The 129,881-nt window shown below is 41.4% G+C and overlaps 1 protein-coding gene and 1 pseudogene across 2 annotated transcripts; one reads left to right on the forward strand and one right to left on the reverse strand.

Moving 5' to 3' along the window:
• Positions 1-3,467: 3,467 nt before the first annotated feature.
• Positions 3,468-118,404, reverse strand: adcy3a (adenylate cyclase 3a). Of its 2 annotated transcripts, XM_070966164.1 has the most exons (21): positions 118,196-118,404; positions 116,065-117,309; positions 110,772-110,921; positions 99,291-99,421; positions 80,218-80,329; positions 78,443-78,570; positions 78,014-78,172; positions 76,976-77,141; positions 76,695-76,814; positions 76,070-76,212; positions 73,168-73,329; positions 72,793-72,880; positions 46,232-46,348; positions 45,659-45,927; positions 45,362-45,443; positions 31,150-31,308; positions 30,618-30,764; positions 30,265-30,378; positions 29,844-29,970; positions 24,624-24,748; positions 3,468-4,031 (listed from the first exon to the last, which is right to left on the reverse strand). In XM_070966164.1, the coding sequence occupies exons 2-21, from the start codon at positions 116,737-116,739 to the stop codon at positions 3,852-3,854; spliced, it is 3,354 nt and encodes a 1,117-aa protein (XP_070822265.1). In that variant the 5' UTR covers positions 116,740-117,309; positions 118,196-118,404; the 3' UTR covers positions 3,468-3,851. The 2 variants fall into 2 exon arrangements, with proteins under 2 accessions (XP_070822265.1, XP_070822266.1); XM_070966165.1 differs by lacking the exons at positions 30,265-30,378; positions 30,618-30,764 and having other exon boundaries at positions 3,801-4,031.
• Positions 60,519-61,689, forward strand: LOC139333501 (piggyBac transposable element-derived protein 4-like; annotated as a pseudogene).
• Positions 118,405-129,881: the final 11,477 nt, after the last annotated feature.

Below are 129,881 nucleotides of genomic sequence, written 5' to 3' on the forward strand. Positions count from 1 at the left end.
ATCTCTACCCTTTTTTTTAATCTCACAGACCATACTCCCTAACTATACATTACACATAGTTAAAAACATATGCAGAACCCTGTGTACAGATCCATGTCAATTTTTGGAAAATACAGCCTTTTACATGACCAAGCAAGTACTAAATAAAACTTCAGGCCAGAATTCATTGGCAAACTGATCAACATTTCTACCTGGTACCAAAACGAAATCAATATCTGGATAGCTTTTGTGAGTGGGGGAAAGCACAGGTTAAGGCAAATGTAAAACAAAACAGGATTCACATCTGGAGGTTGTCAGGCTCACATTGTGATCAGATCTTAGCCAGGTGAAAATAACATCTATGTAGTTTGATCACATTCTTAAGAAAAAAAAAAAAAGCTACAGGTAGTTTTGTTACTTCAAAATTGGTGACAGTTGTTCATGAAGAAAGATGGAAAGCACTGCTTAACAGCATCTTGGGTGCACAGCACTCTCAAAAACAGACTATAAATTTGCTACAGAAAGTTGGCTGGCTCACCTACCTAAAATGAGTGTTGAGATTCGACCACAATGTAGGCAGTGATGAGATAATGGGAGCACACATGAATTCCAGGTGTAAATGCAAATACCTTCATAATCAGATATCACGATCCAGATACAAATTGCATGTAAATACCAGGTGTACGTGGGATCAATGCAAATCTTGTGCAAACAACAAGGCTGCAATAAGTTCAACTTTATCCTGGACTTTATCAACCTTATCTTTTTGTTGCAGTCGTAATTTCACATCATGTAATGTAACATTTACTTAAAATTCTTTTGTTACAGCTTTCTTTTTCCACAACCACCACGGATTGAAAGGAAATTTTCAGTTTATTTCTCTGTACACACTGTGTGACACTGTACACACAGTACACTGTACAAGTAAATCGCTAAGATAATTTGTCACGGTAACATCACTAAAATAGGTCAAGAAATATGGGCAGTCAGACAATCAGATAGGGTGGATACAAACCAACACTTCAGTCAGATTATTTAAACCATTATATCTGGAGACCAGCCGGAGACTAACCTGTTTGAGATACAAAAATAAAAACCAAGTTGTAATAAATTGGAATTATCCTTTCACAGCAACGTGAAAGGACTTGTAGAATTTTCCCTGCCTGTAGAGGACCATGTAATTCTTCAACTAAATGAAAACATTGCGATTACAGCAGTGATAGGCACTTCCATCAATCCACAGTGTCAAAAATATTTCTACCACAGAGACCTTTGGACACTGTCACCAGTCCCTTTCCTAAAAATGCATCTGATATCCTTCATGTTCAACACAGCTCCGAGGGAAACAAACATCCAAAAGCAGGCAGTGTAGTGTTCTGCAGGAGCTTGAGGAGCAAAGAGGAGAACACAGTAACTCCCAGACCAGAATCAAAGAGAAAGAATGCTTCAACTGTGGAAAAACACATTATGACTAATGCACACACTCTTATATACACCCATGAGCAACAGCAGGTAGCAGATCGGTCTGCATTGTCTATCCTTGGTCCACTTTGATATCCCCTTCCTCATCAATCAGGTTTCTGCTTTTCCATACATGGAAGTATTTTGTAACTGACAGCAACTTAGTCTGGGCATCCAAATGCCACAGTGTTACTGTGCTGAGGAAATGGCATCAAAATTGCTATGTTTGCAGGATAGTTAGTGCGTGTGTGTGTGTGTGTGTGTGTGTGTGTGTGTGTGTGTGTGTGTGTGTGTGTGTGTGTGTGTGTGTGTGTGTGTGTGTGTGTGTGTGTGTCAGCCTGTCAGTCAGTGTGTTAACAATGTTCTGTTTTTATCTGAGAGACATTTCTGGAAAGAGATAAAGCCCATCATTGTGTTGAAATGACATCAGTTTGAAATGTTGAATTTAAAACACAATCTTCATTTAAGTCAGTGAAAAAACTCTATCTGTTTTGTAAATGAAAATGAATGTGGTTGAAACTGGGAGAAACTCGATTGTTATTGTGGCCAGCTTGTGACCCGAGCTTTGGGCCGGCTATGAATGATAATAGCTTTGCCCAATGGGTGAGCAAGGGAGTTACAGTGCTCTGTCTGTTGGTTGACAATCAGGAATTCAAAGATTTTAAAACTATGTCGGAGAGATATGGTCTAGGCCGACACGATTTCTATAGGTATTTACAACTCCGGCAATATTTTCACAAGAATGTTAAAGGATCCTTGCCAAATAATGTATCAGGTATTACCCAGATGTTTACCAGAGCTTATAACTCAAAAGAGAATTATTGGTGAACTATACAGGCACATAGTCGAACTATGAGGCCATATGACAAATTACGTAAAGAGAAAATGGGAATTGTTATCGCCTCAGAGAAATGGACTAATATTATCAACACACAAATTACTACTACAGCCTCACAACAATGGAGGGACTTTTCTTGGAAAAATTGTGTCAGATTTTTTATAACACCAAAACGAAAGTCCAAACAGACTGGACTCCCACCCAAGTGCTGGAGAGAATGTAGCCACTCCATAGCAGACCACGTACACATATTCTGGGGCTGCCCCGCCCTCGGACCTTTTTGGGATGGGGTTCACAAAGTAACCAGAGAAGTCCTGGGCTATGACACTGAATTCTCCTGTTTGTCTTTTTATCTGGGGAACATAGACCTGGAGACATCTAGGGCGGACAGATATCTTTTGAAAGTCTTCATGGCAGCAAGTAAAAAGGCCATAACACAACGTTGGCTTCAAAAAGACCTGCCCACCCTTAAAGAATGGCTAAACATAATTGACACTATCCAAAGTATGGAACAGCTAACTTTTAGTCTGAGACTTAAAAAGGACAAGGGAGAAGCACTTTGGAGAAAGTGGGACAGCTATATTCAAAAGAGAAACAACCTATCTTGATGCATACTTGAAATGCTTTGTCAATTGACTGTGACACCATTGATACCAATGCCCTCACTAGTTTGTATGTGCCCCCCTGTTCCAGTGTTCTTATATGTTTGAGTGTTTGTTTTCTTGTTATACTTGTAAAGTGTGAATTGTGTATGCATAAGCAACAATCTGGAAAAAAATAAAGTAACAAAAAAAAGAAACTGAATATGATATGGGGTGGTTTGATAGCTGAATAGTCATAGAGGATACCACATACCCACAATATCCTTGGTTTGAGTCCAGCTGGGGAGCTTTGTTGCATGTCATACCCCCTCTGTTTGTTAGTTAGCAGGATCATGTCATGGGCCAAGACACATGATTCATTATGGTGCAAATCAAGGGTTTCTATTGCAAGAAAGCGCTTTAAAGAAAGAAAAAAAAAAAAATCAAGTATTTATGAGCAGATGTGCATAAACAAGAAGAAAAAAATGTGGCCTCACTCAACCACATGGCATGATGACTCTTGACCCTGACTTTGCTGCTGCCAGCCTATCCTGTCTAGACTTGCCTTTATATAGTCTCATTATTTTCATTTGTACTGTTTTAATCTTCTAAGAGTCTGTATCTGTGTCTGATGCTCCTCTCTTTTGTTTCACACACATTTTTCAGATCATTCAAATTATCATTATTCATGTTTGGGGTTCCGTGGTTCAACTTGAACATGACAGTTAAACTTTAACACAGTCTTCAGTGCTATATATCTTTTCATGAACAATGAACATGTGCGTGTGCTCAGTAATGAGTGGTGTGTTAGGTATGTATGAAGTGTGCTGCATAGCTTCCAGATAATTTTTCAGCCAAAAGCTCTCTCCTCTGCCCTCTGCATTCATTACACATCACACACCAGATGTGACTACTGTGTAGTGCAGTATAGTGTAGTGTAGTGTAGTGTGTGTGTGTGCATGTGTGTTTGTGTGTGTCTGTGAGTGTGGTCCTTAGCTGTCCACCACCTGGTGAGGCAATGTGACAGACGAGCCATTAATAAATGAGCCTTGTTTGTCTCTACCCTTCAGAAAATATGTGAGCAGCTCCCCTTTCCCCTTCACAAAGATGGGCCCCCTCCTTACAAAGCGGAAGCCGTATTCCTTCAGGATGTTGTAGCAGTCCTCCACCACCTGGGGGTTACACACACACACACACACACACACACACACACACACACACACACACACAACCACAGTACATCACAAGGCTTTCAGAATGTTGCTCACAACAAAATTGAATGTGCAAAATGGTATTTGTGCTTGCAGAAAACAAAAAGACAGAAAAATAAAACAGCACTGAGGAGATGAAGAACACTGGATTTCTGATGACTACTTTTGGATACCTCTAGAAAAGGCTTTGAATTCATATAAATTAAAGCTGCAGTAGGTAACTTGTATAAAAGTAATTTTTGTCATATTTGCTAAAACTGTCCCTATGCCCAGACAGCAGTACATGAAACATGTAATCTGTGAAAAAAACAGCTCCATTGGTCCCACCTACTGCTCTTACTGCGATTTGCAAGAATCCACCTCGCCCGACCACAGCCAGAGGAGCATCTGAGGTAGTGTCTGACATCTGTCAATCACTACTCACACACGCTGCGAACCGCCCCCTCACTCCGCTCATGCTGCTGGCTGCCGCTCAAACAAACAGCTCTGTGAGCGGCGTCAGGAGGCTAGTGAAAGCTATGGCAGAGCAACAGCCACCCGCAAAGGAGAAATTGCCCATACCGCTGCTGCCAACAACAGCATATACGGCTGACAACAAATAACCAGAAAGCTAATATGGTGATTGTTACAGTAACATTTCGCAGTGTGTACGGAATGTTAGCAACTGTGATGTAGCGGCTGGGCAGAGATAGTTTATTTCCGATGCTAAGGCTAATGTTACTGGTTGTCATGGCAGCCGTGCAGATGCCGCAGGGAGGAGGGGCTTGGAGGCAGGGCATGAGTGTAGTGGAGAGGGAGGGGGAGTGACTTGGAACTCCTGTTGGTTCAAATTTTCAGGCTGTCTGCTCTCTTCCCTATCTTACCTACTTCAGCTTTAAACATGGCAACTGGCCTTAGTTGCTGTATTTGTACTCTGTTTATAAAAAAAACAACAGAAAGTAATTTTGTGGTTAAATCTCTGAATGAAGCAGTGGTGGGTCCCACAGGCTGAAGATTTTTCATGTTACAAAGGAACTAACCATTGTAAAACAACTGTAAAAGCTTTTTGTCACTAAGAGGAAGAAAAGCTACAACAAGCTGAGTGACACAAATTCCTAAAATAATATCTAATAGAGCCGTAAATGCATTAGCAAACAGTTACCTATTTACACATCTAGCAGACACAGACCAACATTAGCATTCTTTTGGGTCATGTTTGTGTCCATCTGAGGAATGTAAATCCAATACTCACCCCCTTTTAGCTCTGTTTTTGGTCTCCTGAGGGAATTATTTGGCTTAAGCTGCCAAATGCTCCACTATGTGTACCAGCTAGCCTCTAACAGTGTCTGTCTGGTGTTTGCTGATAAGCAGCTAGTATACAGGGGATTTTTAATAATAAAAATACTAATACTAATAATGAACTTTATTTGTAGAGCACCTGTGGAGATCTGCAGTCTCCTCCTTTCCCCTTTGTGCTCCTGTGTTTTGCCTCTCCTTTTGTCTCCTGTCTGCCTCTCCCGTGTGTCTTGTCTGAGTCTGTCATTGCAGGGTGTGGCCGACATGTGGGGTCAGCCTCTCCTCTTCCTGAGCACAGCAGTGGTCAGTCAAGCAATCAAGACTCACCTGCCTGCACATTTTATGTGGTTTCAGCCAGTATTCGTCAAATCATCTGCTTTCCTTTGTGGTAACGACCTAGACCAAGAAAATCGCTACATACTTTTTTGTCTCTTTTGCTTCGTCTACCTACCTTCCTGACCTTCCCTTTTCTGTGTCCGTGCTCAGGTGCCAAATCCTAACCTTGTCCTCATCTGCGCCCTGCCAGTGTGCTCTCACTGAAGAAATTTGATCTGTCACTTCCTGGACTCAGTCACTCTGGATTCTCTGCCTAGTCTAGATTCACTCATTACACAATCTTTCAATATCCATTAAACTGTTGACCACTCATCAGTCTCCTGTCTTCTGTTTGAGCATGGTATTTTGGGTGCTATATACTCTGAAACCTAAAGGCACAACTCTACCAACACGGACCCAGCCAGCTCAAACAGAGAGATTGTGAATATACAACAAGCCCTGCCCCACCAAGGATGGTTGTTGGGGCAAACTGTACAACATTTGGAGTCATTTCATGCCCAGCAACAAGCCATATGGAACCATATGAACTCACAATGCAATCCCTCTTCTTCCAATCAAGCCCCCTCTCCAACGATCACACAGCTCCCCACACAGCCTACGTTTACACTTAAGGGAAACGCATATCGTCGTTGTCCGATAAAAAACACGTATCTCCACTTTTAACGATTTTGACTTTCCATTGGCTAAGGAATATTCACATTCTCCCCCAGCAACAGGTAGCATTGGGGATCCAAGTGACCAATGGAAAGACGTTTTATTACATCATATATTTAACACGTATCTCCATTGGGTGTCAGAAGTGTCCATCAATGCGCGTATCTCCCGTATGCGCGTATGTCAATCTATTGTATGACAACTGTGTTCAAGTTTTCGACTAGTTAACAGACATTCACGATTGTCATTTGCACGTAGTATTTCACATATTTTCGTTCTGTACAACTCAATCTTGAGGGCTAACCGCTAGCTAACCTTAGCCTGTATATCAGATGATTTGTCATGTCCGTAAACCCTGCTGAAAAATCTAGTAGAATACCATTTAAAAAACCATTAGGAACCATTAGGTTACTAATGGTCTAATGGGAATTGGAACCCCATTAGGAACCATTAGAAGAAACCATTAGGAACCTACTGGTCCCATTAGGATGTAAAACCATTAGGAACCTAATGGTACCATTAGGATGTTAAACCATTAGGAACCATTAGGATTCTAATGGTCTAATGGGAATTGGAACCCCATTAGAAGAAACCATTAGGAACCTACTGGTCCCATTTGGATGTAAAACCATTAGGAACTTAATGGTACCATTAGGATATAAAACCATCAGAGACCTAATGGGACCATTAGGATGTAAACCCATTAGAAACCTAATGGTACTGTTAGGATATAAAACCATCAGAGACCTAATGGGACCATTAGGATGTAAAACCATTAGAAACCTAATGGTACTGTTAGGATATAAAACCACCAGAGACCTAATGGGACCATTAGGATGTAAAACCATTGGAAACCTAATGGTACTGTTAGGATATAAAACCATCAGAGACCTAATGGTCCCATTAGGATGTAAAACCATTAGGAACCTAATGGTACTGTTAGGATATAAAACCACCAGAGACCTAATGGGACCATTAGGATGTAAAACCATTGGAAACCTAATGGTACTGTTAGGATATAAAACCATCAGAGACCTAATGGTCCCATTAGGATGTAAAACCATTAGGAACCTACTGGTCTCATTAGAATGTAATACCATTAGAAAGCTACTGGTTCCATTATGAGATAAAACCATTAGAACACAGGTCCGATTAGGATCTCAAAAAAAATTAGAAAAACAAATTGAGAAACCTACTTAGAAGCAATAAGAAACCTACTGCTGCAACAGAAATTAGGACTAAAATATCCTGTTAAAGGTTACTGTTAAATATCCTCAACTGAAAACATACTTAGGAGATACAGAATAGATCCATCTAAAGATTTTCACTGTTTCAATTAAAGTGGGGTTGGAAACTTAATAACAAATAAAATGTACACCACTGTTTATTCTACAACTCCTTTATTTGATGTATTCAGATGTAAATTGACAATATCAACCACTTATTCAAGGAACTGGAACTTAAAAACTAAAAATTGTATTTCTCCATGTGTCTATCTTGTCTGTTAGCAGTACTATCACTTGAGGTCATGATTTCACCTTTGAAACAGGTGAAGAGCTGCCCTTGGGGGCTCTGCATACCATAGTTCTGATAATTTTTGTGGACAAGCATTACAGTCTTAATTCAGAACCCCCACTATACAGTGTGTTATTGAGTCAAATCAAAACATACTACAAAAAAAGGTCAATGAATCTGTACCAGAAGTGACAATGCAACGTAGCAGTTAAAGAAGAATCCTCCTCCAAATTGCCAGTAATCAGCTGGATCTTTGGTGCATCTGGGGGTGGGGGAGGGAAAAAGGACACAGTATGATTCACTGAAAAGTCCTAGTAGGATTTCAATTTGCATTTAATTTGCAGATCTACCATGGCAGAAGTGTAGCAAAAGACAGCCAATTGAGAGGCCTATGTGAGTTGTACCTGATGACTTGTCTGTATTTCCAGCTCTTCCAGCTAAATACTTTTTTGGACTTTTTTTTTTCAGCCTTTCAGCCTTACAGATTTGCCTCCACATACAGATCTCAGTCACAATGTAAAGGACAGTGGATTATATTGACTATACTAATAATTGATTAATATCTTGTCTTATATACTGCAGTTGATACTTACTAATGGTGGACTTGTCTCTCTGCTGGGTGCCTGTTTTCCCCTGTAAGCCTTGTTCAAGTGCTTGATCTAAAGAAACACAAGCAAGTTTCTCATCATTAGCAGTTATCAGTGTTGGAAATGGGAATGTAAAAAATGTTCAGCAATAAACATAATCACCTAATCATTCACACACACATACACACTGATGCACAGCATTGGGCGACTAGGGGTAGGGCTACACAATTGATAAAAATCTTATCAAAGTCGCAATATAGCCAAGTGCAAAATTCAAACTGCAGAAGCTGCAATTTTTTGATTGATGACATTACAGTCAAATGTGTGACAAAAATGATGCAGAGATGCTCCGGCCTACAAATCTTGTTTCCAGATGTTAGAAAATATGTCAGTTGGGTACAGATGCCAACAAATGTCATATCATTATGATGTAAAAATAATCATTCCCACTAATCAATCTCCGGGCACTTTGGCTTCCTCCCACAGACCAAAAACATGCTCATTAGGTTAACTGGTTACTCTTGGATTGCCTTTAGGTGTGACTGTGAGAGTGAATGTTTGTCTGTATATGTTGCTGTATACGTTGCCCTGCGATCAACCTGCAACCCCGAAAGGGATAGGCAGTACAGAAAATGGATGGATGGATGAATATTTAATCACAATCACATGTTATCTGCCATCTAACCCACACACACCAAAGTTCAGATCAAACCGAAAATATTTCACACCACTGAGTAACTGAATCATATCATGTGTCAATATGTGTTTGGGTGTGAGTGAGAATACAAAAGGGTGCTACCTGCAGGTTGAATGAAGGCCTGAAGTGGAGTTGCTGAAACCAACAACCCAAAAATACATCACAGCAACTCCCAAGGCAGTTCTGGATCTCAGCAGATGCTGCATTTTCCCTTTTGCAAAGACAGAGAGGACAGAGACAGGACAGATCATGTTTATCAAATTTCTTTGTTCTACTAAATTCTCAACTAGTTAAAGATAGGGTATGTGATCATACAGGTGCTGGTCATAAAATTAGAATATCATGGAAAAGTTGATTTTTTTTCAGTAATTCCATTCAAAAAGTGAAACTTGTATAATGTATACATTCATTTCACACAGACTGACATATTTCAAGTATTTACTTCTTTTAATATTGATGATTATACCTGACAACTAATGAAAACCCCCAATTGAGTATCTCAGAAAATTAGAATATTGTGGAAAAGGTCAATATTGAAGATATCTGGTGCCACACTCTAATAAGCTAATTAACTCCAAACACCTGCAAAGGCCTTTAAATGGTCTCTCAGTCTAGTTCTGTAAGCTACACAATCATGGGGAAGACTGCTGACCTGACAGTTGTCCAAAAGACGATCATTGACATTCCCAAAAGGTCATTGCTAAAGAGGCTGGATGTTCACAGAGCTCTGTGTCCAAGCACATTAGTAGAAAGGCAAAGGGAAGGAAAAGATGTGGTAGAAAAAAAGTGTACAAGCAATAGGGATAACAGCACCCTGGAGAGGATAGTGAGACAAAACCCATTCAAAACTGCGGGGGAGATTCACAAAGAGTGGACAGCAGCTGGAGTCAGTGCTTCAAGAACCACCACTCACAGACGTATGCAAGACATGGGTTTCAGCTGTTGCATTCCTTGTGTCAAGCCACTCTTGAACAAGAGACAGCGTCAGAAGCGTCTCACCTGGGCTAAAGACAAAAAGGACTGGACTGCTGCTGAGTGGTCCAAAGTCATGTTCTCGGATGAAAGTAAATTTTGTATGTCCTTTGGTAATCAAGGTCCCAGAGTCTGGAGGAAGAGAGGAGAGGCACAGAATCCATGTTGCCTGAGGTCGTAGTGTCAAGTTTCCACAGTCAGTGATGGTTTGGGGTGCCATGTCATCTGCTGGTGTTGGTCCACTGTGTTTCCTTAGGTCCAAGGTCAATGCAGCTGTCTATCAGGAAGTTTTGGAGCACTTCATGCTTCCTGCTGCTGACCAACTTTATGGAGATGCAGATTTCATTTTTCAACAGGACTTGGCACCTGCTCACAGTGCCAAAGCTACCAATACCTGGTTTAAGGACCATGGTATCCCTGTTCTTGATTGGCTAGCAAACTCCCCTGACCTTAACCCCATAGAAAATCTATGGGGTATTGTGAAGAGGAAGATGCAAGATGCCAGACTCAACAATGCAGAAGAGCTGAAGGCCACCATCAAAGCAACCTGGGCTCTCATAACACCTGATCGACTCCATGCCACGCCGCATTGCTGCAGTAATTCAGGCAAAAGGAGCCCCAACTAAGTATTGAGTGCTGTACATGCTCATACTTTTCATGTTTATACTTTTCAGTTGGACAACATTTTTAGAAATCCTTTTTTTGTATCAGTCTTAAGTGATATTCTAGTTTTCTGAGATACTGAAATTCGGATTTTCATTAGTTGCTAGTTTAAAATCATCAAAATTAAAGAACTAAACATTTGAAATATATCAGTCTGTGTGAAATGAATGAATATAATATACAAGTTTCACTTTTTGAATGGAATTAGTGAAATAAATAAACTTTTCCATGATATTCTAATTTTATGACCAGCACCTGTATGATCACATACCCTATCTTTAACTAGTTGAGAATTTAGTAGAACAAAGAAATTTGATAAACATGATCTGTCCTGTCTCTGTCCTCTCTGTCTTTGCAAAAGGGAAAATGCAGCATCTGCTGAGATCCAGAACTGCCTTCTAATTTTATGACCAGCACCTGTATTCAATAGCATCTATTTTTTATATTCATTAAAATGGTATTTACATGTCGACAGCAGAAAATATCATCTGAGCTCTGAAAAAGGAATGAAACAAATGCAATCTGTAGCTCCTGTAAAGCCCTGATTGAATAACATTCAATCCAATTCAATATACCTTTATTAGTCCCGCAAGGGGAAATTCCAATTTACAGCAGCACCAGTAAAAGATAGATTAGATAAAAAACAGCAAGTATATACAAAAGAGTGTAATAAAAATAAACATTATTTTAAATTATAAATTGTATTTGCATACTGTTGTACAGGATGGATTGCACAGATTATTGCACAAATGATTTCCCAGATTATTGCACAGGTAATTTACAGATGATTTTCAGGTAAATTATCAGATTACTTTGAGCAGTTATTATTGTGCGGCCTGACAGCTGGAGGAAGGAATGACCTGCGATACCGCTCCTTCACACACTTTGGATGTAGCATCCTATAACTGATGGAGCTCCTCAGTGCAGTGAGTGTGTGTTGGAGGGGGTGGGAGTCATTGTCTGTCATGGAGGACAGTTTATCTGTCATCTTGCCTGTCATCCTCCTCTTCCCCAACTCCTCCACCTGACAGGCAAGCTGTCCTCCATGAAAGACAATGATCATCATCTGCAAGTGTTGTTGCCTCTGTAGAATTATTTCACAACTAAAGACAACTAAATGAAAAAGGGATATTTATCGAATGAAATGAATCTGCTCTGATGCAAATGTATCTTTCTTCATCTGTCCATCATTGAATCTTCCATCGTTTCTCAAACAAACAGAAGCACATGGCTCATTATAATGCAGAATGACGTCACCTGTCGACCCTCACGTTGGACATTTAATGATCGATCATCACACGCAGCGCTGATATTCAGATGTTAGTGAGGGCTTAATCCCAGCTGGATTACTCATAAAACGTCGGGTGTTATCTCAGTTTGAAGGTCCGTTTAACCAGACCGTTCAAATATAAAACTTTTGAGCAAACAGGAGACAAGGCTAGTTTGTGTTGGACCAAGTGTGGACACAAGCTAACGGTTTACAGCACTGCAAAGTAACGTTACGTCAGCTGTAACGCTAAATTATGTTACGTGTGCTTTGCTGCTCATATCAATAATGCATAAATATCAATAGCAACGTTACATTATACCTGTGCAGTAAATGAGGTTAACTCAGCAACGACCAATGTTAGTAACATAACGTTAATGATATGACAAAGACTGGCTGCCTGTAAACACGTCAACCTCCGTCTAAACCACATTCCAGATATTAACGCCATGATTCATGACAACAAGCTAGTTAACGTTGTTACCTGTAACATTAGCTAATTTACTTAACAGTTAGCTAGCCTAACAGTTTGAAAACATCACCATTCTGAGTTAGAGAATGAACACAAACATTGCGTTAGGTTATTAATTTACAGAAAATAACAGGGAAATGCTTTCTTACCTGATATCTCCAGGATAACAGTTATAACCGTGAAGTTCACTGTGTGTACACTGTGTCCGTACTCCAGCCTTTTGTTCTCCGTTTAAATTCCACAACTCAGATTCGCTCAAAATAAAAAAAAAGCCAAGCAGATGTAAAATAATCCAGGTAATAATCCAGATAATGCACTACTAGTGGTCCACAGTCAGGACATGTGCTTGCCGAGGTGCGCATGTCACTGGCTTGTTAACAAAGTCGTCCATTGAAGAGGAACGTATTTTTTTAAGCACTGTAACGTAGCGATAGAAAACATTAGCGTTACCACATTTCTTATTCAAACACGATATCACCGTTATAACGTTACAGCGAACACATATGTGTGGTAAGGCTAATGAAATCGTCGTCGTTAGTGTTAACGTTTACAGCTATCAGTATAAGTCAGTGTTTACGTAGCCAGTTAGCTTAACGAGACGACTGTCCCTCTTCGTCGCCAGAAGTTGAACCAGCCACAACGACGTGCTTCCTTTTCAGATGCTCGTGCATCGCCGTCGTACTGCCATGGGAGGCAAGTTCTGCCTTGCAGATTTTGCATTGCACATGCTTATCTTTTCTTTTGTGAATGCTCCCAAACTTTAGAACTCCGTTACCGGGTAGACATGATACTGGTCTGGCATAACTTCCGGTGACATGACGACTGACGCCTATTACCATTACTGCGCATGTGCATCAAGGACAGACAGGGAGACAAGGCAGCGGAGGGTACAGCGGCAGTTTGCGAGAAAAACAAAGCTTCAAAAAAATAAACGACGCGCCGACTACTAAATTAGTCGTCAACGATTTTGATAGTCGACACAGTCGTGACTAATCGACTAATCGTGGCGGCCTTATTAGTGGACCAACTGACTAGCGCTGATGATTGTGCGCCGAACCATTCAAACCTACGTGTTTTCAAAAAGAAGACGTACACAGTTGTCATTGGCCAGTTTCTTTGATGACAGCCACATTAACCAATCACATTCACATAGATAGATAGATAGATAGATAGATAGATAGATAGATAGATAGATAGATAGATAGATAGATAGATAGATAGATAGATAGATAGATAGATAGATAGATAGATAGATAGATAGATAGAATTACAGAGAAAAACATTAAAATGTTAATATGGACATAAACTGTTATATAACGAACTACATATTTAATTACAGATAATTACTGTCATTTTACATAAAACTATGTATTTTTTCTGAAAAAAAAAGAGAAATAAATGTATTTGTTATTATTGTCAAAATACTTAAAATACTTTTTTTTTTTTTTTTTTTTACAGTATAGCCTACACAAAGACCTACTGGAAATCACAGAGGCGATTGCCAAAGAAGGCTATAACATCTGTGTTCCTCCATCACATTAGGAACCATTAGAGACCACTACACCCTGTAGTGACCTCTAGACCACTGTATAGTGACCATTAGACTGGTATAGAAACGCCTGTAGGAAACATTTAGACTTCTGTAGGAACCATTAGACTCCTATAGGAACCATTAAGACTCCTGTAGGAACCATTAGACTCCTGTAACATTAAGACTCCTGTAGGAACCATTAGTAGGGACCAGTTAAAGTCCTGTAGATTTGTGTAGGGGATAATAGAATTCCATTAGAGAAACAAACCGAACCATTAGGAAAACACAAGTAGCCATTAGAAACCATTAGAAACCATTACAAAGCCACCAGGAACCATTAAAAACCAATAGAATATGCCTAATGGTTTCTCTGACTTTTTTCAGCAGGGAACACAGACTGTATACCGTCAGTACTTGGCAGACTTATTACAGCATCTAACGCTAGGCTAATGTTGTCCTTGCATGATGCATGCATGCCAAATGTATCTGTTCAGGAGGAAACACTGCACCGTTTCTTGTAACAAAGCATCTTAATAGTCCACCGATACACGCAGGCCGAAAGGTAAGTTTCTGCAGTAATTTGTGTGGTGCAGTGTTACGCAGGAACAGAGAAATAATGACAGGGGTTTAGATGATATCTTTGGGTAAATAACTTTAGGTTTTAAGCAAGGGATAGACGATAAACTCTGTGATTTCCTTGACCCGAGTCAGACTGATGCATGTGCGTTAATACAGTATTAGATGACTCTTCGCCTATATGGACTAATCTGATTTCAACACGAAATACCAAAAAAATCTTAGATTAGGGTAATGTGCTATGTGGAAATGTAGGACAGCCTGCTATCAATAGTTTACGGATTTAGTGGGACATGAACGGGAGACTCAAGGCTCGTAAATGACCGGACATCATTGGAACGCATTATTTAAAAAACACGTATGTCCAACGTCACTCACAACAATGCACGTAAATCCAATTAAAATACTAAACGGGTTGCTAATCACTGTGTAACTATAGGTTTTCATTTCGAGTCCTAAGTGTGTCTAATTACTGTGTTTTGGGTTTAATTTGTAAGTTAATTGACGAGTAAAACACTTTTTTCATGCTCCTGAAAAAAACGAGTTTTGGAGATACGTGCTTTTTATCGGACAGCGATGATATGTTTTCATGCGGTTTTTAAGAAGAAGAAATCCTATATTAGTCACATTACATTCACAACATGCAGAGATAGGGGGAGAAACTGCACACGCCATGCATTTGTGAAATTCTTTCTCCACTTTTAATCCATTCTGGTCATCCTTCCTCCGTGGCAGACCAGGAGTGGTGGGCTGCCAGCCAACCGGCGCCCGAGGACCAGTTCCTTCATTGTCACCATTGGTCAGGTGGTGATCTTCTTGCATGTTTTCAGTGGGGGTATATTTATGGAGGATAACCCAGGTGAGCACAGGGAGAACATGCAAACTCCACACAGAAAGGACCCCTTCCTCGAGCAGCAGGCACTGAAGGCATGGTGGAGGACATGCCACCAGCGCCCACAGCGGGATTCGAACCGGGACCTTCTACTGTAGCTGTGAGGCGACAGTGTAAACAGTGTGTGGCCTCTCGTTTAAAGGCAAATGGAGGGTTTTTTTGGTGGAAAACGATCATTTTTAAAAACTCCAGTGGAAAGTGGAGATTTCTGAAAACGCCGGTTATTTGTCAGCGTGTAAACTGGGTTAAACGGCATTTTAGGTTTCGAAATGTCACAACATGTGACTGAAAATACTTAACGTCATGTGAGCGACCTATGTTTACACTCATGCCCATAGGTTTGGCATAGTTATGATGGCGCTAGATTGGTATTTATCGGGGTTCATGTAAACGACAGCATTTTTGAACGATGTTGTGTGCATGATGTTATTTTTGAAAATGGAGGGGCCAAAATATCCATTTTCCAAAAAAACCCTGCTACATGTAAACGTAGGCACAGTCCTCAGTCCAGGCAGCCTCAGCTTCGGCCCTGCCTGTTGTCAGACAGTCCCACACTATGGACCTGGGGCCATTTTCTGGAAGTTTGGTAAATGTTGTGGTTTCCTTCTCCAATGCAACATGATGTTAGTCAGTCAGAGACCACTAAACTTTCCCTCTGACATCTCTAAGATCTCATATGTAACAGGGCTGAGGGTCAGTATGCTAGAGAACAGCTGGAGAATTTAACGTTTGAGGGCGCTCATCACTGAAGTCTGGAATATGTTTTACCTCCCCACTATGTGGGGAATGTGGTTGGAACACTGCTGAATCTCAAACAGGGGATTGCAGTGTTCTTGAAGGAAATGGTGAACCAGGGCTTTAGCAGTGTTGCTACTAATTGAGTCGACTTTTGTCTAAAAGTGGGAAAATTAAGTTGTCATCTTGTTGAATTGTTGAAAGACTTGAATCTTAGATTTTTGAAATATAGATAACACCAAAACGTGTAACCTTGGATGCAATCCAGGGAGCTAGGTTTTGTAGCAGAACTGCCCTCTAACTGACTCTCCTTTGCAGTTCCAGCTGCAAGGAGTTAATTATCATTTTGGCTATTTACAGAAAGGCGCTAATGTGGGGGGTGATATCGGACCTGAAGCTTTCCTTCCCCCCATTCCTTCAGGAGGACTGCGATCAACTACAAAGGATTGCCTCATGGAGATGCTAATTTTTTAATTTTTTTTTTTTTTACAGCTCCACACCAGACTTCTGAATGGACAGTTTGCAGGCCTGAGAGTGACCCCATCAATCAGATAGCACTGACAAGTTGTAAATCAGACATTCCTGTAGCATAATTTTTAATAACCTGTACAAATGTATATAGACATAGTTGCTGTTTTCTACCCTGTATTTTTGTGAACTTTTATATTTTTATTATTTATTTATTTTTAGATTTATTTTTATTTTTTTTTTACCCCTTATGCCTGCTTTTTGTAACCTGCTTGCTGTAAGAACTAAATATCCCCAATGTGGGATCAATAAAGTCCTAAAGTCCACAGACCATTTTCTGTGTCTGTGTGCTTTCTTTTCTATCATATGAGGATAATGCAATCTATATGTTTGATTCAACTTTGGATGTTCCTACAGCATTAAACTCACTAAACTCCCTAAACTGGATATTTGATATTAGGCAATTATAATTAGTAGTGCTCAGTTCGGCATATATGATCTGCCTTTCTTTGTTTCTTTGTTCTATTAGTTGGTTATGCTAGTAGTTATCATATATGTTAGTATGAGTATCGAAGAATGTTGTCATTAGTCATCAAAAGGTGTCTGATGCATGTTGTGAACAATGTTGAAATGCCATTGAAAAATTGATCATTTCAAATATATGTGATTGACCATAGTGAGAAGCCAGAGTCCATCGCACGTAATCATTAGTTAATGTTTTCGCTCTATAAGATGAAATCACAATGTTCACCTGTAAATCATGAAGGTCTGTTCATCACAAGACATGCCTCAGAACGCTGAAATAACACACCCTGCAGCATACGTCAAGCGCTCACTTCTTCTTTGTTTGACTTCCACTTCACTGGACGTCTTCTTTGTCTCTCTGTCGTCTCAGTTCAGTGTTCGAGACCAGTCTTTACTTGTTCTTTACTCACGTCACTTTTTCAGCATTTTAATTTTGTTTAGTTTTTGCTCGTCTATTGTCTTTTGCCCGCCTTTTGGCGTGTTAATTTAATCTTTGTCTACTGACTGAACTTTTTTTCAGAGTTAAAGCCTAACTCTTTTTTTCGTTAACCATTAAAGCCAAATCACGTAAGAAGATTTTTACAGATACTTTTGATTGTCCTTCGGAAGTGTTTTCAACTTTATTTTTAACGAAGTTTTGCCATTCGGCCGTCTTTGGACCGAAGTCTTCATCTGTCTGAGTCAAATAGCAGCCGAAAGAGCCGCTCCTCATCTGTTGCCAACACCGGAGGCCGTCCAGCTCCTGAAGCATCTCTGTCCAGTATCGGCTCTCAACCGCTGTTCGACTGGTTCGCCCTGTTAGAGCGCAGTGCAGATGGGAGCTGCGAAGGACAGCCTGTGGCCCCTCCTTTTCAGTTTGGGACCAACCACCATAGGAGCGCCGCTGGCAGAAAAGTAGGCATTTTAGGCTGTAACAATCTCAATTCTCATTAGACTCGCATTGGCATTCATTCAAGAAATTAACATTGTGCTTGTGTCCCCATTTTTCCTCAAAACTACTACTGTCCAACTCGTTCAGCTATTATTTTGCCATAGTTTCTTCATTCAGGTATTTGTGTTCCATCATATAATCCATATTATTTGTTGTATTATCCATTATTCATATACATTCTCATTATTGTGTCAAATTAATAATACTTTTCATTTAAGTCTTTATCAGACGGTGTCCTTTTGAGCTGGAAATAGATGATCCCTGATTCGAGAGTTTGTGCTTCAGATGATGAGATTGACCTCCAATTAATTCCTTTATTATTATTAAATCAGCATTCAAAGAAAAGAATAGATAAAATCCTTCTGAGCTGAGGAAGGTGGTGTCCCTTTTTATATTAACAAGTGCAAACATTAGACCCACGGGTTTAGTGACTTAATTTCTCTACAGTTTCTTTAGTAAGGGTTTTACTACAGCTGTAGGCATCTAGGAATATGACTCTCTTTAATTTTTGATCTCATGAATGGACTGTATTTGTATAGTGCTTTTCCAGTCTGATGACCACCATATTTCAACTGTAGGGATTTTGTGGAGAGGTGACAAAATTAAGATTACCAAGAACAGGTACCAGATGGTCTGTGATGTGTCTGACTATGCCACTGGCTGTTTAAAATCACTGGTGTGTTCAAGGAAGCGGCATGGGGTCTGTCTCATTTCTGAACCACCTGACTGATGATGTCTGTTGTTACCGTTATTTAATAGTTCATTGATTTAACTGCACTTCAACATGGCAGGTTTAACTAACTCCTTGATGGATGGTTGTGGAGGAGGTGCGGAGGGGGGATGTTGGGTCCCTGCAGAATGTGATGAAGACGGAAAGCGGGACGTTGGATCCCTGACTGGGACAGAGACATTTTCTTAATGCCTGGGGTGATGGGAAACAGATGAGGCTGGAGAAATACAGGCTGTCTGCTCGTGTGCGTTGTCCTTGGCACTTATCTTTGCATACTTGTTTTGGTACAGCATGCCAAGAAGATGGCACTGATTGGTGCTGAGCAGTTTGCAGCCAGTGATGTTTGTTTGTATACCATCAGGTTTAAAGTTGTCTTTGCAGTTCGAAAAGATATTGAAATTGTCAATAAAATTTATCCCATAGTTGGGGCATGCCACTGTCAGCCATGATTTCAGGGCAAAGAGTCTGATGAAATATTCGATTCCTTTCCCCAAGGTTGGAATGGGGCCTGATATGAATACATGCTATGACTTACAGTCACTCGGGTTCTCCAGTAGCAGGCAAAAATATCTTTCAGGACCTCAGAGCCAGTTTTCCTTTGTAGAATGTGCGACGGTCCAACATAAATTATGAGCTTCCTGTTGTGTAGATGTGTAGAGAGTATTACTAGTAACAGCCTTGTTAGCTGTCGGACAGTAGTGTCACCAATTGTTAGATTTTCAGTCTTTGCCATTCTTGCACCCCTGGTTATAGAGTCTCCAATAAGGATGGCGTCTGTCTCATCAGGTTACCAATACTACTTCTCGCCCTCAGTTTATCAAATGGCCCTGGGCCTCAAAGTGGTTTTAGGACTATTTCTTGTAATTTTGGTCAGCCTTAATGGTAGTAGTGTGATTAGTTTCCCTGGCCTCAACATGGTTACTGTAGTATTTGCTGTTCGTTGTTAAGAGTCAGTGGGTCATACCTTTTACAATGAAAGTTTGGGTGGTAGAATGAGCATTGATGCCACCTGGTTTGATTTCTTAGAGGCAAAGTCCTGGCTGGAGTTGGAGTATAATGCCGGTGCTGTGCCAGTAAGAAATGTCATTAGGGAAGGCAGGTTTGGGAACCTCAACAGATGATCCAGTGGTGCTAGGGCACATTCTGGGCAGCCTGTCAGCCAAGTCCATGACAGGATGCCCTATTGTCTGTACTGTACTTTGTCGTTCTCACACATTTGATGCAGTGTTTCAATCTTATTTTCAAGCTGTGCAATTCTCTCAGTCAGTTGCTCACAGTTGCCATCATGTCTCTGTCCTGATCCCAGGTTTCCAGTCACAGAGGCAGCAAAGAATCTTGTGCTGTTTGGAGGTCATGCTCGCACCGTAATGAAGAAGTAATAAGGGAAAAAAATATTCTGGTAACCTTCTATTTCTTTCAGAAATTTAAGTCCCAGTGATTTATAAATAACCAGGATCCACTTTCTGTAACTTTTTGCAGAAAAAACAAAGATATCAGTAAAAAAATGTAAAGCAAAGCAGAGAGCGAGACCTTTCACTGAAAACAGCTGCCTGTACTTCTTATGCTTTACTGTCTGTGCTGATGGAGGGGCAGTAGTTTCTTTATTCTTTAAACAACACAGGAGCCAGTATCATCCTTTGTGGCAACAGTGTCCTTCAGTGCAGTATATGTAAGAGACCAGGGGGGTATTCCAGAAAGCGGGTTATGTGAAAACTCAGAGTAAGTTAACCCTGAGATGAGGGAAACTCTGAGTTTTCCCTTCCATAAAGAGAGATAACTGAAACTCTGAGTCAGTCACCATGGTAACAGACTCTGTGATCATAACCTGCTCGCTGGCAGGTTTACTTTAAGAAACCCTGAGTTTCTACCTGTCTCCTCCCACATGAAGAAAGCTGGTAGACATGGATTGCCCGTTCATTCCCAATCCGATTGATATCGAAGCCCAACTGATTCGAAACGCTTTACGTCGCGAGCAAATCTTCTGACCGAGATTAGGTGTCCTGTCATTTCCAGAGGAATATCTGTTCAAACGCTACCACTTTTCATCAAACAGTAGAATTTATCTCGATGACATTCTCCGGCCATACATCACCAACCTCACACACCGCGTGTGCTCACATCACAACAAAATTTATGCATAGTGCTACATTTTTCTTTTTGCAAATGGTAGTTTTTTGTACAATATTGAGGATGCAGAGCACTTCGGAAAGGCAACAGTGTGTAGAGCTGTGAGGAAAGTAACCTCGCACTGAAACACCTGTTACCAATGATGGTAGTGACTGGTGACTGACGTAGAAATCATATATTCTTTTATTTTAAATTCTGATATACATTCTGCTGCGACCTCAGAATGGGTTCAGTAGCTTAATTAGCTGTCATTTTGCAGGGCTTCCAAATGTGATAGGATGCATAGATGAGACACAAATTTCTGTTACTGCGCCTGCAGAAAATGAAGGGGACTATGTGAATAGAAAATCCTTTCAGAGCATTAATGTCCAGGTTTATGACCTACCATCTTAAAAATGATGTACATGAAAATGCATACATTACAATACACTGTAACCCACGTCATTCTCTGCACTGTGAAGATCATATGTGATGCAGCTTACATCATTACGAATGTAGAAGCCAAGTGGCCTGGCTCTGTACATGACTCCCAAATCAACTGGGAGTGTAGTCTGATCAACAGATTTGCACGCAGTAAGGAAGCTAAAACTTTGTACAAATGTTCTTTGTCTCCCTTTTAAATGCGCTCAAATGTGTCCTCTATAATTACAGGAGTGTTTGATGGCTACCTACTGGGGGGTCGAGGCTATTCATGTCAGCCCACTATGTTGACCCCTTACCCTGACCCTGAGCCAGGGCCCCAACAACGTTTTAATGTGGCCCACTGCAGGACTGGAGCCCAGGTAGAGATGGCCATAGGCATACTCAAATCCTGGTTCCAGTGCCTGCGTAAGCTCAGGGTCACCCCAGAGAGGGCATGTGACATCATTGTGGCATGTGTTGTTCTCCATAATATTGCAACTGTTAGAGGAGAGCAACACCCTGCTGTACAAATGAATGACCCTGAGGATAACCATCCCATCCACCCTGCAGACATGCAGGATGGAAGGGCTGTAAAGGACCTAAACAGCAGAAACTACTTTTGATTAAAACAGTCAAATAATGACAAATTCACACATGGTTTGATCTTCTTTATTCCCTCTAAGTACAAAAGCAGCAGTTAGGATTTGTAATATAGTTCCATCCATTAACATATTTCACCTGTGAAGTGCATCCACCTCAACTGGCATCCCAGTAATAGAATTTCAAGGTCTGTTTTTCTAATCTGGCGATCCAGATAGACCATTTCCTTTTCACTTTTCTCTATACTCTTCATGAAGTGGACTCTATACAACTCCTTCCCTGGTAACTGGGAAACTTATGGATGACATTTAAATCCTACAGTTCTACATACAGATTTAACATGGTATTGACCAAAAATCTGACTGTGTCAAGCTGCCCTAAGGAAGTTGATGGACCCTCCTCCTGGTGATGGCCAGTTGTTCTGTTGAAGGACAAGAATGTGCTGGTTGTTTGTCCATTATCTAGGCTCATCACTTCAGTGTACATGTCAAACTCCAAATTCCACTCCAGAATGTAAAGGAATGTGAATGGGCAGAGCACTGCCAGTAGTTATACATAATATTAAGACACACTTCAGTAGGCCTCTCTGGATTGCTCCCTGTGGCAGCAGACAGTGTTTCATCATCATCATCATCCTCCTGTGATGAAGGAAAATATACTGTTTCAGAATACTTTGGTGGTGGATGTGGCCCTCCACCTGTTTTTCGGGCCTCTGCCATCTCTCTGTTGGCTGAGCAGAACTCAAATGTTAATCTTTTTTAAATTAGCATTTTATTGAGTGTTCGTGGACACATCGTCACATTTTAAATGACCTCAATACCTATAAAATAAAAATGTGTAAACATTGTATCAAGTGTTAATCTACTAAGTGGGATATTAAGTGAGATGACATGTTAAAACAACATGTTGTTAGGGGTTTAAATTACTACTTGAAGTCGCCACTGAATTAATATTCACTTTGTTTAATAGCCTAAGTCAATTAAAAAATAAAATTAAAATCAAAGTGAGGTACAATCATAGCCTAGCAAAATATGCCTTACCTTTTTGAATGATGTTTTTATATTTCATTTTTCGCTGCTTCTTTCTCTGCTGTTGAATTGCACCTAAATGAAAATCAGATTTTATTCCTACTTACATTCATAACTGTATGCTACGATCTTTAGTACAGTTAAGTGTTAAGTCAATGGAATAGTACATTCAAACTTACGCATTGTCTCGGGTAGCAGTTTTCTCCCATGCCGTTTCTCTCTCCTTCGCTGCTGCAGCGGTGATATATTTACGCCGAAATATGTGCTCATACTCCACATAGGCCTGCAATAAGACCTCCAACTCCATCGGGGTAAAATAACTTGATCTTTCTTTCTTTTTTTTGGTTTTTTTTCAGGTGTCATGGTGACTCGAGGTATCGGGGCTCTATTGATTGGCTTTTTATAGCTGCTGTGCACGCGCGCAACTCAAGGTTAACATACTCAGAGTTGATTGAACTAACTCAGATCAGCTGTTCTGGAACCGGATACTCAGAGTTTCCCATCTCAGAGTAAGTCAACTCAGAGTTCAGGGATAAACTCAGAGTTTGTTGAACCTCCTACCTGGAATACCCCCCTGCTGTGTCTTTGCCCATTGTCTTATTTGTGTGTTTTTTTTAAAACAAAGTCTTTTCACACTGTCTTATAATTTATGAAAATGTCATTTTGCAAACTTGGAACAGTGGTGAATCTTCCTCCGAAGAGCCGGCCTACCAAAATTCCTCAAAAAGCACATTGACAACTCATCCAGGACATTACAGAAAAACCTACATGAAAATCTAAGGAACTGTATGCCTTGCTTTCCTCAGCTAATGTCAGTGTTTATGATTCCACCATAAGAAAGACTGGACAAAAAACTGTATTCATGGGGGAGCTGCAAGGAAAAAAACAAATTCCTCCACATCCTTCAGATGCGAAAGACTGATATCCAGTTATCAGAGGCGTTTGGTTGTATTAACTGCTGCTGATGGTGGCACAACATCATTAAGATTAGGGGGGCAATTACCTTTTCACAACCTTTTTCCTTCAATTAATGAAATGTTACGTTCATCATTTAAAAACTGTATTTTGTGTTTACTCAGGTTGTCTTTGTCTCACATTCAATTTTGTTTGACAATCTTAACCAATTGGGTGAAAAATAGAAGAAATCAGGGAGGGTGCAAATGCTTTTCATGGTATGTCAATTAAATACAAAATTTGATATTTGACAATTGCAGTTCATACTGACACATACGTTTCTTGAGTTTCCGCATGATCTTGTTTCACAAAGATTTTAGACAAAAAAAAATTCAAACCTTACACATTTTCAAACAGTTGTGGCATGAGAAAACTATCTGGGAAACTATAGTGAGGTCAACAACATCTGGTCATTAAATGGAACTATACACAGATAGCAAGACTGTCTCTCCAAAAAAACTATCTAGCTTGGTTAAATTTACAGAGGATAAACTTGGACGAAAACATTTTGTTGGAGCAAAGGTTTAAACCCACTCTCAAAAAATTCATTTTGAGTATTTTGCAAATAAATAGTGTTGAATAACCAAGACATCTGCAGTAAAGCCCTGTGTTGTACCTGGATGTTTCCCATAACCCCTGTGGACTCCATGCGACTGGCCACGTTCACAGTATTTCCCCAGATGTCGTAGTGGGGTTTTCGGGCACCAATCACTCCAGCTAACACTCCACCCTTATTCAGACCTGGAGGAGAGTGTTGACACATGTGACATGTAAGATTAAGACTTTTAAGACTATACTTGTGAGAGCCTGGCTTATCATTTACCCAACCTGGGTCTTAATTGTAATGTAGCTCCAAACCTTCTTCCCTCTATTCCTTTTATATTTTATATATAGTTTTGTGCATCTTTAAGTTCCAATAACATATTCAGCAGTTTTACAGCTGAATATTACAGCTGTATCTGCGGAGGTAGTTAGACCAGCAGCAACAGCATTACTATAAAATCCAGTAGGACAAGCAACTTGAGCAGACAGACAACCAGACTTCCTTCTGTTCTTTAAAAGAACCATATCACTGATTTTACAGGTTTTAGCATATTTGCTCTCTATATATAACAAATATGCATTCAGCAAATGATGAAAATCATAAGAAAATCAATTAGCAGACTCTTGAAACTTGGTAATGCTGTTTAAGTGCAAATTGTTTTGAAGGGTCTGCACTGCATTACCCCCACAGTAATAATGCAACTCTAAAATAAAAAAAATCTGATGTTCAATGTGGTGGATTATGAAACTGTAGAAAATGTCAGGAGTCAGCTAACTGATTTTCATGTTATACAGGAATGATTAAAACCAATGGATATCTTGAATGGCTGGAAAAATAAAAATAAATAAATGAATAGTACAAATCAATAACTATACAGCATTTGAAAATGTTTAGCAGACACGTAAGTAAACTTGGTTTGTAGCTAAAACAAGAAACATGCAGAAGTGAAACAGGAAGTAACAATGGTCAATGGTCAACAGTCAAAGTTGAATAAGGAGCTCTGAAAATGAATAAACATTTACATTCACAGTATGGGTAATAACTTCAACATCAAACAGCCAACAAAACCTCTCTGTTGGCTTGTGAGTTTGCCTTGTATACTCTTTCTGTTCACTCTACATGAGTCATCATTTCCAAGATTTTAGCACTTGAGTTGGCAAATTAAATGTGTTATCACAGTGATGCACAAAACTACGGAAATGAGACCCAATGTGTAACAAAAAAAAACAAAAAACAAAAAACGGGATTCCTTAAAGCCGCACTATGTAAACAGCTCACAGTGATGACCCAACACTGAAATTGGTCACTTGTGTGGAGGAATACCCTAGTCTAACCATACTGACACCAGAAGATGGATCCATGGGGCTCTATTTTCGACGCGCCGGCGGTGGAGTAGTATTTTCGGGTCGCAGGCAGGCACACGGCGCATTTGATATTTTGGTATTTTGGTAAACCGAGGCGTACAGAGGTGCGCTAGGATGGGCGTTGTGGTGCAGTAGGGGGGAGGTGTCGGCATAATGAGCCAGCGCATTGGAATTTTCGACCATTTCGGTCTGCGCTGGTGGCGTAAAAGTGCGCTGAAAGCTCGCCACCTCAGACCTGGTCAACTCTGTGCACCAGCGGCGCAAGCGGATTTTCGTGAACCGGCGGAGTCGTGCGCTCACGTCACCAACACCACACAGTCAGGTTTCCACAGTGTCTGGCATTTCACTGCGATCAATTATTAGCAACAGCCGCAGTTCAATGCAACTATCTGAGTCAGCACATACAGTCAGACCTAAATTTATATATTTTGATCAGTATCTCATCTGACCACATCGAAAGCGCGTTCGGCACGCGTAATGGTCACTCACCCTGACTGAATGTACACAGGTGAAACAGGGATGTCTGGTGATCTGTGACTCAAATTGTCTGGTGACAATCGTGCATGCCACTTTCCCTGGGTCGGCACATGACTCGTTCATCGTGGCGAATTCTAGCATCCCTACAGTCTTTCAGGGGGACACCCCTCTGGATGGGTGGCTGCTAGGTAATAACGGCTATCCACTGAAAACGTGGTTAATGACGCCATATATCACACCGTCAACAAGATGGCAGCATGGTTTTAACGGTGTTTTGAGCAGTGCTCGGTCAGTCATCGAACGCACACTGCGATCAATAATTAGCAACAACCACGATTCAATGCAACTATCTGAGTCAGCACATACAGTCAGACCTATATTTTGATCAGCATCTCATCTGACGAAATTGCAAGCGCATTCGGCACGCGTAATGGTCACTCACCCTGACCGAATGTACACAGGTGAAACAGGGAGGCGCTGTGCCAGCCAGAAACAGCCGTGGCATCCTACAGAGCATATCTCAGAGCACTCGAGAGACAGAGAGAGACAGACACATGAAAAAAACGGAAGTGATGATCGTTGTCCACTATTACCCATGTCATTTCATTCCAAATACAAATGTTGTCATTATAATGCTTAAGGTTATTTACAAAGATGGAGTACATCATTGCTTTGAGGAGGATGAGGAGGCCCAGGATTTACCATCTAAGGACCTCATATTTCGACATCAGAATCAGAATCAGAAATCCTTTATTTATCCCCAAGGGGAAATTGTTTTTGTTGCAGTGCTCCTTATAAGAATAAAATTAGAATAAAATTAGAAAAGAAAGAAAAGAGAGAGAACTATATATATAAAAAGCAAATATAAAAACAAAATATTTATATTGAGAATATATATATATAAACAAAATATACCACAAAATATAGAACAGAATATAAAACTATATATATATACTGAGAAAAAATAAACAGTATATACAAACGGGTGTGCAAAGTAATACAAACGGATGTCAGGGGATACGAGTGACATCAGTCTCCTGGAAACTTGCCATGCACCTGGCCAGCAGCAAGGTGAGGCGAGGAGCTGCTGTGATTGGTGAAAATTTGACTCGGCTGTGCCATACCCACTCCACGCCTTCTCGCCTCCCTCTTTCCGAGTTGCACCGCTGGGTGTGACTAAGGCTACGTTCCCACCAAACGCGATGAAACAAGATCGCGCCGCAAGATTATATACAAAGTCAATGCAAAGATGCGATGTGAAGCGTCATTTTGCCGGGCGACGCGATGGCCACGATTGCGCGGCGCGATGGACGCGTTGGCCGAGAAAATCGCTCTCATCGCATCGCCCCATCGTGCCATCGCTTCATCGCTCGAGTTGAAATTATAGAACTTTTGCGGCGGATTCGCGTGAAGACGTGCCGCGACAGCCTATCAGTGTTGAGATCGTCATCGACGTGCTGACGTACGGATGTGGTCGACGAGAGAATGAAATGGCGGAAGAAATGTTGTTGTTGGGCGGGCTAGTGGCGCGACGCGATGACGCGTCAAGGGGTTTTTGTACCAGCGTCACAACTGGAGCGTCTGGCGCGACGCGATTTCATTTGAGGCGCGATTTGAGGCGTTTGGTAGCCTTAGGCTACGTTCCCACCAAACGCGATGAAACAAGATCACGCCGCAAGATTACATACAAAGTCAATGCAAAGACGCAATTTGAAGCGTCATTTTGCCGGGTGACGCGATGGCCGCGATTGCGCGGCGCGATGGACGTGTTGGCCGCGCCATCGCTTCATCGCTCGAGTTGAAATTATTAAACTTTTGCGGCAGATTCGCGTGAAGACGCGCCGCGACAGCCTATCAGCGTTGAGATCGTCATCGACGTGCTGACGTACGGACGTAGTCGACGAGAGAATGAAATGTTGTTGTTGGGCGGGCTTGTCGCGCGCCGCGATGACGCCGCAAGGGGTTTTTGTACCAGTGTCAAAACTGGAGCGTCTGGCGCGACGCGATTTCATTTGAGGCGCGATTTGAAGCGTTTGGTGGGAACGTAGCCTGAGATGAGAAAGAGGAGGAGATGCGCCGGTGGCGCAGCGCACGAAAATACCAAAGTCTGCAACGCCACGCCCAATTGGCGCAGCGGACCTGACTTTGCGCCGCGCCTGTGCCGTGCCGGTGGCGGAGTCGAAAATAGAGCCCATGGTGTCTAAGTGAGTCAGACAGGGGAACTGATAAATTCTCACACATGTGCCTCACGTGCAAAGAGAAGTAGGCCTTCATTTGAGACAGGCTTATAGTAAAGATAGGCCTTTATTCCTAATTTCACCTGTATATTCAATTATAATTCAGTTTGACTGGATCACCTCAAATAAATGGAAACAGAATAGTTTAAAGTAGCTAAAGAACAATGTTTTATTCTGAGAAAACATGTTCATCAGCATCCTGGAGGGTGGGCTTCTGAATCATCAAATTCATGACAGAGTGTATTCCCAAGATTCTGAGTGCCAAGAACTTTCCCTCCCCAGTAGTGACTGACCATGCTCATGATTGCTAGTGCTGAAACCCAAAAAGGAAGCTCAGCCAAGAACCATTATCATCTGGTTACACTATTATGGACAGAAAAAGAGAACTATAGGCCTCACTAAGGGACAGACAGCAGCTGGGTGACTGGACAGTCTTTGAGCATTCAAAAAGGAGTACAATATCTTTCCTATATGTTTTCTGTCTTATCTACAAAACCTGTCACTGGAGATTCTTAGTTCTGCATTAGAAGACAATTTGGTGGTGCCTTTGATGGCAGGGCAGGTGAGAAAAGCTCTTGAAAGAATGCATATGTTCTCCACCTGTGCCCGGCATGGCCTCATTCATTTTATTCATTTCACTCATTCAAGTATTGCATCGCCTTCTTTTCTCTAAAATGCTCTAAAATGTTCCCAGATTTAGACTCTATCTTTGACAGAAGCAGACTCTCTCTGGCAATGTCTTAATTTTCAAACATTTGATATTAAAAAGGTAATTCAGCCAGATCCTGTGATAGTCATTTAATAATAATAATAATAATAATAATAATAATAATAATAATAATAATAATAATAATAATCCCTCTGGAAGTAAACTCAAACTAACAAAATGCATTACTTTAGCACGGACACTGATCCTTCTCCACTGGATGAATCCTCACCCACCAAGCTGGATTAAGTAGCTGAGGGAAGTGCGCACATGTCAAACTTCAAACTGTCAAATTCACAATATGTGGCTCTTCTAATAACAATGACAGAATTTCAAAACCACGTATAGATTACATAAGAGCTAATCTGTAATCCCACAATTTCCTGAATGTAACTCCAATGGAGTAAGTCACATTTATTTGACTGACAATATGATCCCTGACCTGAGTCCAGCACAAGCACAACAGTACAGACACACACTCAGAAATGGGTGAAAGGTCAGCACATACCAATGCGAAGCATGAAGTTGTTGAATGACTGGTAGTTGATGTTCATGAGTGTGACCTTCATGGCCAGAGCAAAGTCTGCCAGGTCTGCCAAGTGCTGCCAGCGCTCTCTGTCAGACTGCTCCTCCCTCTGTCAGACAAAAATCAAACAGCTTAGACTACACTGTTATCATGACTGGCAAAAATAATGAGAATTTTAGCACAACTGACATGATCAATCAAGAAGTCCCAGAAAGAACAAGATAATATGTATACTGTATCATGATGAACCTATTATATGGATAGATCATCACATTCTATTCTAATTCAAAATCAGCAAAGCAATGCAGAACCATTTACTTACTAGGTTCATAACATTTTCATATTAGTACAATCAGTTAGAGACATGCGTTGAAGCTTGGAGAAGTCATGTGACCATGCTGACCTTCATGCAGTTGTAGCCATTGCTGATATCTGGGGTGACGCCTGATGCTGCCATGTAGGTGCTACCAATGGTCTTGATTTTTGTGATGCAGCGGAACTGAGGCTCATCCAGCAGCTGACATAAATACAGACAAAAGATTGTGTTTACACAGACTGATGGACGCAAACTCCAACCGTACACACATCCCCTGCACTAAAGATGGCAGCATGTTGCATGACTTTTACATCTGAATGACTTTCAAAAATACGCAAAGTTAATTGTGTCATGCTAGGTCTTATTAGAGCTTCACACTGTCCCCAGCAAGTTCAGCTAATAAAACACAGAAAAGAAGATGAACGAGGAAAGCATCTTACACTGTCAAAGTCTGAGATGATCTCATTGAGGAACCGTAAGCATTCTATCCCTCCATTATTGATACTCTCCTCTGTGTAGAAGTCTGAGAAGTTGGGGATTGAGGCAAACATGACTCCAATCTCATCATAAGACTGGCTGTACAACTCCTGGAACAGATTGTCAAGGTCATATAAACAAGGTGGAGAGCAAGACATCAGAAGAGTTTGTGAAAGCAAATTTGAATGTTGATGAAATACTCCTTGAATGTTACAAGAACTACAATAATAGAATTTCATAAGATACAATTTTGACAAGAATGTTTCACATAAACACACTTTTCCTTTTACTTTTCTTTCTTTGTTTTCCTAATAATTCCCGGGAAAGACGAGACATCCTCACTTTTCCTAACTGTTTTAGTAGTAAAATAGAAATGTGTTCAAACTGACAAGTGAGACAAAATAACATGACTCTTGGGATTAGTGATGAGTGATACATTTCTTTTACGTACAGAAAGAAGGACCAATGTGGTGTCTGTGAATGTGAGGATCTTACCTCATCCCTTTTCTTGGAGCCCAGGAAGTGTCGAGCGACATGTTCAGGCAGCATGTTGGTTACCAGCGCTTCATTCCAGCGTCTCATCTCATACACTTTCTCCTTCTGTTCATGGACCTCAATCTTCCACAGGAACAGAGTGCGGGCAAGTTTCTCCACCTGCAGTTAACAACAGAGACTGATATTAGCATTCGACCAGTATGTGGATTTGAAAGCAGATATGACTTCTGTTCTTCATAAGGTAATTGATACAATTAGATTACAGTGACTACTGTATGTCTACATGCACACAAATTTTTCTATTATTATTCCAAATATGACAATATGCCGAATTTGCAAACAGCATGTTCCATTTGGATTTTCCAAATAAGGCCTCATCGGACATGCTGATATTATTCAGGTTTTTAGGAGCATTCTTTTGACATGTATTCAGAGCATTTGGAACATGTGACTCATTTGAGGTTTTTACTGCCATTTGCAACACACTGCCTCTTGCCTGTTACCTCTGTGCATTGTAGACAAACCAAGTAGTCAAGGGTTTGCAAGGCTGGGGTAGAGATGAATGCACATAGGAAAACCTCTTAGAGGGAGAAACACACATACTTTTAAGTATTATCCATCCATCCATTTTCTATGCCGCTTATCCCTTTCGTGGTCCCGGGGGGGGGGGCAGAGCCTATCTCGGCTGTCAACGGGCGAGAGGCGGGCTACACCCTGGACTGGTCGCCAGCCGATCGCAGGGCGCATACACACACCACACACACCATTCACACTCACACTCACACCTAGGGGCAATTTAGAGTTACCAATCAACCTAATGAGCATGTTTTTGGTCTGTGGGAGGAAGCCGGAGTACCTGGAGAGAACCCACGCATGCACAGGAAGAACATGCAAACTTCACACAGAAAGGCCCGACCCGGGAATCGAACCTGCGACCTTCTTGCTGTGAGGCACGCGCGCTACCTGCTGCCCCACCGTGCAGCCCCCTTTTAAGTATTATGAAAGACTTAAATATCAACAGGTTTCTGCAAATATCGCAAATGCCAACCTTTTCAAGTGTATCATTATGTTAATCATGGCAAGCATGGCTGCATGTACAGTAAATAGGAATATTAGTGGAATATTCATTTTCATGACAAATGTTAAAAAACAGCTTAGTAAGAATATTGACTTTTTCAGAATAAGGGAAAAATCCCTCATATTTTGTGCATGTAAACATGACAATCGTTAATGCCAAAAAGTGTGCAGTGTTTTAATCAGAGGTGTATTTCTGGGGAAGCTTTCAGAAGATTACTCACTTTTCTGAACTGATCATTACTTGCAAATGCTGAAGACAATGACAGATAAAAACAAATCGAATGTTTTTAGACCTGCCCTTACCCACCTCTTTCCTCCCCAAGGCAGCATACCCCTTCAAGCCCCCCAAGGACTCCCATGGACTGCTAGGCCATAATTAACTGCCTATGGTATCATGTATGGTGCTCCTTTGTTGCTCATTCTTTACTTAAATTGCTGCATGTGACAAAGTGAATGATTTCACTTTATTACTTTTCAATTCAAGCAGAGGACAACTCAAGTGACACAATGTCAGGAAAATATATCTCAAAAGAGAATTTCTACCGTAGTTTAAATAATAGGCATCCAGTGTAATAATGATCAATATGATCATTCAAACTGTATCATAGCTGTCATCTTAAGTGAAGGACAATGGAGGAGTAACATAGTACCACCTACCCTCAAATTTGATAGTTTAAACCCAGATTTTGCTATCTAAAAGAGGTTAGTGGCTTCTCTAAACCACACTGGCATAGCCCCTGAGAAAGGCTTTTCAAAATGGCTGCTTCAAGTTTCGTGTCTAGGAATGGGTAGATTTGCATTTTATATGTTATTTGTTGAAGTTGTTATATGATAAAATATTGTTTGAATGAAGGGGCAAAAGCACACATCATAATTTTCAAGGATATAGGAAGCACATGATGAAAAGAGCTTTGGGAGGCAGATGAGAACGCTATCAGGCAGTAACCTTTCATTTATATGTACCAAAAAACATTAATGGAGATTTGATTGATTCATCTTAAGTCATGACAAGTGGATATCATATTTATACAGGGAATGCATATGACAAATTTGGAAACTATCAAATTTAAAAGAGACTGGGTTGGACAAGTATTTAGTTCATTTAATAGTAAGCAAAGGGGAGTAGCAATTGCTTAGACAATGGATGGAAAGAGGATCTTTGGAGGCAATAATTAATTAATTAATTATAATTAACCTTTGTAATACATATGCACCCAACCAAGAGGATGCAGATTTTTTCTGTTAATAAAATTGCTGGGGTTGCTGAAAAGTGGCACATCACAGTGGGTGGGGTCTTTAATCAAATTTTAGATGATGCATTGGAAAGAACATCATACTCTGGAAAAGTAAACAGAATAGACACTTAATACTTACGTGTTTCAAGACAGAGGATTTAAGCAGTTGATATCAGAGAAGTTTAAGTATTTTTTCTGAATCTGAATACATTTTGGGTCTTCTAAAAGGATAGGTACTATCTGGGAGTTCTCAAAGCATTTATTTGGGATAAAATCATTGCCTACACATCAAAGCTGAAGAAAGAAAATAAGGAGAAAGTCAGTAAATTGGAAACTGAGGTAAAGCAAAAAGAAAAGGAGAATTTCTGAGACTTATAGTGAGACTTAATAAAAAGAGATATGTGATATTAAATATGAGTTAAGTGCCATATTTAGACGCAATCAAATTTCTATGAAAGAGGAAGACAGGAAAATTATTGGCAAGGCAGTTAAAGAAAAAGAAAACTATGCATGTTATATCAGGTATTAAACTTGAATCTGGACAAGTGGTGATTACATCTCAGGAAGAACTTTTACTCACAATTGTATGCCTCAGACACTCAAATTAATGTGGAGGAAATGAATGCATGGCTCTCAAGAATTGATCTTCCTAAACTGGTGCCTGACGGAGTAGAAATTTTGGATGTTCCAATCACAGAGGCAAGGCAAATGGCAAGGCAAATTTATTTGTATAGCACAATTCATACACTAGGCAATTCAAAGTGCTTTACAGAAGCATAAAAATACATGAAAATCATACATTTCAAAGAAAGAAAGAAAGAAAGATTAGAAGAGAATATAAAAATAAAATACAATTAAAGGAAAATTAAAAACAGAAGCGACTACAAGACAATCATTTAGCATTTAGAATGATTAAAATGATTAAAACCATTGAGCAAATACATTTACTTTAAATAAAAGCTGTAGCAAATAATAATGCTTTCAACCCTGATTTAAATGAGCTGACACTTGGTGCAGACCTCAGGTGTACAGGGAGAATGTTCCACGGGTGAGGAGCATAATAACTGAAAGCTGCTTCACTTTGTTTGGTTCTCATTCTGTGAGAACACACAATAGACCTGTCCCTGATGACCTGAGAGCTCTGGATGCTTCATATGGAGTTATTGGTCCTAGGCCATTTAATGCTTTGTAGACCAACACTAAGATTTTAAAGTCTATTCTTTGACTCACAGGAAGCCAATTTAGTGATCTGAGGACTGGTATGATATGGTCCATTTTTCTGGTGTTTGTAAGGACTCGTGCAGCAGCATTTTGAATCAGCTGTAGTTGCCTAATTGATTTTTTGTTTAGGCCAGTAAAGACTCCATTGCAATAGTCCAACCTACTGAAGATGAATGCATGAACAAGTTTTTCCATGTCATCTTTGGACAGACATCCCTTGATTCTGGTTATATTTTTCAGGTGGTAGTAGGCTGATTTGGTAATCAGCTTTAAATGGTTGTTAAAATTCAGGTCTGAATCAATAATGACACCAAGATTTGAGACATCCAGACCAACATGTAGATATTGAAAAGAAGTGGTCCGAGAATGGACCCTTGTGGCACCCCACACATCATCTTTTTTCATTCAGACACATGCTCACCAATTGACACAAAGTAGTCTCTATCTTGTAAATAGGATTTGAACCAGTGTAGTACAGTGTCAGTAAGTCCCACCCACTTTTCCAGTCTGTCAAGAAGTATGTCATGATCAACCATATCAAAGGCAGCACTGAGATCTAATAATACTAAGACTGAGGTTTTGGAAGCATCGTTATTCAGATGTATGTCATTTAAAACTTTGATAAGTACAGCCTCAGTGCTGTGGTGTGGACGAAATCCAGACTGAAATGCATTAAAAAGATTGTTCTGCATCATAAAAGCATGCGTTTGTTGAAAAACAACCCTTTGAATAATTTTTCCTAGAAAGGGAAGATTTGATATTGGCCTGTAGTTACTTATTACTGAAGCATCCAGATTAGTCTTTTTTAGGAGAGGTTTTATTACTGCAGTTTTCAAGGCCTGGGGAAACCGACCAGGGAATTATTTATTATCTGCAACACATCTGGAGCTATGCAATTAAGAACATTTTTAAAGAAGTTTGTAGGCAGAGTATCAAGGCAGCATGTTGTGGATTTTAACTGTGATACAGTTTCTGTCAGCTTTGTATGATCTAGAAGATTAAAATGTGCTAGATTAACTGGAGAACAAGAAGGCACAGATGGACTTATCATTTTGCCTGAGTTGGAGCTGCACACTGTTTGTCTTATCCTTGAAATTTTATCTGTAAAAAAGGCTGCAAAATCATTTCATGACTTGTTGGATAGCAGCTCAGAAGGGACTGATACTGTGGCGTTTGTCAGTCTATCCACAACAGAAAACAAAGTGTGGGCATTATTACAGTTTCTGTTGATAATCTCTGAGAAGAATGCTTGCCTTGCCTTCTTTAGTTCATGGTTATAGGTGTGGAGACTGTTTTTGTAAATATCATAATGAACCTGGAGTTTGGTTTTTTGCCACCTACGCTCCGCCTGTCTGCAGACTCTTTTCTGGACTTTGATCAGAGTGGCGTTTCTCCAAGGTACCTTTTTCCTTCCTGACAAAACTTTGGTCTTAATTGGGGCGATGGAGTCAATAACAGTCATAACTTTGGAACTGAAATTATTTACAAGGTCATCAGTTGAAGCTGAGGGCAGTGTTGGTGATGGTGTAAAAGACTGAGTGAAGACTTCACAGGTGTTATCATTAATATAACGCTTTTTGATTACCTCTGTTCCACTTTTGTTACGAACAGCAGGTGTGGCCATTTTAAATGACACACAGTAATGATCAGAAGAAGCAACATCCCTCACCACAACCTCAGAGATATTACGCCCTTTGGAGATAACCAGATCTAATGTATACATTTAAGAGTAGGCTTAAAACTTTCCTCTTTGATAAAGCTTATAGTTAGGGCTGGCTCAGGCTTGTCCTGGACCAGCCCCTAGTTATGCTGCTATAGGATTAGACTGTCGGGGGACCTCCAAAGATACACAGAGCTCCTCTGTCCTTCTGTCCCTCTCCATCTGCACGCTTTCATGTCCTACCACGGCGTGTTACTAACTTAGCTCCTTCCCCGGAGTCTCTGTGCTTTGTCGTCTTGCAGGTTCCACAGTGGCTGAATCTGGATTGTGGATTGTGGATTGCAGCTGCGTCTCCTGCCTTGGCCCTGCCTGACATCCACTGCAACTGCTACTACTTTTATTACATCCACTGTCACTGTTACTGTGACTGCATGTCTGACTGTCTCTCTCTGTCTCTCTCTCTCTGACTGCATTTCTGTCTGTCTGTCTCTCTCTGTCTGTCTGTCTGTCTGTCTCACTCTCCCTCTCTTGCTCTCCCTCTCTCACCCAACCGGTCGAGACAGATGGCCGCCCACCCAGAGCCTGGCTCTGCCTGAGGTTTCTGCCTGTTAAAAGGAAGTTTTTCCTCGCCACCTTGCCAAGTGCTTGCTCATGAGGGAATTGTTGGGTCTCTGTAGATAAAAGAGCTCGGTCTGTACCAGCTCTGTATGGAAAGTGTTCTGAGACAACTTCTGTTGTGATTTAGCGCTATACAAATAAAATAAAAATAGAATAAAAATAAATATGCGCTTTGTTATGTGTTGAACGTGTTACGTGCTAAGATAGGCCAAAATGTTCCAGGATGTTTAAAAGTTCTTTAGCACATCCATCTTTGAGATTATCAACATGAATGTTGAAGTCACCCACTAACAAAACACAGTCAACATCAATGCAAACAACAGACAGTAGTTTGGCAAACTCATCGGAAAACTTTGCATTGTATTTTGGGGGCTTGTAGATGGTTATGAAGACTGATCGACAGGGAGACTTTGATTGAATGGCAACATATTCAAAAGATTCAAACTGACTGTAAGAGACTCTCTTGCATTGAATGCTATCATTAAACAAAATGGCGACTCTGCCTCCTCTCTTATGCATTCTTACTTCACTTATGAAACTGAAATTCGGAGGGGCTGACTCATTGAGAACTGCTGTGCTATTATCTTGTCCTAACCAAGTTTCAGTTAAAAATAGGGCTGTCAGTTTAACGCGTTAATTAGATTAATTAATTACGCTGCAAATTAACGCGCTATAAAAATTAACGCAATTAATCATGAGTGGCAAGTCAATGTGCAAGCATTTTAAATTTGGCCCTTTGAGTGACCCGCAGGCTGCAGTGGCAGGTCGCATCCTACCTGCGCCACTAGTCAAAAGCAGGGTGACAACAGACATGGATGCGACACCGGAGAGCGAGGCAAGCCTACTTGGACCTTTGAACGGCAAGTTTATTTATAAAAAGAACAAAGACGGGACTATTAACAAGAATGCAGTGATTTGTACCTTGTGTAAAAAAGAATTTTCCTATCACCGTAGCAGCTCCAGCCTGAATTATCATTTAAACGCTAAACATGTAGTTGCTGCTAGTGCCGCTATTGCTACCGTGAGCTCACTCCGCCAACCCACACTTGCTGAGTAAGGAAAACGAATGAGCAAAGCCACGACAGAAAAACTGACAAACTCAATCGCAAAGTGGGTTGCTGCTGATTGCAGGCCGATTTATTCGTGGAAGACGAGGGCCTAAAAGAGGCGTTTCAGATAGCGTCATCTGACTCTAATTTCCAGCGACCGTCGAGAACTACAGTGATGAAAAGAATTCACCAGCTGTAATGTGAATGTCAGTGAATTGTACTGTCCTAGAATTCAAATTCTTTATTTGGGGACCTTTAGCAGATATGAGATTAATTTTTTTAATCGCCTGACAGCACTAGTTAAAAACATAAAATCAAGCTTGTGCTTGATGATAAAGTCATTGATTAACAATGATTTGCCTGCCAAAGACCTAACATTTAAAAGAGCTAACTTGAATGTGCTAAAAAGTCCAACATCCCCATGTTCTAGAACATACTGTGGCTGACATGGAATACATGTTAAATTCGATGATGTGATGTTTCTGGAGAGATGGACTGATCTTCTCCTCCTACCTATTGAGACATGAATCAATGAAGCTTCCGGCACAATGGGCCCTGGCTTTTCCTTGAAAAAGTCAGACATAACATTTGCCTTAAAAGCTGGACCCAGAACACATCAGTTACCAACACAAATAGGTGGCTGTGCTGGGCTCTTACTAGGGGACTGGAGTATGTATAGATCAAGCTGTGGAGGGGGTGGAGGTGGTGCCCGTCGGCGCTGTGGTGGTGGAGGGGGACAGGGTGGTTGTAGGGGGTGGGGTGGAATTTGGGGGGACAGGATCCCAGATGGGCGAGGAGTAAGCCTGATACCAGCGCTGACAAGTTTGTTCATTTGGTCGGTAAACTCCAGCAGGGGGGAGGAGGGTGATGGGATACCCAGTGAAGATGATGAGCTAGATGGAGTTTGGGCAGTTGGAGATGGTGGCCTAGGTGGAGTTTTAGTGGTTGCAGTCAGTGAATCCTCACGAGCAGTGGCCTCTGGTGGAAGACATGAGGCATCCGCTTTTTTGCTCTGCCATCCCTCATGGTTAGCGCATACAGTCGGGGGGAGAGTTGGTTCTCCTTCATGTTTTGGTATTTGCTGCTTTTGTTTGAATTCCTCTTGTCTCTTGTCCTTGGGAGTGGGAACAGTGTGACACAGAAAGAAAGATAGGTTGGAGGCAAAAAGTTTTACTCCTGACTTGTTTAGGGAAAGTCCATCTCCTTTGAAAAAATGTCTGCGACCCCAGAAAAAGTTGAAATTGTCAATAAAATGCACTGAATGGACATCACATGCAGTTGAAAGCCATCTGTTTACTGCCAACAATCTGCTGAATCTCTCTCCTCCTCCTCTGACTGGTGGTAAAGGCCCACTGTAGAAGATTTCAGCATTCAGAGAGCTCACTGCATTTAGCAGTTTACCGAAATCTCGTTTGAGCACTTCAGACTGTCGTTTCGCAATATCATTTGCCCCTGTGTGCAGTACAAGGCATTTCAGAGTTGGAATTTCTGCAACAATACTGAGGATTTTGTTGGTCATGTTGGAGACTGTATCATCAGGAAAGCACAACACTTTTGTGTTTCTGCTGTACATTCTTCCCACATCTTTAATGGCAAAATCACCAACAATCAGAGTCTCAGCACCAGTCAGTAGCTTTCCTTGTAGCTTTCTAGCTTCTGACTTCCTGTCAGGCCTTACCCTTCTCTGTGAGTCCGAGAAGTTATCCAGGTTTTCAGTTGGAGATCCAGGGTCCTGCAGTAGTGGAGCAAACTGATTTTGTAACTGCACACTAGCTGGTTTGGGAGCTTCGTTGCTCATCTTCCCTTTTGCTTTTATCCACGGCTGTGTCTTACTCTGCACAGGTGTTGAATAGGATGATAACACAGGCCAGCCTGTCGCATCACAGATCTCTGCGCTGGGTTCTACCTGTTGGACATCTCCCCATATCAGCTGATTTACTCTTGGGCTTTGCCCTGAGAACATTCCAGGGAGGACTAATACTGGCAGATTTATTGCCCGGTACACAGCCCTTTAGTTTCCAGGGAGCTGTATCAGAGCTAATTAGCTGGATGTTAGCGTTCTCCAGTCCACTGTTTTGAGTCAGTGGCAAAGTGCTGTCATTTCCACAAAGTCTGTTCACTTCTGCGTTTATTTCCAGATGCTGGACTTTAGTTTCCAACACTGCAACATGCTGCAGAAGTTTGTAGAGGTCATCTGTGGAGAAAGGAGGCATCTTGGTGCTAATTAGCTTTAGCTGCCAGCAGGCTTTTTCTGTTGGCAGGCCGAAGCAGGCTTTTTCTGTCAGTAGGCCAGTGCAGAGTGTATCCGTGCTGTTATTACATCCACTGTCACTGTTACTGCATGTCTGTCTCTCTGTCTCTCTGTCTGTCTGTCTCACTCTCTCTCTCTTGCTCTTCCTCTCTCACCCAACCGGTCGAGGCAGATGGCCGCCCACCCAGAGTCTGGTTCTGCTCGAGGTTTCTGCCTGTTAAAAGGAAGTTTTTCCTCGCCACTGTCGCCAAGTGCTTGCTCGTGGGGGAATTGTTGGTTTCTTTGTAGATAAAAGAGCTTGGTCTGTACCAGCTCTATATGGAAAGTGTCCTGAGACAACTTCTGTTGTGATTTGGCGCTATACAAATAAAATTGAATTGAATTGAATTGAAAAATTGAAATATCAGAGGTCGCAAGGGTCATCCACAACTTTTAAATGTTTGTCCATAAAATATGTCTTTAGATGAGCATTTCAGAGGTGGTAATTAGAAAAGCCATTAAATTAATGAAACCAGGAAAGGCTCTTGGGTTATTTCTGTTTGCTCTGTCAAATGCTCTTTTATTGACCTACTGTAATGAGCTGTCATATTGTGCATCATATTGTAACATGATGAAAACTTGTAACAAACATTGGTGCAAACCAATTCAAAGTGGAATGTAACAAGTGATTTAAGAGAATCTGTAGCATTCACCACTTTTCTCATATTTTGCAGTACAAATGAAATTCATGAGTGTTGAAGTCCTGTCATACAAGTGATGAACAGTCAGGCTATCTCAGAAGATGTCGACGTTGATAATGACAGCCTTAGCAGTGCGTTTATCTCAGCATTAGACTCAGTTGGCTTCCATCAGAATGTACATGGACCAACTCACTGTTTTAACCACACCCTCGACCTTGTTCTGACATATGGCATTGAAATCGAAGACTTAATAGTCTCCTCACAGAATCCTCTTTTATCGGACCATCATTTAATAACTTTTGAATTCATATTACCAGACTACCAGCCAGTAGGCAAAAATTCTTATACCAGACTCCTGTCTGATAGTGCTGTAGCTAAATTTAAGGATATGATCCCATCAGTATTTAATTCAATGCTATGTTTCAATACAACAAAGGATTCCTATGCTAACCTTAGTCCCTCCCAGATTGACTACCTGGTTGATCGTGCTACAGGTTCATTGCGTATGACACTTGACTCTGTTGCTCCCCTAAAAAAGAAGAAAATTAAACAGAGGAGGTTAGCTCCATGGTATACTCCTCAAACCAGCAAATTAAAGCAAACTTCACGGAAAATAGAAAGGAAATGGCGTTCTACCAATTTGAAAGAATTTCGGTCCGCCTGGCAAGACAGTCTTAAAATATACAGGAAAGCCCTCCGCAGTGCCAGGGCAGCCTATTACTCTGCACTAATGGAGGAAAATAAGAACAATCCCAGGTTTCTCTTCAGCACTGTAGCCAGGCTGACAGAGAGCCATAATTCTGTTGAACCATGTATTCTTTTAGCTCTGAACAGTAATGACTTCATGAGCTTCTTTAATGACCAAATTCTAACTATTAGAGACAGAATTCATCGGCTCCTGCCGTCACCAGGTACTGTTTTGTCTTCAAACACAGAAACCGTAGAAACTGTTACTCAGTCTGTCGCAGTTTTAGACTGTTTTACTCCTGTTGACCTTCACCAACTAATTTCAATAATTTCATCAGCAAAATCATCTACCTGTATTTTAGATCCAATCCCGACTAAGCTGTTTAAAGAAGTATTACCTCTCATTGACTCTTCAGGATTAGACATGATCAATCTGTCTTTATCAACAGGCTACGTACCACAGTCCTTTAAAGTAGCTGTGATAAAACCGCTACTGAAAAAGCCTACTCTTGATCCAGGGGTTTTAGCCAACTATAGACGGATATCCAACCTTCCCTTTCTCTCAAAAACTCTTGAGAAAGCAGTTGCCAATCAGCTGTGCGACTTTCTAAACAATAATAGTTTATTTGAGGATTTCCAGTCAGGATTTAGAGTACATCATAGCACAGAGACAGCACTGGTTAAAGTTACAAATGACCTTCTAATTGCATCTGATAAAGGATTTGTCTCTGTACTAGTCTTATTGGATCTTAGTGCTGCATTTGACACCATTGACCATTGACAGACACTGGAACACTTCATAGGCATTAAGGGAACTGCGCTAAGCTGGTTTAAATCCTACTTGTCAGATCGCTCTCAGTTTGTACGCGTTAATGACGACTCCTCTGTGCTCACTAAAGTCAGCTATGGAGTTCCGCAGGGTTCTGTGCTTGGACCAATTCTATTCACCTTATATATGCTTCCTTTAGGTAAGATTATCAGGAAGCACTCAATAAATTTTCATTGCTATGCAGATGATACCCAGCTATACTTATCAATGAAGCCAGAAGAAACCAGTCAGTTAACTAGACTATAAGCATGTCTTCATGACATAAAGACCTGGATGACCTGCAATTTTTTGATGCTAAACTCAGACAAAACTGAAGTTATAGTAGTAGGCCCTAAACATCTTAGAAAGTCACTTTCTGATGACATAGCAGCTATGGATGGCATTGCGCTGGCCTCCAGTACCACTGTAAAGAATCTGGGAGTTATCTTTGACCAAGACATGTCCTTTCACTCCCATGTAAAACAAATTTCAAGGACAGCCTTTTTTCACCTACGTTATATCGCAAAAATCAGGCATATTTTGTCTCAAAATGATGTAGAAAAACTAGTCCATGCATTCGTAACTTCCAGGCTGGATTATTGCAATTCTTTACTATAAGGCTGGCCAAATTCGTTGCTGAATATTCTTCAGTTGCTCCAGAACGCTGCAGCACGTGTCCTGACAAAAACCAGGAAGAGAGATCATATTTCTCCAATACTAGCCGCTCTGCACTGGCTCCCTGTAAAATTTAGAATAGAGTTTAAAATTCTCCTCCTTACTTAAAAAGCCATAAATGGCCAGGCACCTTCTTATCTTAAAGAGCTCATAGTACCTTATTGCCCTACTCGAACACTGCGTTCCCAGAATGCAGGTCTACTTATGGTTCCTAAAGTCTCAAAAAGCAGAGTCAGAGTCAGAGCATTTAGCTATCAAGCTCCTCTCCTGTGGCACCATCTTCCAGTCTTTGTCCGGGAGGCAGACACTGTCTCTACATTTAAGAGTAGGCTTAAAACTTTCCTCTTTGATAAAGCTTATAGTTAGGGCTGGCTCAGGCTTGTCCTGGACCAGCCCCTAGTTATGCTGCTATAGGATTAGACTGTCGGGGGACCTCCAAAGATACACCGAGCTCCTCTGTCCTTCTGTCCCTCTCCATCTGCACGCTTTCATGTCCTACCACGGCGTGTTACTAACTTAGCTCCTTCCCCGGAGTCTCTGTGCTTTGTCGTCTTGCAGGTTACACAGTGGCTGAATCTGGATTGTGGATTTCAGCTGCGTCCCCCGCCTTGGCCCTGCCTGACATCCACTGCAACTGCTACCACTGTTATTACATCCACTGTTACTGTTACTGTGACTGCATGTCTGTCTCTCTGTCTCTCTCTCTCTCCCTCTCTCTCTCTCTCTCTCTGACTGCATGTCTGTCTGTCTGTCTGTCTGTCTGTCTGTCTGTCTGTTTGTCTGTCTGTGTCTGTCTCACTCTCTTGCTCTCCCTCTCTCACCCAACCGGTCGAGGCAGATGGCCGCCCAACCAGAGTCTGGTTCTGCCCGAGGTTTCTGCCTGTTAAAAGGAAGTTTTTCCTCGCCACTGTCGCCAAGTGCTTGCTCATGGGGGAATTGTTGGTTTTCTGTAGATTGAATTGAATTGAATTGAAGATGAAATACATTTAAGAATCATAATTTGGCATTTAAATAATATGTAAACCAATTTAAATCAATTAATAAGACAGACTTACTACAAAGTCAATATTCTGTCCACCATCATCAAGTTTTTTTTTTTCATATTGTAGGATTTTTATTGCCATATTTTGGCAGAGAACTTAAATTACTGCACTTAAACAATCAATCACATCTGTCTCTGTGTCTTTATGAAGGACTCTGTCTATTAACACTCTCGCTTTGCTGTACAGCACAGGAAACTCAAAATCAGCAATCTGTAGTCTAAAAAGTATTACTTATGTCCGTCGTCTTGCCATCAGCTCTTAAAAATGTCACCAATTGCAGTGAATTGATTCTGTGTTGTTTCTTTTCCTAAATGTTATTTTCTTTGTTTCCTGGTCCAGCTGGTAGTTTTAAGCCTGTTAAGCCCTGAGAAAAACAAGGAACACAGCCTAACCTAGGTGTCTGGCAGTGAAATAGCAGCGTTAGGTACAGTATATCTGTTGCTTACATATTTGTGACCCCCCATGAGAAAACCAGCAACAAGTTGGCCCGGCACAAGTTGTGTAAGCAAAGAAAAAATCCATTCATCCATCTATTATCTATACCACCTATCCCTTTCGGGGTTGCGGGGGGCTGGAGCCTATCCCAGCTACAATGGGCGAGAGGCGGGGTACACCCTGAACCGGTCGCCAGCCGATTGCAGGGCCACATGCAAGGACAAACAAACATTCACACTCACACTCACACCTACGGACAATTTAGAGTCATCAATCAACCTAATGAGCATGTTTTTGGTCTGTGGGAGGAAGCCGGAGTACCCGGAGAGAACCCACGCATGCAAAGAAAAAATGATTTAATTTTTTTTTTTTAATTGTAATTGTAATTTTCACTCCATGTTTCAAATAACAGTATTGGGGGCCTTAAAACCATAAACTTTGTATTTAAATTTGGGTTGTTTTGGAGGAAATTCTTGACCCTAGTTTGGGGTGTGGTGATTCAAGAGTAAATTAGCATACTGGCTTTCTTTGGCTATTCACGGCTATTCACATGCTTCTGTTCTTTTTCGGCCAATCAGCTGCACGTTAAAAGGGAACCACATGGCTACTTATGCAGCTTGGTGGGTAACCTCTCTCTGTCACTCTGTGACTCTTTCTCTCTTTTACTATTTTCTGATGGTCTTGGGTACTCTAACAGCATACAAAAAGATAAGAAGTTGAGCGGTGTAGTAATTATGTTAAAAGTACAGCAAACACAGCAGATATAGACTTACATGTCGGGAGAAATAATAGAAGCTGACCATCATAACGAAGATCATAATTGTCACTGTGAACTTGGAGGGCACCAGGTATAACCTGCAAAGAAGAACATTGATATACTGACAAATTCTGCTGTGATACTAGTGTTTGAACGCAGCAATTATTGCATGTTAAGTTACTGAACACATGATATCATGAAACTAAAACATAAATACTTGAGCATGCAACCAGGAGTGTTCATTCAGTTGATTCTCAGCCGTATCTATCATTTCACAAGGTTTATATGTGAACTGGCTTCATTATTGCCTCACCTGTAGTCCTGGAAGCGGACCATATCGTAGCGGTCAAAGATGTCCCTCCAGATGTAGATGTTAACAATGCCGTTGGTGACTGTGATGAGCAGCATCAGTGTGAGCTTGACCATGTGACTGACCTGAACCAGCATGGTGGTAGCCATCAATGCCAGCACAGCGATGTAGCTGTAATATTTTGGGTTGTCCAGGCAACCATCAGGGCCACTCCAGGAGGAGGGAGCCACTGTGGAGCTGCCTGAGGCTGGGACTCGAGGCAGACAACTCAGCTAGACAGTGGAGAGACACAGAGTCATGAGCCCAGAACTATTACTACTATTATTTCTAAAGCTGCATCTACGGTGAGCAGTTCCTCAGCGGCAACATATAGAATTTAGACCATTTTCAGTCCAATTTTCTGACTGTGTTTTCTCTGTTGCATACAGCTCACTGAACATTAGATGAACTTGGCAGAAATTTCATATTCCACACAAAATTCAGTAAATTTATAGAATCCAAATCCCCATAGAATTACAAATCCCCACACTGGTTTGGCCTTTTTGTGGTTGACAGAAACAGCAGAGAGAAGCTCACCATATCCATGATATCAGCCATGGTAAGGATCAAGATGGCTGCCATGGCCCAGGTGTTACGAGCCCATCGGGTGTGGTCAATCCAAGTGGAAAATGACACCAGCTTCTTGGGAAAGACCTGAAAAACACCATTACAATTAGGAATAAAATAGCACATTATTTCTACTGTGATAATAGAAATCTATATAAGGTAATAAGACAGTGGGACTAAGCTCCATGGTATACCACTTTTCTCCTGACAACTTTCACCAACTAATATTTTTTTCATCAAAATAATCAACCTGTATTTTGGATCCTATCCCAACTAAGCTGCTTCAAGAAGTTTTATCCTGAATTGGCTCTTCTTTACTAGACATGATCAACCTGTCATTATCAACAGGCTACGTACCACATTTAAAGTAGCAGTCATAAACCTCTTCTTAAAAAGCCTACTCTTGATCCTGGGGTTTAAGCCAACCATAGACCAATATCTAACCTCCCCTTTCTCTCAAAAACTCTTGAGAAAGCGGTTGCTAATCTATTGTGTGACTTTCTTCATAGCGTTTGCATTCAACACCATTGACCATCACATCCTACTACTGGAGACTGGAACACTTAATTGACAATAAAGGAACTGCACTAAACTGGTTTAAATCCTACTTTTTAGACAGATTTTAGTTTGTACATGTTAATGATGTGGATGCTAGAGCTAGTCACTGAGTAAGGTTTTGTGCTTGAACTGATTCTGTTCACCCTAAATATAGTCCCTCTAGGCACAATTATCAGGAAACACTCACATAAACAAACACACATAAATTTTCATTGCTATGCAGATGATATCCAGCTATATTTATCAATGAAGCCATATGAAACCAATCAGTTATCTAAACTCCAAACAAGTTATAGTACTAGGCCCTAAAAACCTTACAAACTCACTTTCTGATGATATGGCAGTTATGGGTGTTCTTTAACTCCCACACAAAACAAATTTCAAGTACTGTATTTTTTCACCAATATAAGATTGCAAAAACCCGACACATTCTGTCCCAAAGTGATACAGAAAAACTAGTCATACATGTATTACTTCCAGGCTAGATTATTGTATTTCCTTACTATCAGACTGCCCTAATACGTTGCTGAATACTATCTGATCCAGCGTGCTGTGCCACATGTTCTGAGAAAAATGAGAAGAGATCATATTTCTCCAACATTAGCCTCTCTGCACTGGCACCCTGTAAAATGTAGAATACAATTTAAAATCCTTCTCCTTACCAACAAAGCCCTCAATGGTCAGGCACCATCTTATCTTAAATAGCTCATAGTACCCTATCACCCCACTAGAACACTGTGTTCCCAGAATGCAGGCTTACTTATGGTTTATGGAAAAAAAATTGAAACAGGGTTAAAAAATAAGAAAAGGTAAGAGGAAAATAATCAATAATGACCAAAGTAAATAAATTGTGTTATATTGATATAATAAAATAAAATAAAGCTACTCGCAGAAAGGTATTAAAAATGAAGTGCAAGGGAACCCTTTTGTACAATATTATGTCAATACTGCAGATAATTTTTCAAGAGTTGCCCCACTTTAAAGAATGTACAAAATCAACAGTGCACAAGTGCAAGGCAAATTGCAAAAGTTTCAGGCCTTTATCAGGAAAGACATTGCACGTTTAAGGCTAATATAAGGAAATTTGTTTTATGTTTTAGCCTTCTTCTAAAAATATTCAGTGAGCTCAATTCTACCAAGAGCTTTGGGGTTGCTGGGAACAGTGAACAAGGGCAATGTAGTTCAGTCCTAGTCCGTTAAGGGCATTAAAGATGAGGTCCTTGAAATCCATTCTAAATGTTTCAGAAAGCCAGCACAGAGCAGCTGAAAATGGACTAATGTACTCTCGACTCTTGGCTCTAGTAGCTAGTGGCTCTAGAATGGCAGAGTTCTGAATCAGCTGAAATCTCGTTTGTCAGCATTTTCTTCATGTATAGATGGTTGTGCTTTAGCAATGTTTTGTCACCTTTTTGATGTGGTACTTGAAGTTTACATCTGAAACTAGGAGAGCACCAAGACTGGTAACCTCAGATTTAATCCAGAGAGTAAATTTCCCCAGATTATTTGACAGCATTTCTCTTTTTGATTTAGGGCAAAGTAGCAGGATTTCAGTTTTGTTTTGACTAGATGTTTTGTTCTTTCAGTTCATTTGCAGCAATATTTGGTTCAGCAGAGGTGCACAGTTGTGTGTCATCTGCATAACTATGGAAAAATACATCATGCTCTCTAATGCATTTATTTGTTATAGTATACTGCTCTCCTGCGCCTTACTCAGAATTTATAGCTGAGTCCTCAGAGTTTCTATCAACAGTGCACAAGTGCAAGGCAAATTGCAAAAGTTTCAGGCCTTTATCAGGAAAGACATTGCACGTTTAAGGCTAATATAAGGAAATTTGTTTTATGTTTTAGCCTTCTTCTAAAAATATTCAGTGAGCTCAATTCTACCAAGAGCTTTGGGGTTGCTGGGAACAGTGAACAAGGGCAATGTAGTTCAGTCCTAGTCCGTTAAGGGCATTAAAGATGAGGTCCTTGAAATCCATTCTAAATGTTTCAGAAAGCCAGCACAGAGCAGCTGAAAATGGACTAATGTACTCTTGACTCTTGGCTCTAGTAGCTAGTGGCTCTAGAATGGCAGAGTTCTGAATCAGCTGAAATCTCGTTTGTCAGCATTTTCTTCATGTATAGATGGTTGTGCTTTAGCAATGTTTTGTCACCTTTTTGATGTGGTACTTGAAGTTTACATCTGAAACTAGGAGAGCACCAAGACTGGTAACCTCAGATTTAATCCAGAGAGTAAATTTCCCCAGATTATTTGACAGCATTTCTCTTTTTGATTTAGGGCAAAGTAGCAGGATTTCAGTTTTGTTTTGACTAGATGTTTTGTTCTTTCAGTTCATTTGCAGCAATATTTGGTTCAGCAGAGGTGCACAGTTGTGTGTCATCTGCATAACTATGGAAAAATACATCATGCTCTCTAATGCATTTATTTGTTATAGTATACTGCTCTCCTGCGCCTTACTCAGAATTTATAGCTGAGTCCTCAGAGTTTCTATCAGGTTTAGTCCTTAAAGCAGATAAAGTAATTATTGTGGGTGACTTTAATGTTCATGTCGACGCTGATAATGACAGCCTTAGCACTGCATTTATCTCAGTATTAGACTCAGTTGGCTTCCATCAGAATGTACATGAACCGACTCACTGTTTTAACCACACCCTCGACCTTATTCTTACATATGGCATTTAAAGTCATATGTAAGAATAAGGTCGAGGCTCGCTCACCGACTCACTGTTTTAACCACACCCTCGACCTTATTCTTACATATGGCATTTAAAGTCAGCTTTGGAGTTCTGCAGGGTTCTGTGCTTGGACCAATTCTATTCACCTTATATATGATTCCTTTAAGTAAGATTATAAGGAAGCACTCAATAAATTTTCATTGCTATGCAGATGATACCCAACTTTATTTATCAACGAAGCCAGAAGAAAGACCTGGATGACCTGCAATTTTCTGATGCTAAACTCAGACAAAACTGAAGTTATAGTAGTAGGCCCTAAACATCTTAGAAAGTCACTTTCTGATGACATAGCAGTTATGGATGGCATTGCGCTGGCCTCCAGCACAACTGTAAAGAATCTGGGAGTTATCTTTGACCAAGACATGTCCTTTCACTCCCATGTAAAACAAATTTTAAGGACAGCCTTTTTTCACCTACGTAATATTGCAAAAATCAGGCATATTTTGTCTCAAAATGATGTAGAAAAACTAGTCCATATTGCAATTCCTTACTATCAGGCTGCCCAAATTCGTTGCTGAATATTATCCAGTTGCTCCAGAACGCTGCAGCATGTGTTCTGACAAAAACGAGGAAGAGAAATCATATTTCTCTGATACTCACCACTCTGCACTGGCTCCCTGTAAAGTTTAGAATAGAATTTAAAATTCTCCTCCTTACTTACAAAGCCATAAATGGCCAGGCACCTTCTTATCTTAAAGAGCTCATAGTACCTTATTACCCCACTCGAACACTGCGTTCCCAGAATGCAGGTCTACTTATGGTTCCTAAAGTCTCAAAAAGCAGGAGTCAGAGCATTTAGCTATCAAGTTCCTCTCCTGTGGAACTGTCTTCCAGTCTTTGTCCGGGAGGCAGACACTGTCTCTACATTTAAGAGTAGGCTTAAAACTTTCCTCTTTGATAAAGCTTATAGTTAGGGCTGGCTCAGGCTTGTCCTGGACCAGCCCCTAGTTATGCTAGGATTAGACTGTCGGGGGACCTCCAAAGATACACCGAGCTCCTCTGTCTTTCTCTCCCTCTCCATCTGCAGTCGTCCTACCATGGCGTGTTACTAACGTAGCTCCTTCCCTGGAGTCTCTGTGCTTTGTCATCTCGCAGGTTCCCATGGACAGTGGCTGAATCTGAATTGTGGATTACAGCTACGTCTCCTGCCATGGCCCTGCCTGACATCCACTCCAACTGCTACTACTGTTATTACATCCACTGTCACTGTTACTGTGACTGCATGTCTGTCTGACTGTCTGTCTGTCTGTCTCTGTCTGTCTGTCTCTCTCTGCTGCATTTCTGTCTGTCTGTCTCACTGTCTCTCTCTTGCTCTCCCTCTCTCACCCAACCGGTCAAGGCAGATGGCCGCCCACCCAGAGCCTGGTTCTGCCTGAGGTTTCTGCCTGTTAAAAGGAAGTTTTTCCTCGCCACTGTCTCCAAGTGCTTGCTCATGAGGGAATTGTTGGGTCTCTGTAGATAAAAGAGATTGGCCTGTACCAGCTCTAGATGGAAAGTGTCCTGAGACAACTTTTGTTGTGATTTGGTGCTACACAAGTAAAATGAAATTGAATTGAATTGAATTGAATTGAATTGAATTGAATTGAATTGAATTGAATTGAATTGAATCAATGATGTCACCAAATGGCACCATGTATAGTGAGAATAGTAATGGACTAAAGCAGTTCCTTTGTGCAACCCCAAAACAGATGTCATGCTGCTACACATGGTCTCAATTTAGAACTCAGAAAGACCAACCCAGTTTTGAAGATGATTGATCATTGTCAATCTTCTCAAACACTGCTCTTAGATCTAAGAGGACAAGAATTGAGACCTTACTTCCATCAAAATTTTGTCTGAGGTTGCTGATTATTTCAATACAAACAGTTTCAGTGCCATGGTGGGATCTAAAGCCTGACTGAAATTACTCCAAGATGTTATTTTCTTTAAGAAAGGAGTTAATTTGTCCAGACATTTGCAGAAAAACTTTCTCACTATCTTACTGATGGATGGAAGGTTGGATATTGGCCTGTAGTTGGTGAGTACATTACATATAGGTTCAGTTTCTTGAGTAAAAGTTTTATATGAGCTGTTTTGAAGGCATTTGGGAAGATGCTTGTTTGCAGAGATGTATTTATAATCACAACATGACTTGAAACACGGCAAAATGCCTGCTTTAAAAATGTTAGAGGTACAGGGTCAACACGAGGTGGATGAATTAGACTCACTGACAGTCTTGCAAAGCTCAGTTAATGTAATACAGGTAAATTTTCCCATGGTTACATGTCTTTACAGGGTTTGCTGAGGTAATCTGTGTTCACATCAACAGCAATGCTGGCTCTAATTGAGATTATTTTGTTTTTAATAACAATGCAAGTTGGGGTGGTGTTGAGTAGCTGGTCAATAGTGGAGATATAATATTCTAGGCTTTCCAGTATTCTCTGCAATAACCTTGGAAAACTAATCCTTTCTTGAAAGATGTATTGCTTTGTTAAAGACAATCATGGCTTCATTGTGTATATTACAGTGAACTGTGAGCCCAGTTTTCCTGCATTTTCTTTCAGCTGCTTCGCAGATGCTCTTGCTCTCATTAACACTGTGATTCAATATCAATTGGTAGATTTTGTCAGTTGACTTCTGTAGCAGAACTGGCCTCTAACTGACCTTCTCCTCTCCTCTCTGCATTTCTCCAGACAAATGCAGTTGTAAAACAGACTAACTTTTAAGAATTATTTATGAGACATATCTTAAGGAGTAGTCGTAATAGTGATAATTGTTTCGGGCAAATGTAGGCTGCCTTTCTATAATTTCATTAATATGTTATGATAATCATCCCTGGAACAATCAGATACATATTACGATGAGTGTTAGAAACTGTTGTCTTGATTATTGTTGAAGATTGTTATCCGCCCATAAGAGTTGCCTAATGCCTGTTATGAACAATGTTAAAATGCCATTGAAGAATCGTCCATTTAAGATATATGGGATTGACCATAGTGAGAAGCAGATGAGCCACTCATGTAAATCATTAGTTACTCCTTGCCTCATAAAACGAAATTGCGCTTCTACGAACCATCCCTCGTGAAGGACGGTCTAATGATTAAGCCGCCCGGAGCGAGATTTAAACAGCTGCAGACGCAGCGAGAATTCAGTGCGCGTTACTCCATTAGTTTTAGTTGGTTTTTTTGTTTCTTCTTGTCTAGTTGTCTTCGTGTTTTTGTTCCATCGTTTTCTAAGTCTCTTGTACTGATTTCATTCTTCAGAAGACGTACTTTCCTAGTTTACTCTCCTTGAAACTTTAATTTTACTCGCCACGCTAAGCCACATGATTTGTTTGTCTTTAGTAAATTCTCGTCAAGTAATAACAATTTTGGGAGACACTTTTCGACCGGCCATTGAAGAGGTTATCAATCTTATTATTGTTAAATCTAAAGTCTTGCTTCGTGGTTACCAACCAAGCTAAAGCCCTGCAGCCTGCTGCTAACCCGCTGGTCCGGGTCAGATAACCATCCAAAGCCGTTCCTCGCCTGTCACCGACGCCATCGAAATCCAGTTCCTGAATCATCACTGTCCAATATCAGCTCTTAACCTTGGTGTGCCTGGGTTTTCCACTGGACTGCCGAGCAGACGAGCCACGGACGGACACTGGAAGCATCTTCGGCTAGTTTGGAACAGGCCTCTACAGGAGCGTTGCTGACAAGTAGGCATGCATTAAGCGGGTTTGAATAAGAGTTGGTCCGTGAGGTTACGATACTGTCAATTCATAAAAATTCTCTCAATTATTCGCGTCCCTATTATCCCCTTTCAGCTACTTCTCACTATCGCCAAACTTGTTTTGCCATTGTGTTGCCATAAGTTCAACTCATATCTTCTGTCATACTATTCATGATATATCATTCATTATCCATAATTCTGCTTAATAAATGAGATTTTGATTTAAGTTCTGGTTAGACAGTGTCCTTTTGAGCTGAATATAAATGATCCCTGTATCCAGAGTTCACACTTCAGATTATCAGACTGGTTTACCGTTAGTTCATTCGTTAGTTTCTTATCAGCGTTATAGCAGTTAATTCCTGCAGTCCTTCTTAGCTGAGGAAGGTGGTGCCCCGTCATTTTACCAACGAATGCAACATCAAATTAAGTTAGTTTCCCATCACTTCTTTTTAACCTTTAGTGGAACAACAGTATTTCAAGCAGATGACATGGTATTGTTGGATGTTCAACCATGTCATTTAAAGAGCAGTTGTAGCTGTGTGACTCAAATGATCTCAGAATATTACAGAACTTTGCTTCTGTCTTGCCATCTAGGAGTCTCTTTTGAACCAAAAATTCCCTTTTAGGCATTGTTATGATTAGGCTGTCCTCACAAAACACAATGACCGTCAGAAATGTGTAAATCTAATTCTGAAGTTCAAAGCTGTCCAGGAGATTTACAAACTCCATCTTCATTCATTTTGTTGATATGAATATTCAGGTCCCCATTAAGGAATAATTGGACACATCTATTGATACCAAGTTTGATCAGCCCTGAGAATTCCTGCATACACCGGCCACACTGCCACACCAGTAGTGCTGTCCCAGGTCCCAACAAAAACATAAAATGCAAATTTTGCAAAAGAGCTCATTTCAGCAGTAGAGATTCTGGGAGGAGAGCAGACAAGCTGTGGATGAACACTGACAAAGTTAAGATTACTGTGACAGGTAACAGATGGTCTGTGATTGTAATGTGTTTGACCATGCCACCAGCTGTTTAAGATCATCTGTATTTTTAAGGAAGTGGTGTGGTTTCTGTCTCATTTCTGATAGACACCTGAGTGATGCTGGCTGTGGTTACTGTTGTTCAATAGTTTACCAATTTGACTGAGCTTCAGTGTGGGAGCTTAAACTAAGAATGTGATGAAGAGGGGCAAGACGGGTGCTGGATCCCTGAATGGAACTGAGAGATCCTTTGAATGCCTTGGGTGATGTTAAGCAGAGGGTCAGGCTCAGTCAGGGTCAGGCAGTGGTGAGACACACAGCCTGTCTGCCTGTGTGTACTGTCCTTAGTGCTTATCTGTGCATCTTGTTTTGGCATGCCAACTGCAGGATGCATCAAGCAGTGTGCAACCAGTAATTTTTGAGTGTATCCAATCAGGCTTAAAGTGGTCTTTGCAGCTACAAAAGATCATGGTAAGGAGTCTGCTGAAAGATTTGATGCCTTTCCCCAAGGTTGGAATGGGGCCTGTTAAGAATACATGTTGTGACCAACAGTTTCTCAGTCCTCCAGTAGCAGTGGACAACTGGGGGGTGGAGTTTTCAGCCTAGCGCTGGTGTCGTGCCAGTATGAAGTGTCATTAGGGAAGGCTGGTTTGCAAGCCTCAACATCTGATCCAGTGGTGTTAGGACACATCGAGGGCAGTGTGTCTGCCAAATCTATGCCAGAATGCTCAACAGCTGAAGTAATCCTGTGTATAAAAGTCTGTGTGTAAAAGTCTCAACAGTGAATGCCCACTCTCATATATCTGATGCAGCGTTGATACAATCCTCCTTCCAAGTTGTGTAATTCTATCAGTCAGTCACTCTCTGCACAGCTCACAGATTTTTCCCTCTTGTCCCTGTTCCAGATTTCCAGTCATAGACACAGCATAAAAGCAAAAAGGCTTGTGTTGTGTGGAGGTCACGCTTGCACATCCATCCATCCATTTTCTATGCCGCTTATCCCTTTCGGGGTCGCGGGGGGGCTGGAGCCTATCTCGGCTGTCAATGGGCGAGAGGCGGGGTACACCCTGGACCGGTCGCCAGCCGATCGCAAGGCACATACACACAACCATTCACGCTCACACTCACACCTAGGGGCAATTTAGAGTCACCAATCAACCTAATGAGCATGTTTTTGGTCTGTGGGAGGAAGCCGGAGTGCCTGGAGAGAACCCATGCATGCACGGGAAGAACATGCAAACTTCACACAGACCCGGGAATCGAACCTGCGACCTTCTTGCTGTTAGGCACGCGCACTACCTGCTGCGCCACCGTGCAGCCCACGCTTGCACATTAGTGAGAAATAATAGAAGTGATTAAAATATAGGGTTCTGTTTCTTTCACTCAGGATCAACTTTCTGAAACATTTGTCAGAAAAAAAACAAGAATATCAGCAAAAGAATGTTAACAAAGCAGACATCAAGCAGGAGATGCTTTTGATCTGTAGGAGAGCAGGAAGTCAGAGTGCTACTAACAGATCAAGGTTGGGCATTGGTAATCGTCCATTGTCTATATCCGACTATCCCTTTCCAGGGTTGCGGTGGGGGTGGAGCCTATCCCAGCTGTCAGCGGGCGAGAGGCAGGGTAAGGCTGGTAAATAGCATGCTGTGACGAGCAATCCACAATACCAACTACTGGCTTGGCTGGCTAGCTTGATTAGTGACTGATTCGGCTGACCATTTTCTTCTTTTGTATTTTATTAGCAAATTGCAGGCAAATGTGGTGCATTACTGCCACCAACTCCATAAATCCAGAACCTAGATTCTGGCATTCATACTGTACATTTCCATTACTCAGTTATTATTTACACTGTATATAGCATGATGCACATTGTTTTTCTATTTTCTATATAAAATGTTGTTATACATTGTAGTAAATATTCAGTCAGCAAATATTTTGACTTACCCTTATTTTTCTTAATCTCTATTTCCTATATTTCATATATTTTTTAGAATTTGTCTATACTGTTACATAATGGAGCAAATGTAATTTGACCCAAGTTCCCCTTGGGAATCAATTAAGAATTTCTGGCTCTGATTCTGACATTTGAACATCTCAGGTGTCAAGTTTCCTTTTTCCTTCTCTGTGGGTTACTTGCCTATCCTATCAATATGAATGTATAGTCCCACTTATTATCTCAGAGAAAATACAGTCCACTTTTTTTTTTATGTCTGACAAAGATCTGGCACGGATGGGTTTGCCAAATTGATAGTTTAATATACTAGTGTAGACAGTGGTGGAAAGACTAGGAGAAGTACAAAGCAACTCATTAAACATAGACTTAGACTAAAAGTTACACTGTACAAAAGACAACTACTATCTTCTATTCTCTTTGCTGACTGATTGTTTACTGTGAATAGCTCCATAATTTCTCAATTTACAACTGTTCAGTTTCTGTTGCTTAAGACAGCCATAAAATGAAATGTGTACTCAGTAATGGTTAAACAAACAAACAAAAAAAAACCCTTTCAGCATGTTGCATATTATTTAAGCTCATTAACATTCATCGTTAAATCCAATAAAGCATGTTTTTGCATAGTCTCAAAAACTGATCAGACATAAAACACATTCTCATTACGTGTAACTGTTGCAATTAGGATGTATGGTACCATTAAATCCTTCAAATTACCTGTAAAAAGTTTAACAGTCCAATAATTCCTTAACCACATTAACATTGTTTATATTACTTCTACTGTGACAGACTAATGTCTTCATAATATCCAACACCTACTCTAAATAAATAGATAATGATAATGGATGATTACTGTAATGGTAGGTTTAAATCAGAATTAGGGAGTTATTGATATTTTTATGCACATGCTCTCCTAAGCAGCAGTGCCACACATATTGTCAAAAAAAGACAAATAAACAGCAAAATGCAAAAACAGTCTCAGCTGCTGTTTAATGTCAAACCTTACATAGGCTGCGATTTATGATTTTGCCCATGTGTGCCCAGAAGTTAATACCATCAAGATGATGAGTGTCACCAAAATCACTTTTTATTGTGCTTGTTTTTTAATGAAAAAGCACACAGTCTTAAGAAAGACGCAGTTTTATTTGGTTATTTATTAACAGGCCTTCCCTGTGGTTGTTCAGTGTGTTTGAAACATATAGGCCTTCTTTCCAGCAGACATTTTGACATAACTTTGCATGAAAAGCACAGGCAGCACTTGTGGGAGCTATTTGTTTGTTAATCTTTAGTTTTTGTTTGCTAATTCTATTTTTTTTTTAATTATTATTTTAGATGTTTGTTTTGTTTAGATTAAAGTTCTTTAGTATTTTCTGTAGGTGTTTGTTTACTTTAATTATTTTCCAGTTTAGTGTTTAAGATTAAGATTAAGATTTTACTTTATTAATCACAGCACATGTTACAGGAGGGAGAGACTGCACATGCCATGCTTAGTGAAATTATTTCTCCGCATTTGCCCATCCTGGTCGTCCTTCCATGGCAGACCAGGAGTGGTGGGCTGCCAGCCGACAGCGGCACCCAGGGACCCAGTTCCTTTCGTCACCATTGGTCAGGTGGTGATCTTCTTGCATGTTTTTAGTGGGGGTATATTTATGGAGGATACCCCAGGTGAACACGGGGAGAACATGCAAACTCCACACAGAAAGGCCCTTTTTTCCTCGAGCAGCAGGCACTGAAGGCATGGTGGAGGACACGCCACCAGCGCCCACAGTGGGATTCGAACTGGGACCTTCTAGCTGTGAGGCGACAGTGTTACCACTTGCTCCACCGTGCCACCAAAGTTTAGTTTGTCTGCTTTAGTGCTGGGCGGTATGACCAAAAATGTATATCACGGTATTTTTCAGAATTAGAATGGTTTCACTGTATATGACAGTATTTTTTTTTTTTCTTTCGTCTGGAAGACACATGTTTTAACACAGGTATATCCAGGCTTTCATCGGGGCAGAGTACCATTATCTCATCCAAGCATACAGAGAAACTCCTCTGTTGAAAACACTTTTTCATCCTTTTTTTCTGCTTGCTATTGTTCTTATGTCTCACAAAAGGACAAAATGCAAATAAAACTGTAAAATAACACGTCGGGCTGGTCGGCAGTGTCCTCTGTTAGCGATCTGCTCATTCATGAGTAAACGAGAGGGAGCGGTGAAACTCACTGCGCAGTGGGATAGCTCAGCGACCAATTGGTCAATTTTGATGATCGACACCTCTATTAACCAGTCAGACTCAAGAGATTCGAGGGGCAGCTCCCAAATTCACCTTAGTACCAATGACGATCCAGAGGGAAGTAAGCCCAGAGATAGGTTATCGCATGAAGAGCGCCCCCCCCCCCCACTCTGGAAATCCCCTCCTCTTTATGTGAACAAGCAGGACCTTCATGATCGATCTCAAACTAACACAGAGTCATAGGAGGAGACCTTAGCAGCGTTTTTTCGAGCTGGAATATAACTTTTGACCACAAAACAGCAAAGGTAAGACATTCTGTATGATTTAGCAAAGTTTTTTTTTCTGCTACTCTTTGGCTGCTAGCTCGCTGAGTTTCCATCGCACAGTGAGGAGGCAGACATCTTCGTGAACAGCAAACTCTCTGCTTTCATATGATACCAGGCTTGTGTGGTTTGCATGAAGTGGCGAAATCAGCAGACGCTCTAGATTAGACATACTCCATTTTCATCTTTTTGTTACATGCGCATGTAATTTATTTCTGTATGAATTATGTTTCGTTTGGGTGGCAATGCTTGGTAAAGGCTTTTAACTGAGATTCTCCCCATCATTCTGATATGCTACACATTAGGATTGGTGCTTCCTAGCGTGAGCATTGACTGTCTGAACTGGAGCAAATTGCTCATGTTGCCAATCCGACGACGACGACTTTAGCCTGACAAAAAAAAAAGCAACAGGCACGACACCTCTTTTTAGCACAAGTTCTTGTGTGTCATCATGTTCTACTAGTTCTGCAGCTTCCATTTCGGAACATTCAATGTCTGTCTCATCCATCTTCACCATAACGTAACACCAGAGCACTACAGTTTACCCTCACAACGGGTCTGTCGGAAACTGTCATGCGGCAGCGTTCCGGACGTTGTGTAATCACATACACCGGTGTGGCGGTATATTAAAAATTAATATCAAAAGAAAAATATACACCGGTATTCGGTGTGAACCGGTATACTGCCCAGCCCTAGTCTACTTATTATTTTGTTCATTTGTTTTGTTTCAGAATTTGGTTATGGGCACCAGAGGGCATATAGGTAGAAGGGTAGGTGTAGGACCAGAATGCACCTGGGTGGGCCTATGGTTTTTTACCAGAGCAGGAGAGGCAGGATTTGTTTGTTTTTTGTTTGCTTCTGGAAAAAATAAATCATGAAAACCTATAAACTTCTTGCAATATTTTATGGATAAGGTTGCCAATGTTAGAACAAATATCTCACCCTCCTCCTTCTATCTACTGGTCCTTGCAACCCATCCATCTTGGATTCCTTTTGCCCTGTTTTCCTGAAATCACCACCCTGATAGAGAAAATGAAACCCTCATCAAGCCCACTTGATGTCCTCCCAACCACCCTGTTTTTAAAGGTTTTTACTTGTATTGGTCCCAGTATTGTTAACATTTTAAATGGCTCTCTTTTAACAGGATGTGTACCCAGCTATTTTGAACAGGCTATAGTTCACCCCCTGCTTAACCCTTAAAAGATACTGGGTACATTTCGTGGCCATTTGGTTTTTTACTTTCAAGCCATTTTGGCTGTGTTGAATGAATATAGCCATGAATATGCCAAAGGATATTCGATTTTTAAAACATTTTAGAATTTTCATCTCAGTTTCTTAAATTAGCCTAAAATGACTAAGCTACACAAAAACTGACACATTTTATACTAGGGACAAAAAAATGCCCCATTGAAAACCATTGAAAATGCCTTTTTTGATCCCACATTTATCTTAACCTAAACTAATGCATTCCTATATGTTAGGATTTCATTTTGGTCTACTATCTTTAAATTTAAAATTTTATATTTGTCCACCAGGTGGCGCTACTTTTAACCCCTTCAAAGCATGCAGCAAAATTTCACACTTTTTACTGTTTTCTGTGAGGGTGCTTTGCCACTGAAATGATAAGTGTGTGTCGCTTTGATGTTGGATAATGGTGTGTGTGTGTGTGTGTGTGTGTGTGTGTGTGTGTGTGTGTGTGTGTGTGTAAAAAAAGTGTGTGTGTGTGTGTGTGTGTGTGTGTGTGTGTGTGTGTGTGTGTGTGTGTGTGTGTGTGTGTGTGATGGAAGATGAGATGGAAAGACTTTACAGCACAGAGGAGGCTCTGGATGTAATAATGCTCTCTGAGTGCGAGGATGGCTCCTCATCCACCTCTGAGGATTCCGAGGCTGACATGGAGGAGGCCTCAGAGGTTGAAACTGAACAGCTGGAGTCCAACTCATCTGAAGATTCAGCTGAAGATGAGAGCGGAGGAGAGATGGATGAACCAGCAGCAGGATGGGCTTCAAAGAACAGAAAAATTATTTGGTCTCCCACAAACGCCGAAACATGCCGCTACATCCCAGCAGCCACAGGTTTGATCCCAGGACCGACACACTATGCCGCCGCCCGAATCACTGACCCGGCCTCTAGCTTTGCACTGCTGCTAACAGATGAAATTCTGCAGCACATTGTGGCCATGACGAATCTGCATGGGAGACGCTCAATTGCAGAATGGCGAGATATGGACAAAGAAGAACTGCAGGCTTATGTAGGGCTGCTCATTATGGCCGGTGTTTACCAGTCAAAAAATGAATCAACCCTCAGCCTCTCGAGTGAAAAGTCAGGAAGGAGCATTTTCCGGGCGACAATGTCCCACAAGATGTTTCACGACATCAGCCGAACACTGCAGTTCGACGACAAGTTATCTCAACCCTGATGACAAGCTGGCTGCCTTCCGCAAAGTCTGGGAAATGTGGACGCATCGCCTGCCAATGCTCTTCAGCCAAGACAGAGACATCTGCGTGCATGAACAGCTCGTCCCCTTCAGAGGCAGGTGCAGCTTCAGGCAGAACATGCCGAAAAAGCCAGCCAAATATGGCACAAAGATCTGGGCAACCTGTGATGTCAAAACATCCTACGTCTGGAGACTGCAGGTGTACACAGGCAAAGCAGCTGGCAATCCTGCTGAAGTCAACCAGGGGATGAGGGTGGTCCTGGAGATGACAGAGGGACTCCAGGGACACATCATTACCTGTGATAATTTTTTCACGTCTTTCACACTGGCAGAGGAGCTGCTTGGGAGGAAACTGGCTCTGGTTGGCACAATTCGGCAAAACAAGCCTGAGCTTCCCCCTCATTTGCTCCAGACAAACGCAAGAGCGGTCTTCTCCTCCACCTTTGCTTTTACGAGCACCCACACACTGATCTCTTACATCCCTCAACAGGGCAGGTATGTGCTGCTCCTAAGCACGAAACACCGCTGACTGTCGCATTCCTTGTGTCAAGCCACTCTTGAACAAGAGACAGCAAGAGAAGCGTCTCACCTGGGCTAAAGACAAAAAGGACTGGACTGCTGCTGAGTGGTCCAAAGTCATGTTCTCGGATGAAAGTAAATTTTGCATGTTCTTTGGTAATCAAGGTCCCAGAGTCTGGAGGAAGAGAGGAGAGGCACAGAATCCACGTTGCCTGAGGTCGAGTGTCAAGTTCCCACAGTCAGTGATGGTTTGGGGTGCCATGTCATCTGCTGGTGTTGGTCCACTGTGTTCCCTTAGGTCCAAGGTCAATGCAGCTGTCTATCAGGAAGTTTTGGAGCACTTCATGCTTCCTGCTGCTGACCAACTTTATGGAGATGCAGATTTCATTTTTCAACAGGACTTGGCACCTGCTCACAGTGCCAAAGCTACCAGTACCTGGTTTAAGGACCATGGTATCCCTGTTCTTGATTGGCCAGCAAACTCCCCTGACCTTAACCCCATAGAAAATCTATGGGGTATTGTGAAGAGGAAGATGCGAGATGCCAGACTCAACAACGCAGAAGAGCTGAAGGCCACCATCAAAGCAACCTGGGCTCTCATAACACCTGAGCAGTGCCACAGCCTGATCGACTCCATGCCACGCCGCATTGCTGCAGTAATTCAGGCAAAAGGAGCCCCAACTAAGTATTGAGTGCTGTACATGCTCATACTTTTCATGTTTATGCTGCTCAGTTGGACAACATTTTTAGAAATCCTTTTTTTGTATCAGTCTTAAGTGATATTCTAGCAGTGATATACTGGCATTTAAAGGGTTAAAATCCCCAAAATATAATTAATGTTTGATATGTTTGACAGTGTCTGGGAAGGTGTCACGTTTTTGTCCTTAGTATAAAATACGTTAGTTTTTTTAAGGATCTTTTAAGGGTTAAAAAAACAAATCCTTGCCAGAGAACTTAGACCTATATCAAAATTTCCTTTCATCTCCAAAGTCTTAGAAAAGGTTGTTGAAGAACAGTTACTTCAGGTTCTTGATTTGCATAATATAGCTGACAATTTCCAATCAGGATTCTGCAAACTCCACTCCACTGAAACTGCTCTTCTTAAGGTCTCTAATGACATTTTAATGGCTGCTGATACTGGTCACTGTTCTGTTTTGATTTTATTAGATCTTAGTGCAGCATTTGATACTGTGGACCACCAGATTTTAATTCATAGGCTAAAACACCTAGTGGGCATTTCAGGTATGGCATTAAAGTGGTTTAAATCGTAATTGGATGACAGAACACTCTGTGTCTCTGCTAATGGTTTTACTTGAGATGCTGCCATGCTGGCATGTGGTGTTCCTCAAGGGTCAATCTTGGGACCAATTTTATTCTCTATTTATATGCTTCCACTCAGCCTATGTTCTCCCCGTGTTCACCCGGGGTTTCCTCCTTAATAACCCCCACTAAAAACATGCAAGAAGATCACCACCTGACCAATGGTGACAACGGAGTACTGGTCCCCGGGTGCTGGCATCGGTGTTGGCTGGCAGCTGGCAGCCCACTGCTCCTGGTCTGCCGTGGAGGATCGACAGACCGAGGATGGGAGAAATGCGGAGAAAAAAGAATTTCACAGAAAGCATGGCGTGCAGTGTGCAACCAACATGTGATGTGAAGTGATTAATAAAGTAAGTTTCTTCTTCTTCTTCTTCTTCTAATTATTAATTCTTTCCCTAACATCTCCTACCATCTGTATGCTGATGACATTCAGCTATACTTCTCATTTAAACCTGCTGAGATTGACAGCCTATCTATGTTAAATGACTGGGAAATTAGGCAGTGGATGGCAAATAACTTTCTTCAGCTAAATGATGATAAGACTGATCTTCGCCCCTGATAAATGTCCCTATTAAAGAGAAACTTGGTGCCCTATCCCTTTCTACCCGCTCCAACATGCGAAACCTTGGTGTAAGTTTTGACCAGTCAATGAGCTTTGATGCTCATATTAAGGCACTGACTAAATCTAGTTACTTTCATTTCAGAAACATAGCTAAATTACAGTCCATTGTCTCAATAAATGATTTGAAGAAGTTAATTCATACCTATTTCCTCGCGTTTAGACTACTGTTCTCTCTTTTTACCTGCCTCAACAGATCAAATCAAATCAAATCAACTTTATTTATATAGCACTTTTCATACATAAAGTTGTAGCACAAAGTGCTTCACAGAAAAAAAAAAAAAAAACAAGAACCCCACCCTCGAACCCCCATATGTCCCTCCCACCCCCACCACACATCCACTCACGCACGCGCGCACACACACACACTATAAAGATAGATGGAAATCAATTAAAAACAAATAAATAGATAAATGAACAAATAAAATCAATTAAACACCAGACTAAAAAGGTATGTCTTGAGCCTCCTCTTAAAAATATCAACGGTCTCTGTGGCCCTGAGGCTTTCTGGCAGGCTGTTCCACCGATAAGGGGCGTAATGGCTGAATGCAGCCTCACCATGGGTTTTTGTCTTAATTCGTGGAATGGTTAAAAGGCCGGTACCAGAGGACCGCAGGGTCCGCGAGGGATGATATGATAAAAGCAGATCAGATAAATAAGATGGCCCAAGACCGTTAAGACATTTAAAAACCAATAAAATAATCTTAAAATCGATCCTAAAGTGGACGGGGAGCCAGTGCAGCAATTCTAAAACTGGTGTAATATGCTCCCGCCCTCTGGTCCTCGTCAGCATGCGAGCGGCTGAGTACTGTAATAATTGTAGGCTATTGATATTCTTTTTAGGAAGACCAGAGGGCAGGGCATTACAATAATCTAAACGACTCGAGATAAAAGCATGCATTAGCACCTCCGTACTGGCCTGAGAAACGGGCGGACTCTGGCTATATTCTTAAGAAAAACCTATCTTCGTAATATTCTTTATGTGGGGAATAAAAGTGAGCTCAGAGTCAAAAATAATGGCCAGGTTCTTTACACATTGTGAGGGTTTAAAATCCTGTAGTTTTGGTAAAAGTTTCTCTCTCTGGCCTTCAGGACCGATGACTAAAACCTCTGTTTTATCCTGGTTGAGCTGGAGGAAATTATCTGCCATCCATGACTTTATATCTAAAATGCAGTTAAGAAGGGCATCAAGTGGCCTTGTGTTATCAGGAGAAACAGCGATGTACAGCTGCGTATCATCAGCGTAACTGTGGAAACTGATGGCATGTCTCCTGATGACATCCCCCAAGGGAAGCATGTAAAGATTAAAAAGAAGTGAGCCTAAAATTGACCCTTGGGGGACCCCACATTTAATTTCATGTGTTCTGGAGGAACATGTATCCATACTTACAAAGAAAGATCAATCTGTGAGATAGGAGCGGAACCAGTTAAAAACAGTACCAACCAGGTGCTTCAGTCTGTTAATAAAATGTGATGGTCTACTGTATCAAAGGCAGCGCTAAGATCCAGTAAGACCAATACTGTCAGTTTTTGACCAGGTCTAAATTGCACCTGGTGTCATTTAAAATCTTCAAAAGTGCTGTCTCAGTACTGTGGTTCATCCTAAAACCAGATTTCTCAAAAATAGTGTTTGTCATTAAAAAATAATTTATTTGGTTAAAAACAGCTTTTTCTAAAATTTTACTTAAAAATGGTAAGTTGGATACAGGTCTGTAGTTGTTAAAAATGTTGTAGTCTAGATTGCTCTTCTTCAGAAGGGGCTTCACCACTGCTGTTTTATAGGCAGTGGGGAAGACACCCGTCTGAAGAGAGCAATTGACTATGTTTAAAATCTGTTCCTCAAAGAATTCATAAAATGTCTTTAAAAGTGATGTGGGAATTGGGTCTAAGAGGCAGGTTGTTGGGTTTACTTGGGAGAAAGCTCGACGTAGGGCCCTTGAATCAACCAGGTTAAAACTCTCCAGTGTTTCCTCGGGTAAAAGCAGTGATCCAGGTGTATTAAGAACAGCATTCTGATGGGATAAAAGAGTGGATCTGATGTTATCAATCTTACTTCTGAAGTGGTCTGCAAACTCCTCACAGAGGATCTCGGTATCATGGAGGATTTATTAATATCAGTGCTGGTTAAAAGATCGAAGGTGGAGAAAAGAAACCTTTTTTTTATTGTCTGCGATGAGTTTTGAGAAATGAGCCCTTCTTGCCAGTTTGACTGAGTTATTGTAGGTTTTGAGTTGATCCCGGTATATTTCATAGTGAACTGTTAATTTGGTTTTTCTCCACCCTCTTTCTGCACTCCTGCATTTCCTTTTCAGTTTTTTGATGTTGTCATCTCTCCACAGTTGTGTTTTCTTTGTTCTTATTGTTTTAATTAAAAGTGGAGCCACTGCATCTAGTGATGTCTTTAACTTGTTATTAAAATCATCAACAATAAAATCACATGGTGCGGGTAAAACTTCGGCAGGAGTGCTCTGTAAAATCTCAATAAAATTAGCAGCCACTTCAGAAGTAAGACAGCGTTTCTTCACCGTTCTCACTGGGGCCTCCTGGTGGCTAAAGCTGATGATGTTAAAAAACACACAATAGTGGTCAGACACAGCCAGGTCAACAACAGAGGACACACCAGTGGACAGGCCGTAGCTTATGACCAGGTCCAGGGTGTGTCCTCTGTTGTGAGTTGGCTGTGTAACGTGCTGGTTAAAATCCATGCAGTTTAAAATGTTTAAGAATTCTCTGGACATTGTGTCCGATCCATTATCAATGTGTAAATTAAAATCACCAGTTATTAAAATCCTGTTATAAGTTGAGTGCACGATTGAAAGTAACTGAGAACTCACTGATAAAAGCTTTGGAATAGCGGGGTGGCCTATAGACAGTAATACAGAGAACAGGGGGTCTGCTAAAAACAAATGCATGGTGTTCAAAGGATGTGTAACTGTTAAAGAAAACTTCGTGAGAGTTAAGAATCTGAATAAAAGATGCGGTCCCGCCTCCCCTACCTCCCTTGGTGTTTCTGTGAGCAATAAAATATCAAGCTTATTATCTAAAATCAGATCATTTATGATAAAAGTCTTGTTTGAGCAGCAGCAGCAGAGGCGGACCTATGTGAATGGGAATGGCGTGAACTGATTTTTACTGGGATGGGGTAGTGAACAGTGGGGATATGGTCGCGGTGGGGGCTAGTGGGTCCATGGGGGGCGGTGTTGAGTGAGGCAGGACTGGGAGCTGCCACAGAAGGTGGAAGTTGGTGTGTGGTGTAAACAGGCGTCAGTCGTGTGCAGCGCATGTGGCAGATTGCACCGCGTGTTGCAAATTAGCAGCTAGCATAGCTAGATCCTCAATTCACCCTCTACAACTGGTTCAAAATGCTGCTGCTAGGCTTTTAACCCGGTCTAGTAAATGGTCTCACATTACCCCATTTTAACAGAACTGCATTGGCTACCAGTCAAATTTAGAATTCAATTTAAAATCATAGTGCTTACTTACAGAGCCCTACACGGCCAGGCTCCAAAATATATCAGTAACTTCCTGCACCCTTACAACTCGGGCCGAGCATCATCTAATGCGGGTCTGCTAAGTGTTCCTCGGACTAATTTCAAAACTCGTGGTGATCGCACTTTTGAGTGTGCAGCTCCAAAACTCTGGAACAGCCTTCCAGCTACGTTGTGTTGTATTGATTCTGTGGAGAGCTTTAAAAAACAATTAAAATCCCTCTTATTCAGACAGGCATTTTAATAAACTCTGACATTTTACATCTTTCTTAATGCTTCTTGACTGTATATTTTATGTATGTATGTATTTTATTTATTTTGTGGTGCTATATATAATTTAATGTACATGACTGTTGTATGTATACATATTTGATTTTAATGTTGTGTAACTGTAAAGCACTTTGTGACTGGTGTCTGCGAAAAGTGCTATTCAAATAAACTTATAAAATAAAATAAACTGCTTGCTTGCTTGCTAAACTTTGAAATGGACATTGACTTTCTTCTGCCTGCGTAAGTTACAAACCCATGGTGCAAAGTGGCTCTTTGATTTACATTTTTGAAGTTTTGCTACATTTAATCTGCATTATCATAAGATTGTAGATTTGGCTGGTCTGCACCAAGCAGTTTAAAGAAATGCAAAAATGTCTGTTGTTGCGGCAGAGGATGTTGAAGTACCGCCAGAGAAGAGAAGCATTAAATTAACTTCTAAAGGATTGTTCTTCTATGTGGAAATGTGCCAGGAAAAAAGAAGTGCAAAGTTTAAACAAGCAAAGAAGTGTGCGGAAAATATCCGTGAGTTAATGACATCAAAGGAAAACGTCGATATAGTGACTTCTGAGCTTACTAAGCTTATTCACTTTTACGAAGAGGCAAGTGACCTGCATGAATCTCTCATAAAGTAACCACATGATGAACTGACAAGACAAAGTAAATACTTTGAAGAAAAGAGGACAATGTATTGTGGTTTCATTAAAAAAGTAAAAGGCTGGCTGTCTGAAATGGATCATCCCTATGTGCCACTAAATAAAGATTTGCCCGACCAAAATGTCGCAGATGAAATAAATCCCGAGGACAGTGCCTCTAATGTGTTAAGTGTAAAAGCTAACTCTGTCAAGTCACACTCCCAGCTATCACGGATATCCTCAACATTGTCCGCACACATTAAAGCTCAAGCTGACAAGGTGGCTCTGATGGACTGTGTTGCTGCGTTAAAGGAAACATCTAAATGAAGCCCAAGAGGAAAGCTGAGGAAAGAAAAACAACAACTAAAGCTCAAAACAGAGTTGGCTGTAACAAATGCAAAGCTTCAGATCTTGGAACTCAAATCATCACAGTGTGGCTCTAAACTCTTAGATGGCATGAACTCTTATTTTGAGAGAAACAAAGGAATGAGTAAATTAAGTCCTAATGCCAACATTTTTGTTTCAGAGAAAATGGATGAAGAGGATAATGTTCTTGGAGCGCCTGCTCCTGTACTGCAGCCACCAGTTGTTCAGCCCAAACAAAGGCCAAAGACACAAATGAATGAGATGCTCAGTTCAAGTGACAATGGCTGTTAACGAAAATCAAATAGGATGCGTGCATTCTCAAACTCAAGCTCTGACTGGTAACTATTCAAGTGACATTGTAAATATTATGCAAAGACAAAATGATATCACTGCCCTCCTGGTTCAGCAAAATCTGTGCACTGTCCTTCCTTCAAGAAACATCCCTGTGTTTGATGGGGACCCTCTTCAATACAAGTCTTTCATTAGAGCTTTTGAAAATGGAGTGGAGGACAAGACAACTAATTGGAGTGTCTGTTTGCATTTTCTGGAACAGTACACTAGGGGGCAGCCAAGAGACCTAGTGCACACTTTGTCAACACTTACTGTATCTGCAGAGATGGGTTACCACAGAGCCAAGAGCTTTTTAGCAGAACATTTTGGAAATGAACATAAAATTGCATCTGCCTATATGGAAAAAATACTCAACTAGATGCCAGTTAAAAGTGAGGATATTAAATGAGCGCCCCCTGTACAGGAGGCAACCTGCCTCCTGTACAGATGCGTGTGCACGTCACTGATCGATGGCCACACTCATGAGCACCAATCCTAGCTTGTACCATACCAGAATGAGGGGAGAAACTCAGCTAAAAGCCTCTACCAAACATTGCCACCCAAACAAAATACAATTCATACTGCAATAAATTATATGGCCATATAACGAAAACAGTGTACATCCACTTTAGATGTCTGCTGTGTTCACCACTTCATACAAGCCACAAAAGCCTGGTATCATATGAAAGCAAAGAGTCTGATGATCATGAAGATGTCTGCCTCCTCACTGTGCGACCACAACTCGGCGAGCCACACAGTAGCAGAAAAATATTTCTCAAAATCATACAGTATGTCTTACCTTTGCTGTTTTATGGTCAAAAGTTATAGTCCAGCTCGAAAAAATGCTGCTACTATCTGCTCGTATGACTCGTATGTGTTAGTTTGAGATCGACCGCGAGGGTCCTGGTTGTTTTTACATAAAGAGGTAGGAGTTTCAAAAGTGGGGGTAGTGCTCACGTGAAATACCCTATCTTTGGGCTTGCTTCCTTCTGTATCGTCATTGGTGTTTCTATGGTGAACTTGAGTCCTGCCCCCCGAATGACCAAACGGCAGGGGGGGCGGTGGTGCTACTGACTGCTGTGAGTGCGCAGTTAGTTTCACTGTCATTTACACGTGAATAAGCAGAGCGCTTACAGAGGCTCACAGAGGACCCTGCTGAGCAGCCCAAGGTGTTATTTACTGTTTTATTTGCATTTCGTCCTTTTATGAGGGTAAAAACAACAGAAAGAGAAGGTGAAGATCGCAGAGAGCCTTCTGCGAGATAACGGTACTCCGCTCAGATGAGTGCCTGTAGGAAAATGTTGCATCGTTAATATAATAATCCACTGTCCACACGTTGAACTTAGGTTTCTAGTTCTTTACTGAACCATCTTGCAGCGTTTCACATGTTACGCACTTCGTCTGCGTGCACAACAGCACTGACCTTAACAGCTCTAACACTCTCAGTTTGCCCTCTGCTGGATTCTTAGGTACTGCAACATAATGTACATGGCTGTCAACTCAACTTATTAACACCCAAGGACTAATAATTACCTCAGGGAGTATCGACTATAACCAGTGTAAATGTATGAACAACAAATGATGATCTGCAAAACCAGAGAAAACAACCGTAAAGCTGCTCAGGTTCATTATTTTGGCATGTACTTTTGCACAGGTGGTTTTCATTCAAAATAATCTTTTGTTTTTAGGCGGAGATAAAAATAAAAAAATTCTACTGTGTTCAAGATATAAGATTATTCATACAGACCTTGTAGTTGTGAAGATATATTCTATTTTGGGTAGGTCATTTCAGATAGGAGGTAGACAAAATAGGCCTAGTATTGAAGAGGTTAAAGCACTACAAGCTTTCTCCCTCTTTCTTCAAGGATACTCCAATTTAACAGAGCAGATGATGCAAATGAAGGAACTTGACTTACCATCAAACATGAGGCACATCATCATGAAACTTCCTTACAAATTTTACCACCAATGTCACTGCAGTGAAGGAAGGAGTTACAGCTCAATATTCAGGCAATAAGACCAAGTCAAAATGGCAAATGGCCACTACAGCACTAATAACATGAAGGATGGCTCCATTGTATTTGGATGCCTCCGTACCCTTGCACCAGACCAGAATGGGATAACTAAATGGAATTCAGGAATGCAGCCATTATGTTATTGATTTCCATGATGAACAAAATACGGACAGAAGAGAGAGACAGTGTGTTTGAAGGACCTCAATACTTCAACAAACTCTCATCAACAGATGCAAGACACAACTTTGTAGACGACTTCATGGCTGTACGTGTGAGTAGCTTCCAACCGACCCACTTACCCAGTGTATTGGAGCTGCTTGTCAAAGCTGTCCTGCAGAAGATCTATTTGATAAAATATAATGTTGTTACATCAAATTTATTAATATTCATTCAATTTTGAATAATGCTATTGAATTGTTGAAGTTTTATTCATCCACCATATGATTAGACACTCTTTCTGATGACAAAATATGGTTAAATCACAAAACATAGGATTCAGAAAAAAATTTACAAATTTTATTTTCATCATTCATTTCAAAGAACTGTGGCTGATAACCTTATATAATGAGGATGATCACATTCATACACATGTGCCTCTGTTAATGGACTGTGATGTGTTCATGGTAATGGTACTGCAGGCTTTTTGCAAAGTGATATTTCATGTGATATTGATTAGTACTGAAGAGCCCTAAGCATCATTCACACCTACTCTGTATTTTCTCAGTCCATGTGACTGACTAACTATGTGCATGTTGCTGACTGACTTGGTCTGAGTGCTGCCTGTGGCAGCAGAAGTCAATATCGGCCTGCCAGCTGGTTATCAATAAATCTGAATTTCCATGACGAAGTGGAATCAAAATTATTGCTCCATGCCAAACACTCACACATACACGCAAGTACACATGCTGTACACCACTATGCAAACCTTTATCACAATAAATGCCCTGTGATTAAATGTCAACAATATAAACACTAGGGGTGTAACTGTTCGTGTATTCTTCCTAAACCATTCAGTCCAGGACGTTTGGGTTGGTATGTGACTTCCTTGGTTCCATGTGCCCTGTGGCCCAAACAATTAATGTCAAAACAGCCTGTCAACTACTCACAAGCAAACAACTGTAGTACAGCAGTTGGCTTAGCCCAGTTAGCCAAGATCATGTGGTGTCGCTGCCTTCTGAATGGCACAACACAAATGACAGACCTGAAGTCAGGTATGTCTGTGGAAACACTTCAGACTTGTCATTTACAACGCCATCACCTGAATGTGTTAAATTACCAGAACAAGTCAAAAACAGACTGGAAGGCAAGTTCTTTGCCCCACAGTGTTCAAGCAGCTTCTAGCTGCAGATTTGGACTGAGCTAAAGCAATAACTAATGCTAGGAGTGTTTATCTCTACCATACTAGGCATATGGTCAGAGTGTTAGAGCTCCACTACAATGTGCCTTGTCTGTTGTGCCTGTGCTGCAGTTGTTCAAGAATTATCAACTAGTCAGAGTCTTATGATTGAGCATTTAACTGACATTTCTGTTACTTATTTTTGTCATTTATTTTTTCCTACTTCTTATTTTTTCATATTTTTTTCACAATATCCCAGTATATGAGTGCCTTTACTGAAAGAGTTTTGACCAATAAGCAACTGTACCAAACCGTGACTTTTGTGTGCCATTAAACAAATATATACACATTTGAAATACAATTGTTGAACATGAACACAAAAAAATTAGATGAACAGATTGATATCAACCCAGCCATAGTACAGGTTTCCAGATGTGGTCTGTGAGCACAGGTTTTGGTTTGGTGCTGTACAGGTGCAATGGTACCAAACTTGATAAACTGACTGTGATGACAAGACTTCACAGTCATGTTTCGCGGCCCTCTAGAAGGAAACTCAGCAGCAAAATGGACACACATTCTGCTGATTTTGGGCTTTGGTCAGATTGACCTGACACAGTTGTTGGCTGTTGCCATATCTGGAGAAGGTGCTGCAACCTGGGACCTGGTCCCATCAATTAGTGAGAGCATGGTAGTGAAGACATGACAAAACATTTTAGTGTAAAGGTGTTGTAACTCACTCTAGGGAAGATGGCAGCCAGAGAACAGATTGTCAGGATGAGCAGCAGGACTTCTCCCACTGCACAGGTGATGTAGTTTGCAATCAGCCTGCTCCACAACACATGAACACACAGAAAACCCTTAAGAGAAATATACAACACTTGCAGCAGTCAACAAGTCCAGATTCATTTGTCCAGAAAGCAATATTACAATGAGTGAACTATGTGAACTGTGCTGATCCTTCACAGTACAGAGTAAATGATTATATGAATAGGATAATCTTTTCCTTTACTGTTTGTGTAGGTCTCTTGAGCAAGAGTGGGACATCAATCGAAAACGCCGCACTGTGAATAAAAAAGTGTGAGTGGATTGCACACTGGCACTTCTGAACTGACCAGGGGTCTATGAGTGCCTCCATAGCTGTAGTGAAGAGCAGGACCACACAGGAGCAACAGAAGGCCGCTCCGCTCTGTTTCTCCTTCTCCACCGAGTAACGGGTCTCAAGCTCTGGATCCACAAACCTCAGGGATAGCCTGTTGGTGTGTTTCCCCTTCAGACTGAGTAGACAAGAGAAAGTCAGAACGCACATCAGATGTAAAATAGCAGTATTACTTTATCTACAGTGTAACAGATATCGTAGTATTTTTTAAGCAACATGACAAACACTGTCACAGTTTTGAGAAAACAAATTTTGTCTTTCACAAAGTGATTTACCATAATGAGCATAAATTGGTTTAGTACCATATCTCGCAAACACTGAAAAATTTCCAGCAAAAACCAGCTCTCTTAATTTGCAGTTCACAAGAGAAAGATTGTGCTGCTTTTCCAGAACAAGCAAAAGTAAAGCTTGCAATATGCATAGCAGTGACAAATTCTGGATATAGGGAATATCTGATCTGAAATATGTAACTCTTAAATAACGTAAAAGACTGAGGAACAGAGAGGTTGCTGAGGAAGTAATAAGGTTGAGGGTTAAACTTTGAAAAATATTGTGTGAAATATACAGTATGTTATCAACTATTTCCACCATAGTCTCATTCATTAAATTAATGTGTAATGAGTGTATGTCATTGTGTCATAACTGATAACAAGGGGTGTGTGTGTGTCAGTGTCAATGCTAGGTCCTCAGACAACTATAATCACAATTGCCAAATGTACAATGTGCACAGGAATTTGACTTGGTGACATAGTGCAGTGAATGAAAACGTGAAGAAAGTAAAAAAAAGATAAAGTTAAAAGTTAAAAACAAGAATTATATATAGCAGAAATTAAGAAAATATGCTACATTACGCTACATACACAGTATGCTGGCATTCCTATGCATGTTAGGAATAATACAACAAATTTGCTGCATTATACTACATTTGAGAATATTACACAGTCCTGGCAAATATTGCACATATTGCATGGTCCAAAGTAGGAGGATGTACTGTCTCAAACTGTGTGTGTGTGTGTGTGTGTGTGTGTGTGTGTGTGTGTGTGTGTGTGTGTGTGTGTGTGTCTGTGTCTGTGTCTGTGTCTGTGTTTAAGTGCATATGCGTGTGTGCATTTGCTGGGATTGGCTACGATGCATGGTGGGTGATAAGCTGAACCTGTGGCCATATGGACGCATTTTGAAGAGGCATTCTACAGGTCCTTTGTTGCCCTGGTATCATACTGAAGACTCATGGGCAACTGATCCTGTCCTGTGAGCAATCTGGTGAGCTCGCTAGATGACATGAGATGAATGTGTCTCCCATTTCAGATCACTGGCTATTGTGGTACTGTGGGCCATCAGAGTGTGTGGGGGGCAACCTTTCAAACATGTCAAAGGAGTTGAGTTCATCTTCTAGTTCAGGGGATGGGGTCATAGCAGGACTTTTCTTATTGTATTTTGTGTTTGTCCTGGGTGTGTTCCAAATGGCTGGAGGGTCATTGGTGCTCAAATCACACTCCAACCTGGCTTTGCATTCCTCCCTGGCAGAAGTGATGGCTTTTTGAGGTTTTACTATACAGCCTGAATGTATCATGTATCATGTTGTTATGATCCTGGCTTCCTGTCTCTCCCTGTGTGTCTCCTCTCCCTTTTCCCTGTGTGTGTGTCTGTCTGTCTACCCCTGACGACATGGCTGGGCAGCCCCTCACCTGCTGCCAGCTCCTCCCACTGCTACTCACCTGCAGTTACTCTCCCTGATCAGGGAGAGTATTTAAGACATGGACTTTCTCCTCCTTGTCGCTGGATTATTCCTCATTCCCATGTTGATGTCTGGTTGTTGGTCCGTAAGTACAAGTCTCTTTGTCTTCCCCTCCTTGTTAGAAAAAGTCATTTTTTGTCCATCGTTTTTTCCAGCCATTTATTGTGCCGTGTTTTCTTTTGTTTCAGTGTCTGCCTGCCGCTTCCACGCGTGCCTCGTGTCATACCCGCTCCGTCGGTGCTCCCTCTGTTCATCCACTCCGTTTGAGTGCGTCTTTTGTTTGCCTCGTCTCCCACTCCGTTTGAGTGCGCCTTTTGTTTGTTTGTTTATCCGCTCGTTGAGCGCGTTTTCTGTTCTTCGTTTTGTTAATAAATTCTTACCTGGTTTTACACAATCCCTGCCTCTGGTTTCTGCATCTCTGGGTCCTAATACTTGGCGACTGCATAGCCTTAACATCCGTGTCACCTTTCATAGTTGCCTGTGCCTGCCTGTGTGCCTGTGCCATTCTCTGAGCTTGTAGTTATTGTCCCTTATAATGATTTTGGTTGGGAGGCAGACCTGCTCACAGAAGTTGATATATGACCATATTGCATCAGCATTGTTCTCAGGGCCTCTCAGAGATTCTCAGTCAGTGCACTCCATGCAGTCCTGAAGAATGATGGTTTAGCGCTCCTCGGTTGCTGTCTGTATTTCAGGACCATCTGTATTATGCAGTGATCCGAGTGTCCAAGGGGTCCATGTGGATTGGATTAGTATATGTTTTTTATGTGTGTTACCATCACGTGCGGTGCACATAACCAGTTGTAGCTCAAGAGTCCATGTGAGAGACTGCACATCTCCCATGACAACAATAAAATTTGCTCAGTAAACAGTCTTGGTGCTCCTCTGCAAGGGTTGCAAGGGAATGTAAAAACCCTCAAGGATAACAGATGAGACTAATAATAGTAATAGTAATATGGTCTACACTGCATAAAAACTGATTCCAAGTCACAGGAGCAATGTTGTAAAAACAGATTTCTAACCACTAACATATCATAAGCTAACGGTGAGGTAAGTGGCATCATTAAGGTGTTTTGCATCTAGAAAGAAGTGGTGCATTATGGTTCAAACAGTGTTCACTTACGCTTGTACTGTCTCCCTCTCCAGCAGGGCCTCATTGAGTAGTTTGTTGAGCTCCTGTTCATTCTCCTGAGCATCAATCACTCTTTCAGCCAAATCCCGCAGTCGCAGCCTTCTGCGAGGGTTAGGGAAAGATGGATTCACCACCTGTAGTCCCAAAAAGCAAAATTATCTCAGTCTAACTTATTTTAATCAATGCGTTCAGAAATTATCATGGCAGTTTGCATTTTTAGCTCTATTACTAGTATGACTAGAAGTGATTTGAGAGCCCATACAGTGACACAAGCCTGTCCTCACGAAAATACATGGTGGTGGAAGTGAAGTATTGATTGATGGGGTTAGTTGGTGAGCTACTCTAGCTGGTAACATGCTAGCTATACAGGAACATTCTAGCACTTGCCAAAACGATTTGCAATTGGTCAGCAGAGCAGATTCATGTGGCATACTTCACCAACGTAGAACTCCATGCAAAAGTCCACAAAGATTTACTTTAAGTTTTTTTTGGTCTGAAATTTTACTCATGTAAATGCTGTTGTGACCAGGCCAAAGATGACAAAGTGCTTTTTAGAGGTCAGCAGTGTGATTCTAGCTACTTTACATTGTAATCTAAACAATGATTTCTTGGTTACCCTTGTGTCCAGTTCTTCTGGTTCTTCTGGTGTGGTGCAGGCTGTATTAATGCTGCCGTTACACTCAGTGGTGTTGATCAACAGTGGGGAGTTTCCATTGGAAGAGGTTACAGACAGCTTCTAATATGAAACAAGCAGAGTGATTACTGTGAAAAAGGCTTTATTTCTTCCTTTTTACATTTCTGAACATATCCATGTATTCTGAATACTGGCCAAATATGAGACCAAAATTTGAATATCTCAATATTTTCCACTGTGGGTGTGTAGCACAGTTGACTTACGACACCATTGATGCCATTCTTTCCCACAGGTCCTTTAGGAACAACGACCAGGTAGGTCGCAATGCCCCTTTCCCTCAGGTAGTCACAGCGGTCACCTCCGTTCCCCGGCTCCACATCAAACTCACCATGAAGACACTCCATGGTGCTCTGTGAGATGTGCACACGACTGTTTCACACACAGAGAGGAGTCAAGAATTAGACAGGTCATTGATCTACCAACTACCACTGAAATGTTACTTTCGACTATATTATCAAAATCACGTTGATGAATTTCTAATAATACTCAGCGATAAATTGCAGTGCAACATACACCAGACTATATTTTACTTAATGAACACTGCAAAATACAGCAGTGCTAATGTTTTAGACGTAAGAACAAAGGGGAGTGGGAATTTTTGGTTGTGGTTTAAACTGGTGGTGAAACTGGTGTACAAAGAACATCCATGATCATGTATGTTATTTTTTTTTTGATTAGTTTATTCTAATTCATTTTAATGCTGCAATAAAATGCACAATTTTTCATATTAAGTTCACCTCAGAGCTACAGAGCCTTTCACCTCTTTTACCTTATTGCACTGGTTTTATGGCCCACAAACACCTCTTTCATTGCAGCTGGTAGTTGTTTTCAGTGAAAAAGCTCTGATAAACCCATGGTACACTAACTGCTCAGCAACAAACAGCAGAGATACACTTATGGACTTGCTGGTAAACACTGTGAATGAGTTAGTAAATACTGAAGTAGATTTGCTAGGTGGACACAAGACACCCCTCCAAATGAATACCAATATTGCTCTGAGTCTGCTGTATGTGTAGACAGACAACTGTTTGATAACACGATTGTGATGTTTACAGCTTGCTGTGGCCAGATTTTAAGCTTTTACTGTATATCTTGTCTTAAATTGCATGTTTTTTATCATTTAAACAAAATGAAAGCTAAAGAAAGAATGACATCAACATTATAACAACTGACAGAAGTAAATTTATTTTAAAAATCTGACCAAAAGAAAGGTCGTGCATGGACTTGATGTCTGCTCTTACCCTGGTATCCCTCCAGCCTCCATTTTGTTGGCCACAGTGACGTCTGTGGACCAGACATCGTACTGCCAGCGCTTCTGACCGAGCACTCCCCCGAGGACTGTGCCACTATGAACTCCAACCCGCATGTCAACATCTGTCTGAGTTTTCTCTCGGACGTACCTGTGGTTAGTTTACATCACATTAAATAAAAAGCAACAAGAACAAGGGACTAAGGGACTAAGGGACTCTAAAACTAGTGAATCCAGGCACGCTTGCCTGGAGTAAGTTGCACCAGAAATGAGCTTAATGATCTCTCATTGTCAACCAGTGTTCAATAGCATCACATCAAATGCATCTGACACCGAATGATCTGACTGAACACTCCAACATCATCAAGAGTTACCTAAGGCTGCTCCATTAAGCTCCTGACCCACTCGTCACTGTACTCACGAGATGGCCTCCACCATGGCCAGGCCCATCATGATGGAGCAGGCAGCGTGGTCCTCCCTGTAGTCCGGCAGTCCACAGATACAGTAGTAACAGTCTCCCAGGATCTTGATCCTCAGCTGGTGATATTTCTGATGGGGTTGATGAAGTTTCATTAAAGAGATGGACCAAGGAACTATGGAGTGAAATCAGTCTCAGAATTAATGAATGCACACATAAAGACTCCTAAATATATTTTGGTATTCATGTCTATAGTAAATGACTCATAAATGCACATAAATACTTTTCAGTGCACACAAATGTAAAACAAATCACCATATAAGTAAACATAAAAAACACATAGAAACACACATAAATATAAACACACATAAATATTGCTTGTTTCAAATAAATGTAGTAGAAATTCACAAATACATGTATTTTAAAGCCCCAAAGGGCCAGAACCCTATTGCGTTTGTACTGGTTTATTATCATTATTATTGGGGGGCTCGAGCAATTATTGAACCCTACTGTATTTATTATCATTATTATTATTGCTAATTACTAAGAATTGAGAATTCATAATTTAAACAATTTAAGAATACATTCTCTGGGGGCAATTATTTACCACAATCTGAAGTACCATATTGATTGGTGCAAGCTGGCCTTGTCACATATATCCTCACAACTCAAGAGATCTTTGAGAAATTCTGACTGAACTCCCAGGAGACATTCTGTGCTATCTCTTGATCATTCCCACTGAGTTCCTTTCAAATACAATGAATGGGGGATGAATGGCAGAGCTTTGAGTGCAACTACTGAAATGTTGCAGATTTTGTAATGATGGCACATGTGATTCATCTCCCTCCTTATTTAGACAAAATTAAACTAGCTGAAGTGACTTCGCTCACTTTTGTGAAGCCTGAAACCCACTTGTGGATGCTCGTGGCTGTAATTAAGATACCTGTCTGTCATAAATGGCAGAGATCAGTCTAAAACCATGGCCAGCATCAATGGGCAGGGCTTTGCAGGAAAATGGCCATAAATTGTTAACGATTTCTCTAGTCATCATTAATCTTTGTACATATTTTTAAGCCATGTTTGGTAAAAGTGCTTGGTTTGTACCAGCTCTATATGGAAAGTGTCCTGAGACAACTTCTGTTGTGATTTGGCGCTATACAAATAAAACTGCATTGAAAATTGAATTAAAAGTCCCACCAAAGCATTTGAGCCTGATCAATAGGGGGCACTACAAATTTCAAAAATGCATACTTCAAACTCTGTACATGCTCATGGGGCAAGTATTAAGCAAAATCTGAAATGCAGTATTGATTGGTTCAAGTTAATTTGGTTGTTCACTTTCTAAACTTGATAAATAACCTATATCTTATGTTCGTTAATGAATAGAAACACAGAAGTCAGTGTTTTGAAGTATTCATATAATAATTGAAGTTATTCTGACATCAAGCATCAACACAAAAAGTTGGAGTAAGATGGTCAGATGACAGTCTGCTCATTCATTCAGTAGCCACTAAAACAAAAACCCAAAGCCACTTTGCCATAATCAAAATTCAGTGAGCAACAATTAGATTTAAATTAGATGTACACACACACACACACACACACACACACACACACACACACACACATATATATGATGTAGATGTAGATGTAAAATTGAAATGTCTAACAGAATATCAGAATATTTGACAGTTTCCTGGTCAACATCACCATAAAAGTTGTACTGAACAAGTAAACGTCATGAGATCACTGTTGTGCAGTGACAGTGTAAAACTCACTGCAGCCAGTTTGTCAAAGCGAGCAAACAGCTCATTGAGCAGTTTGACCAGCTCCTGAGCACTGCATGATGACGACAGCTGGGTAAAGCCAACGATATCTGCAAACAAAATACTGCACGACAAGAGACAGATACAAAACAGCAAATTAGTATTGACATCATGCTGCAGTCACATTAACAGTACCATGTATCATGTATCATGTTGTTATGATCCTGGCTTCCTGTCTCTCCCTGTGTGTCTCCTCTCCCTTTTCCCTGTGTGTGTGTCTCCATGCACATTTTCACTGTTTCAACGTGACACTTATTACACTCTTTTGTATATACTTTGTTTTTACTCTATCTATCTATCTATCTATCTATCTATCTATCTATCTATCTATCTATCTATCTATCTATCTATCTATCTATCTATCTATCTATCTATCTATCTATCTATCTATCTATCTATCATTGGTGCTGTTGTAAACTGGAATTTCCCCTTGTGGGACTAACAAAGGAACATTGAAATGAATTGAACTGAATTGAACTGAATTGAATTGAATTGAATTGAATTGAATTGAATTGAATTGAATTGAATTGAATTGCCTGTTAAAATCAGAATTAGAATCTATCTCTAAACAGAACCAGCAAACAGGACTGCAAGCTACATAGCGGGGGACATAACACACATTCACCACCACTGACTATGCTGATCAATGTGACAAATCCCTCTGTAGCTCCATGTTTCTACAGGAAGCATGCAGAACCAAATTGCTTTCTCCTAGCTCCTGTGAACATGGTTGGACTTAAGAGACAGGCAGAGGCCAGCTTGACGACAAGGATCATAGTAACGAGTTGATAGTAAGTAAAGCTATCTGTCCCATCACGTAGGCTGATCACCTCAGTACTGTATTTCCTCTCATCAAACTGGCCTCCATCAGTCTCAGTGGCTGTGCTTGTTCTGAGTCTGGCCATGTTTACTGGGGCTGCTGAGCCTGGTAAAGTTGAAAGCACTTAGTAGTTAGCTTATTTTAGCAACAAGTAAATCACCTCAGTAACATTACTGTATTCCCTGTCATCAAACTGGCCTATAACATTTAATGACATTGTTGGCCTGCAATGGTATGTTTAAGATGTAATGATAAAGTTATGGTTATGTTGTCTTGGTTAATGTCACGTCATAATAACAAAGTCTTGGTGAATAAGGTTTCATAACAACGGCATATTGTCAGCCATACACAATGTCAACTTTGCATTACGATGACAAAACTGACTGATTGACACTTCATGACAACAGTATTAACAATCAGAAAGACTCCTGCATGTGATGCTGCATTCACATGGATTAAAGCAGAGAGTTGACAGCAGACAGTTAGGAAAACTTTTGGATCAAAATTAAATGCACTATGATATGTTGCGATGGTGATGTTGTATTGTTTACAAATAATGGAATAAATAATGTTAAGTAAAATCATTTTGGGTCTGTTATTTTATGTAACTATTTTATCAATGGATGTAGCTATAAAATGGGAGCTTCCTTGATATTCTATTGCAAACTTTAAATGAATAATAATAACTAACTAATAATAAATTCCCTCCAAAAGTTTAGGGCCATTCATTTCCAACAAAAACAACCAAAATTACTGTATTTTTTAAATTCGTAATGGTTTCAAGCCAGACACACACCAGCAGCAATTACATCTGCAGCAATATTTGGGTATCTAATATATTTTTATATTAATGTAGATTTCAGTAGTGTAAAGTAACTGTAACCTACATTTACTCCAGTGGTGTACTCAAGTACAATTTCACGGTACTTCATTTGAGTATTTCCATTTTCTGCTACATTCTACTTCTACATTCTAATAACCTACATTTCAGAGGCATATATTGGATATTTTACTCCTCTACATTTAGTTGCAGATTCAGATTAATAATACAAAATAACCAACAAATAAAGTAAGATATACAGTAATGATATGAATAAGATGATCTCCAGTGTGAAATTCACAAGATTCCCAGCAGTACATTTAATTAAAAAAGATATCTCCACCTTCACCAGCTGTAACATTAATGTACAAATTAATATATCAATAATGAATTCAATAATATACATTATTCTGAAATGGGCCATTCTGCCTAATGAGTTCTTTCGCTGTAGATATATTTTGATGCTAACTATGGTTCAAGCCCAGAAGCATCAGAAATGTTTGTGCCAGTTTACTGGGGCCCAAGCACTGACCGGTGCAAGGACTCTACTGTAATGCAAGGAATTATTATCCTGTGTCAAAGTGAATTGCATTTGTGAGAGGCTACAGGTGCTCAAAAGCTCACATAACCTTTCCCAAAATTACATACTTCATGTTGCACTTGAATGTGCCAAAATGTTTTGACAGAGCCCCCCCTGTAAAATTTCAGCAAAGTAAGGCCTCATGGTATATTTCACCTAGATGTACCAAATTTGGTAGAGACATGGTATCATGTGTAGACTTAGAAAAACTTAAACAAACTCCCCCTACTGAATTTATCAGATCGACTTCAAATTTGGTCTGTGCAACCTTAACCCCTTTGAATCAAAATTGTTAAAAGCATAAGATTTTGTTGAACGGAATGGCAGTGGTCGTGCAGCAATTTACAATATTTCACCATGAATGTACATTTCCCAATCCGCCCTAAATTTCAACTGTGATAAATGTCCTGGCTTGAAGATGTCTACATCCCAATATTCATTTGTAGTCATTGCACCACCAACTAACAACAAGAAATGACATGGTTGATACTATGATGCACTCCTCCTAGGCAGTTGAACAAATCCACCTCAAATGTGGTCAGAAAACCCCTAAGACCTTGATGATCATTAATTGTAAAGTTTTTGTCGACATTGTAGTGATGGGAATTCCGGCTCTTTTTAGAGAACCGGCTCTTTCGGCTCGGCTCACTAAAAAGAGCTGGTTCTTTCGGCTCCCAAGCGGCTCTTCAGATTTTTTTGTTGCTTTAATCAATATATTACCAATAATAATGTAACATTATGCACAAAATGAATTAATAATGTAAAAAAACTGTATTATACTTTTTATTTATATATGTTTATTATATAAATATGCCTTTATTTTTTCACTCTACAGTGAACTTTTAACTAATTTAAACTTTTAACTTTTTTATACTAAGCAACTTTAAAGTCAGACAAACTGCTGTGGCTTTATTAACCCTCTCTTGCAGTGAAGCACGTTCTCTGTGATACAGGTCTGGGATCATTTTCTGAGAGAGGGTTTTCCTGCTTGGAATAGCATACACTGGATTGAGTGCATGCGTAAACTTTCTGAAACCCTTGTCATCCACAACTGAAAATGGTTGAAAATCAAGTGCAACCATTTTAGCCAGCTTTTCATCAATTATTTTCTGTCTTGCAGGGGTCAAAGACTTCTGCAAAAACTGTTTCATTGAGGTCTGGGTTGCTGTTTTTGGTGGCTGTGGTGGTGTGCTGCATGATGCTGTTGACACTGCAGCAGCAACAGGAGCAGCAGCAGCAGTTGCAGACGACACACTGGCACCTTCATTAATACCAGGTTCAACTGGTCGCCTCTCCAGTGGAACTGTTGGGTGGACAGTTCTTAAGTGCCTGTGGTGGTTGTTGGTGGAGCCGATATGAAATTTTCATCCTGCAGACAATGCACTCTGCTTTGGAGCCATCAATATAATTAAAGTGACTCCATATTTGGCTCCTTTTTCTGTTTTCACTCATATTCTTAACTTACCTTTGGTTGATAAATGTCCCTCCATGTTGCTCTCTCTCTGCTCTCTTGACCCGTTTGTGTGCAGCAGCTGTGTGTGTAACTGCCGCCCCTCCCCCCTCTGCTCAGCGCAGTGAGCGCACTAAGCGGCGCAGACACAGAGACGATACCACGCATATTGACCAATTACGTGCGGCTTCAAGAGAAAAAACAAGAGAGAGAGAAAAAAAGCGGCTCCCCCAATCAGGAGCCGGCTCCCGCCGCTCACTTCAAAGAGCCGGCTCTCAGAGCCGTTACGTTTGCGAACGACACATCACTACGACATTGCCCTGGCAGTGCGTTGAATTGCAATGTTTCGCCATGAAAAAGGAAGTGGCTCGAAAACTCACTAAACCTCGCACACACATCGTAATTGCCACAAATTGATATCTGATATGGGTATCAGAATTGTGTGTGAGTGTCTCAGAATGACTTGATAGTGCCCCTACAAAATTTCAATGAAGCAGCCCACGCTGTGTTACAATCCTACAGACCTGTTCTATCCCTAATCCCTTTTTCCTGTTCCCCAGTATTTTTGTTGCCTGATTGTTCTCTATCTGTCAAGCTCGGTGTTCATCTACACCCAGCCAGCTCCACCTCCTCAGGTGCACACCTGACACACAAGATCCTAATTAAGGCACAGGATAAAAGAGAAGAGCTCTCTCCCACCGGTGCTGGATTGTTCTGAATCCCTGGCGGTGTCTTTGTTCGTGCATTGTGAGTACTACACTACGCTATCTACTCTCCTGTAGAGTTAATGCTAATGCTAAAGCTAACTATTTTTGGACTGCCACTTATCGTGTGCTTTTTGTGTTTCAGTGTCTTCTGCCACGTCAGTCCTTGCCTCAAGTGGGTTTGCCTTGCCTCAAACCCACTTCATCGGAGCTTCCTTAGTTTCTCCCCACTCCTTTAGAATGCGCCTTTGCGTTTTCTGTTTTCTGTCCTTTGTGTTAAAATAAATTGTGCTATTTCTTATATCTCTGTCTCTGGTCTGCATCTTTGGGTCCTAACAAAATTCTCAAGCGAAAGCCTAACACGTGGTACATTTCAACTAGGTGTACCAAATCTGGTAGGCACCTGTATTATGTTCAGATGTCGACGGAAGCCATTTTGAATCTACTATGCAATTTTTACACAGTTTTTGCCATTTACAGACATTGTAATTGAACAGATTGGTCCTAAAGAATTAATCAGATGAACTTCACATTTGCTCACCTTTGTGAACCCTGAAACACATTTGTTGCTGCTCACATCTTTAATTTTGGCAAATTGAGCAGCTTTGCTCTGTTCAGCGCAAAAAGGCTTCAACCCAGTGTTAAAAGTCTGACTCAGCTGTGGCTTCAGCACAGCCTGCCACTCAAGCTTTGACCACACCCTCCAAGGTTATAAAACCCTGTATGCCTGTCTTCCTCTTTTCCCTCCAAACCACTCCAGACAGAACAAAGGATCACGTGATATGAGTTTCCAAGTACACTCTGCATTCAATAATTATTAATTTAGCTGTCACATCATGTTTATTTGACGAATGTTCGCAAACTTCACGAAAAATAGAAAGGAAATGGTGTTCTACCAATTTGGAAGAATTTCGGTTCACCTGGCAAGACAGTCTTAAAATATACAGGAAAGCCCTCCGCAGTGCAAAGGCAGCCTATTACGCTGCACTAATGGAGGAAAATAAGAACAATCCCAGGTTTCTGTTCAGCACTGTAGCCAGGCTGACAGAGAGCCATAATTCTGTTGAACCATGTATTCCTTTAGCTCTGAACAGTAATGACTTCATGAGCTTCTTTAATGATAAAATTCTTAGTATTAGAGACAGAATCCATCGGTTCCTGCCGTCAACAGGTACTGTTTTGTCTTCAAACACAGAAACCGTAGAAACTGTTACTCCTGTTACACCTGTCGACCTTCACCAACTAATTTCAATAATTTCATCATCAAAATCATCAACCTGTATTTTAGATCCCATCCCAACTAAGCTGTTTAAAGAAGTTTTACCTCTAATTGACTCTTCCATATTAGACATGATCAATCTGTCTTTATCAACAGGCTACATACGACAGTCCTTTAAAGTAGCAGTAATAAAACCTCTACTTAAAAAGCCTACTCTTGATCCAGGGGTTTTAGCCAACTATAGACCGATATCCAACCTTCCCTTCCTCTCAAAAACTCTTGAGAAAGCAGTTGCTAATCAGCTGTATGACTTTCTACAAAACAATAGTTTATTTGAGGATTTCCAGTCAGGATTTAGAGTGCATCATAGCACAGAGACAGCACTGGTTAAAGTTACAATTGACCTTCTAATTGCATCTGATAAAGGATTTGTCTCTGTACTGGTCTTATTAGATCTTAGTGCTGCATTTGACACCATTGACCATGGTATCCTATTGCAGAGACTGGAACACTTCATTGGCATTAAGGGAACTGCGCTAAGCTGGTTTAAATCCTACTTGTCGGATTGCTCTCAGTTTGTACACATTAATGACGACTCCTCTGTGCTCGCTAAAGTCAGCTATGGAGTTCCGCAGAGGATACCCAGCTTTATAAAACGGAAAGGTGAAGTCTGGCAATCTGATTGGCTGTTAACTGTGACATAATGAGCGTATACCACAGCTACTATTCTAAAAAGCCTTATCACAGCATATCACTCTGCTTCAGGAAAGCAACAATGTTTCCATGACAACGGCCATATTATTATTAGCTACATTGGATCATAAAATCCTGCACTGTGCGTCAATGAGTAATTAGGAGTCAAATAGCGGAGTGCCACGGACAGCTCCCGAGACAAGATGGCGCCACGGACGGCTGCCGCGGTGTGTTGGTGCGCGCTGTTTTGTTTTGTTTTGTTTTGTGTGTTAATTCTGTTTTTTGCGACGGTACCCGCAGCTCTTTCACCAGAGATGAGCTCATGAACATCAGGGCTACAACACCAATGGATCTATTTCCTTATTTTCTGCTCCCAGCAGTGGAAATTTTGGACATTCTGGTCCGGACTCTTTAGTTATTGTCCTTGGCGACTTTAACAAAGGTAACCTCACTCACGAACTCCCCAAATACAGACAGTTTATAAAATGCCCGACCAGAGAGGAGAATATTCTGGATCACTGTTACACCACTGTCAGGGATGCTTATCACGCCGTCACCCGCGCCGCACTCGGCCACTCCGACCACGTCATGGTCCACCTGATTCCTACGTACAAGCAGAAAATAAAGCTCTGCAAACCCGTAGTGAGGACATCAAGGAAGTGGACCAGTGAGGCTGTGGAGGATCTCCAGGCATGTTTGGACTCTACTGACTGGGATGTGTTCAGGACTGCTACCAACAGTCTGGATGAGTACACGGAGGCTGTGACGTCCTACATCAGCTTCTGTGAGGACTGCTATGTCCCATCACGCACCAGGGTGAGTTACAACAATGACAAACCCTGGTTCACAGCCAAACTCAGACAGCTAAGGTTGGCAAAGGAAGAGGCCTTCAGGAGTGGGGACAAAGACAGATTCAGAGAGGCTAAGTACAGGTTTAGCAAGGCGGTGAAAGAGGCTAAACGGCTGTACTCTGAGAAGCTCCAACACCACTTCTCAGCTAATGACTCTGCGTCTGTCTGGAAAGGGCTTAGGCAAATCACCAACTACAAGCCTAAAGCCCCCCAGTCCATCAACGATCGACGCCTAGCCAACGACCTGAATGAGTTCTACTGCCGCTTTGAAAGGCAAAGGGACAGTCCAGCAACCATCCCCCACGACACCTCCCAACAGCTCCAGCTCCAGTCACCTCCACCTTAAAGGACCCCCCCTCCCCCCCTCCCCACCCACCTCAGTGACGACTCTTTCCATTCATGAGAGAGATGTCAACAAACTCTTCAGGAGACAGAACCCCCGGAAAGCAGCTGGACCAGATTCTGTCTCCCCATCCGTCTTGAAGCACTGTGCTGATCAGCTGTCTCCAGTGTTCACAGACATTTTTAACACCTCACTGGAGACATGTCACGTGCCAGCCTGCTTCAAGTCCTCAACCATCATCCCAGTTCCCAAGAAGCCAAGGACTACAGGACTTAATGACTTCAGACCCGTTGCCCTGACCTCTGTGGTCATGAAGTCCTTCGAGCGCCTTCTGCTCTCACACCTCAAAGACACCGACCCTCTCCTAGACCCCCTGCAGTTTGCCTACAGAGCCAACAGGTCTGTAGACGACGCGGTCAACCTGGCCCTCCACCTCATCCTCCAGCACCTGGACTCCGCAGGAACCTACACCAGGATCCTGTTTGTGGATTTCAGCTCTGCCTTTAACACCATCATTCCAACCCTGCTCCAGGAGAAACTCTCCCAGCTGAGTGTGCCTGACTCCACCTGCAGATGGATTACAGACTTCCTGTCTGACAGGAAACAGTGCGTGAAGCTGGGGAAACACATCTCCGACTCAAAGACCATCAGCACCAGGTCCCCTCAGGGCTGTGTTCTTTCTCCTCTGCTCTTCTCCCTGTACACCAACAGCTGCACCTCCAGTCATCAGTCTGTCAAGCTGCTGACGTTTGCGGACGACACCACTCTCATCGGACTCATCTCTGATGGCGACGAGTCTGCCTACAGGTGGGAGGTTGACCATCTGGTGACCTGGTGCAACCAGAACAACCTAGAGCTCAATGCTCTAAAGACAGTGGAGATGGTTGTGGACTTTAGGAAAAACTCAGCATCACCTGAGTGATGCCCTCTGTGACTCTACTATTGACACTGGAGTCCTTCCGCTTCCTGGGAACCATCATCTCCCAGGACCTCAAGTGGGAGTCGAACATCAGCTCCCTCATCAAGAAAGCACAGCAGAGGATGTACTTCCTATGGCAACTGAAGAAATTCAGTCTGCCAAAGACAATGATGGTGCACTTCTACACAGCCATCATTGAGTCCATCCTCAGCTCCTACATCACCATCTGGTACGATGCTGCCACCGCCAAGGACAAGGGCAGACTGCAGCGTGTCATTCGGTCTGCAGAGAAGGTGATCGGCTGCAATCTCCCGTCTCTCCAGGACCTGTACACCTCCAGAACCCTGAGGCGTGCAGGAAAGATTGTGGCTGATCCCTCCCACCCTGGACATAAACTCTTTGAGACACTCCCCTCTGGCAGGAGGCTGCGGTCCATCAGGACCAAAACCTCACGCCACAAGAACAGTTTTTCCCGTCTGCTGTCAGCCTTATTAACAAGGCCCGGAACCCCCCCGACACTTCACACTTCACCTCTGACTCTACTTGTCAGTGACATTGCCACAACCATATGCGTTACATTAACGCTCTACTTGAACTCCCTTGAAAAAACAGTCTGTGCCTCTGTTGCTGCACCAACCTCACCAAAGCAAATTCCTCGTATGTGTAAAATCGTACTTGGCAATAAAGCTTTTTCTGATTCTGATTCTGATTCTAATGACAGTCACAGGATCAGCACCTTGACAGCGACTATGACACTTAGGGCTCTATAGGGTGATCTGTTACTGTCTGATTGAACAGCCTCATGGAAATGATATTATACAATTCTTCACATTATTTACTAACGAAATTCATTAAGGAAAGAAATTTGGTGCTTTTAAAGTCATGATATTCAGATGCAGCTGCTGTGTCTCCAGATGCCTGCCGCGATGTCACATATAGTTGGCTAAATAAAGTCAGTGATCACTCAAAGCTAAAACTATTAAAAAATCTCTCATTCATTGAGGTTTTGGGTGGATTCTTCCGGACCACTCACTCATAGTTAACTGCGGGGGGGCCTCACATGTTTACGTTACAGGGCTGATTGTCAGAGAAGCAACAATGTATCCATGACGACAAACTGTTACAGTAAGTAGCAAAAAGTTGCTGCGGTGTTTTGACAACGTTAACAAATAGACTAAATTATTTGAATTCACATGTTTAAGGTTAACTTTCACCTCCAGATAGGGTTAACAATGGTAGAGTTGATTGAGCAGTGAATTTCTCCCGAAAAAAAAAAAAAAAGGCGAGGAGTAGATGACATGCAGAGCTAATGTACGGAGAGGTGGGACTATTTTTTTCACAGCGGGGCTATTTTATTAGATAATATGTATTTCTTTTTAATTAAAAACTACATGAAAATTATTGTGTATTCCTCTTTCATATTGCCATTATTGGTAGCCGTGTTATAAAAGCCACACTAAGGGGCGACCCTTAGCTGTGGTATAGTGAGCGTATATCACGGCCTGTCGTGATGTATTCCTTAAATATTTATCAATGAAGCCAGAAGAAACCAGTCGGTTAACTAGACTACAAGCATGCCTTCAGGACATAAAGACCTAGATGACCTGCAATTTTCTGATGCTAAACTCGGACAAAACCGAAGTCATAGTACTTAAGTATATAGTATACAGTTATCGACCCTAAACATCTTAAAAACTCACTTTCTGATGACATAGCAGTTATGGATGGCATTGTGCTGGCCTCTAGCACCACAGTAAAGAATCTGGGAGATATCTTTGATCAGGACATGTCCTTTCACTCAAACAAATTTCAAGGACTGCCTTTTTTCACCTACGTAACATTGCAAAAATCAGGCATATTTTGTCTCAAAATGAAGCAGAAAAACTAGTCCATGCATTTGTAACTTCCAGGCTGGATCATTGTAATTCCTTACTGTCAGGCTGCCCAAATTCGTTGCTGAATATTCTCCAGTTGCTCCAGAACACTGCAGCACGTGTTCTGACAAATACGAGGAAGAGAGATCACATTTCTCCAATATTAGCCACTCTGCACTGGCTCCCTGTAAAGTTTATAATAGAATTTAAAATTCTCCTCCTTACTTACAAAGCCATAAATGGCCAGACAGCTTCTTATCTCAAAGAGCTCATAGTACCTTATTGCCCCACTCGAACTCTGCGTTCCCAGAATGCAGGTCTACTTATGGTTCCTAAAGTCTCCAAAAGCAGAACAGGAGTCAGAGCATTTTGCTATCAAGCTCCTCTCCTGTGGAACCATCTTCCAGTCTTTGTCCGGGAGGCAGACACTGTCTCTACATTTAAGAGTAGGCTTAAAACTTTCTTTTTTGATAAAGCTTATAGGGCTGGCTCAGGCTTGTCCTGGACCAGCCCCTAGTTATGCTTCTATAGCATTAGACTGGGGGACCTCCAAAGATATACCAAGCTCCTCTGTCCTTCTCTCCCTCTCCATCTGCAAGTTTGCATGTCCTATCATGGTGTATTATTAACTTAGCTCCTTCCCCGGAGTCTCTGTGCTTTGTCGTCTTGCAGGTTCCCATGGATAGTGGCTGAATCTGGATTGTGGATTAAAGCTGCGTTTCCTGCCATGGCCCTGTCTGACATCCACTGCAACTGCTACTACTGTTATTACATCCACTGTCTTTTTTACTGTGATTGCATTTCTGTCTGTCTCTCTCTCTGACTGCATTTCTGTCTGTCTCTGTCTGTCTCACTCTCTCTCTCTCTTGCTCTCCCTCTCTCACCTAACCAGGCAAGGCAGATGGCTACCCACCCAGAGCCTGGCTCTGCCTGAGGTTTCTGCTTGTTAAAAGGAAGTTTTTCCTCGCCGCTGTCGTCAAGTGCTTGCTCACGAGGGAATGGGTCTCTGTAGATAAAAGAGCTCGGCCTGTACCAGCTCTATATGGAAACTTTTGTTGTGATTTGGTGCTATATAAATAAAATTGAATTGAATTGAATTTTTATATCCCTTATGTTAGATACCTGATTTAATCCTGAAACACCAGATTGTGGATGCATTAATGATGTAAGTCAGCAAAACCTAAATTGACATCCTTATTTTGACCTTGACTTGTTTTCATGATATTGTTTGTATCATTAATAATACTTCTCCTTTAATCCTCTGTTTAGACAAAATCATCCATCAATCATTTCTGCTGGCAAATAAACCACTGAAATGGCTTTCCTGGATCCTGTGTTTAAATGTACACCACATCAGATGTTCATTGAGCCACTGACAGCACAGAAAGATAACTTTTACACTCAGAATAGCCGGATTTATGCGGCTTTATTACTTTTAGATTTATAAGTAAGAATAATTTTGAATGGAGGGCTTTTACATGTACAACAGTGTTTCTACACTGTGGTATTGTTACTTTGGCTAAAAATCCAAGCACTTCTATTCACTGATATGTGTATACATTCATTTTTTCTTGTGCTTCTATGGTCAAAATTACTCAGATCCTAATGTTGAGACATTCACATAAACATGCACAAGAAATGAATATCTATGAATGAAAGCAACTACTCAATTTCAGCAAAGAAAGAAATTTGGTCAAAAGTGCAAAGTATACAAGGCAGCCAATTGCATTCAATAAAACATTTTATATAATATATCCAGGCAGAGGGCAGATACATTTTTCCTTGAATGGGCAGTCTTCAATGAAACTTGTTCAGACTGCTACAGGGAGAGAAAGATGGGAGATGCAAAAGGCATACAAGTGTTCAAAATAGCCATTGCATTCTTCCATCACAACAGTTGGAATAAAATGAGATCTGCACACCTGGCAGAGAGCGCTCAATAAAGTTCACAGGATGATCACTGCTAAAAACATCTCCACAAACAAGCAAGAATCATAGAGCCAACTGCTTATCCATACAATGATAGAAAAAACATTCAAACTCCACGGCACAAATAACGCTAGTGTTACTTCAATACTTTTTGTGAGCACATTCCATCCCAGAACCAGACCATGTCATGTAGACCCCAGAGGAGACCAGTTGAGCTTGTTGCTCCTACAGAGAACTGAGGTAAAGAAACAAGAAACAGTGTTAAGGTTAACATATTGAAGGATATATGTATATTAAATACACATCGAAAGCCAATGCTTCCCAAACATTTTCATGTTGGTTGATATTACAGAGAATACACACCTACACAGTTTCCGTACGTTTTTGGACATAGGCAGTGATTTGTTATTCTGGTTCCGCACTCCAGCACAGAATCTGAAATTTAACAATGACAACGGACTTTTCAGATGTAAGATGGAAGTAAACCATTATTGTACAAGTTCCTATAAACCTAAATAAAATTTTTAGATTTAGTGCTTGCTGCAGATATCTTTGAATTTGATGACCGACTAATAAATACCCTCATACTATAGATGAAAGTCTGCACTTCAAACTCCATTGTTTCATTTAAAATATAAAGTGCTGAAGGAGGGAGCCAAATATAACCAAAAATTAAGTAATTGTTCAAGACGTATTGACCTATCTTCACAAATCCCAAATCAACCTTACAACTTTGGCTTCTGTCAGAGCGTAAATAAACCCACTCACTGACTTATGGCATTGGAATTGAACATTTACAGTCTCTTCACAGACCATCATTTAATATAATAATTCTGAATTCATATTACACAGCATTAGGCATACACTAGATGTCTATCTGAGAGTGCTGTCGCTAAATTTAAGAAAGCGATTCCATCTGTATTTATTTGAATGTCGTGTCTCGATATAACTCCTCTGCAAACCTTAGTCCCTCCCAAACTTGACACTTGACTCTAATGCCCCTCAAAAAAAGAAGATAATACAATAAGAACACAACAAGGAGGTTAGCTCCATGGTATACCTCCCAAGCTCGCAAATGAAAGCAAGCATTGCAGAAACTTGGAAGGAAATGGTGTTCTACCAATATGGAAGAATTTTGTTTAGCCTGGAAAGTCTTAAAACATATAGTAAGGCCCTCTGCAATGCCAGAGCTGTTTATTACTTATCATTAATTGAGGGAAATGAGAACAACAGATTTCTTTTCAGAATTGTAACAGGCTGACAGAGAGCCATAACTACTGAGCTATGTATTCCTTTAGCCCACAGTAGTACCGACTTCATAGGCCTCTTCAATGATAAAATTCTAATTATTAGAAATTCATCACCTCAACTGGCACTAATATATATTCAAACACAGGAACCTTAGAACCACCTGTTACATTTTCTCCCATCAAAACATGAATCCTTGAGAAAGCAGTCACCAATCAGTTGTGTGACTTTCTACATAATAACAGTTTCTTTGAGGATGGTCAGGATTCTTAGTATGTCACAGAAGACGTTCTTTCACAGCGTGAAGTCTGACACTGGGCGTGTAATGACGGACCATACTGCAGTCTATAACCATGCTATCAGCTTTTACAGGAAGGTGTTTCAGTGTGAGCACAGAGAGGAGTAGGCAGTGTCTCACAGCTCTGATACTGCTCTTCCTCAAGTTGAACAGCAGTCATGAAGAGTTGGAAACAACTCTCTCCTCTGATCAACTGCAGAGCATGCATAGTGGAAAAGCTCTTGGAATAGATGGTTTACCTGTTGACTTATCCAAATCTTTTTGGCCAGTGGGGAAAGTGATGGAACAAGTGATTCATTGTGATCTGACTTACTATGTACCTGTCAGGTTGATTTCTGCTAATATTATTTTGATTTGAGACTGTTTTAAGATCAGTTGGCTGTTAGGCCTCAAAGCTGGTATCAATCAATCAATGATGAAGAAAAAGGTTTTGATCGTGTTGAAGATGAATACTTACGGCAAACATTGAGTGCCTTTGGTTTTAGTCCAGCTTTCATTAACAAAGTAAAGGTTTTGTATTGTGACATTCAGAGTGTACTGAAAATGAATAGTGGTATGAGTGCTCCTTTTCAGATCCAAAAGGGGAGTTAAACAAGACTGTGCCCCCTCTATCATGTTGTACTCTTGAGCTATTAGTAAACATAGATCGGACCTTTAGGGTCTGACTGTTATGGGTTGTAATGTCCCTTTAAAACTGTCAGCTTATGCAGATAATTTGGTTGTTCTAGTGAACAGTCAGCAGGATGTCTTGGTAAAGAATGTCATCCTGTTTGCCTCAATATTTTCTGCCAAAGTTAACTGGGACAAAAGTGAAGCTCACAGTGTTGGAGGTATACTGTAGAAACTCAGCTCGCCTTCTGTGTCATCCTGCTGCTTTAGTGTAGAGGCCACTGTGCCATCTTGTACCATCCTGAATCAACTAGGATGAGTGGAATTAGACAGATCTTTTGTTTCTGATGGACATGAACCAGTTTAGCATCAGTGGACTACCTGAATTCTACCGTGGAATCATATATGGGACTGGTTTCAGTGCAGGGTTAGGGTTAGTTTGCCTTGTTGTCTCTCAGGTGGGGCCAACTCTGCTCAGATGGTTGTGTGTGTCTAACATAGTGACTGTGGTCCAGCTCACAGGTACAAATATGGACATGGACATGTGAACATTTCCGCAGATTTAAGGACTGCGCAGGACCTTTTTTTAAAATGTGGTGATAAGCCAGTGTATAATGATTGTTACAATTTTGCACAGGGACAAATTAAACAGTAAAACTGACACTCCATGGAGAGCTCACTGAGGTTTGAGTGGTGATATAAAGATGTGCTTTGCTGTGTTGTGGATGATGAGCTGATCTTTGGCAGTGTACTGAGATGGCCTGGATTCTGTAAATGTTGTTTTACTGACTGTTGGTTTGTATCCTGTTTGATACTGTTGCTTTGTAATATCTTGAATTTTATAATAAAGTACTGCTAAAAATTCTCTCTCTCTCTCTCTCTCTCTCTCTCTCTCTCTCTCTCTCACATGCAACAAACATTGCATTAAATTGTACAGGTGTACCACATTAAGTGCCGAACCTCCTTTGGGGTCATTATCCTGGTCCTGAAATGAACTGGCCTCTCCATCACAGAAGTCCAGGGAGAGAAAGGAAGATGGAGGTGTAGGGACATGGGACTATGGTATTAGAGGTGCAATGAGAGTGTCGATTATTTGGGAGGATAACTTCCTTCCTTTACAGTTTTACTTTCTCTTTTGGCCTACTGTGATCATCCACATTTATGCTGCGGAACTTATCACCTGCTACTGATGCGCTAACAAACAATGTGTGTAATGACTGACCAAGGAAATGCCTTGCTAGATAGAAGCTAGCCAACTGCCGATAAGTGCAATTAATTTGAGCTATATATCCTCCTGACTACCAGGAAAAAAATATTGTCCAGTCACAATTTTTCTTTTTCGAATCCCCCAATCTTTGTAAGGTAATTAGAAAACTGAAAAAAAAAGTTTAGTTTTTTTATGACATTTTTTAAACACTTAAATACTATGCTAACATACAGTTAAAATACTTTAGAAAATGTCTTAATGTGTTGTTAAGAGACTTATCCAAAATATGCCAACAATATTTCAAGCCAAAATTTGCTCAATAAAAAGTATTTTGCACTTACTTTTCCTCTTCCCATAAAATGCGCTTGCACTCATGGACGCCATTTTCCTTAACGAGAAAGAGAAAGTTACCAAAGCCCCTTCACATTTGGTGTCATTGAAAAGCCCTAAATGTTCTCTGTAGATAGCACAGGGGGCTCTATTTTTGATTCCGCCGCTGGCGCGGCGCAGTAGTATTTTCGTGCAGCGCAGGCAGGCGCACAGTGCACTTGGTATTTTGGTAAACCAAGGTGCACAGAGGTACGCCAGAATGGGTGTTGCAAGCGCAGTAGGGGGAGGTGTCAGCATAATCAGCCGGCGGATTTGAAATTTCGGTCCATTTCCATCCACGCCAGCGGCGTAAAAGTGCGCTGAAAGCTTGCCACCTCAGACCTGGCCTCTGCACCAGCGGCACACCGCGGGGCAAGTGGATTTTCGTAAACCAGCGGAGTCGTGCGCCCATGTCACCAATACCTCACAGACAGGTTTCCACAGTGTCTGGCATTTCACTGCGATCAATAATTAGCAACAGCCACAATTCAATGCTATCTGAATCAGCACGTACAGTCAGACCTAAATTTATATATTTTGATCAGTATCTCATCTGACCACATCGCAAGCGCGTTCGGCATGCGTAATGATCACTAAACCTGACCGAATGTACACAGGTGAAACAGGGACGTCTGGTGATGTGTGACAAATTGCCTGGTGACAAACGTGTATGCCAATTTCCCCGGGTCGGCACATGACTCATTCATCCTGGCAAATTCTAGCATCCCTACTTTCAGGGGGACACCCTCTGGATGGCTGGCTGCTAGGTGATAACGGCTAACCACTGAAAACCTGGCTGATGACGCCATATAGCACACCTTCAACAAGACAGCAGCGTGGTTTTAACGGTGTTTTCAGCAGTGCTCGGTCAGTCATCAAAGGCACACTGCGATCAATAATTAGCAATAGCCACGATTCAATGCAACTATCTCAGTCAGCACATACAGTCAGACCTAAATTTATATATTTTGATCAGTATCTCATCTGACCACATCGCAAGCGCGTTCGGCACGCGTAATGGTCACTTACCCTGACCGAATGTACACAGGTGAAACAGGGATGCGAACTTATCAATTAACGTCACTGTGCCAACCAGAATCAGCCGTGGCATCCTACAGAGCATATATACTGCATCTATCTTAGAGCACTCGAGAGACAGAGAGAGACAGACACGTGGAAAAAAAGTGATGATCGTTGTCCACTATTACCCACGTCATTTCATTCCAAATACAAATGTAATCATAGTAATGCTTAACGTTATCTACAAAGATGGAGTACATCATTGCTTTGAGGAGGAGGCCAAGGATTTACCATCTAAGGACCTCATATTTAGACATGAGTGACGTCAGTCTCCTCCTGGGAGAATTTTGGGCGTCGGACACTATCCTGCGCAGGCTCAGTCATCCTCAAAACTTGCCATGTGCCTCGCCAGCGGCGTTTTTAAAGGTGAGGGGAGGAGCTGGTGTGATTGGTGAAGATTTAACTCGACTGTGTCAAACCCACTCCACGCCTTCTCCTCTCCCTCCTTCTGAGTTGAGCCGCTAGGTGGGACTGAGATGAGAGGGAGGAGTAGATGCGCCGGCAGCGCAGTGCACGAAAATACTAAAGTCTGCGCCGCCATGCACCATAGGCGAAGCGAACCTGACTTTTTGCCATGCCTGCGCTGGCAGCGTAATCGAAAATAGAGCCCAAGGAGTTAATTCAGTAGTATGCAGTGGATGGGAGATATTCAGGTTTACAAGTGTCCTCCACAGAGGACATATTTGAACTACTGGTAGTCAGAAGGATATAAACTGACAAGTTTTGCTCACATTAACTAACTGAATTAGAATCTAACTAGCTATTATCTTCTGATAATTAACTAAAGCTAGCTACATAAAATACGACTATTGACAAAATTCATGAGAGGTCAGATAATGCATTAAAATGTCAAAAAATAGTAATTTCATCAACTTACCGGTGAGCATGGGAAACAATGTTAACAATTGGAGTTCATTGCTGGAACTATTCAGTGTTTGGAACCATTGGTTGCCCCACAACACATCATTTCCACAGTCTCCTATTACAACAGGTGTCTATGGAAGTGTTGCAACTCTCTTATTCAATGGCACGGGGAGCTCTGCAGAAGCCAGTTGTAAATTCTGTCATGCAGGATAAAAAAAAGTTCAACTATTTCAACTTTGGACAGCAATGCCATCTACCATCGCCAGTATTCTTGTGTGCCTCATCTAATTTTACCATCTGCTCTCATCCAATAAAACGATATCTGATTTCCTGTCAATCACCTGGTTGAATCCATGTGAATAGAGCATTATGCACACCCCCTTCAAATAAAGTTGTTACCAGTGCAGTCGCTTTCTGTACCAGCACAAACAAATTTCCCTAGATGGAGCACTCATCTCTCCCATCCAACTATCTGACTTTTGATATATGAACAATAGCATGTGTTCGGATTAGTTCACTAATCCAACCCAGGTGTGTTTGGTTTGATTGGTTAGAAATACCTATGTTTTGTGTTGGAGAATGGGTTATTACTTTATTAAATGATGTAACTCATCGACAGTATATCAAAGACTCTAATTTTCTTAATCAAGCAAATGTTTTGATCATGATCAATGTTTGTTTTTAGAATTGAAAACAAATTAGAAAATATATTTCTGTTTGTTTAACATTAAAAGCTCTCATGGATCCGTGTAGATAGCTCAACCCCTGTTACAGGAATCACCTTGCTGCATACATAATCACAATGGTGGCTGTGGCTCACAAGGTAGATCGGTTGTCCACCTGTCAGAAGGTTGGTGGATTGATCCCTGGCCTCGGCAGTCCACATGCCGAAGTACCCTTGGGCAAGATACTGAACCCCAGAACTGCCCCTGATGCTGCGCCATCGGTGTGTCAATTCATATGTATGTCGCTTTGGATAAAAATGTAAAATGACTAATTGTAACTGTAATAATCAAAAAAAATCAAACATGCAAGACACATGTTAGATATGAATGCACAGCTAAAAACTAACCTGTTCTGGTGGTTAAACAGATCAGACAGGCACAGAGCACCCTGAATGTCAAAAGCCAACAGAGGTACCAAATTACCTGACGTTTTCATGTCTGTACATGTACATAGTGTTGAACTGCTGCATCTCTTTCTGACTGGGCTCCTTTTTCATGTCCTGAAGCATCTCATCAGCTATGTGCTTGGGAAGGATGGAGAGTAGTAGACGTTCCTGTGGGGGACAATGACAGATGCAGAGGACATTATACAAAGCTACTATATCTATATACTTAGATCTGATCTGCCATGTCAGTGTCACTGATATGTTGAATATGATGGACTTGATTTATTATGACTATTGTAATCTATTGTACAAGGGTTGACAAAAAGAAGCAGATCAACTTTTTGGTGAGTAAATTATTCAGATGGACATCTTTCTTATGTTTGTGTGTTCAGTACAGAGCTGGAATCAGGACATGGTTAGCCTTGCTGAGAAGCAGAGGAATTCCATTTGACTCTTATTTGAAACATCTAGTGGCTGTTAAAAAAGAGCTTTAGCATGGGATTGGCAATGATTGAAAACACTTTATGTACTATTATCATGACAAGCTTTGCATTTCATCACCTTTTGTAAGTTGTTCATCACTTTGGATCATTATGCAGTCAGGGATCAGGGGTAGTCTGCACTCACTATGACAATGCTGAGCCATTTTACAGTTGAACATCAAGCTGCCAAAGATATGTCATACTAAGGCAATGGTTTGTGGCTGGTTGTTTGAGCTTCATTCAGAAGACCTATTCCAGATAAAGTAAGTAGTTCTTACTTTATCCCCCCCCCCCCAGTTATTATTATTACTAGCAGTCTTCTCATTCCGTGCCTTTGGTTGGCACATTGTTGAATTTCTTGACCTCTTACTGCGAACATCTAAAAGTATTGGCTGCAAGTTGCATTGTGGTGCTTGTGTGCTTGAATATGTACCTCTTTCATGACATACAAGCAAAACAGACACTTGCTTATAAAACTGCATCAAGGCCTGCCAGTAAAGCTGGAGGACACAGCTAGAGAGATGGCTCCTGCGTTACTTTGCTTAGTTGGATGTCACCAAGACCACCAGACTTAACAATAAGTAGCAGGAACCCTATTGGTACAGAGATATTACTTCTGCTGTTCGGTTGTTTAGAATTAGGAGCAAAAAAGATGACAACTGGAAATGATACTGCTTACTGGTCATCTGGCCATGTTTCTCATACACTCGTGTATCAGAAGTAGGACATAGGGGAAATGAATAAAGCTTTCCTACAACAGGAAGAAGGTACACATTGTGTACACAGCTGTCTTTGTAGAGAGCATTGTTTGCAAGGAGCTAAATGGCCTCAAACTATCAGTCAGTGTGGCTGCAGAGATTGTGCACACAGTGACCCAAACCCACACAGACAGGCAAACGCTGATGTGTCAAAGAAAACAAAAAGCCTCCATTATACACAGACACATGCACTTGACCTCTGAATACAGTAAAACAGGCCTTCACATTTATACACACAGTGTAGATAGAGGGGGGAAGGGAGAAGAGGGGAAGCGGCAGTGTGCCAGCTTTCAATATTCTTATCAAAACCTGACAGAGAAGCAGACAGGCAACAAACAGCTGAGAGGCTTGCTCTGTGATTACAGCTGACACCATCTCAGGAGGCCAGTTGCCATGGTACCCAAGAACGACCGGTTGATCCTTGATTGGTTGGTGGGCCCCCGTATCCCAGCAGCCAGTGCTTCTCCATTAGTATTCTGGAAGTTTATTCCACTTGTGTTTTTATCCTTTCTCTTGGATTCTTTTTCCCCTCTATCACTTCCTACAACACCTTCACTCTATTCTATATCCTTCTCTCTCTCTCTTTCTCTCTCTCTCTTTCTCTCTCTCTCTCTCTCTCTCTCTCTCTCTCTCTCTCTCTCTCTCTCTCTCTCTCTCCCATTTACTACACTGTACTGAACTATACTGCAGATGCAACATCTGACCTGTTTGATAGGTGGTTCATAAATGAGGATGGCCACCAGTTCGAACACTCACTTTACTAAATCTAGTTTACTTTTAGGTAATCCTATCTCATTAAGAACACTGAAATAAATATGGCCAAAGTTACCATGGAAACATATCCCCCCAGACTAGCCTGGTCCTTGTCGTGAATTTCCAAATCCTGCCATGGTGAAGGGATAACTGGGCCTACTCTGCCTCTGATTCGCTTACCCTAATATCCTGACCAATCATTACTCCTCATGCCTAAACGTAACCAAACTAACCAATGAAGGTAATGAGTACTAGCCAGTCAGAGGGCAAGTAAGGCAGGTCATCCCTTCACCATACTAGGATTCATAATTCAACATCCTGGTCAGGCTAGTTGTCAGATTTAGCTTCACCTCAGGCTTAGACAGAGTTACAATAACTGTGGCAGATTAAAATACAGGCTAACATACAGCAGATTTAATGTTTACCATGCTCACTTCTCCTTATCATGGTAACACTTGCTGAATTTACCTTAACACATAGTACAGCTGACGCTGATGGGAATGTAGTTTTGCTCGTATTTGGTCATAAACCAAGGACAAATTTAAATTTTGGTAATGATGGTGCTGTCATTCTCCTGCTTGGCTTTCAGACCAATATTGTCATATCTGCCGTGTGTCACGCAATTTGGGCTTCAGCTAACTCTGTACCAGTGGTAGACCAATTAATTGGTCGGCCAATTAATCTGGCATCAGCCAAAGTCTGCAATCACAAGACTGCACATATGTCAGAGACAGTGCACATTTTTCTTTTCAAATATTTTTGTGTCCAAGTGAATAATACATTAGTGTTAAATAAATGTTCATTGGGACCAAAAACAAAGAGATGCTGATGGTTGCTACTGCCTGCACTAACGTTGTTTCTTTTTGTTGTTTATCAAATTTTTATTATTAGAGATGCAGACATACAATCAAAAATGAACAACACAGCACTGAGAAAGCAATAACACAAAACACTATTCACTTTCACAGGACTTTTTAGCAGTGCGCCAACAAATGGCATATAGAGCACACACATAAGGTCACTCTAAGTCACTATAATATACATGCCAAGACAACTTGACACACCTACATATGTGTATGCATACATGAGGCTGCACATCTTACTCTCAGCCAACCCTGAAACATACTCATACATACTTACACAAATATACACAGTACATATCTGCAGTAAGGAGCATAGAGGGATAACCTATAATGTAACTGGTAACAACATAAAGCAGCTTGCTGCAACCATTATGAATGAGTCAGTATGTAACACTGAAAGATGTCTACAACAGATAGCACAGGTAGTAAGTAGTAGTACACTCCATAAATTAAGAGGCCATTGAGAGTCTCTATTGTTTGGGTCCGAAGTCCTAAAGTTTCCTCTTTTGTCCCATGGATATGTGCAGTTGACAACTCAAGATAAGCAACATTTACAGAAGTGAGCACCCATTGCCGTTGAGAAAGTATGTGTGGAGGTTTCCACCTAGTTGTGACCATCTTTTGAGTAGCCGTCAGCCCGGCCAAAAGCACTCGCTCAGGAGCCTTTTGTAAATGAAGCTGAGATTGTTTAAATCATTTAATCAGTACAGATGGGGACAGGGAGATAGGAATATGTAATAAATTGGACAGATTTTCTTTCATCATCTTCCAGAAATTGGCTACACCAGGGCATTCCAAAATCATATGACAAAAGGTACCCCTGCACCTATATGGCATAGTGTACAATTTGGGTCAGCTTTAAGTTTCATACTGTGAAGTTTAGGTGGAGTCATATACGTCCTGTGAATGAAATTCAAATGAATCTGTTGGTGGTCAAGATTTCTGGATGACCGTTCAACCGTAACTGTATCCGAAACTCCAACCCAATCAAAAGCTGAGTTAAGGTCTCACTCAGCAGTCTATCCTCCATAATGAATCCACTGGCAGTGGGAGATAAGTTCCCTACAGAATGTAGCCATATAAATTAGAAACAATTCCTCTTGTTCCCCGAGTCCTACGCAACACTTTGAGCAATGGGTCCACTTCAAGTGGAGCCTGCCAAGGGATTTTTCAATTTTTCTGCTCCCCTTCAGACTGCTGTCAGGTCAGATACAACGGGACCAAAGCAAAGGTTACATTTATTTAAAGGGGATTTAGTGAATAAGACTTCATCCAACTTCAATGGAAGAACCAAGTTCTCCTCCAGTGAACGCCATGCAACCTCAATTTTATTATCATACCAGCTGACCAGAGGATGCAGTGTGAGGGCCCAATGGTACAACTTAAAGTTGGGGAGTGAAAGTCCCCCGGCAGATCTATCTCGCTGCATTGTGGATAATTTGAGACAAGGGCACTTGCTATTCCAGACGAATTTGGTGATTATGCACTGTAGTCTGTCCCAAAAACGAGATGGAGGGGCCAAAGGAAATATTGAGCTCACAAAGTTAATTCGGGGAAGCACATTCATCTTAATAATAGATATACAAGATTTAAAAGAGTTTGGCAGCGCTGACCAACTTTCAAGATCGCGAGTGATTTTAGACAGGGTATTCTCATAGTTGATTTTGACAATGGTCTGCAATAATGCACATATCTCAATGCACAGATATTTAAATTGCTTAACCACTGGTATACCTGAGGGTAATGTTATGTTTCTCATCAAATCATGGAGGGGTAAAAATGCAGACTTTTCCCTGTTTATTTTCTAACCCAATATGTCACTGAAACTTCTGAAAATAGACAAAATACTAGGAATCGACTGTTTGACTGTGCGTTGGCCACATTAAGTAGGATATCATCTGCATATAAGGATAAGTGGTGTGTGGTCCCCACATGGTAATGTTCGTGATACCCTTAGCCATGCTAATAGTCCGAGCCAGAGGTTCCAGTGACAGAGCAAAAAGAAGCGGACTCAGAGGACAACCCTGTCTGGAGACTCTGGCTATGTTGAACAGGGAAGAACAAGTCCTACCTGTCAGTACCATAGCTGCTGGGTTGGCATACAGCAACCTAATCATACAAATAAAAGAGGACCCCAGAACCATAACCTCCAACACTGACCAAAGATAGTGCCACTCCAAATGATCAAAAGCCTTCATAGCATCAAGTGGAAACACAGCAGAGGGCAGTGGTGAAGGGGAGGCACCATGTGTTATATGCAGTAACCTTCTAACATTCTCTGATGCCTGGTTCTAATGAAGCCCATCTGGTCACATTTAATAAGTCTGGTCAGAAATGGCTGGAGCCTGCGTGCAAGCAGTTTAGAATAGATTTTCACATCGGCATTTAAAAGGGACAAGGGCCTATAATTGGCACATTCCGTTGGTTCTTTGTCTTTCTTAAGCAGAAGTGTAATGATCGCTATATTTACATCTCTACTGAAAGATCCCTGGTCCACAGAAGACTAGATCATGTCAAACAGTAAAGGCCCCAAAATGTCCCAGAAAGTTGCCTAAAGTTCTGGGGGAATCCCATCAAATCCAGGGGATTTACCACCATTCATATCCAAAGCAGCAAGCCTAAGATCATTCAAAGTGATAGGATGGCCCAACCTCATAGACTCATTCTCTGGTAAGCTGGGGAGCTGAATGTTATTCAGGAAGTTGTCACAGGCCTCTTTGTCGTTTTATGTCTGAGCTATATAAATCAACATAGAAATCACGAAATGTTGCATTGACCTGGAAGGGCTCAGTCAGAATGTGACCATCATCTGACTTAATGGAGGTAATGTCTGAGAAATGTTTGTTGGCACTCAGTCTGAGAGCAAGTAAGTGGCTAGGTCTTGCTCTGTTACAGTTTTTTTTTTTTTTTTTCCATTGGTTTGGCTCATGGTCCTCTGCCATAGTGACAAAACATCTAAACATTTTGACTTGCAGTGCTTATACAATGCCAAAGGGACGATGCATTTTGGGGGCACTGACTATTTATATGGGAAAGGAATTTAGTTCTGAAGCATAAGTGAACAGTTTTGGGAGAGATATGAGCTTTTGCAAGTGAGCTATGGTGTTGTGCTGAACTGTAAGACTGTTTTGCCAAATGATATTAGAGTTTTAAGAATGTAATTTCTGTTTCAAGAAATGAACCAAACCAATGGAGAAAAACTGTAAAATAATAAGTTTGGCGTGTTCTATATGTTAAAAATTCAGCGCGACATTTAAGTATAGCATTTATATTAGTGCCGTCAAAAATATTGCGTTATTAATGCGTTAATGCAAATCAATTTTAACGGCGTCATTTTTTTATCGTGAGATTAGTGTTCTTTGTGACCTAGTGAACTTGTAGTTGTTTATAAGCTGTGGCCACTGCTAGTAACGTTAGAAAAACTACAGGATCCGATTGTAAACCGGAAACAAAACAACAGGCACGCCCCACGCACGTGTTTGGTCTTGCCTGATGGCTTGCTGTAAAAAAGTAGGCTACTGATTTGTGTGGATGCAAGCGCGAAATGCCGAAATGGATGCGAACAAGATTCTGAATATAAAGTTTAGTTTCAAAAAGTTGCCAGATGGGTTGACTGATAAGACCAAAGTTATCTGTGTGTATTGTTGGTATGAACTGAGTTATCACCGCAGCACATCCAGTCTGAAATACCACTTGATGGCCAAACACACGGCTAATGCGAATTCTCCGCCACCCCCTCGTCAAAACCAGGCAACAATGGATGGCTTTCGAAAGAGGCATATGGATACTGCAAGTAAGAACAAGCTTACTAGCCATAGGCAAGTAATGTTCATTCTGGAGAGAAATAAGAGGCTGGGTTGATAAGCCTCTGGTGAATAAACAGAAGAGCATTATAGTCTGACTGCTTGTATGTTCAAAGGAAACTTAAGAAAGGAAAGTTTAAGCCATGGTTTAACTGTACTATAGCCTGAGTCCTAGTTTACAATGATGTGCACTTTGTAACTTTATCTTGTATCACCCTGTTTTGATCCCTTAGAAAGGGTTGTTGAAGGGTAATCAAATATTTATTTTTTTGTCATCTGTTTATTGACAGTGTTAAATTGTGTGAGATTTTGCTTCAAATGTGAATGACTGCTCAAAGTGAGAATGTTAGTGTGAAATATAACACTACATGTTGTTGTTTTTAATAAAAAACATTTGCACAAAGCAAGCCTATCCACTTTTCCATGTTGATAAGAGTATTAAAATGATAATTAATGGGACATTAAGAATAGATAAAAATGTGCGATTAATTTGCGATTAATCACGAGTTAACTATGACATTCATGAAATCGCGAGTAAATATTTTAATTGATTGACAGCACTAATTTATATCTTTCTTAACAAGGTCATACCGAAGAGTGACATCAATAGCAAAATTCTGAAAGATTGTCCAATACTGACTCAAATTCATGCAGTCTGGATGAGCGGGCCTTCCTTAGAGAGGATGCATAGAGCGTAGAGTTGTTCCTTATATATCCTTTTATGGCATCCCAGAGTATACTTGGGTCATCAACTGAACCTTTGCTTATACTAACAAAGTCCTTAGGCTGATCCACTAACTGAGTTTTAAAACATTCATCACGAACTAAGGTGGTGTTAAAGTAACACTTAGGGGCCTGTGACGGAATGGAGTGTATTGACACCAGAGCAATTACTGCCTTATTATCAGAAAGAGTAATTGGCAAAAGATTAACATATGTTATTTCCAGGACTAAGCCTCTAGAGGCAAAAATAAAATCAATTCATATGTCTCGCTGAAAGGTGGGTGAAGTCTTTAATATTATGGTTTAACAAGCGCCAAAGATCCACCACACCTATGCTATTTGCCCATCAGCCTAAGGCCTCTGAGGCCTGTTTTTGACCTGTATTTCCAGATTGTCCAGACTTATCTAAGTAGTGGTCCATTACAGCATTAAAGTCAGCACCAACGATAAATTCAAAGCCTGAAGGTCTTAAAAGTACTTTGGTTACCAGGTCATAAAATTCTTAATCTTCTTCTTCTGTAAATAGAGACAAATGCAATATCCCTTTTTCCTACATGAACCATAGCAATGGCTATTCTTTCCTTATTGTCAGTCCAAGTGTCCAACAGCTTAAAGTGCAGGTTACGACAACAAATGATCGCCACCACCTTAGATTTATTGGTGGCAGAGGAATGGGCAACTACACGGAAAAATCTGCTAGATAAGCGATTCACAACACAACTAACAATGTGGGTCTCTTACAACATAGCTATAATGGACATCTTGTTTACAAAGGAGGTCCAATATGGCCCCACGTTTCACTTGGTTATTTAATCCCCTTACATTTAGACTAACGAATTTCAACTGGTCACCATCGGACATTTGTGGTATGAAAAAACATCAAGCAAAGGGTGGGCAAGGTAAACAAAGGCTAAGGGGAGGAACAAAAATAGGACAAAAAGGTGAAGAAAAGGGGCCGATAACCCTTGGCCCTGCAGTAATTCAACCAACTTTGAACTATCTAAATAAAAACACAAAACAAGGAGAAGATAGGGTACACCCATGTCTACTCTATTGAGAAGAAAAACAGGAGCTAGATTGTACTAACAGTTTAACATGCAAGCAAAAGACACCTTCTTCCTAATCTAGCTGAAAGAGAGAAAAGAAAAAGAGAGAAAGAAAAAAAAAAAGACTTCCTGATGACAAGAGTTAGTTACTCTACAAATGAACCATCTCTCCCCGCTCTGAATGGAAAAAACATAAGTATTTAAAATTATATCCCTGCATCAAGTCCTGATCCCCCACAACAGGTTTAAAAAGAATTATATCTTAAAAAAAAAACAAAAACAAAACTAAATTATATGCAAAAGTAATAATGGCAATGTAACCAAATAGGCACCAATTAGGTGAAAAACAACATAAAGATCATATCACACATTATGCATGTATATAAATACATACACATAGGAGCTGAAAATCTACATAACAAAAATAAACACAAAAAATAAATAAATAAAATAAATGTAAAATGCAACAATAATAAATATATATATTAAATTAAATATATATTGTTAAATAGAGCTGCATTCAGAAAGGTGTGTGTGTGTGTGTGGGGGGATCTCTGAACGCTGTTCACCTTGAAAGATAACATGGCGGGGAAGATCATCTGGAAACGAATGTCCTTCTTGATAAGTTCAGCACAGACTGGATTGAAAGCTCTTTGCACAGACCAGACCACCAGAGGGATGTCAGGAGTAAAGCGGAGGGTCTGGCCGTTATACTGGAGATTCCCCTTGCGTCTGGCCGCAGTCAATATAACGACGACATCTCTGGGGTGATGAATCGACAAGGACGACCATCTGTAGGCGCACCATATCCCCAGTGAGCGCGATCAATTGTGATGCTCATGACCGGCAGCTCCAACGCTTTGGGGATAAACTCTTCAAAGAATTTTAGGGGATCGCTTCCCTCAATTGACTCCTTGAGGTTCAGGATTCTAATATTATCCCGCCTGGAGCGTCCCTCCAAATCTGTAAGCTTTTCTGTCAGTTCTGTATTTAGTTTCTCCACTGTGGCTATTTTAACCATCAGCCGGGTAACGTTGTCTTCCAAGGTGGAGATATGTGCCTCTGATTCGGCCTGACGTGCGGCAAGGGAGTCGACAGTGTTTGACCATGCTATCAACTTTCTCATCCAGTCTGCTCTCAAATTTGATGAAAACCTCATTTAACGTCTTTTGCATTCACTGGCCCTCCTCTGAAACTACAACGGCAATGTGTTTGAGCAGAGTTTCAGATGAGAGTCCAGGTAACATACTTTTGGATCTAGCATTATGCTCGCTGCTAACGTTAGTGTCACTTGAGGTAGAAGAATCTTCCGACTTTTCACTAAGAATGTCTGCTTTGTTCTGCTTTGTAGGTTTCGGCATCTTCGTGAGTTAATAGAAAGACTTTGTAAAAAACTAGTTAACAGCTGGGCAAGGTGAATGATTAGAAGCAGAGTATCGAGCGGGGAGAGATACAGAAACACAGCTGCTCACGCAGACGCCATAACCGGAAGCCCACTAACGTTGTTTATTAATTTTTTATGTATTTCTGTACGTTAAAGCATAGCATGCATGCATAGTCCAGGGTTTTTCCTCTTTTGCTCTAAACCAAGACCAGTGATCGGCAACAAGGTCTGTGTTGTGGCAGTGTTCAATAGTGTATTTTGACGTCTCTGTTGCTCAATGAAAGTGAAACAGTAATTGTACATTTATGTGTAAACATGTAAAAAGTCCTGTTTGCAAGGTTAGCACCAGCACAATTGTGGCCATATCTGCCAGTGGCAAAATCTACTCATGTAAACAAAAGACATAGTGATGCACAGTCATCACAAGCAAAAACTCAGTTTCCCCTGTCTACATGTCTACACTGAAAACAGAGTTTCTGAATATCTTCACTTTGGAAATAATTTTTGAAAAGCTCAATTTTCAGTAAGATAAAACTCTGTGTGGACAAAGGCCAAAGCGTAGAACATAGGAAAAAACATAGAAAAAGTTTGAGTGAAGTTTCGAATCAAGGAGATGCTGCTACCTGCTGATAAATGCTGTTGTTAAGTGCACTAAAACTTTATTTATTCTTCCTTCAGGTTCTTATTTTTACAGAGTTAGGTTTTTTGAATACCTGTTCACATTTATTTAGTTCATAATTTTTGAAATTGAAATAAGTACTGCAGACAGTCCATGAGTGCAGCGCTACTTAAGGAAACAAACAATGCAGACAATAACATTTGTGTTAAATAAATGTCACTTCAGCAGTTGCATCATTTCTTATTTTTATCAAATTGCTGTATTTTATCTGGTACAAAAACAAAAACAAAACAGCATTATATATCACCATTGGCAGCCCTGCACTCTAAAAATCTGTATTTTTTTCAGTTTCACCAATGAGTCAACCACTACTGGACAAATTCAGATGATTATGACTTGGGCTAAATCCCATTTCACCCCTATGATGTACGGCAAGATGGCTGCTTCCGCAACTAAAGAAGGCCACAAATGTAAGTATTTTCTCCATGAATAAAGTTTTAAAATGTACGAAAACCACTTTATTGTCTATTTTAACGTTGTTTCAATGTGTAGTGGTCATTTTCCTCGTAAAAAATCCCCCGAAAAAAATCGACAGTAGTCAAGGCTTCAGTTACGTGGTTACCGTTGCCAGGCTGAATGCCACTAGCGGTGCTCTGCGGGCAGCCCTGATGATAATCTACAGTGATAACGTTATCAATAATAACTTTGGCAACCTCGCTGCTGGTATTCAGTTACATTGATAGTGTTATGGGATACAACATGCAAGAATGTCATACACAAATCGAATGTGACGGTAGCATTAGCTTGTCGCATCTGCCTACGTAAGAGGCAGCAGCGACTACTGATGATGTACGCGATTTTCGAAGGGGTGTCCCAATTCGGAGGGGTTGACTTTCGGCCCTACCCCTTGGCACTCCGTTTCAAGGGGCAAGGGACAAGGGGTAGGGCTAAGGGGTAGGGGTAGAAAAGAGAAATGGGATTCACCCTTGGAATCACTGTCCTTACTATGGCACAAGTATATTACCCAAAAACTGAGAATGTTGCCCTAGCCTCAGACATATAAACATAGAATGTTGTACTGTTTGACCTGTTGCTGGCTCTGTTCCTCCAGGTTGAGTTTGACCTCCAGTGACTGTCTTGCTTCCAGAAAGGCCTTCCGATGCTTCCTGTCAGCCATGTAGTATGACATGACGCCCACAGCGATGGCACAGACATAAATCACAATGTTGGCCAGCAGCTTGAAAACAAAAAAGAACAGTTATGGATCAATATTTATTGAATATATGCACTACAAAGGCATAATAGGGCACTGTAGAAAGTTTTGATAGATTTCATGGAGTTTTAAAAAAGTGAATAGCAGTCCAGTTTCCATCTAAATTCGGAGCAAAAGCACCAAGAGAAAATGCAAATGAGTGTGTGTTTCCAGCTACTACTGTTATGTGAATATTAAGAGTTGGTTCATGGCAATTGGCGATGCTAATTCTCCAGTCGCTGCCATTAATCCATTGCAGAAGAGGACACGAGATGACACCATTTAAATGAGCTCTACTCAAAGCACAAATGTGGAAAACATGATGGAAATATGGGAAATATGGGATGTTTCTCATGCGGTGCCTTTAAAACTCAAGCTCATCTTGTTAGCCACAAATGAGAACTAATGACATGGTTAGGACTATTTTTTCAGTTTATTGCCACCATTAAGTGTGCATTTTTATGATAAAGATCATGGACTGGGAGAGCACTGCGTCATCAGCAGTAAAGGAGGTAAAAGTAAAAGAATGGTTTTACAATAAAGTGACTGTTGTACTTGATCCAAACATGTTATCTGATTACCCATCTTAAACACCTTACTCTGATTTCTAAAAGTAATCTGACCTGTTGTGTGGATGTAAACATTTAGATTTTCTGACTGTAGAAAGTTCAGATGGGATGTCTGACCTTTTACTGAAGAGCTCCTCAAGGTTAAAAGTTGATCAGTGATGAGGCGAACTGTAGCTTTTTAACAACCAAACACTGTAAGGGAGAGAGCTGGAAATAATCCTGAAATGCCAGTGTCCAATGAGTGCGTGGCTATGAACACAGTGACCACTCTAGATATATAGTACAACTGTTGAACAGCAGGCAAGGGTTCAGTGTTTTCTGCTTACCATTAAGATTCTTCTACAGCCATTGTTTCTTTTCCTCCTCAGTATAAACACTTGAGAAAAGTCCCTCTATACTTACTCATATCTATTTTCATATATACAGGCTTATAGATCACGACTCAGTACTAATCATTAAGTTGCTTTCAGATGGGAAGCACTTGCCACCTCCCCTTCACTGTTTTAATGCTTTTATCGAAACCCCTTTAAACCCCTTTAGAGACATTTTCTTACTGTCAACAATTGCCATGAAAAGCCCCAAACCCACAATGTGTTAGTCTCTCTCTCAATAGCGAGCTGAAGTTGAAATGGATCTTCTGGATTCTGATCCAGCAAAAATAAATCTTCATCTGCAATAAGGCACATTTACAAGATACAAGTCCAGCCAAACCCTATATTTGTTTTGTTTTTTTAGCATTTAACAAACATTTCCCATGAGTCCTTGACCACCACAGGTAAAACATTGTGGCATTTCTTAAAGGACTATTTTCAGGTGCAGATTAATCCACATTTTGTTATATATTTTTTAGTATTTAGGGCAATAGAACGGTGAATGTGGGACTGAGTCAATATAAACTATAGTGTGTATGTTCATGGTAATGAAGGAAGATGTCACCAAGTGCAAGTGTGTGCAGTGTGGCCAACTGATGTGTTTTAATAGTTTTTGGACAACAGTTGGGGCATATGACACAGAGGAATAAGATATATCAAACTTTGGATGCATGTATACATGTCACCATACAAATGCATTGCTTCAAAATGTGCAATATAAATTAAGTTTATCATAACATTATTATAAATGTAAAAAGGCCACATCTCTCATTTTGGTTCCTTAATGTAAATCTTGTGTCTGAGTTATCAACTTTCACAATTAAATATTATCAATTAACAAATGCCCAAGCTGCGCCCTCATGTCATCATTAATCAGTCCATTTAAATCAATTTAAGGTATACACAAAGTGGATGAACAAAAAATCTAAACTAGCTGATGATGGAACTTCATATTAATGTATGTTTTTGCACAACAATCACCTGACTCACGGAACAGACACACAACAGATTCACAATGACTTTGAAACACCCTTTATGCTCTGAGTTGTTGGCATGTTTAGTTAAGAGTAATACCAAAGAGCAGTTTTTGCGCCTGTAACAATTGTACTGTGGGCTCATTTCTGCCGCAATATTTAAGTCCTCCACCTCCATGGAGACAGTGCAATAATGGCTTAAAGTAGGGAGATCTCATAAGGCTTTTTTTTGCAGCATAACAAAGTTAAAACCCATAAATCACAAAAATAATCCAATTTGCATTTCATGATATTCTATTTTCCACAAAAAATGGAAACAGTGAAATCTAGAAATAAACATGTTTTCGAGTGTCCACAAATGTTACCAAAACAAATGGGGGCTCCACATAATATACATAATGAAATATTTAAATTTTACAGCCTGTACAAAACATCTCCTTATTTTCTCCTTCTGACTCTTGCCTCCTCCTCCTGCAGTTCAGTCAACTTTTCACTGCATAGGTTGTTGGCATATGACGTCATGTCACTCTTTTGATGTGGTGTGAACTGCAGATGGATGACAGGACGTGATTTTGCTTAAGAAACACTGTAACACACACTCACCTTTTGCGTCGTATATGTTTGCTCAAATTGATCAAACTGAGAGACCAGGAGAAGCTTTTATCAAGTACTAGAGTCGGATAATGGTGGAAATGGTGCTACATTAGCTATTGTTTTAAACCTATGGTGATAGATTTAAAGTAATAGCTACAAGCAACACGGCTAACACTTGTAAATCGGCATTATAAGTTTTGCACAAGACAGGTGAATGCTAATAACATACCCTGTCTTGTTTTGTGACAATCCATGTCTTTAGCGCTGTTTCACCAGAACTTTGAGAATGGTTAATCTAGCAAACAACTGTGACATTAACATTCAGCACCGTGGGGTAGAACGACATCTGAATGACAAGGAAGTTAGTTATATCTACTGCCTCAGTAGCAGTTCAGTTTCAGTTCAGTTGAAAAACCACTCCTCTTCATAATGTAAGGGTCACATCCAACATATGTTCTGATTTTCTATACCTTTCTCTCGTAATTTAATCTAAACTAGTGCAGTTTTAACTTTCCTTCATCTCTTCCATTGCGGTTATCACTTCCTGCCTTCCATCTGGATATAATGTCACATGACTGCAAACAACCTATTGCAGTCACATACCTCTCTGTGTAGTCATTCGTGGTTTTTACAGGATCTGGTTAGAGCAAAGGGTTTCTTTTTACAAAAAAATGTAATGACACATGAAGAATAAAGTGATCTTGATGAAAAATCACTATTTCAAGTTTAGATTTGGTTATTTTTCCTGAAGGAAGCATTTGTAGCACATATGTTCAAGGACCATCGGCTATATGAAAATTATTTCTGTTTTTTCAGTGTCTGCAATGATACATGGAGTAATTTTGGCAGTTTGAAAGAGAACATGCCTTTCAACCAACCAGCAGGTTATGCAGTTCAAGACCTGCTCTGAGCTTTGGGATTTCATGAAAGGTAGATTTTCCCCCCTCGCGATGGTAGATGGGATATGAAAATCAATGAATCAGTAAATACAAGCAATGCTGTTGGCAGAACAGAGGTTGGAGTAAGTGCTGATTGAACTAACGCTTTAGGTGTGTACTCATACCTCACTGTTGATGTAGTTGCCATATCTGGGATAACCGCCCTACTGATATAGCACAGAATTTCAGCGTCAATGTCTGGTCAAATCCTTCATTTTGCTTGCTTGTTCTTTGATCAGTAGTGTTGTTTTTGGCGGCCTGTTTTAATCTTAGTCTTAGTCTAGTCTTTGTGTCAAACTGTCATTTCAGTTTTTATTAGTTTTAGTCATGTTCATACTCTTTCTAGTCTAGTCAAGTTTCAGTCGACTAAAAGTTTGAGCATTTTAGTCTAACTTTAGTCAGAATTATCTGTGACTATTTTTGTCTAGTTTTAGTTGACGAAAACTGATGACATTTTAGTCTAGTTTTAGTCAATGAAAATTGTAGTCTCTTTTTAGTCATGCAATTCTATTTAACCCAGTCAATATAGTATCTAGTAGTATAGACGAAACCAAAATTTTCTTTTAGTCAAACCCATTTCACAGTTCAATCAAGGTTGTCTTATTATTATATTGTTACCTTATAGAGTTAAGAATACATCCATTCCAGACACGAAGACGCTCTGTTCTGAATTCACAACATATTTTACCAACCAAAGCCGGCTGGCTGGCCATCAGTCCCGTTCTCTGTGTAGGTTGTCTGTCACTAACGCTAACCTACCGCAGCTGCATCTTCTAAATAATGTCGCGAGTGGGAACTACTGCTGTGACGTCACCTGCGACTGTGCAGTGCGGCCTGATGCAGCCCCTGAAGTGAGACATGGGAAACAGAAATACTGCAAAATAATAATAACAAGGAAACTAAACAAGACGAAAAACATTTTGTCTTGTTTCGTTTTAGTCATTGAAAATGAAGAGACCTTTTAGCAGAGTTTTTATTTTGTAAACCACATTTAGTCCTGTTTTTATTCATCAACAATATTGCATTATATATTTAATTGTAGTTATCGTCACATGACCAGCATTTACGTTGTGTCTCATCTCGTTTTCGTCACGTGATAAAGGTTTGTTGACGACGATATTTAGTCATAATTTTCATTGACGAAAGCAACTATACTTATCAAAACATATCAATATTCCTTTAAGTCAGTAATTAAAAAAAAAAAAAAGTGTTGATAAAGAACTTGTGATAATGGTCAAAAGGCCCAAAATGGGATAAGTGGATTTTCAGATGACCAAGGTTTCAGGGAATTAAGATTTCAAGAATCAACTGTGAACTTCAAGTTCAACGTGGATGGTTCTCTAGGTGATTTTGTATCAATATAAAAACTCAGGTATCATATGTGCAATAACATTTCTCTAGCTTAGACTGTAGTCCTAATGTGCCCTTTGGAAATCCTGAGGTTGCAGTTTGATTGGTTGTGAGTTTGAAAACATTTGCATCTGGAAACTGATAACAGCTGTGGTTGACTTTTGTCCTACTGCATCTTTGAACCTATTTTTGTGTTTAATTTCCAAGAGAATTCTTTAAGCTTGATGAGGTCAAAAAGATCAAAAGATCCAACAAATCTAAGTAAATACATTTCAGGACAACCATTTACCTGTCCTTCCATTTCACCTCCCTTCATCTCTTCCTACTCTTACCTGTCTGCCAAGTGCTGCCCCTTTGATGTCTTCCTGCTGCTGCTGGGCGATGGTGACTCCCAGAACCAGGGTGTGGACTCCACAGGATACAGTAGTGATGAGCACAATGGGTGTCAGCCTCAGAGGCAGAGTCAAAAAAAAGGAGAAGCTGAAAAAAGCCTGCCAGCCCACTGTGTCACTGGCCTGGTGGAAGCGAGCATAGTTCAGACCCAAGTAGCAGAATATCTGAGCTGCTATGAGCACCCACAGGGCATAGGGCACCACCCGTCTCGAGATGCGGTCTGGCAGCAGTCCGAAGCGGCACAGCAAGTAGAGGATAATATCTGCTGCCAGACCCACTGATGCCACTAAAACAGAAGGCAGCTTGTCAGTTGTGTAGACCACTGCACACATGACGATGATGTAGCTGTCGAAGAGAGCGGCAAACACAACAAGCACCAGCAGGGTTTCATGTCTCTGCCGTCTGAAATAGGTCTGGTAGAGGTTCTCCAGAGAATCAGGTGCGAAGGTTAGGCGCATGAATCGAGGCAGGCAGAGGCAGCATCCTGAGCTCCGAACTGTGACCTCATGTGTTCGGCCAACTGCCTGCCCAGGGTCGGAGGGCAGCGTCACTGAACAGTCCGCCGAATACTCAGCAGAGTACTCTGGCTCTGAAAAGGCTCGGTTCCGAGGCATGGTGAACAAGCAGAGCTTCTGCTTCCTTCCTTCTCCTTTCTATGAAAAAATAGACAGCTGCTTGTTGCCCTACAGGAGTAAAGCAAATGCTGAGATAACTCTCAGGTATACATCATCTGCTTGTTTCTCTTCCACTGAGTAACCACTTTTTTCCACTGAGAGCCCACATATGTGACATGAATCACAGCAGTGTGTTGATTGTCAGGACCTGTTCATTGGAGAGATGTCCTCTTACATAGCTGCATCTATGGTGACTCCATCCAATGTTGTCATTTGACTTAGTTAGTCCTGTGTCATATGCACAATTCAAACACGCCCACGCTTCTTTAGCAACGTGATCCAAAGAATGTGCACCTCTTCTTTCCTCATTTAGTTTTATAAACGTGACTGGCTCGCCAGCTCCCTTCCACCTTTGTACTCCACAGCTGTATACCATGTCAGAATGGTTGGATTCTTTAATACTGGATCAAATAAGTTTATGTATGTCTGACTTCCTCTGTTTCCATCATTCCACTGGCTTGGACAGCTGCATTTGCATTTTTGGCCTTCTACAGTCTCACCTCACATGGCCTGAATAAAGAGGAGCAAATGTGGAAGAAACCATGGCTTAATCTCTCAACACAGAAAGGCATCTGTTTTCTATCCTACAAGACCTGATGATGAGGGTACGTAAGATACAGTACAGTCACTGATTCCTGCATCTGGCAGCTGCTGACTGCTCTCTCCTCTCCCCACCATCATCCATGTCAAAAACTAGCTTTTTATTACAAATTTTCTGTTCCTGGCAGAATATGACTTTTTACACATTTCACCTACATTCAAGCCCACTAACATTGCTTCATGAAATTTGAAAGGGTTTGCCTTGTATCGTTTTCACCATCATTTATCAAAATATCCCTTTACTGTGGTGACTAGCAGCTGGTTGAATGAAATAGAATCAAGCTGAATATTTGAAGTTGGTATGACATATGCATGCCGAGTTGAAAGGAGAGTCCTAAGCTTTGAAAAATGCTTGAGTACTATTTAACGGGGTTTGCACTGTGGCCGATAAAGCAAAGCATCCTTAAATTGTCGGATTTGGCGTCTCGGTCTCTCGACACGGGACCAGGCTCTCCTCTGTAGGCCTACCTAGCAACATGTTGCGCTTTTTCAAATACACAGGTTGTAAAACCACATTCAAAACACTACGCTCATGTCGTCCAAAGACATTTCCACTTTCATAGTAACCACAATGTCAAAGCTATAAATGGTGTGAGCACTCCCGGGTAATACGGAGGATCAATGACCGGCACTTTGTAGTTATTTAAATGGCTTCTTTAGCATCTTTAAGATTACAATGGCTCGTGTCTAGTTTTCATTCATCTGCTGTGCTGTGGAAGCTGGTGTTTTACCCCCTTTCTTCCCGATGCTGTGAAAATCATGAACAAATCTCTACTAATGCATCCTTAACGCTTACCGTGTGTAATGCCGGATTTCTCCTTTGATTACTAACATTATTCACTTCAAACAGATGTGGGTGTCCTCAGATCGCCTGCAACACAACAGCCTACATATATTCAACCCATGAAATTAAAAAACGGCTCACTCAAAGCCACCTCGGTGGGCAGAGAAACCACCGCTTCGGTCCATCATGGTCTTAGCTGTTTTCCGCAGAAGACAGCGAACACCTTCACCGTCAAGCCACAGGCATTAAAACACAAGATTCCTGTTCATTTTCAAAGTAAACCCTTTATTAATGTGCCTTTTTAAACCTTTGAGTAAGGGTAGAGTAAAGGGACATATAAATGTCAATTTAAACATACTTTAAAGTGAATTAGTAAAAAAGAATTAGACCTACCATTTTGTTGAGAAATGCTCTTTCATATAATATAGCAAGATGGATACCACAGGCTACAGTTTCAATTAACATGTAGTGACTTAATCTTTTATGATTCTCTTATGGCCTTTAGTAGTGGCTGGAGCTTGCTCAGTTGTCATGGAGATGATGTAATGACAAATGAGCCATGCCCATGATAAGTGAGCAAACTTCATCCAGTGGTGAATGGACGTTGAGTTAAGATTTTGGGGGGTGGGGGTCTTCTCAGTACAGGTCTATGTAATGTCAAGTCAAGTCAACTTTATTGTCAATGCTGCTATATGCACAGGACATGCACAGAATTAAAATATAATTTCCGTCAAATCCCTGGTGCAAACAGCAATAAACATGAAATATAAAATGTAATAGATCATATAAAAGAAAAAAAATATAAAAGAAATATATACAAGTTAAAAGATCTAGGAAAAATATGGCATCATAGCATAATGTACCATTCAATGTACTTCATTAATAGCCTCTATTTTATAGCTCTATTAATAGCCCTCTGTTTTGCATCATTTCAGTAGCAAACAGTCCCTCCACATAAGATTTTAGAGATTTTACTTTTATTGATCACTGCACACTCATGCTACAGGGAGGAGACTGCACACGCCATGCTTTGTGAAAGTTACAATAAAAATAATAATTGAAATAATAATAATTACAATAAAATCACAGTTAATCCTCCAGTCTATAAAAGTCACAACACAGAGATGTTTCTTTTCACTGGTGCCAACTATCGTGCTCTTATTTTGAAGGTAAATAAGGGTAGCTTCCGTATTTACTTCAGCGTTTTCTGTTTTCTAGCTTTAGCAGAACACCTATTTCCACATTTTATTCCTCAGGTCTCCGCCCCGTTCAACTATGTCCGCCTCCTTCCTTCTGGAGGTTAGAATCGGATCAAGAAGCGTTTTGTGATCAAATTGCCTGTCGCCATTGGAGTAAGTAGGGAAGTTAATTGTTAATAATACATGCATAACGTTCATGTGTAGATGAAGAATGGCAGTCTCTCTGCTTACTGGTTAGCTGTTCTAGCTACCAGTGGTAGCCACTGCAGCTCCACTCTTAAGTTAGGGGTTGCTAATTTCTTGTCATTTCTGAGGTTATTTGTTTACTTTAAAAAAAGTTTGATAGTTGTTTGCAGTCACGTTACGTTATATTCAGACGGAGGACCGGAAGTGAAAACTTCAATGGACGAGATGAAGTCGAGTTCTTAACTTGGCTAGTTTAGAGGAAATCACGAGAGAAATATAAAATCAGAACGTATGTTGGATGTGACCCGTACGTTATGAAGAGGAGCGATTTACAACTAAACTGAGAGTTAGTTAACAAGCCATCCGGAACTTTCCTGTCAATTTCTTGCGTTTTTCTCCTAAGTTTTGGTACTTGATAAAAGCTCCGTGTGGTTTCTCGGTTTGATCGATCTGAGAAACCTTAAACGATGCAAAACATCGGCATTTTGAGTGTGTGTGACAGTGCTTCATGTGCAGAAACTTGTGGCCATCTAACAAAGAGTGACGTGACGTTATGTGCAAATACCCCATTAGTCCTGCGTACACATGTTAAACACACAATGACAATTCAACCAGGGTATACTTTTGTAATGTATTGTACTATTGTACTTTTCTGTCTTAGTGACAAAAGACTTCACAAGTTGACTCTGACTGCACACACACACACACACACACACACACACACACACACACACACACACACACACACACACACACACACACACACACACACACACAGGTCCCATTCAAAGTGTCTGACTAAGAGAAATCAGGGGCACTTTGACATGAGAGGTTAACACATTCATTTTGAGATATTTGTGTACATACAATATGTTTATAATTGTGAATTTGATGACTTTAAAAGCAGTTCAGTTGACTGCAAAATAGTTGACTTTTTGATTCCACTTGGACCTGAGAATGACAAAGGAAAGTAAAACATAGCAGGATATTGTTCCACTACAAGGCTCCAGAACAGCTACACTTCACTTTGATATACAGGTCTCAGGAGCTCAACTGGAGGAATGAACAGCATTCTTCCTGTTCTCTCAGTTGGTATTTTAGTGATGGTGGCGGAGAGCAATGTCTAAAATACCACTCCAAAATCTTCTGTACATGTTCATTGTGCTGAAATGTGCACACTATGAAGGCCATAGCATGTGATTCACATCATTTTCATACTCATCAAGCCATTCAGTAAGCTGTAAATCCTTTTTCAAAGTCACATTTCCACTTGTCATCTTGATTCAAAATTATGGTCACTGTTTTTGCCATTTATTGACACCTAATAAGGCAGGTGCCACAGAAGCATATGAATCTTGTCATAACCTACAGCAAATAATACCTATTTGATCATTTGTAAGCAACAGTGAAATGAAGCCAAATGGGTGGCTAAAATGAAAAACAGCAAATAAAAAACATCACCTCCTGGGCTGTCATTAGTCTTTGCTTGAGATTGTCAAACATCTGGAAAAACATGGCAATTCTGGACACTGTCAAATTTCTGGAAAATACATCACTTAAATTATTTACAAATAAATGATTGCCTGCATGTTTGTGACCTGCCTGAGTCAATTCCCTAAGTGGCTGTTTCCAGACCTAAACCTAGCATAGAAACAAACTTGAAAGATAGTGTGGCTGAAAATGCTGTAAAACGTTTCCAGTACATTGGTGTGTCTACATGGAACCTGTCTGACACCAACTCCCTTCAATGACACCACATTGCTGTGCCTGTATTGATTGTTCCACTGAAACCCTGCTGTGAACCTCTGATCATTACGCAATTGGCCATTGATCAGAAACATTTTATCAGCATCATCTCCCAGTTTCAGTGTCCCAAACCAACTGTCATGGATACGTGCAAAAACCAAACAAAAAAAACAAAACAGAAACACACTTCATTATGTGCTTGTGGATTCGTAGATTAGACGACGTGATATGAACATATCACCTTCAGTATGGGGAATCGTTCCGAATTAACCTTTGTCTAAGACATGCTGTTTCACAGAGAATTGCCAGGCTTGTGGATGCATCATTAGTAATTTATTTACAGCTTGTTGTTACTGCTACTGTTGGAGATGGATTACCTACACTGTAATCAATAAACTGTATGCTTCAATATGATAAGACAGGACTACTAACGGTGAGGACCGATCACCTGTTGGATTAAATTACGTTTCATCACTTAAAATCAAACTGAATGGACAGGTTTGTGTTTGAGGAGAGAAGTTAGGGCTGGGCGGTAAACTGGTTCACACCGAATACCGGTGTATATTTTTGCTATGATATGAATTTTTAATATACCACCACACCGATGTATGTGATTACACAATGTCCGGAACTTTGCACCACGTGACATTGTTTCAGACAGGACCGTTTTCAGCGTTGCGCTTCTAAACAGGCATGGTGTGGGGTGTTGTTAGCTTGAAGCTCGGTTCTTTATTGGAAGCCCAAGAACTGTCCGGAGAAGTCTTTGGTTCACAGTCAAAGTATTTATTCAAGGTCACTTGTAAAGCAATGCAGCGCTGGTCTCAGAGTGTCAGAGTTCCCTCAGGATCTCAGCCAGAATGAGCACCGTTGTCAGACAAAAGTTGATATTTATGGTGTTGGGTTTGACCAACCCCGTACAATAATCAGATATACGTTACATAACATAATTGGCTAGTTCCCAAGTCCTGAGCACAACATATCTTGTGCTGGACGTGTGATAAACAATCTGTGTGTGTGTGTGTGTGTGCGTGTGTGTGTGTGTGTGTGTGTTTTAAGACCTATTATTATTATTACCCTTTATTTTAAATTTATCCTTCCTCTGATTATAATCCCCTCAGCTATCAAGGCAGAAAGGAAAGGAAATGTCAACACAACCATGGAAAACACTCAAATAATAAAAATTAAAGTGTAAAAATGTAAACAGAGAGAAACCTGAGAACTTTTTTTCCGCAGGTTTAGTGCCAGGAAGTTCACAAGCTGATTCACCTTCTGGTGAATAAAATGTTTTCAGATATGTGCAGTGTTTCGTAGACATTGCAGAAACTGAGGTTGTAACAATTCCCCCCCGCTCCCATAAAAATCAAAATGCAACCAAAATTAATGTTGAAATTACTAAGTAATGAAAGTGCTTCAGAAAGTTCTGATTCCATCCATCCATCCATCCATCCATCCATCCATCCATCCATCCATCCATCCATCCATCCATTTTCTATGCCGCTTATCCCTTTCGGGGTCACGGGGGGGCTGGAGCCTATCTCAGCTGTCAACGGGCAGGAGGCGGACCGGTCGCCAGCCGATCGCAGGGCATCATATATACACAAACAACCATTCACGCTCACACTCACACCTAGGGGCAGTTTAGAGTCACCAATTAACCTAATGAGCATGTTTTTCGTCTGTGGGAGGAAGCTGGAGTACCCGGAGAGAACCCATGCATGCACGGGAAGAACGTGCAAACTTCACACAGAAAGGCCTGACCCGGGAATCGAACCGGTGACCTTCTTGCTGTGAGGCACGTGCACTACCTGCTGCATCACCGTGCAGCCCAAGTTCTGATTCCCTTATTTATTATTGCAAAATCGATTTAAATCGTGTCCGCTCTGGGACGGCATCAAGACAGCGTGGCACAGTTGCCTGCAAACAGTTTCAAAACAAAAATAACACATCCACTCAGCACATTAAGGTGTTTTTTCCTCAGTTCATTAATATAAATAAATTAATCCCGAAGAGACAATTCCCATGCCCAGAAATCCAAGTCCAAAAGAAAAGAACAAAAGTCCCACTCAGAGAGGTGTGTGTGTGTGGCGAGTGCCGTAGCTCCGTTCCATTAAACAACCGCTACCTCACCAAGTACGCTGCATTGGTACTCCGGTCCCGTTTGCGCTGCCAAGGAGCCTTCAGACCCCCAAAAGCCAATCGACTCCTCGGTTATAAATCCAACATCCAAGGAAAGTAGGTCGATTCATCTTCCAAACCGCTGACCTCCGAATGCTCTCTTCTTCCTCTCTCTCCCCCCAGTCCACATGTCACTTCACTTTTTAACACTTCTGAAGCACTCATGGAATAAAATCCATCCATCCATCCATCCATCCATTTTCTACCGCTTATCCGGGGCCGGGTTGTGGGGGGAGCAGTCTGAGCAGGGACACCTAGACTTCCCTCTCCCCAGACACTTCCCCCAGCTCTTCTGGGGGGATCCCGAGGCGTTCCCAGGCCAGCTGAGTGACATAGTCACCCCAGTGTGTCCTGGGTCTTCCCCGGGGTCTCCTCCTGGTGGGACATGCCTGGAACACCTCCCTAGGGAGGCGTCCAGGGGGCATCCGATAAAGATGCCCGAGCCACCTCAGCTGACTCCTCTCGATGTGGAGGAGCAGCGACTCTACTCTGAGCTCCTCCCGGGTGACAGAGCTCCTCACCCTATCTCTAAGGGAGCGCCCCGCCACCCTGCGGAGGAAACTCATTTCAGCCGCTTGTGTCTGGGACCTCGTTCTTTCGGTCATGACCCAAAGTTCTTGACCATAGGGTGAGGGTAGGAATGTAGATTGACTGGTAAATCGAGAGCTTCGCCTTTCGGCTCAGCTCCTTCTTCACCATGACAGACCGGTACAGCGACCGCATTACTGCAGCCGCTGCACCGATCCGCCTGGCAATCTCACGCTCCATCCTTCTCTCACTCATGAACAGGATCCCAAGATACTTAAACTCCTCCACTTGAGGAGAGGAACTCTCCCCCACCTGAAGGGAGCAAGCCACCTTTTTCCGGTCGAGAACCATGGCCTCGGACTTGGAGGTGCTGACTCTCATCCCAGCTGCTTCACAGTCGGCTGCGAACCGCTCCAGTGCATGCTGAAGGTCCTGGCTCGAGGGAGCCAACAAGACAACATCATCTGCAAAAAGCAGAGACGAAATCTGGCAGCTCCCGAACCAAACCCCCTCCGGCCCCTGGCTGCACCAAGAAATTCTGTCCATGAAAATGATGAACAGAACCGGTGACAAAGGGCAGCCCTGCCGGAGTCCAACATGCCCCGGGAACAGGTCCGACTTACTGCCGGCAATGTAGACCAAGCTCCTGCTCCGGTTGTACAGGGACTGTACAGCCCTCAATAGAGCACCTCCCACAGAATGACGCGAGGGACACAGTTGAATGCCTTCTCCAAGTCCACAAAACACATGTGGACTGTTTGGGCAAACTCCCATGAACCCTCAAGCACCCTGTGGAAGGTATAGAGCTGGTCCAGTTCCACGGCCAGGACAAAAAAACGCATTGTTCCTCCTGAATCCGAGGTTCGACTATCGGCCGGATTCTCCTCTCCAGTACCCGAAATAGACTTTCCCAGGGAGGCTGAGGAGTGTGATCCCCGATAGTTGTAACACACCCTCCGGTCCCCCTTTTTAAAAAGAGGGACCACCACCCCAGTCTGCCAGTCCAGAGGCACTGTCCCCGTCTGCCACGCGATGTTGTAGAGGCGTGTCAACCAAGACAAACCTACAACACCCAGAGACTTGAGGTACTCAGGGCGGATCTCATCCACCCCTGGTGCTTTGCCACCAAGGAGCTTGCGAACTACCTCAGTGACTTCAGCCCCGGTGATGGATGAATTGACCTCCAAGTCCCCAGTCTCTGCTTTCTCTACGGAAGACATGACAGTGGGATTGAGGAGATCCTCGAAGTATTCCTTCCACCGCCCGACAATATCCCCAGTCGAGGTCAACAGCTCCCCATCTCCACTGTAAACAGTGTTGACAGAAAGCTGCTTCCCCTTCCTGAGGCGCTGAATGGTTTGCCAGAATTTCCTCGAGGCCGACCGGTAGTCCTCCTCCATGGCCTCCCCAGACTCCTCCCAGACCCGAGTTTTTGCTTCTACAACCACCCGAGCTGCCGCGTGCTTGGCCTGCCGGTACCCGTCAGCTGCCTCAGGAATCCTATGAGCCAGCCAGGCCCGATAGGACTCCTTCTTCAGCTTGATGGCATCCCTTACTTCCGGTGTCCACCACCGGGTTCGGGGGTTGCCGCCACGACAGGCACCGCCGACTTTACGGCCACAGCTACGGACGGCTGCATCAACAATGGAAGTGGAGAACATGGTCCATTCGGACTCAATGTCTCCAACCTCCCTCGGAATCTGGTCGAAGCTCTCCTGGAGGTGGGAGTTGAAAACCTAACAGACCCTCACGGTACGTTTGGGTCTGCCAAGTCTGTCCCGCTTCCTCCCCTGCCAGTGAATCCAACTCACCACCAGTTGGTGATCAGTTGACAGCTCAGCCCCTCTCTTTACCCGAGCGTCCAAGACATACTGCCGAAGGTCAGATGATACGACTACAAAGTCGATCATTGATCTCCGGCCTAGGGTGTCCTGGTGTCACGTGCACTGATGGACACCCTTATGCTTGAACATGGTGTTCGTTATGGACAAACTGTGACTAGCACAGGTATCCAATAACAGAATACCACTCGGGTTCAGATTGGGGAGGCCGTTCCTCCCAATCACACCCCTCCAGGTATCACTGTCGCTACCCACGTGAGCATTGAAGTCCCCCAGCAGAACAACGGAGTCCCCGGTTGGAGCACTTTCCAGTACCCCTCCCAGGGACTCCAAGAAGGCCGGGTACACCCATAGGCCGAAACAACAGTGAGAGACCTATCCCCAACCCGAAGGCGCAGGGAAGCGACCCTCTCGCTCAGCGGGGAGAACTCCAACACATGGTGGCTGAGCTGGGGGGCTATAAGCAAGCCCACACCAGCTCGCCGCCTCTCACCGCAGGCAACTCCAGAGTAGAAGAGAGTCCAGCCTCTCTCAAGGAGTTGGGTTCCGGAGCCCAGACTGTGTGGGGAGGTGAGCCCGACTATCTCTAGCCGGTACCGCTCAACCTCCCGCACTAGCTCAGGCTCTTTCCCCCACAGTGAGGTGACATTCCATGTCCCCATAGCCAGAGTTGTTGTCCAGGGTTTGGGTCGTCGGGGCCCCCCGCCCATGACTGCCACCCATATCGCATAGCACCGGCCCCTTCTGATCCTTCCTGCGGGTGGTGGGCCTACGGGAAGGCGGGCCCATGTCGCTCCTTCGGGCTGTGCCCGGCCGGGTCCCGTGGGCAAAGACCGGCCACCAGGCGCTCGCCGGCGAGCCCCAACCCCAGGCCTGGCTCCAGGGTGGGGCACCGGTGACACCAATCCGGGCGACGTATGCTTCCCTGATTTTATCTCTTTCATAAGGGGCTTTTTAACTGCTCTTAGTCTGACCGTCACCTAGAACCTGTTTGCCTTGGGAGACCCTACCAGGGGCGTAAGCCCCAGACAACATAGCCTCTAGGATCATTCGAGTGCTCAAACTCCTCCACCACGATAAGGTGTCGGTTCAAGGAGGAGATGGAATAAAATAAACAATTAATAACAAAGAATCCGTTTCATAGTCCATTGTGCCCATGTCGCAACAATATGGCCACAGATAACATTATCACTTTTGCATTAAAAAAAAACAAAGGTAATGGGAGATGACAAACAAACATTCACTTCCCCCCCATCTCAACATACCTCACAGCACAGTGGACCTAGGCAACCTTTACAAGGTAGACTTGACATCTGTAACATACAAAAAAACAAACATGATAGAAAGTAAGACTAATTGAACTATAAAACCAGCCGAGACATATGAAAAACTACATGAACTATTCAATTATATTTTTATTGCAAGTGTGTTAAAAAAGGAAAAAAAAAAAAGCATGGGTAAAATATTTTTATAACCTGGCTTCTCCAGAGTGCTCAGCAGAGGCATGTCTTTAGCTATATGATATGCCACTGCCTCTGTTCTGTCTTTGTGCCTTTCAGGTGATTTGTCATAAGGCACTGAAGCAGAGAACCTCTGCATGGTGGTCTGCTGCTTGTGTGGTGGTGCTGCGGTTGCAGATGTTGTTGGACGTTGGCGAATACGGCTGTGCTCCAAAGAGTGAACGCGGCTAAGGTGGTTAAACAAGTTTGTGGTATTTCCGGTCTTGGTGGGAATGACAGTCTTGCATAAGTTACGGACCACATTGGCCTGACTATGGTCAGACTTAAAATAAAATCCAAAAAACTGCCATACTGGCAAGCTGACTTTCCCTGTTTTTTTGACAATTTCTTCGCTCGCTGTAGCACTCACTTTCTATTTCTCATCTCACTCCTCATGAAGAATCAAACACGACACAACGAGATGGCGCAACCAAACTTGATACTGTTACATGATTGGCGTGCTAGCGTGTCACTCCCACTGATCAGTGGTTACTCCCTATGTTGCTCTGTTACCTGAGAGTGAGTGCCTTTGTTCATGCAACCAACCTTGCTTCGCAACTTCTGGTTTCTTCCGACGAAAAAAAAAAATTATCGAATGTTTTATCGAGGGCTGCACGGTGGCGCAGCAGGTAGTGCGCGTGCCTCACAGCAAGAAGGTCGCTGGTTCGATTCCCGGGTCAGGCCTTTCTGTGTGAAGTTTCTCTCCTCCCACAGACCAAAAACATGCTCATTAGGTTGATTGGTGACTCTAAATTGCCCCTAAGTGTGAGTGTGAGTGTGAATGGTTGTGTGTATGTGCCCTGCAATCACCTGGCAACCGGTCCAGGGTGTACCCTGCCTCTCGCCCGTTGACAGCCGAGATAGGCTCCGGCCCCCCTGCGACCCCGAAGGGGATAAGCGGCATAGAAAATGGGTGGATGGATGGATGTTTTATTGAAACGCATTTTTTATTGATATTGATTATGTGTCTGTTGCGAGACATATCGTTATCATTTTATTGCCCAGCCCTAGCTCTGGTGTTATGTTACGGTGAAGATGGATGGGACAGACATTGAAAGTTCCGAAATCGAAGCTGCAGAACTAGTAGATGATGACAGAAGAACTTGTGCCAAAAAGTGGAGCCGTGTCTGTTGTTTTTTTTGTCAGGCTAACACGAGCAATTTGGTCCACCACCTTAGCCACCAGCATGTCTTGTAACCAAAAGACGAAAATAGCATATGTCCACTTTATTTCGCCACTTCATGCAAACCACACAAGCCTGGTATCATATGAAAGCAGAGAGTCTGATGATCCTCACTGTGCGACGAAAACTCTGAAAACTCTGCAAGCCAGCAGCCAAACAGTAGCAGAAAAAAACTTTGCTAAATCATACAGTATTACCTTTGCTGTTTTGTGGTCAAAAGTTATATTCCAGCTCGAAATTATACTGCTAATGTCTCCTCCTATGACTCTGCGATCAATCACGAAGGTCCTGGTTGTTTACATAGAGAGGAGGCGGATTCTAGAGTGGAGGGAGCGCTCTTCATGCGATATCTCTGGGCTTGCTTTCTTCTGGATCGTCATTGGTGTTACTATGGTGAATTTGGGTGCTGCCCCTCAAATCTCTTGACCTCAGTAGAGGTGTCGATCATCAAAATAGACCAATGGGTTGCTGAGCTATTGAATGGTCTAACTGAGCATTTAGTTTCACCGCTCCGTCTCATTTACTTATGAATGAGCAGAGCACTAACAGAGGACTCAGCTGAGCAGCCTGAGGTGTTATTTTACTGTTTTATTTGCATTTCGCCCTTTTATGAGAGATAAGAACTAGGGATGACGAGATTCACCGATTACGGGTGAATTTACAGTGCATCTCTTCTAGCCTGTCTGCATCGGTAAATTCCATGGTCAAATCGATTATTTCATGTTCTAGTACTATTCCCTGCCTAGACGTGTTTTCTGAGGCAACATGTACCATCGCTCCTCCTTCAGTGACGCAAGTGTTGTTCACAACACGGAGGGAAACGAAAACAATGTTAGCAGCGAGGAGATATTCAATGCACCGAAAAAGACACACAAATCAAATGTGTGGCAATATTTCAGGTTTTTCAAATGAGAAGGTAAACTGGACAAAACGCACGCAATCTGCAAAGAATTGCTCATTAAAAACAAACCAAATAATACATGCATCTCTCAAATTGATACAGAGCGTAAAGCAGAGTTGTGCTCTAAGAAATCTGATATGGGCACACTCTCGTACCACAACTAACTGTATCGAACTGGATCACATCATATCGAACCAAATCTCTTTGGAAGCAAGTCATATCGTTATCAAATCATTTTTGAATCGCATCGTATCGCGAACAGGAGTGAATTGCATCGCATCGCATCGACAGAGGCTTCAGTGTATCATTAATGTATCCTATCGGTAGCTGCGTATCGAGATGCGTACCGAATCGGCCTCAGTGGTGGAGATATACAACATATACAAGCAGAAAAAAAGGCTGAAAAAGTGTTTTCAACAGAGGAGTTTCTCCATATGCTT

This window comes from Chaetodon trifascialis, chromosome 7 (genome assembly GCF_039877785.1).
Source record: "Chaetodon trifascialis isolate fChaTrf1 chromosome 7, fChaTrf1.hap1, whole genome shotgun sequence".
NCBI classification, from domain to species: domain Eukaryota; kingdom Metazoa; phylum Chordata; class Actinopteri; order Chaetodontiformes; family Chaetodontidae; genus Chaetodon; species Chaetodon trifascialis.

Coding starts and splice junctions, on each gene's coding strand:
- adcy3a (XM_070966164.1), bottom strand. CDS start 116,739: ATGCCTCGGAACCGAGCCTTTTCAGAGCCAGAGTACTCTGCTGAGTAT. Junction 45,928..46,231: donor TGGCTGATATCATGGATATG/GTGAGCTTCTCT, acceptor TCCACTGTCTAG/CTGAGTTGTCTGCCTCGAGT. Junction 31,309..45,361: donor TCTATTATTTCTCCCGACAT/GTAAGTCTATAT, acceptor TGTTAACTGCAG/GTGGAGAAACTTGCCCGCAC.